The sequence below is a fragment of the Centropristis striata genome, chromosome 3 (assembly GCF_030273125.1).
Source record: "Centropristis striata isolate RG_2023a ecotype Rhode Island chromosome 3, C.striata_1.0, whole genome shotgun sequence".
Classification (NCBI taxonomy): Eukaryota; Metazoa; Chordata; class Actinopteri; order Perciformes; family Serranidae; genus Centropristis; species Centropristis striata.
This window is the reverse complement of record NC_081519.1, coordinates 5,026,117-5,149,327: the sequence shown is the minus strand read 5'-3', so window position 1 is coordinate 5,149,327 and position 123,211 is coordinate 5,026,117. Positions and strand designations below refer to the sequence as shown.

The 123,211-nt window shown below is 37.3% G+C and overlaps 5 protein-coding genes across 7 annotated transcripts in view; 4 read left to right on the top strand and 1 right to left on the bottom strand.

Annotated features, from left to right (window-relative positions):
* Positions 1-2,883: 2,883 nt before the first annotated feature.
* Positions 2,884-62,948, bottom strand: LOC131968457 (testis-expressed protein 264 homolog). The gene is made up of 4 exons (XM_059329349.1): positions 62,082-62,948; positions 53,624-53,845; positions 19,585-19,750; positions 2,884-4,838 (listed from the first exon to the last, which is right to left on the bottom strand). Exons 1-4 carry the CDS (start codon positions 62,334-62,336, stop codon positions 4,582-4,584), a joined length of 900 nt encoding a protein of 299 aa, XP_059185332.1. The 5' UTR covers positions 62,337-62,948; the 3' UTR covers positions 2,884-4,581.
* Positions 62,949-64,060: 1,112 nt separating this feature from the next.
* Positions 64,061-65,923, top strand: gpx1a (glutathione peroxidase 1a). The gene is made up of 2 exons (XM_059329350.1): positions 64,061-64,484; positions 65,233-65,923. The coding sequence occupies exons 1-2, from the start codon at positions 64,260-64,262 to the stop codon at positions 65,581-65,583; spliced, it is 576 nt and encodes a 191-aa protein (XP_059185333.1). The 5' UTR covers positions 64,061-64,259; the 3' UTR covers positions 65,584-65,923.
* A 1,398-nt stretch (positions 65,924-67,321) lies between these two features.
* Positions 67,322-69,243, top strand: brk1 (BRICK1 subunit of SCAR/WAVE actin nucleating complex). Its single transcript, XM_059329351.1, has 3 exons — positions 67,322-67,535; positions 68,070-68,152; positions 68,730-69,243. Exons 1-3 carry the CDS (start codon positions 67,418-67,420, stop codon positions 68,754-68,756), a joined length of 228 nt encoding a protein of 75 aa, XP_059185334.1. The 5' UTR covers positions 67,322-67,417; the 3' UTR covers positions 68,757-69,243.
* Positions 69,244-70,185: 942 nt separating this feature from the next.
* On the top strand, positions 70,186-83,584 carry rbm5 (RNA binding motif protein 5). 2 transcript variants are annotated; one of them, XM_059329346.1, is made up of 25 exons: positions 70,186-70,324; positions 70,541-70,584; positions 71,830-72,007; positions 72,721-72,879; positions 73,012-73,081; positions 73,507-73,580; positions 74,247-74,330; positions 74,631-74,691; positions 75,063-75,128; positions 75,217-75,377; positions 75,566-75,663; positions 76,214-76,301; positions 76,389-76,457; positions 76,827-76,893; positions 77,220-77,323; positions 77,422-77,578; positions 78,561-78,649; positions 78,738-78,914; positions 79,462-79,602; positions 79,702-79,785; positions 81,624-81,806; positions 81,898-81,972; positions 82,079-82,179; positions 82,273-82,402; positions 83,073-83,584. In XM_059329346.1, exons 2-25 carry the CDS (start codon positions 70,553-70,555, stop codon positions 83,196-83,198), a joined length of 2,574 nt encoding a protein of 857 aa, XP_059185329.1. In that variant the 5' UTR covers positions 70,186-70,324; positions 70,541-70,552; the 3' UTR covers positions 83,199-83,584. The 2 variants fall into 2 exon arrangements, with proteins under 2 accessions (XP_059185329.1, XP_059185328.1); XM_059329345.1 differs by having other exon boundaries at positions 79,699-79,785.
* A 6,245-nt stretch (positions 83,585-89,829) lies between these two features.
* The window catches only part of slc38a3b (solute carrier family 38 member 3b), a 38,872-nt gene continuing 5,490 nt past the window's right edge, over positions 89,830-123,211 (top strand). The window contains exons 1-13 of one of the 2 annotated variants that reach the window (XM_059329347.1): positions 89,838-90,465; positions 105,640-105,821; positions 106,095-106,115; positions 106,299-106,380; positions 106,479-106,594; positions 110,521-110,594; positions 111,181-111,273; positions 112,767-112,848; positions 117,845-117,927; positions 119,748-119,806; positions 121,605-121,778; positions 121,929-122,008; positions 122,095-122,195. In XM_059329347.1, the coding sequence (XP_059185330.1) occupies positions 105,715-105,821; positions 106,095-106,115; positions 106,299-106,380; positions 106,479-106,594; positions 110,521-110,594; positions 111,181-111,273; positions 112,767-112,848; positions 117,845-117,927; positions 119,748-119,806; positions 121,605-121,778; positions 121,929-122,008; positions 122,095-122,195 (1,072 nt within the window). In that variant the 5' untranslated portion in view covers positions 89,838-90,465; positions 105,640-105,714. Of the gene's footprint in view, positions 90,466-105,639; positions 105,822-106,094; positions 106,116-106,298; positions 106,381-106,478; positions 106,595-110,520; positions 110,595-111,180; positions 111,274-112,766; positions 112,849-117,844; positions 117,928-119,747; positions 119,807-121,604; positions 121,779-121,928; positions 122,009-122,094; positions 122,196-123,211 lie in introns of both variants that reach the window. The other variant, XM_059329348.1, reaches the window with a different exon arrangement.

The following is a 123,211-nucleotide window of genomic DNA, read 5'->3' as shown; positions in this document are numbered from 1 at the left end:
ATTTATCATTTTACAGTCTTTTACTGTCATGGTTTAGCAGTTTTTCACCGTAAAATCTACAGACATTTTTTACAGTGTAGGCAGTGAAGCCAATGCCGAAGTGTCTTATAATCCAAATGTATCAAAATCAATGAGGAAATGACTCACTTGATGTATTACCTCAGTAAACATTTTCTTTTATTATTTTTTTTGAGTTTATGGTCTTACTCACTAGTTTCAAATCTTCTTTAACACAACATGATGTTCATATTGTAAATTATGTCCCATTTAGAGCAACATAGACAGGGTATGCTTTAGGGTGGAGCTTCCTTGTGATTAACAGATTAGATTAGATTACACTCTTTTGATCCCACAATGGGAAAATTTAGTCATCACAGCGGCAAAAATAGAAGCAAAAAGGTGTGAATATAAATTACAGAAAAAAATAAAAGAATATGGCTACCATGGCACACTGTGTTTTTGTCTTAGAGCTTTTACCTTTTCAAAATGATTTTTTTTAGTTGATCAAAATTAATTGTAACATTTTGGTTGCTTAAAAAAGTCTTGTTCAGTGTTCAGTTGGACTAAAAGATACTCTAAGGAGTCAGCTGGTCATTATGAGTAATGATTGTCTCTTGCTAACCAAGCTAGGTAGCTAAGTCCTCTTTCCTTCAATGCTTCACCCTCTTGTCCAAATATAATCACTTCTGGCTCCAAAAAAACAAAATGACAATTGCTACACAATGCTATGCCGGAGGCTTCAGAACTGTACTCCACAAACCAATTGGTGCCATCACGGTGAGTGCAATTCAAACAAAAAATAATATTTCTGCTGAGGTCTCATCCAAGGAGTAGCTTTACTGGGTTTTCTGGATAACTTTGTTGTGTCTAAGATTTGTTCCAGGTTTCACTCTGTCACCCAGATAACAAAGTAAACAGGCCTCTGATTGGATAGGAGCCTCAGTCAGGGAGGAACCCGAACAGAATGAATTGATAATAATATATTTATAATTGCTGTGAGCCCCCTGTCTTTTTTTTTCAACATAGGCTGTATTATAAATGTGCAGTTTAAAACTGAAAAAAGCAATACTTTATAATGACTTTAGCTCGAGCTGGCTTGACTGGTATTGGTTTTCCTATTGGTTAAGTTTTTAGTCATATCAAACACACAACAGTAAAGCTATTGTCTACAAGTAACACTTGAAATTTTAAATGCATAGACTTTATCTCAGAATGTATAATGGCTATTTACTTGAAATTGGTAAATATAAAACTGTTGGCGATGCAAATCTTTACGAAGGTACTTTACTTCATGTTTTATGGTCATGTGACAAGGTCCAACAATTCTGGACCAGTATTTCTGATAATCTATGTGAGATTACAGAGATGCAAATTCCATTTAGTCCAAGATTATTTGTTTTGAGTGATCATTCAGGTTTGACAGGACAGGATAAACATATTATAAGCTTTGTCCAAACTAGTATTATGATAGGCAGACAAATACTTGTCAGGGGATGGAAGACGGAGGGTGTGCCCTCTCTGAGAGAATGGGCTGTTGAGATGTCAAGAGTTGCAGCATTCGAAAAAATGTCATATAAACAACTGGGTAGACTGGATCTATATGAAGCAACATGGGGTTAATATGTACGCTTTCTAAAAGGGCCCTGAAGGGGGTTATATAGTGGGGAGACGTTAGTTGTTGTTTTGTTTTTTCTAATTAAGTAATTGAGATGATTGTGAGAGATGATTGTAACCAGAAAAGGATTAGCACTGATGGTGATGGTGTTTGGTTGTTGTTGTTGTTGGGGGTAGGGGGGGTGTATTTTTTATTTTTTTATTTTATTGTTATACAAAGAAAATGGAAAATAAAAATTGTTAATCACAAAAAAAAGAAATTGGTGAATATAGCTTTTCCCTCACTTGAACACACAGAGGCACCTCCCTTTTAGCCACCTGCGACTTCCAAGTGAGCAGAGCTCGCCACGATGAGCTTCATGTGATCTCTTGTTTGTTGGAAGATAAAACGATATGGATATGACTGGACACACATTATAGTCAGTGTGGGTCATCAGGTGGTCTTTCAGGCTGCAGCTGCCATATTTATTTTAGAGGTAAAGTAAAAACAAATGGAGAAAAAACAAACAGAAATTAGCCTATGCAAAGAGAAAGCAGATGGGAGAAAAGGTTGAGAAAGTTAACCCTTTATCAGGCAAAGAACTATATTTGGTAACTATATTACTATATTTGGTAAAGATTTACGAGAAAAAAGTGGGAAAAAAAGCAACTTTTTCCACCACTTTAACCCTTAATAGGACACTCATTGAAATACTTGCAAATTCCAAATTTCAACCCTAGAGAATATTGGAAAAAAACATACGAAAATAATATTTTGAGAAAAAAGTTTACAAGATTAAAGTGGCAAATCTACAAGAAAAAAAGTAGCAGATTTATGAGATTTAAGGTGCTGAATCTGCAAGAAAAAAAGTTGCTTTTTTCCCCACCTTTTTCTCGTAAATCTGCAACTTTTTTAGCACAGATTTGCCACTTTAAATCTCTTAAATCTGCGATTTTTTTTCTTGTAGATTTGCCACTTTAATCTAGTAAATTTGCAACTTTTTTCTGCCTGATAAAGGGTTAAATAACACAATAAGACGGCTGAACAGAAAATCAAGGAGCCGGGAATGAACGTGTGAGGATAATTTGAGAATTCTAGAGGCCAGTTGTAAGAAAAAGGTAGAGTCACAGAGCTTTGCTTTCAATAATAGTGAAATGAATATAAACGGTCAGTCCACTTGCCTTGTCAACTTCCTCCTTGACTGATCGTGGCAGCCGGCTGCACACTCAACATAATCATGTCGGCTATCTCAGGTGCTAAGGAGGGCTACATGAAGTAGGTAATTATGCTTTCATTCACGCCTTCCTCTTTGGAAAGTACATTTTTATATAAAAAACAAAATAAATCATCAACAGAGCTATGCCAGCACACAATCTTGCAAGAATATACAGAACACTTATTACAAGGTGTACAAATATCCAGTCAAACATAATGAAAAAAACAATACAGATAATTTGTGAGGTCTATTTGCTTATAATTTCAATGCCTTATGTCCCTTATTAACAAATGAAATGAAGGCCCTTTGTAGGAATAAAAAGTAAAATAATGTATTTGAAATTAACATAATTCACTGTATTATTGTGAAATAACAAGTCATCCAACAAACTTAAAACCTGGTTACAATGGTTATCTTCAGTGCAGCAAATTAAAGACATTTCAAGTAAAAAACCTTGTAAAAACAGTGTAAGAAATATTCAGTCACCACTATCATTTAGACAAAACATCATCACTTCTGTAAAAATGTTTCAAGAAACCCAGGCTACCTGAATAACTTCTGTATATTTCAAGTGCTTTTTTCTCTCTCAGCAAAATCAAGCAGATCCACTTTACAGCTGTGATGAAATGAGTTAACAATAAGCCTGATTATATTCTAGATTTTCCTTATTATCAGCAAATCGAACGAAAAGACCACACTTAGCACGGCCCCAGGGGCCTGGGGCCTGGCTTCCACATGGCATTTTATTTCCTTAATAAAATGTAATGTCCCCTCCTCATAAGATAACATGATTGGTTCCAATGGATTCCTTACTCTTCTAGCCAGGCATTGCCATATACAGACCACATTTGTTGTCTAAAATTAAATACACATCAGTTAGACCAGGGGTCTGCAACCTGAGGCTCCGGAGCCACATGTGGCTCTTCGGGCCATTTGCAGTGGCTCCCTGACGCTGTGACAACAAAATTATACAAAATTTAATGTTCATTTATCATTGGTGTAGACCCTATTCTTCAGTTGTAAAAATGTTTCGCTTATATACAACATTACATTTAAAAAATTCAACTACATGTTGACTAGACAAAAGTCTACAGCCTGGCGCCTTAAATTTTGCCAACTTCTTCTAGTTTTGAGTTGCTGCATTCTGACGAAATCATATTAAGAAATGCTCATTATGACCTATTAGTTATGGGGGTAGGTTAGTTTAGACTAAGTAGGCTGGTTTATCTTCATTGTAAGGCTGAAAATAAGGTTTGTGGCTCCATTCTGACATTTTTTCTCTTTTTTTGGACAATAATGGCTCTTTTGCTAGTAAAGGTTGCAGACCCCTGAGTTACACGAACTGTTCAACTTGGTGATACAGACACGCCATTTCATGACAATGTGCACTGTGATTTATTTAGATTTTGATCCTGCATACACTGGGAAATACTCACTAATGAACTAAATGTGGATTAATCAGGGACTTTTAATCCTGTTTGAGTAACATTCGCTAAAAACTACAGTGCTGGTTAATTACTTAACCTTTAAAAAAAATAGCCCTTTGATTTTAAACAGTCTTCTACAGGACTTTCAGGGTACGGAGGTCTGAAAGTAATGTGTTTTTGTCTTTCCTCGGATTTGTTCACAATAACAAAATTATAGAATATAATCTGCCTTTTCTTTAATTTTTTTTTTTTGGACATGAACCCAAAGTGAGACATACTTTTATATTTGTGCTTTCCAACCTCTTCAATTTCACTCTCTCATCCTCAGCTAATGTGTCTCACTTCTACTCCTCTCCTCCAACAGCACCCCACCACTCCTGAGTGGGAGCCTCCAGGCTCTTCTGGTCCGCCAGTTGTCCACCAGTCGGCTCCCAGTCCAGCTCTTTAAAAGAGGTTTCCCTGGAGCTTCTCCCTCTGTAGTTTCCATCTCCTTGATCCTGGACAGGCGCAGAGCAGACCGAGGACGCCGCCAGGGACGTCTCTCTGCTGTCCGACAGGAGAACCCCACTCCCTGAGCTGTACTCACTGTTCGACTCTGCACCTATAGAGCAGTGATGAAACAAAAGAGGGAGGATGGACAGATGGTGAAAAGACTTTTATAAACAAACACCACATGAGAAAAAAAGCTTGGCTGCCCAGAAATCCAGTGCTGCGTTTCTACAAAAAATCTGCATGATAATATTTGAGCTGTGACTTCAGGAAAAATTATTATCTCTTCCACAAATTGTGCTTAGTTTTACTCCGAGCTCATCAATTATTTGGAAATTATACACATAGAGGAAAATGTATTCATAAATGTATGAGTGTGTCTTCAATTAAATCGTTGTCAGTATATCAAATCTTTCCAAATATGATTCTGAAATATTGTTGAAATAGTTCAAGGCCATAAAAAAAAATAAAGTCTAATACGCTAACATGCTCAGAATGTTAACATGTTTATGTTTACAACGTTTAATGTTCATGTTTGCTGAGCATTTGGGGGCTTACAAATTACAAATTGCTGATTAGCTCTTAACATAAAGTACAGCTGAGGCTGCATGGGAATGCCATTAATTCAGAATTAAAGTTTTGAACAAGTTGAAATTTTAAACTGATGATGGCATTAGATGAGGAGTCAGACGGTGACTAAAGTGATTAGAATTCATCCTGAGGGACGCGTGGATGTCTGTACAAAATCTAATTTAATTTCATCCATCCAGTAATGGTTAAGGTTTACCAAAGCACCAACTGTAAACCTCTGTAAACCTTAAGGTGGTGCTAAAGGAAAAATCAGGGGATCCTTAAAGACATTAGGATTCATCCTCTGGAAACCATGAATATATGTTCCAGATATCATCCCGTCAACAGTCACTGACACATTGGGCAAAAAAACAGAAATGTCAACCTCATGGTGGCCTGACAGAAAAAGCCAAAGGATCACCATAGAATTCTTCTGTACGCACATTCATAGTCCCCAAAATTTCATGGTAACCCTTCCAAAAGAGTAACACCGACTGACTCATACCCCTTTTCGACCAAGGCAGTTCCAGTGCCGGTTTGGGGAGAGTGCCAAATCTTTTTTTTCAGTACAGGAAAGTAAACCAAAAGACAAATACAAAACACTGAACAATTGCCCATATTCAAGGTCCGGGGGTGATCAGTAAATCCAGAAGACAGTAGTATAATACCCAATACACGCATACAGTCTCACTCATTAGCCAAATACGATTGACATTTCTGCCATCGTTTTTCCCCTAAATCTTTTTGAAGTCTGACTGAGTAAGTCATTTGCTCTAGTACATGTAATTGATTTACAATATTAGCGAAAGAATCTATAGTGGGGGCATAAGAGTGCCAAATCTTGAACCAGTTTCTCGCGTTTTGACAGCCAAAGAAATGGTTCCAGACCGGCACCAACTCTTTCTCGAATCATGAACCACCAACACCAGGGGATGGGACAGGATTACTGTGACCAACAAGGCCAACAAAAATGTGTACTTTTATTTTGTTTATTTGTTAAACAGCAATGTGACTGATACGGGCTGGTGTAAGCAGGCGAGCGAAGCGGGGAAGCGTTAGCTTAGAACAAAGTCTAACATTAACATCTTACATTCAGTGTTAATAAGAGCATAATCACTATCCATAGCATTCAAGACTAGCAACACAAATGTGTTCTACCACTCGTGTTTGGATGCCAATGTAGGCACGCAAAGGCAGTTGCAACATTTTTGAAAGGGATGATATAGTCCGCCATTTTTGTTATTATACTGGCGGACAGCGGAGATGTAAAGAGTGACGTGATAACGTTGCTCTTGAGCCTGTGGAAGAGTAAACCGGTTCTGAGAAGGACCAGCACCAGCCCAGCACTAGAACGAGGTTCACGTTGTTCGAAAAGGGGTACAAGAGCCCAAGAGGTAGGTGGTTCGATCCCAGACAGCCTACATGTCAAAGTATCCTTGAGCAAGTTACTGAACCCCAAATGGCCCCCCGATTCCCAATGGCACCAGTGTGCCACCAGTTTGAATGTGTGTGTGTTGAATCAGCGCTGTCTGTAGTGTAAACAGATAAAAGTCACGTTCAAGATCACGTTTATTTGTAGAGCACCTTATACACAACCAAGGAGGACCAAAGTGCTTTACATAAATGAATAACAACAAAAAATCCAAAAGATACATAAATGAATAACAAAAAAATCAAAGATAAAATTAAAAAAGACAATTACATCAAGTAATATATGATATGAGATATACCATACAGCACACAAAAACAACTTCTTTGTTCTCACACAGGTTCAAAAGTCTAGGAGAAAAAGTTTGAGTTTTAAGAGAAGATTTAAAAATGACCGGGTATGCAGCGGTAAAGTGTTCCACAGCTCAGGGGCAGCCACTGCAAAGATCGATCGCCTTTAGTTTTTAGCATTTAGGCACATCCAGGTATGACTCATTTGCAGACCTCAGAGCTCTAGTTGGTCTGAGAACATGTATGAGTTCAGCTAAATATACTGGGGCCAAACCGTTTAAAATTTGAAAAACAAACATCAGGCTCTTAAAATCAATTCTGAAATGGACAGGAAGCCAGTGCAGAGAGGCCAGAACTGGGGAGATGTGTTCCCGTTTCTTTGTGCCTGTTAAAAGACGAGCAGCAGCATTTTGCACAAGTTGTAGGCATCGCAATGATCACTGGTCTAAACCTATGTACAATGAGCTACAAACATCTAGTTTTGAAGAAATTAAAGCATGAATAACCTTCTCCAGGTCACTAGGAGAGAGGTATGGTTTTACCCTGACCAGAAGTCACAGCCGGAAAAAGGCACTTTTTATCACTATAACTTGTGCTTTTTATTATTTTAACTCTCTTTTTTTTATCCTGCTGTATCTTATTTTATCCTATTTATATTTTTATTTCAATTTCCCTGTTTTAATTGACTGTTTTTACTGTTTTCAATTAAGTCTTGCTGTTTTTAATGTGTATGTAAAGCACTTTGAATTACCTTGTGTTGAATTGTGCTATACAAATGAACTTGCCTTGCCTTGCCTTGCCTATCACATAGACAATTGCAACATAAATACATCCAACAACATTTTGAACAATAAAATAGTAGTAAACCAATTTTTCTTGTGTAAAGATAGAATGGAGTAATTGAGTCCTGGCCAGAGAATGAAGACAGACTGCCTGTGTGTGTGTGTTATCATCCGTCAGTCTTTGTTGTAGTACCCTGTCTGGACGCTTATGTTGATTAGAGCATGCGAGTACCCAGTGCATTAAAAAGTGACACCAAGGAGAGCCCGTATGTGATGAGTTGGGAATGAAAACGAGAGCTTTACTCAGGCTTTGATAGAAGATGTGCTCTGGATGTTGTGTTCACTGTCAGCTTTGATGTATAACTTATACCCTGTGTTTACTTGACTAGATTTTTTGATGGTAAATCAAACCAAAGAACTACCAAAGTGGAGGACACAGGACACACCACAGAGGTCATGTTTCTTTAAATGTATCGAAAGCCTTTAGTTTAATTTTCCTTGCAATAATAAAGCAAATCACTGCTTACATGTCCCTTACACATCCACCTCATTTGTATATATTATATATTAACAATTACATACAGTACAGGACACATACCTTCTCATTCCATGCGTTTTTCTTTATTTTCATGACTATTTACATTGTAGATTCTCACTGAAGGCATCAAAACTATGAATGAACACATATGGAATTATGTACTTAACAAAAAAGTGTGAAATAACTGAAAAAATGTCTTGTATTTTAGATTCCTCAAAGTAACCACCCTTTGCTTACTAGAATATAAGACATGTTTTCAGTTATTTCACACTTTTTTTGTTAAGTACATAATTCCACATGTGTTCATTAATAGTTTTGATGAGTCTACAATGTAAATAGTCATGAAAATAAAGGAAACGCATTGAATGAGAAGGTGTGTCCAAACTTTTGGCCTGTACTGTATATTTAACAAAGAATCTACAAATTGTGTAGCAATGACAAATACTGTCACATCTTGCACATTCAGTTTGGTTTAGGACGATTAGATACCAAAGAACCAGAAAATCTATAAAAAGATAAACTCCAGAAGATGTGAAAGCTGGGAAACACTTCAAAATAAAACCTTTCTTCAAAACAAAGTGAATGTAGTATTTCTTGGCCGTCGCATATTGCTCTGGCTGTTAATGAAGTATGGGATGAGCAGCAACACCTTGTGCTGCGACAAGTGGCGACCCAAAATAGACACTGAAATGTTGTTAATTAGAAACTCCTGGAAGCTAAAGGTCTTCTGCTCTTTAATTGGAGGGGTTCATACAAACAGCCGGAGCACTTGACTCCTCAGTGTTTTTTTATTTTGTTCCTTTGAGGTTAATAGGATCAATTTCATACCTGTGTGTGCCATTCTGCCGACCTTTTTGTCTTTGTGTGGCTGTGAGTGTTTCCACATAACACTCCTCGAATCAATAATTCCTTACACTAAGCCAGCCTGTCGTTAACTGCAGACCGGACCATGATACATTCAAGAACTAACCTTTCATAAGAAACAGTTGACAGAAGCCAGAATGAGGCACAATACAGTATGAAATGGAACAAATTGTGTGAGATGAAATTTGTTTCATTAACAGAATGTCAGGGTGATAAACTAAGTCATTCTACATTTTAATTAAGAAAGTATGCATAAAGGGGACAAAGCTTTAAGCAGAGCATGTATCATAAATTATCAAGTTAGAATGAAGTGGGCATGTCTTTCAAGTGGAGACTTGTGGGTATCCATACAACCAATTTTCTTCCAGATATCTTGAGGTCAGAGGTCAAGAAACCCCCCATGTAATTTTTACCCCCCGCCAAAATTCAGCCTAAAATTGGATAATTATTTATACCCCTTCTGACAAGATTTAATGAAATGGTTGGGTCCAATGAATTTCTGAGCTCATGTAGTTTCACATGATACCAATTAGTGGTGTCAACAATAATCGATTTGGCTATGCATCGCAATGCGGGGCATGCACGATTCAGCATCGATGCAGCAAAGTGCCATAATCGATTATGTTTATTTGCTGTCCTCCAGTGGAAAGTTGTGGGGGACAGGGTGGGAATTTCATGACGGCCACACACTCTGGCCTTGATGCCCTGTGAAAAAATGTTCAATTTACGGCCAAGGTGGCCTTTGCGCCCCTGTCAAAGTTCCAGTAAACACAATGCTAACCCAACCCACTCCCTGTCCTTCGAGACCTGTGCGCATCAACACATGGCTCATTTGAATATTCTAATGAGCCATGTGTTGATGCGCAGCACAGGTAAGCTAGCGGGACAAGCTGTTTTGATATGTTGTGACTAAAGTATGTGGTAGTATTTGACAGAACTTAACGTTTACGTTTTTATAGAAAGTACTATTGATAGGTAATTACCATTGTATTTGCTTATTTAAAGTCGACTCGTTAACGTTACTTTTGCCTCATGAAAACTAGCGATAGCTAGCTAGGTGGGATATCGCTAACGTCTTCCCTACCTCAGGAACAAGGGCTCGACATTATGCTGATGTAAATTTCACCTCAGCAGGTTCCTTTTTTATGGCAGGAGGAGGCATTTCTCTTTCCTTACTTTTAGATGAACTCAGGCAGGAGATTCATTTTGCCATCTTTTCAAAATATAGCCAATAAAATCTATTGTTATTAGGCCTATCTGACTGCTTGTATTGCCTCATGACTGCCGAAAAATGTCCCTTGTTGTGTGCAGTATAATTGTGATGCATCGCAATGCATCGTAGAATCGAATCGAATCGAATCGTTACCTGGTGAATCGTAATCGAATCAAATTGTGAGGGAAGTGCCAATGCACACCCCTAATACCAATATATTTTCTAGTTTTTAAACAGAGTCCGCTACAGCTGAGATTGACCCCAGCCCCACGGGGTCTCGTAGGGTTAACAAAATGACAGGTTGCCAGAATAATTCTTCCAACCACTTGAGATTAAATCTGAGGAACAATATGTACCAAGTAAAAAGCTTTCAGCAGAGACTGTAGCATATAGTAACAGGTTATGCCATTGGACACTGGATGTAATGTAAAGTCACACATAGAATACAAAACGTAAGACTGAAGGTGAAGAAAAAGACAACATCCACAGTGAAAGTAGCTGTTGAATTTGGTCAGTAACTCAGTGACGAGCTCTTGAGACACCGAACAGCAAAACAAAACTTTTTTTTCTTTCCTCATTAAACTTCAAAGGTAGAAAACAAAACTTTACGCTTCAGAGACATGTTGAATGTCACGCTTCTGAGCTCAAGTTAAGAGACTTCCAACAAGCAAAAAGACAATAAGAGGAAAGGATGTTACATAGCAACATGCAAATACAGTACATTAATTAATTTAATCAGGAGGAAGCTTATGAAGAATTATGTTTATGTGTTCTTAGCCTGCTGCTGTTTGTTCCGTAAGCAAAAAAGACCAAAGGGCTCATGCTGCTGTGTCACACATGGCGAAAATATATTAGAAAAGAGAGATGTGGCGGTGGAAATCACTTCATGTTGACAGAGAATATGAGACTGGGGCCACAATAGAGCACACGCAGGAGCTTAAACAAGCGAGAATTTGAAACTAATTGCATGTAAACTGCACAGTTTAATGAGTAGTAAATTATTTATGCCAGACAATAACATTGCATACAGTGGACAATGACTATTTTCATGTTGTGGAGGAGAAGTTGCAGCCTATAAAACACAAGGCACACAAATCAGCACTAAACACATGTACACTGCAAAATTAACTCCTATTTATCTTTATGAAAAATGCATTGAAAATTCAAATAAAAAACATTCACATTTGAATAGCCATGAGCTCTCGCTGATTAATTTAAGCCCACCTCATGTGCATGTGATTGATGGAGACAAGAAAAAAATGAAATAAATCGTTGAAAATATGCAAACTGAGCTGCGGTGGAGCAATGAGTCTGGTCTCGTGTTGGTTTTCCTCTGCTGGCTGAACGCCTAAAGCAAGTCGCAGAATTTAATCAGTCAATGGGGAAGAAAAATCCCATTTGGATTGGAAGATAGACATTAGGAATGATATCTCCATTTTTTAAAGGCGAAAACTGTTGCTGCATTTGAGTGGAGGGGTTTAGTGGTGCCTTCAGGCGGCAGTCTCTATGTGTGTCTGAGTGGCAGCTGATCCTTTATTGGAATGAGATGGAGTAAGATGCTGCAGAATTTGAACAGGTTCAGATTCAATGTTCAAACTTTCTATACAGGAAAAAAAGTCTAATATTAAAGGGGAAGTACGTCCATTTTGAAAAATCATACAAAAAGAATCATACATATTATATATGGTCTATGATGGTGCAAATATATTAGTAAACATGAACAATTGTTTCAAAAAGCCAAAAAAAGAGGCATTACATGCCCAGTATCTGTACTACTATTGATGTGAATAAACACTAGTATGTATCTTTTTACGTGTACTGAGCTGACATTAGCAAGTCACTTCATGACAGCTTCCTTGTCGGTTGAAGACATGTTACCATGGTAACCCGTGCTCACCCCAGCTCTATTGGCATGTGCAATACCTGACAGCAAGGAAAATGACCTCGAGTTTTTAAGTTGATCTCTAATAACATCAATTATTCCAGCTTATGTGTAATTTAATGGTCATTTATTACATTTAAGTTGAAGCGTAATTGACGATACTCTGTCACTGTCTGTTATAAATGCGAATAAATAAATAAATAAATAAAATAAAAAAATACAATAAAATAAAATAAAATATAATAAAATAAAAATAAAAATAAAAAATAATAAAAAAATAAAAAATAAAAAATAAATAAATTTGAATCCGGCCTGAGGTCCCTTTGCTGCATGTCTTCCCCTCTGTCTCCCCCTTTCTATCTGTCTCTATCCAATAAAGCAGTAAAATGCAAAAAAAATCATCTTAAAAATAAATAAATAAATGCTGTTGCATTGCATTGTGGGATGTCAATGGTGGTGTAGTGCCCTGTGTTTGCATACTGTAAAACTTTAAAAGAAATAGTATGCAATTCACATACCAAAGGTTTTAAAAGGGCTGTACAAGGCATTCAGAACAATAATATTGTTGTAAACAAATATTTACTATGTAAAGGTATAGTGGCGTCACGTTCCCTCATGTGTTTTTTAATCCTCTGTTCTTTGTTGACAACAAACAGTCCATGTGTGTGTTTCCCAATTCCCGCTGCTCCACTCTGCATTCATACAGCTGTTATCAGCAACATGCCGCGTTGTAGCAAAATAATAACAACCACCCGCTGGTTGGCAGTTAGCCCTGTCCCGGCTGTCTGCGTTGGCGTTCGCACTGTTACACCTCTGACCGCCATGTTGAGAGCTGCATAAAGGCAATCAATATGCTCTGAATTCTGTGTACAGTTAGTTTAAGTTTACTTAATATAAACTGCTAACAACATACAAAGCCTTTACAAAAAAGTTGAAATTGTGGCTTATCAACACCTACAGCTGCCAACACTAAAAGATAAGCCTGTTGTGTTGTTTTGATGTTATGATAAAATGTTATGTTGTGATGTTGTATGTGATGTTGTATTTTTTCTTAATCGTATCGTAAGTGTTTGTATATGTATTTTGTATATTGTACGTATTTTTTATTTTTTTTATTTGTTTGTTTTTTGTTTCGTAGTTCTCTGCTTTTTTACATCATGGCCAGGGGACTACAGATGAAAACTAGCTTTCTGGCTAACTCTGGCTTTTTTAACCATGTATAATCATGTGTTCTTTTAAATTGCACTGTCCCCTTTTAAATAAACTAATAATACCTTAATATCATGTTAGTTGTGAATTTTCGACACAGCCAATGAATTGGGAAATATTTATATAGTAGTTGATTTTGAATGAATTATCTGAGTTTATGGGTACTTTTTCTGTTTCAGAACTGAGAACAATAGCCCTACAATAGACACAAAACCAGTCTCCCATTCACTTTCTATGGATCAGCTCCAGGCTTTATACATCTGACATCACAAGTTACTTCTTTGGTTTCTGGTTTTAAGAGAGACGAGCTCATGTTTAAAAGTATTGATTGAGCCTTTCCTCGACCTTAGAAAAAAAAACCTAAACCAATTATTCACTTAGGTGGTGTTCCCCTTTAAGGCTTGAATCTACTGTTAACTAACGGCTTTTAAGGAATAGTTTGACATTTTGGGAAATACACCCGAGAATGACACTCTGATGCTTGTCCCTTGAATAAGGAGCTTAAAGCATAATGAATGGAAACAGGGAGATATTCTGTCCAAAGTTTAAAAATCTGCCTACCAGCAGTTGCAAAGTGCACTAATTTATGTGTTATTATTAACTGGTGAGTCTCTGCTTGTTGCCTGGCAACCTCCCGATGAAGTTTGCACAGGGCAAAGAAATATTTACCTCAAACTTTTCATTTCTATGTGTTTTTGTTTGTGTACTGTTTAAATACACAGAATGTAACATTTTGAATATGTGAGCTGTTGAGGTTAACATAGTTTTCTCACATAAAAAGTAAAGACGCAACTTTAAAACTCTGAAAACTGGCCTCAAGCCTTTGCCCACCACTGAAAAATGAGATAAGTTGAGTAGTCAAAGAGCAGTGCGAGCCGGCCACGGAGCTCTGTGGTTCACAATCTGTAGACTGGTGATATCGTCGTCTATCTTCCCCCTTTGAGCAAACCAGAGGTGAGGAATCTGTTGTGAACAGACACTGGAGACACTTCTCAGAATGGTAAGTGTTGTTAGCAACTTTTTTGTTGTCTGTTAGCTTGTTACTGCCAATGCTACATCTACGACAAGTCTGCTCTGCACTGAAGGTTCCAGGTTTCTTTCACCAGTTTTAATTGGCTTTTTGAAGTAGTGACACATCAAATGCAGCTTGCCTGGCACATGTTTGAATCGCCCCTTTTGCTAGGGAAATGTGAAAAAACCTTTCTAGTGACAATTTTCGCACAAAGTCAGATGAGACATTTGTTGGGCGTCTCAGATGGAATAAAAATACTTTTTTTTTTAATGAAGGGGACTTTAATGGACAGATATAGGAGATTGGTCATGATATTTGCATCTAATCAAAAAAAGCAAACAAGCCTATCTGCTAAAAAGTCAAGGAACATTAAAAAATGTGGTGTAATTTTAATGGTCAACGTTCAGAGACCTGAATATAATTTAATTTGATTATCAAGATTTGTGACATGACTTGATATTTCAGTCAAGATCTTGTTTGACTTATCAATCAATCAATCAATCAATCAATATCCTTTATTTAACCAGGTAAAATTCATTGAGATTAAAATCTCTTTTTCAAGAATGACCTAGCCAAGAAGGCAGCACCATGATAAAATAAGAACAATCAACCACAATTCTCATACACCACATTCAACATCAGTTAAAGTACATACAAGATCAGGGACAAGACTATATGAAGATTGAAATGAGTACAGTTAAAAATGAAATAAATAAACTGGTGACAGATGAATGAATAAACCCGGCCGTTATCAGAAAATAGTTTTACAAACAATTGAATTGACCAAGAGAACTATCTTCTCTGTCCTTCAGGATTCAAATTTGACGTTGATTTTAAATATACATCTGGTGACAACTAACGAAGACTCACAGTAAACATTTTAATGGACCTGCAGCCACTCAGTGACTCCACAGAGTGAACTATGTTAGAGAGTGACCTCCTGACTGCTGTCTGACAGAGTGAGGAGCCATGTGTGAGGAGGCTGGGGGTTGATCCGGTCACTGAGACGGGCTGGGTATGGGGGTTGGTGGGGGCCTGAGAAGCGGATGGCTGGTTTCAATGGACCAAAGATGCCTCCAGTGTCCCGAATGCACCACTGACCTGTTTGAGTTGATCCCAGTGTGACGGGAACATGGCTGCCTGTCACATTATCATTCACAGTCATGGACCCAAATGTTATTCCCACTCTGCACTGCACCCATGACACATGGAAAAACAGTGGAACTGATAGTTTCACTCCCTTTTGTTGCAAAGAGTGTATATCCACATGGATTTTTTGTTTCCTGTGGTACTATATATATATAAACTTTATTACAGGCTCTAGACCCAATAGCAAGACATACAACATACAAAAAACAACAGATACATAAACACATTCAAACATACTCTTATTCATGAGAGTTTTAAAAGGCACCCATACCAATGTTTCCACAGATATGATTGATACCTGACCGAGCTGCACTTGGGACTTGTATATGTGAGGAGTCAAAACAAATATTTAATTTTTATATTTAAAGTAACTAATTCTTATAATGAAGTGAGGGGCGTTTTCAATATATTTTCAGTGCAAAATCAGTCATTTACTTGACAAAGAACTCAACTACTCAACCGCTTTTGGAGGGGCAACAGTTAAGAAGAAATACAGTTAGGGGAATATTCTGTTAAAGTTTGCTTTGAACCCATTTTTGTACATAATATAATCTCAGAACAATCTTTCTTACTCGCATGGTCGTCACTTTTGGAAAGCATCAATAAATGTCTGGCTCCAGCTTTCACTTCATCTCAGAGGAAATCAGTGTCAAACTTCTGACAGCTTCAGAATGAAACAAAAGCAATTTGTATGAAATTTGGAAAGTGGAGTTCCTAAAATCTAAGTTGAATGTGGACAGGAATGCCCTCTGAATAAATCAAACATCGTGCACTGTGCTTCTCAGTGCATACACCACTGCAGTGGAGACTCATATCTGACTACATCTGGCATCTCAGACTGTTTTTAATGCATTGACGAACTAAATGATTCATGAATCATTTAGTGACAGGAAATGACAGGAAAAAGTTCCCAGAGCCCATTATGACATCTCTGGTTTGCTTGTTTTGTCGGGCCAAACTCCAAAGATATCCAATTTCAATATTATAAAACAGAGAAAAGAAGAAAATGTTTCCTTCGAGAGGCTGGAACCAGAAAATATTTGACATTTTTGATTGATGAATGACCTTGACAAATGATTGATTGATAAAATTGTTGTTTATTATCTTTCTGTTTTTCATGTCATCTAATAATTGCTTTAAGTCAAATACCTATTTATTTGTTGACAACCAATGCTGTTTAACATTAAATTCATACTGTCAAGCGTCATCCCCTGTGAATTGTTTTATGTTATTTTTACGTGTATTTGCATTCTTTAGGTTTCAGCTTGGCTATATTTGGATTAATTATACGGTCTGCTTGTATTGAACAGAACTGAATTGAAGAATACGGCCTCTGCCACAATGCTGTAGCAATTAGTTGCCATGAGGCTGTTATCATCAAATAGGCTTATTTTCACACTTCATGTCATCTCATGATTAGGCTCGCTTCATCTCACTTCAGCCAGGATAGACTCTTGAAACACTCCTTCACAAGCTTTTACGTCTCCTGAGGATAAATTAGTGTCAAGTGGAATTGTTCTTAAGTGCTTGTGCATCTTTAACATTGAAAGCAGGGTTTCCATATGGCGCCCGTATTGCTGTGAACAACCCCTCTGTGAGTGGCAGCACACTTCCAGCAGAAGCTGTTGTGTCTGGGCTTTTCATTAACACCTAGAGAGGTGTCAATCACAGTTTGCTTTTGCAGGACTGCTCATAAACAAAACAGCAGTAGAAACAAGGTCCAATACCCCGGGGTCCCACCCAAGCAGCAACTCCCACAGCTGAATGTTGAGGCCAAAACATAGATGCCCTTAACAAGCAGCTTCCTAATGGCCATCACAAAGCAGCTGACTGTATTGAACTGAGGGAGAAAACTTTCTTCCAGAAATAAACTGTCAATAACTTTTTTTTATACAATTAATGGTATACAATGCAACAATGTCTCTAAGTGTAAGGTAAAAGGAGTCACGATTTGGGACAAAGAATCATGACCTGACTACAGGTCCCCTCTACTGAGAATTTTAGCATTTTTATATAATTTTCTCTTATATGTTTATCTTCATTCATTTATTTGTTTTTGTTTTTTCTATTTGTTTTGTTTTTGTATTTTTTGACTATAACTTTGTTGTTTTCATTTATTTTGTACTTGCCTAGTCTATGGATGTATTGGATAAACTGATGTGTGCTCTGACAGCTGATATAATTATGCATCCAAGGAAAATCCAATAAAAATAATTTTGAAAGGAGAATTTTAGCATTTTTCAGGTCATTGTTTTGGTTTCATAGCCTGCAACTTTAATGTTTTGGTTCACTTTTATTGCTTTATCAACCTAGTTTCTGATACCAGCAGCAAAAACGTTCTAAAACCACTTTGGACAACCAACTCAGCCATGCAGACAGACAGAATGAATTACCAGCTGGTGAACATAGTGGACAACATTTAGCTGCTACAGAGCCAGATATTTCACTCAGGAGTTGGGAGAGACTAAAAACACAACCAAAAAGAGTGAATATTGGACTCTGATTTATCAGGTGGCCAAAAACATGACCTCAGAGGCAATCAGTATATCAACAAGTATATGTTAATGTTTTGTTTCCAGGTTGTATCTTCAAACATGAAACACTTCAAAATCAAATATAAAAAGCATGTCTTCACACTATATAGGGATGAAAACGGGTGTGTAAAATGACAGTAGGTGTTTATTGTTGACGTTTTATTTTTTAAATGTGTTACTATTTTTTCTTTTTTGTGTGTTATTGTTGTTTGTTTGTTCATTGTTGTCTCATTATGACTACATGGGTGTATGTGTACTTATGTGTTTGTAAGTTAATAACAAGTTATGTGTGTTAATAATGGTAATAATGAGTTTATAAACTACATTACTATGTGTTATACATACATATATATAAATATTATTGTTATATAACTGAATATAGTAAATTAACATAGGGAGAAGGGATTTAATAAGCTTTGGCTTCTTCCCACTCCTTTTGAACACAAATAAGTGTTGAGTCTTGTTGTTGTTTCATTTGTGTTGTTGTCTTGTATTTATTGTTGTTCGTTTGTTTTTAAATGTTCATCTTTTATTTTGTGTTCAAATAAATTCTCAATCAATCAATCAATCAATATATCAGTGCCCCCGAAGTTCCTCACCCCCCACATGTCATCACAGACTTGGTATGATCTTGAGTTACTACATTTGTTGAAGAAATGAAAACAGGATTGTACCGTTTTACAACTGATTATATCAGGATGTCCTAAATGTGAGACTACACCAAATAACCGTAACCATGTTGTACTGCAGTTATACCTTTTAAAGATGTTTAAACCACATGAGCAAAATGATTAAGTAAAATTTAGGGGGGACCAAATTATAGAATACCTTTTCCCCATCTGGCAAAGGACTCCATCTCTGTAAAATGCTTCAAAAGATGTCTAAAAGCTCATTTAACTGCTGTTTTAAAATTCTAATTCACACACAAATACACTTTTTTAACATGTTCATTTTTGTTTTGAATTGTTTTTGTTATTGTCATTATAACTTGTTGATGTTATACATTTGTTTTTTCTATTATCAGTTTATTACTTTCTAATAACTATGAAATTTTAGGTAGAGGCTTTAAATAAGCCCATGTGGGTTTTCTGCCTCTCCCTGCACTTTACATTATATGTTATCTTTGTCATTTTATGTAATTCTAACTGTGCAAATAAAATAAAACCTAAAAACCTGCTTGTGAAGGTCAAACAGTCAAAAAATGCATTTGAAAAACTCAACAGCAACGTCTCTTGTTTTGAACAGTTTAATGTAGAAGCAATACTAGAAAGAAAATAGTTCTTATTTTGATTTTGGGGTGCACTGTCCCTTTAACAGTGTGTTTGAATCTGAGTTTAGCTGGGAGTACAAAATGTGCCCATGCAGTACAATGTGAAATACACGCACCTGAGACCTCTGAGTCACTGTGTGTTTCCTCGAGTTCTGACAGGCTTTTTTCTGCCTGTCGGACTTCAGGCACGTAGAAGTCTCCCTGCCGGGCTAAGGGCGCCATGAACTCAATCTGACCCTCTCTGTAGATCTCCAGGAACGGGTGTGCACACAGCCTCCTTTCCTGCAATAGATCATTTAAAATGGTGAGAAATGTGTCTTTCCTTTTAAGTAATTCAGTAGAAATAAGTAGCTATTAAACGGCACAATATTTCAGTCAAATGAAATCAATCAATCAATCAATATCCTTTATTTAACCAGGTAAAATTCATTGAGATTAAAACCTCTTTTTCATGAATGACCTGGCCATGAAGGCAGCACCATGATAAAATAAGAACAATCAACCACAATTCTCATACACCACATTCAACATCAATTAAAGTACATACAAGATCGGGGACAAGACTATATGAAGATTGAAATGAGTACAGTTAAAAATGAAATAAATAAACTGGTGACAGATGAATGAATAAATGAAATGAAATTAAAACATAAAAGAGCTCATACAACTCTGACGGTGCTAAGTCATCACTGCCCGTCAGAGTGCCATAAACACTTATTAACACAGGAGAATGTGTTATATGTATTCACACACATATACATGTACATGTAATGGACAGAAGAAAACACATATTAGGATGCAAGTGCAGACATGCCAATATTTCCAATAAGCCAGTGTCAATAATGAGGGAAAAAACAACTTGGTTTTCTTACTGATCCACCCTCTGAATTAACATGTACTATTTTCTCCCATCCTCACACCCCACATGCAACACATCTCACATCCCAACAATCTGTCTTCATGAATGTTCAGCCGCTGCTTCTGTTTAAAAATGCTGTTCTCCTGTTACTTGTCTCACTCCCCAAGAAGTGGATAGTCTCACATGACAGAGACCACTTCACTTCTCCGGGCTCATTAACCTTTCATTCACCATGTTTTGTTATTCTGTTCATGCACATCCAATGGCTGTTACCTTCACCCTTTTGGCATATGCTAAATGTCGAGCAATACTAGAAAACACTTTGCAGCTACAGTGCAGCATCTCAACGGGATCAATTATTTAAAGGTAATTTGTTTTAATTGGCTGAAACTGATTTCAGTTTTCATAACTACCGGTCCGTTTTTAATTAAGTGTGACAGGTTTGGTGCACTTTAATGCAACTTTACAAATACATAAACTAGATGTTGATTATTATCTGATGTGATATTCTACACCGAGAACTCCGCAAGCAGTATTATTTTGTTATGGTGAAAAGGGCAAAGGATTCAGAGTGAGTCATGATACAGACTGCATCATTTAGTGTGGTTTAAAATAATACTTTAATTAAAAGAGGGTGCAGCATGTGTACATTAAATAAAGAATAGCAGCATGGTATTATGGTAATGAAGACCTCTGTATTCACACCTTCTCTGCATCTGCAAACCCTGGGTTTCATTACTGGCTTGATCTATCTTAGCCTAAGACTATAAATCATTTCTGAGACTATGGCAAATTCATGACACCTCTCCAAGAGTTGAAACTCCTTAGATTATGATCGCTTCTTGTCAGATCCTGGGAGTAAAGAGTCCCAGTACCCCTTTGCTGACGTTCCAGTTTCAAGCAAAGTGGAAGTGGTGACAGGTAGGTTACTGTTTAGTGGAGCGCCGCACACGAAGGATCTGATAATCAGGCTGAGCAGACTGAACAGACACATAGATTCCTTATAGGAGACAGATGACTTCTTTTCAAACTCCAAACTTATCATCTTGCTCACCATCTGTCTCTCAGCCCAATTATGACAGCAGCAACGCTCGTCTTGCTGCTGTCTACAGCAACAACATTGTCAGTTTCAGTGATTTCAGCAACATCAATTATTGGTGCATTTTTCCTACAGGAACATCTGTGTATCCTCATTGGTTTGGCTCATCAGCTACTGCTACATATTGCATATTGATGTGCACGCATGCATGCAGACACAAGTTTAATTTTGCAGTTCAGACTCTATCAATAAATGATCAAATGTGAAAAATGAAGTATAGCACAGACACACTGTCAGTACAACAGCCACATAGAGGGGTTCAGTGTTAATATTTCACGAGCAAATCCTGATTCGTCAGAATGTTTTTGGCTTTAATTTACCGAGTACAGTTGATGCACAAGACATTTGATTTGGTTGGTGCTGAAAGTTACACAACAAAGGATTGGAGGGAAACTAAGAGTGCTGCACGATAAGATGTAGCAAATAAGAGCAGACCCAACAGAGTAATGGCTAAAAGATCCAAGGAGAAAAACATGGTACACTACGGGTGGGCATTAAAAGCATTGCAATTACACTTGAAGTATAATAATAGAAACACCTCAGTAAAAGTACCTATCAGAGAGAAGAGCTCTTTTATACAGATCTTGTAGAGCTTACAGATTGCTCCACAACATCCCTTTCAAGAATTAGCAATGTTTTGGTCTGAAGATTCAGTAGGCGACATGAAATGTCCAAATTTATGATAGCATTCATATTTACTATTTTGGATTTGCCTTGCAGTGTTTATGCAAGTCCTGGCCTTGTGTCTAATGTCACTGGGATATTTACATTCTGGGAATTAGAAACATTGTGACAAAATTGTGTTTACTGTGGAAAGTAGGGAACATCGTGTCCAGCAAAATGGCCCTGTAGACCTCTGCAATTATGTGAAGGTGCAGAGCAATAATGGGACCAAGTGAGTCCTTCAAGATTGCAAAAACACTTTGGGTTAGAAAACAGATTTCAGCTTCACCAAGATGTAAACAAAACTTAATGTATGACAAAATAACTCATCAGGGCCTACTGATCGGTCATCTATGTGTTGTGACTTAAGCCAATATGCCTCATCATTGCTCTGTCATGCTCTTTTTTGGTCAAAATTAAGAATTATACTCTTCTCTTTGTCAATGCAGTTTAGTTTCCATTTCAAATCAGATAAAAGGAATCTTAAAACCCATTTTTATTCACTGGCTTTTAACTCAACATGAGTTCTGTTTTTATTTGTTTTTATTTGTTCTTTATGTTTTTTTAAAATTAAGACTAATTTTAAAATTGAGATTCATTTTAAAACCCACTTTTATTTATTGGTTTTTACCCAGCATGAGACTCGCTTTGTTTTAGTTGTTTTTGCTTGTTCTTTGTTTTTATTGTTTTTATTGTTGGTCTGTCCTGCCATGTACAGCACTTTGTATCAGCTAACGCTGTCTTAAAGGGCTCTATAAATAAAGTTGATTTGATTTGATTTGATCAGAAGAAATGTTGGCATTTTTTTGTTTCTGCAAACCACATTTAATTTTTTGGAACACAAATATGTTGAATGTGAACGCTTGGTTGAGGTAAGGAAAAAAGAACAGAGTTAGGCTTAGGAAACACTAATTCCAGACACAACTTCCAACAAGGGGACATACACACTGGTCTCTGGGTTTAAAGTCCAGGGCAGGTGCTACCACCCAGCTAACGTTGGCCTATCTGGCTTCTAACATCACATCAAAAACAAACAAAATAGAACAAATAACATACTCCTTAAGACTTCAAAAACATATATTCACTAAAAGGTGGAGCTGCTATGGGTATACTGATATAATTTTATTTCTTTTATTCCATTTTAATTTATATTTTTCTTTATTTATTAGTCATTATAGTCTCTGTATTTTTTTTGATGTACCATGTGTATGAAACAGCAGATATGTTGAATATGATTCTGTACGCGATTGCGAATGAAACTTAAATAAAAACTAAGTCCAAAAAAAAAAAAAAAAATAGTTTCAGAGCAACGTTTCTGCAGAAATGTAAAATGTCAACAAATCAAAAAAAATCTGGAAACTACTTGAAACTACTTTCCCTGCCACAGACATTTATGTGACTAACCCCCCTGTCTGCATATTAAAGTATCCTTGAACTGAACCTCAAGTTGTCCTCCAGACGATATAGAGTGGCTGCCCACTGATGGGTTAAATAGATGTCATGCTCAGCACGATTGTATGTAATGAAAAAATAAGTTTGCTTCTTTTATATATATTCTTATAAAAAGACAACTATCAGTCTTCTGCTCATAGCTCAATGAGTCATCTATATCTGCCTTAGTAAGAAATTATTTCAAGGTTTCATGTGTTCTTCCCATATTTTGTTTTGAACATCAGCTAAAAATGAATCCCACCTCAAATGACACAAAGCAGAAGCTGCATTAGCACATAAAAATTTCAAGTGTTCTTTTCATTAATGAAAAAGTAAAACCGCTCTCTGGCAGGGGGTAGAGGGGTGAGTACTTCTGACTTTTTCAGACCAACAGTGATGGCCAGACAAGTGAGTGAAGAATAAAGGAAGGCTAAATGCTAATTCATTCTGAATGGATTAATATTCAGCGAGTGGGTTCACTCTCCCAGTGTGTGCTCTCAGCATAACTCACAGTTTTATTGCTTCGTGAGTTGGAAGTTCTCCAGGAAAGATAAGAGACTTTCATTTAGACTATGAATATAGACATAACCAAGAATTAGTTAGGGCTTTTTTTGCATTCAACAAACACAACTTGGCTTCTGCAGCTGTGAAATGCTTAAAATCATTGTTATATATGTTATTAACATTAAGTACAGGAGGTGATGAAATAATATGGTTACAGTTTTACTGTCATAATACTGTCCATTGATAAATTTAAAGGCATCAAAAAGAATGTGGTGATGGAGCCATATGGTTGTTTTTCTTGAGTGGCAACTGTGTTCCATCATGACTTATTGCATATCATGTTGTTTATGTTATATTTTAATGTGAAGAAAGCCAACAAAAAAACCTGGGCCATCCAAGCCAGAAGCATCACATCTGGGGCCTGCATCAACACCCAAGCACCTGATGTGCACCTGTACATAATGTGCATTTTGTGTGATATACTAAAACATATAATTAACACTGTTAACAATGGACTAAATTAGTCAATTTTTCATTTTGAATAACAATTGTCCCATGCAGTGGCGGTTCTAGACCAATTTTACTGTGGGGGCCAAGGAGGGGCCAGTGTTTAATCAGAGGGGCACATTAGCACATGAACAAATGGCAAAGATGATATTTAAGCATTCAAAATCTTTGAATGTCTTGAAAAAGACACAAAATGACCAAAAAACACACAAAATGAGAAGACAGAATAACCAAAAAAAAACCCACAGAAGACATAAAAATGACAAAAGAAAGACACAAAATGACCAAAAAAGACACAAAATGACCAAAAAAGACACAAAATAACAAAAACAGACACAAAAAAGACACATAAATTACACCAATGACAAAAAAGATACAAAATGACAAAAAAAGACACAAAATAACTAAAAAAGACACAACAACAGACAAAAAAATTACCAAAAAAGACACAAAAAGACACAAATGACCAAAAAAAAACACAAAATGATTTACAAAGACACGTAAAGACATGAAAAGGATTAAAAAATGGACAAAATAGCTCTTTAAGACTCCATAGAGTTTAACTATTATACAATGTTCACATTCTGGGTTCCTTCTGTGTACAATGAGCTACTGTTTGAACAAAAAAAGGTTAGAATTGCTCCATTGTTCATTGTTATAAATTGATCATTTTATTATTAATTTGACACAGGGGCCACAGCAGGGGCCAAAGGCTTCTTCACAGGGGCAGGGGCCCCTGGATGCCCCTGTGTAGAACCGCCACTGGTCCCATGCTAACCAAACTAGCTGGTTAGCAATATTGTTAGCTGATGACAGTGTCATTCCAATCCGTTCTGTGTGTAACATAGTTAATCAGGTCATTAGTAATGTGATTCCACTTGCCATCTCGGATGCAGCACCCCTGGGGTTTAGTGTGGTGCACCCCGGGGGCAGCTGCATTCGGACCTTGTGGGGTAATGGTAAGGTTACGGGCTATGAGCTCCGTCTTTTTTTTTATATTAATTAATTTAATTTCACTTTATTTTAGTAGAAAGTTGACAGTGTCTTTTAATTTTATATTTTTCAGAGGGATGCACCTGTTACTGTCTATTACCAGGTATGATTTCTGTATTTTGTGTTTATTGTAATGCAATTGCGGCATTCGGACCTTGTGGTTTAATGAGGGATGCACCTGTTACTGTCTATTACCAGAATAAATGGTTGGATGCCGATCAAATGTCCTCGTTTCAACTGTGAGTGCAACCTGGTCTCACAGAAATCCGTGAAATAGCCACGGATTTCGCTTAACTCAAAATCCGTGGAATAGCCACGGAATCACTCAAATTTCTGTGAAACTAACACGGATTTCGCTACAATGCAAGTTAATGACAGTCATATCCCGTGGCTATTCCAACATACAAAGTGATTATGTACATTCACTGAGTGAATATTTAGAAAATAAAACATATATTTCTCGCTAGAAATGTGATCAAAATCCATTTTTATGCAGAAACTAAGTCAAAATATTGATTTTTCACTAAAAATGAGAGAACTGTCCGCCATGTTTTTTGTTCTGACCGATGGGACCTTGAAAGTCACGTGACTTGGAACAAACCAATAGCCATGGGATATGGCTGTCATTAACTTGCATTGTAGCGAAATCCGTGTCAGTTTCACGGAAATTTGAGCGATTCTGTGGCTATTCCACGGATTTTGAGTTAAGCGAAATCTGTGGCTATTTCACAGATTTCTGTGAGACCAGGTTCGTGAATGACACAACGCAGAGAGAGTGCTAAGCCGCTACATGTGCATGCAAACAAATATGGCAACAGCCTTAAACCAAAATGACGATGGCCAAAACCCCAAACTTAAGGCTTTAAAACCTGAGTCCACAAATCATTGGATGACGTCACAGTGATGTCTGCTATATATTTACAGTCTCTTGACGTTATTAATGTTTAGATCTGAAACCGTACATCGATTGCTCACATGGATGCATTCCTGAATGGGCCTACCAGACACGAGCCCAAGGAGAGAAGATTGACAGGAATTTAACTGGCAACAATGGTTTCAAATATGCTATAACTTTCTCCTAATCGCGGCTCACTCACAAAGGATTTGCTGCTTTTGTTTATCTTGTGTGATAGCAAACTGAATATATTTCAGCTATGGTCTAAGAAGTGATTTGGAGACATCATAAGATTGTGTTTTCTTTAAACTGCGATTTTTCACTTTTTTCTGACATTATTGTGACCAAACATTTAATTGTTTTAATTCAGAAAATAATAGGTAGATAAACTGATTAATAAAATAATATCAGTTACAGCCCTACAGTGTTTTTTTTTTTTTAATGTATTATGAGACCTGAAAATATTTGTTATTACTGCACCCCAGTGGTGAAATGTAACTAAGTACATTTACTCAAGTACTGTACTTAAGTAAAATTTTGTGGTACTTGTACTTTACTTGAGTATTTCCACATATGTAACTTTATACTTCTACTCCACTACATTTTAGAGGCAAATATTGTACTTTTTACTCCACTACATTTAGCTGACAGCTTTAGTTACTTTTCAGGTCAAGATTTAACATAAAAACATGATCAATTTAAAGTGAATTTGCATGTTTATAAATTAAACCACATAAAAGTATATTAAATAGTTAAAATTTGCCCTACCTGGACAACAGTAAAATGCTACTTACTTAAATGCATCAGTGCAAATAATTTAGTAATATGTTTAGAACATATAAAAGAATCTGAGTGCTTCATTCTGAATAACGAGTACTTTTACTTTTGATACTTTAAGTACATTTTGATGCTGATACTTTTGTACTTTTACTTCAGTCAGTTTTGAATGCAGGACTTTTACTTGTAGTGGAGTAATTTCACAGTGTGGTAGTAGTACTTTAACTTAAGTAAAGGACCTGAATACTTCTTCCACCACTGCTGCACCCACACATGGAGCCTACACCTATAACTTACAGTCTCTGCTGTGAGTAAAACAACAACCTAACGCAGAGAGCTGAGCTGTACAGTGAGGTCAGTTTCTCTGCGTCTTATAAACAGAGAGCCAGGGACAGAGGGCAGGCAAATAATTAGAACCTGTAGTGGAATCACTGAGACAAACTGTGCACGGTAGGCTTTGTAATTGGGTAGGGGATTGAGGATAGTGTAGTTATTGATTTTTGTTTGATTTTCTCCATACTCTTCTCCTGCAGTGTCAGGGCAACGGGGACCCCGGAGAACACATAAAGCAGTCCAGGGTCATAGTAAGGTCGTTTTTTTCTTCACATGCTCAATGGCAAAGAAATGGCAATATTTTTTAGCCAGAAAAATATAATTTCATCTCTCAGACATGAAAACATTATTACATTGCATTATTAAGGGAATAGACTTGGGAAATTACAAGGGCCAACAGAACATGACCTCACCTTACTTTGATTGAATCTTTTCAATATTTTAGAAAAAAAATCACCGCATTGCAGTTGCATGCCTGGTTGGAGTTTGAATCCATGTTCGCCCAGATTTATATAAGTAGTAAAGAAGGAATTTAACAAAAGGTATAAAGTGCATTTTATGGTGAGATGAGTCATGACTATATTGACATGTATGAATAATTTCCAGTGAGAAATATACTGTTTTCAATTTAAGCCTATTTTTATACACAAGTACAGAAGACTGATAGAAAACTTTGTCACATGCTGCAACAACCTGAAGCTCAATATGAGGATAACCTGTGAGCTTGTGGGGAAGCTACACATTTTAAATTGTGGATGCTTCAGACACATCTTCAAGCCAGCAGTAAACAAGATCACAAGAGAAAGTGGGCAGCTAAGGTTAGTGTTACCAATCCAGTATTTCGATCAAATATGAAATATGGTCATAATCTCCCCTTCTGGTTCTGAGTTATGGCTTTGAATAAAGGCCAGAAAAGAAAGTATTTTTGCAGAACATAAAGACGTCACTGTGAATTTGACCCATGGCCTTTTTGATGTAAAAATGTCAGCACCTCATCATCTGATACTATTAAACATTTGTATGAATATTAGTCATAATTAGCATGAACTCTTGAGTTATGTATGAAAATGCTGGTACTGTCTCCTTGTAGGACATTAATTCAGTTTCTTTTTAAACATGATATTTTATTGTGGCTTTTATGAAACTCATTTTATGTATTGTAATGTTTTTTTGTTGTTGATTGTTCATGCTGTGTTTTCCTTAATCTGGACCCTGAGTCTGAATAATAATCAAATTGAAATTGAATTGAAGGAATTATAGCCAAAAACATGTTTTTGAGGCCACAGTGACTTTGACCTTGGAAGAGGGGTTTCACTTAGTGTTGCACACTTATGTGTATACACTGTTAAACACAAATAAAACAGTAATATCACACTAGATACCAAATATACTATCTTTTTAAAATTTAAGGTATTTGAAAGTCTGAATGACAGTTATCCGGGCATAAAACCAATGATCTGTTGTTCTTTATTAATCAAGAATCAATAGTCTATTTTTGTGTGTAATAGCCTTTATTCGTGAATTTTTTTTTTTTTTTTTTCAAAATTTGAATCAAAACGTGAACTTAACCCATAAGAACCCAGAGCCAGTTATCCTTAAAAAGGAAAATTATGGGGGATATACCATAGACCAAGTGGACCTGAGATATCTTGTTTGTGAGAATCAGAGGTGGGTAGTAACGCGCTACATTTACTCCGTTACAAATACTTGAGTAACTTTTTGGATAAATTGTAATTTTATGAGTAGTTTTTTTGGACCATACTTTTACTTTTACTTGAGTATATATTTGAAGAAGGAACAGTACTTTTACGCCGTTCTATTTGGCTACGTGATGGTAGTTACTTTTTTTTTTTTATTACATGCGAGATCTATTTCTACGTCTTCAGCTTTCAACCAATAAAAAACATTAGAAAATGATCTTGCCAATCAAATGCAGCTACTTGGGTCAGATGACAAGTGTTGTCATGTCGGTCGTAGCCATAGCAACAGTGAACGCGCACTTTTTAACGGCCCGTCACCTGCCTTGACTCACATATGAACTAAAGTGACATCCCATTCTTAATCCATAGGGTTTAATATGATGTCGGTCCACCCTTTGCAACTTATGGCAATATATTGTATCTTTAGTTTGAAGATTGCTGTTTTATATGTTGTTTGCTACTATTTTATACCGTTTGTGTTGCTTTCAAAAATAAATCCGGAGAAAACGCAGTACTTGTACTCTTGAGTACTTGAGTAGTCTTTTCACTGCATACTTTTTTACTCTTTTGAGTAATTCTTTTTATGAGTACTTTTACTTTTACTTGAGTAATTATAATCTTAAGTAACAGTACTTTTACTTGAGTACATTTTTTGGCTACTCTGCCCACCTCTGGTGAGAATGAGACGTACAGACGCGTGGAGGCATTAAAACTGCAGCAGAACTAACCGATTGGCTTCATATTGTTGTACGCTTGTTTACAAGTCTTGACACACTCTCTCAGACATCTCTTGTCACTGAAGTCCACTGTTGTCAACAATTACTGGAAATGCAGAGTATGTCATGAATCACAAACGGGAAACAAGATGTTTCTGAACATCACCATCAATGCGTTTCAAAATTAAGACCAAAAATAGAGGAGAGCAACAGTAACCCATCCTCATTTGTTCTCAGAAATATCTTCAGCAGTAGATTCTTCCCTTCAAAAGCTTTTCAGGCACACATCAGCCAGAGCCAAAGCTGTTTCATGGGGTAGCATGGAAGCTCAGTTAATGGTTTATAGAAAGCTTAATTACTGAGCTAATTCACATGTCACAGTTAAATAAACCTTGTTGTTATCGTGCTTTGTTATACTAAAACACTGAAGGAAAATCTGCATCAACAAAGGATTTAATATGAATGAAATTTTCCGAGTGTGTGGGGGATTAGCAAAGACATCACGCACACATGGGCACACATGTGTTTACACACACAGCCCTTTAATCACCTCTCAAGCACTTTCTCAGGCTAGCTGTGTATTTGTAGTCACTGTGCAGAAGGTCCCGAGGGAACTGGTGAAGGATAGTCTACATGAAGAAGAGGATGTGCTAGTGTTCTCTCTTTCCAGGTTCCTAGCCCGGGGACAACATCTGCAGGGGACCCCTGTGCAAATACATCACATGTGGCCTTGGATAAATAAATGAAACTGTACAGGGTATTTTTAGAGCTCTAAAACAAGATTTCTGTTCCCCCCACCGCACAACACAGCTATACACTCTCGTTTGATATGTTGCTTTTTCCTGGAAAGTCATGGAGGCTCTTTACTGTGTAATTCTACAAACTACAGATTTGGGCAGTGCACTGTTCACATTAAGGGACAGATATTAACACACTCACTGTGATACAGATTTTTTTTTTTTTTTTAACCCTCTATGGTACGGTGATGACCTCAGGCAACATACCCATTTTTGGCCTGTGAAATTTCTACAATGCATCATTTTAAGTAAAAAGAGGGAAGAGTATAGGGAACCAATAGCAATGCTTTAATTTGTCACATGACCCCTAGGAGGCCATATTGAAACCCTATTTTGCAGACTTTTCCAAAGGAAACAGCTTTGCTATTTTGCGGCATAAAAAATCACTCAAAATGTCATTTCCTGGCGCTTTTCCATCTGGAAAAAAAATCCCTACTTATAGGTGAGTAAACCTTCATTTTTTATAGTTTCATACACTTAGACTGTTCAAGACATTCATTTCAATAGGTCATTGGTTCAATGGTACAATGTTGCCTACAGGCAAAATTCAGACAAGAAACTGGTTAAAAAAGTTCCTTTTATAATGTTTTTAGATTTAAAATGTTATGTATTTTACCCAGTTGAAGCTACTGAATCTTTTACACATGTTAATTAAATAAATTATATTAAAATTAATTTAAAAAACTTTATTTTTAACTTGTGCACCGTTATGGTACAATGTTGCCTATGAGCAACAAACCCCAAAAACTTCCAAACATTTTTTTTTTTCCTAACTGGCATCATAATGCGTACCATAGAGGGTTAACTAAAAAAACAAACAACTAAGGCAGTACTGTGGTATGATTAAATATTTAACATGACTGAGAGTTAAGTTTATGTCTTCTTTGACAGCCCAATGTGCCAAAAATAATAATCGTAATTGTCCTTTAGTGCCATTTGTGTTTGCTCAATTTGACTTGATTAGAATTACAATCAGGCTAAATTGTGGGAAGGCAGTAATCTGAAAGATTGACAAGAAATCCATTAATTGGGGTCTGCTTACTGTGATATAGTTTGTAATCAGAGTCAAATAAAAGTTAAGCTGTAAACAGTCGCAATAACAGTTATGATTATATTTGTTGTGCCATGCATTTAAATAGATCAAAGGGAAATGCAGATTCCTGAAAAGTAATATCTTAAGATAATACCAGATAGGAGACACAATAACTCAGCTTAAACATAGGCGCACAGGGTCAGTGCTGTGATTTCTTACAATTATGATTAATATAAGCTATAATCCATTTTAATACAGCTTGTGTTCTCAAGTTAAAGAGTACAGTCATTAAAGATTGTTTACATCAGTGACAAAAACAACAAGTCAAAAAAAAAATATTTTATTGCTATTTTTTGGGCTTATTTATTTACTTTTCCAGCTTTTTCTTCTTCAGAATTAAATGTTTAAATATTTAATTCAAAGTCCTGTTGTCAAGGATCTTTTTAAGAGCAAATGTTCTATCTTACTCTTACTATTTTACTGCAATTTTCCTAATGAGCAGAAATTCAAGGATGGACAAAAGAAGAGTACATTTCTCTCCAGTGTGGAGCTGGAAGTGTTGATGGGGAAGACAGCACCAGAGAGCTCTCTGCCTCAAAGAAGAGATATTTTACCAGCGTATAAAGAGGCACTCTGGGATGGAATGACAATATAGTGAATACATTTGGGCACCAGAGGAGTGATTTGAACAAGGAAGAAAGTGCTGGCACTGTAGAGGCACAATAACCAAAGTCAAGCCTGGCATAAACAAAGCCTACTGTATGCACGAGCTACCAGTGGTGGTTCTGTAGAGGAGCCATTAACTCGCACTCACAAAGAAATAAGACATGCTTTTCCCAGGTGGCTTTTGATGACAAACATCCGGTTTGAATTTTCATGAATTCCTAAGACCAAATACTCTTCTCTTCCCCCAGAGTGATTCCTTCCTCATCAAAGGAATAATCAATAGAATGTCAGAAGAAAGCTGTGTAATATTATATATATATATAATATTATTATATTATATATTATATACTGTATTGTTATTATTATTATATACCGTCTAGTCACTATAGCATTGCCATCATATCATCATTATAATTACCTTTTTTAACTTCTTAAGTGTCCTTGTTCTGTTCTATTCTGTGTTTTTTTCTATTGTTGTTTTTATTTATGCTACCTCAGTATTTTATTTTATTCTATTGTATTTTATTTTTATTGTACTTGAATACCGGACTGCTGTGACAACCAAATTTCACTTCGGGGATGAATAAAGTAATCAATCAATCAATCTATCTATCTATCTATCTATCTATCTATCTATCTATCTATCTATCTATCTATCTATCTATCTATCTATCTATCTATCTATCTATCTATCTATCTATCTATCTATCTATCTATCTATCTATCTATCTATCTATCTATCTATCTATCTATCTATCTATCTATCTATCTATCTATCTATCTATCTATCTATCTATCTATCTATCTATCTATCTATCTATCTATCTATCTATCTATCTATCTATCTATCTACCTACCTACCTATCTATCTATCTATCTATCTATCTACCTATCTATCTATCTATCTATCTATCTATCTATCTATCTATCTAATAAATAAGCTGTTCTTTTCCTCTAACTTACAGGTAATTTTATTATCAATTTATCTGTTAAATATTTTATAATTTAGCAATTATATAGTTTTATCTAACCGACATAAATGACAGTATACGGCTTTGGAATCTGTGATTTTAGATTTTAAGGTCACAATTTTTTTGTCAGCATTGAGGTTATGACATTGTTAGACTAGTGCGTCTTTATTCATACAGATCATCAGATCATTGGATTTATGAACTGACTACTGTCATTCACATTTTCTTCTTTAAAACAATAGACTACATGGTAGAGGTGCACGATACGGTTTTATCCCGATACTTTAGTCACAAAACGATATTACTGCGATTTTAAGCATTTTGCAATATGGTGAGTATTGTGATACAATATATTGCGATTTAACTGTTTAACTGCATTTTGTGTCCACAAAATTAAATTCAATCAAGAATTGTTTTGTCAAATTAGAGACTGACCAACAAAGTATTCAGTCGAATCGAACTAAACTGATAAACACGTATGAACAACAACAATTGCAGCACTTTCTCAAACTTTCCTCAACTTAAAGCTTCACTGCTGTGATTTTTTTTAAATGAAATGTAAAAAAGCCGCGGCGTTATTTCAACAACTTCCCGACATCCCGATATCCTGATACACGTGCCTACAGATTTAGATCTTCTAGTTTCATATGATACCAGTGATCTCCAGTATATTCCTAGAAGTGAGCCTGTTCCGGGCTCTCAAAAAAACAACAACAGTAAAATACTGACAGGAACCGGAACGCTAAATATTTATACTTGACGGCCATGAAGCAATATAATATTGCCACACAAAATATTGCGATACTATAATGTATCAATTTTTTCGCCACCTCTACTACATTGTATCAAGTGTGATGACTGCCATTTATATTTTTCGGAAATGTACCACACTAAAGCCATATGGTCAAATTTCTGAGAGATTTTCAATGTAGAATTGAAATCGTGACAGCAGCAATTATGAGAAAACAATTATCTACACAACCCTTTCTCCCAAAACCCCAAATAACATCTTCAGCTTTCTTGTTTTGTCCAACCAACAGTCTTAAAACCAAAGATAAGCAACAACTTACAAATGTATGAAACAGAGGAAGGATCCAGATAAGACAAGTTCTGTTAGCCAAACAGAAAACGTGCCTTCAGTATGTTGCCACAGAAGCTTGCCCTCTGAAGGAAAACGGTGATAACACCTTAACTTCCAGTCTTATCGGGACAGACATGGTGTGCAGCAGCAAGTAGTGTAGTGTAAATGCTGCTCATGCAGAGTCACAGAGAAACATAAGTGTAAGAAGTACTAACAGTAGGTATTTAGTACTAGAAGTAACAATTTTAATAATGTACTCAAAACCCATCATTTAATTGTGTATGCTGTAGAGTTCATGCATGTGGAGAATTAAAATATATACACTACCGGTCAAAAGTTTTAGAACACCCCAATTTTTCCAGTTTTTTATTGAAATTCAAGCAGTTCAAGTCAAATGAACAGCTTGAAAGGGTACAAAGGTAAGTGGTGAACTGCCAGAGGTAAATAAAAAAAGGTAAGCTTAACCAAAACTGAAAAATAATGTACATTTCAGAATTATACAAGTAGGCCTTTTTCAGGGAACAAGAAATGGGTTAACAACTTAACTCTATGGAGTCTTGGGCTATTTTGTCCATTTTTGAATTCTTTTCATGTCTTTGTAAGTCATTTTGTGTCTTTTTTTTGTCATTTTGTGTCTTTTTTTGGTCATTTTGTGTCTTTTTGTGTCTTTTTTTTGGTCCTTTTGTGCCTTTTTTAGTCATTTTGTGTCTTTTTTTAGTCCTTTAGTCCAACATAAAATGTGATTTTTAATCTTTTTTTCATGCTCAATAAAGAATTGTAAATGTTGCAAATGTGCATTAATTTCAGAGTACACTGAGACATTAAACTGCATCATTTTCAATTAAATTCTGGAAAAGTTGGTGTGTTCTAAAACTTTTGACCAGTAGTGTATGTATATGTTAAGAGATTACTACAGAATAAATCAACACTATTAACATTTCCCAGCATTTGACTGTCTGTCTAAAAGAAGCAAATTTTGAGTGACACCCAGGGGGCATTGCACCTCCTGTATCACAGGAGAGAGTCAGCCGTGATGAGATAAAGACAGTGAAGAAATGATGGAGAAAAGGGAAAGATCTGCTGGAGATACATGGGGGAAAACGAAGCGGAAAACAGCCGACAAATGACCGTTCTGAGTACCGAGACGGACACAAACGACAACCTCTCCCTCAACAATGGCCACTTGTCTCCTGAGCAGAAAGGCGAAAGGAAGTGAACACCATGCTGTCAGCAGTGAGGAGGACAGCTGATGGAACAAAGTGGCAGATAAGTGCTCCAAGCCTGTGTAGTGGTTTGCCAACAGGGCTGTTTCTAGGTATATTATGTATATAATTAACCATGAGCAAGACATATAGCATCTCTAAACCCACCACTCAAGGCATTTTTTATTCATTTATAACAACAAATACATAAAACACCAGTGACACATAACACGCCCACAACAAATACCAAAAAAGACACTAAATCACAGGTCGAGACAGAAGCTCGTGTTTTATTTGCTCGAGCAGATGTGTCTGATCGCTCTTTAGTTGAGACAGATTTCTGTCTGAAGAAGACCTGGATAGGCCAGTCACCATTTATCTCATTTAGGGCGGTTTTAATATGATTTCTGGCATCCAGCGTAACACACAAAACTCAGGAAACTCAGATCAGCAACCTCAGTGCTACATCACATTTTGTTGCTCTGACTGGTTATAGGTGTATCCGGAGGCATTTTGGCCCGAGCGCCTTGATAACGCTCCTTTTTGAAAATTAACTGAGAGGTTCCAGACTAATACATTTGTGAATTAATCTGGCAATGCCAGGCTATACAATGCATATTATATTACATATTATACAACATTTTTGTCTGGAAAGTGGTAGAAATTTTTGAGAGTTTTCTTGCCTTTATAAGACTCATCCATTCTGAATTGCCGCTGGAGGTTGAGTGAGTTAGTTTTGTTTACAGTAGGAGGCATAAAAACTTGGTTGAACAGCACTATGTGTACTCTCAAATGTTGTCATAACTAAATTCAAGGCCCTTTGTTTCAATCCAGTAAGGATAAGGTTTGTGGTTGATGTGTGGTTTCACAGAAGTAAAACATTTATAAAATACAACTAAGTTCAAAAGGCTTGAGGCAGTTCATGGTACATGCACTGCAGAGGACACACAACGTTTGCAGCATTTACAATGTGTGTGTGTGTGTGTGTGTGTGTATACGGTCCATGTCTGTAGCTGCAGTGATGATTCTGTGGAACAAGTGCTCACAGAACAAGAGTATATAGAAATATCTGTCCAATTGTCATTTCAGGGTCATTCTGGTTATTCTGGCTCAGAAATGTTTGAGTTCATATTGAAATCCACATAGCTCGGTGAAAATGAAGAAGACATATGCAGCAAATTCCTCTTGTATAACACGCAGAGGAAGAAATGAAGGAAAAGAAAAATAACATCCATCAAAGCTTGAGAATTGAGACCCAAGCTTTTCAGAATTGAGATATAAGACATATTTTGGTGCTAAATGCTGCAGGGACACTTCCAACTGCAGTAAGTTAAAATGACTTCAAAGGTAATATTCACCTGATGGTTGATAATGACAGCAGGCTTTCAGTGGCTGCAGGGAACAGAGACTGTCTCTCTTACAGATAACATGACCATAAGACCATGCCGTCTATCTTATCCCAGAGGACACTGCAGTTTTCTGAACACATAGAAAAACAGAAACTGGAAAATTGAGCTGAACCGTCGCCAGAACTAGAACTCCCACTGGTATTGAAGCAGTATTCCATGACTGAAATTGTACTTGTATAACATTTGGCTGAAATGGACAGTTAATTAAAAAAAATGCTGATTTATGGAGATATTATCTTTTTAATTCCACGCATTCTTTTTCTTGGCTAAACCTTGCACCTACATTACCCACAATGGAAGCTGACTGACTACAGCTTGGCGAAAGATGTGTTATGTTCCAACTGGAACCCAGTTGCCAGAATAAATGTTGGCATTGTGGAGTTCATTTCTGCAAATACGATACGATACGAAAACTTTATTATCCACTGAGTGGAAATTCCTCTTTGGTTTCACCATCGCACATACATTGAATCTGGGGTGGCTGTGGCTCAGTTGGTAGAGTCGGTTGGCCCGGTTGGCCCCCAACCGAAGGGTTGGTGGTTCGATCCCTGACCGTCGCAGCCTACATGTCAAAGTATCCTTGAGCAAGATACTGATCCCCAAATTGCTCATGATGCTGTGTTCATCGGTGTGTGAATGTATTCCCAATGGTGGCAGGTGGGACCGCTGTAGGGTAGCCTCTGCCACCAGTATGAATGTGTGTGTGAATGGGTGAATGAGTGCAGTCTGTAGTGTAAAGTGCTTTCAGTGGTCGCAAAGCGACTAGAGAAGCGCTATATAAGTGCAGGTCCATTTACCATCCAATCTGAACGTTTTTGAACCACTGCAATCTGTTCTCATTCCCTACTTGTGACCCACTGGGCCACAGTGTTACTCACATAGCTAATGTAAATTCAAATAAAAGGTACTTGGTTATGTTTAGGCAACAAAACTACCTGGTTAAGGTTAGGAATAACATCAGGGTTTGGTTGAAAAATACTGAATGCAGATCCATTGGTGATGAAGACCACTAGTTAGTTAATTTGAAGGTCAACATAAAAATAAATTAACTTTTGGTTTCACATGGGATATGGACACCTGTCTCCTAGGTGAAATTCCAATGTTTGTTTAATAGAGGTGGGGGAAAGAATCAATACAACATAGTATCGCAATATTTTGCGTGGCTATATTATAACAATTCATAGTCGCCAAGTATCGATATATAGTGTTTTGATGGCTGTCAGTCATCATTTTGGGGTTCTTTTCTGCAGGCCGTAGCGGGCTTACTTTTAGGAATATACTGGAGATACTGGTATTAAATGAAACTCGTGTCGGGAAGTTGTCAAAATAACGCTGCAAAGTTAGGCTTTTTTTATGTTTCATTCAAAAAACTGAAGTGAAATGCAGTGAAGCTTAGAGTTGAGGAAAGTTTGAGAAAATGCTGCAGTTGTTGTCGTCCATACATGTTTAATATCAGTTCAGTTTGACTGAATACTTTGTTGGTCAGTCTGTGGGTTTGACTCTCATTGTGGAGAAATAAAAAGACTGAAGTGAGATGAATAGACTGAGAATTTTTTCTTATTTGACAAAACAATTCTTGATTGAATTTAATTGTGTGGACACAAAATGCAGTTAACAGGTAAATCGCAATATATTGTATCACAATACTCACCATATCACAAAATCCCTAAAATCGCAAAAATATTGTATCATACCTCAAGTATTGGGATAAAATTGTATGGTTGGGCCTGTGGGGATCCCCACCTCTATTGTTTAACTCTTCCAACTACCTCAAGCACCTCACTCCCAGGACGGTGACCTTATTATATATTACGTATCACTTTGACATAGACGCTAAAGCATGACAAAAAACATTTCATATCAACATATCTGTATTTTTGCAGAAATATACAATGCCAGTATTTTTTCCTGCCGACTGCTACAACCAAAGATGAGAAGTCTGGTCAGCTCACTTCCTTTGAACTCTACACAAGCAGACCTTTTTTTCTATTTTCATCCTCTGAGCCCCAACCGACTCTGATCCACTTGAGGCAATTTATCAGATTTTGCGCCGCTCCTCTTTTGTCACATAAAGAGCAGCACTCCACAAGACATATTCATAGACTTCAATGTGTAAAATCAAAGGATTTCTGATTTCAGAATTTATAAATCAGAAAAAGTTCATCAGAGGCCTTTGGATCTTAATTGCCATTTGCTGACATTATGTCATCTCTTTTATTTGCTTCTGCTGTTAAGCTACTTTAATGTGTCAAATGTGTCAAGGGGAACTGTAAAGCCAGCAATAGCACTTGGGGGCAACCTAGAACGGGTAATTAAGAACGACATTTGACTGTTTCCTGTGAGCTAATGACAGTAATCTGTAAGATTATGGAGGAGACCACTCCATCAGTGGCATCCAACCTCCCCTCCCTAGCAATGTGCCTTTCCTTCATTTATTCTCCTCTTCTCAAACCATATCCAATAAAACCCTCATATTAACGCTGTGTTGATGTTTCTTTTCTGTCTGCTTTGCCCTGACACATGGGTATTTTGATTGTCAACACAATATAACAATAGTATTTCCTCAACAGTACTACGGCCTTTTCAGACATTTTCTAAGAGTCCTATTGCTTCACATCGAGGAGGGGATGATAGAAAATTGTATCTCTACAGCCCCTCTATAGTCTACATTTCATTTCAAAGCCCTGAAGGGAAAAAGCTGTTCAAAGGGGCTGACAGCATAATGAGTGACAGTAGTCACTGCCAGGACGAACAATCAAGGTGTCACTCAAGCAACAACACTCTTTACACAGACTTATTCAGCCCTGACAAATGAACAAGGACTGTGTGAAAGTCACTGAGCTGAATAAAGCAGTTAAGCTTCTTTCTTTTTTATCTTTCCCCATTTTCTTTAGTTAGCTCAGTGAGGTCCCAAACCACTGCACCTTGGTTAGGTGCCCCCACCCTGTTGTCCAACTCATACTTGAATGGTTCAAAATTGCCTCTTGGATTGCTTTTCAGAAAATCCCTCAAGAGGACACTGGAGCAAATTCATTTAATTTGCATGTCTATCTCAACAAGACCCACATCCAAATTGTTGGAATATTTCCGCAGACATAAGAGAATGAGTGTGTTCATTTGTTCTGTATAGCAGAGCCACATCTCAAATATACAAACTGACCAGGTGTTGGAAAGAGTTTTATGAAAGCAATATGTAGTCCTAATAGAGAAAAAAACTACAATTTGTGAAAGACCTTTGCTTTAGTAAATCACCCAATCACAAATATGTCAGCAGCAGATTTAATGCCACAGAGCGATTTAAAAGTATGTCTTGTTTGCTTCTGAATGCATGGAATGCATTTCTATGTATATCTCATGCAGTCTGCCATATATTCAAACAAATCTAAACGTTTGCTGGTGTGATTCCTGAGGGATTGGGATTATTGTAGTCCTACTAAAGAGAGTGCCCAGCAGTTAAAAAGACAGTGCCATATGTGCTCTAAGTATTGTGTTAAAGGGGATATATATATAATGCTCATTCTTAGGTCCATACTTGTGTTTTAGGTTTTCACTAGAACGTGTTGACATGTTTTAATGCTCAAAAGAAAAACATTTTTCATTCTGCCATAGCTATTTTCACCCTCTATCTAAAATGTGCTGTTTTAGCAGATGTCTCTTTAAGCCCCCAAAGAGTCCAACCTGCTCTGATTGGTCAGCAGAACACTTTGCAAGAAAGTCTTTGTGAGAGAAATATTTCAGTCAGGAAACCTTTCTAGCACATGGTTAATGTTGAGTAATGGTCTATTTTAACCAAAGCCATGATTTTTTTTTAAGCCTAATTAATTAGTTTTGGTGCCTCAACTTACAAACTGTAACTGAAAACTGAAATAAACAAAACAAAACAAAACAGAAAATTAGCTAACCAAGTCTTACAAAATAGTTTCTCATTGGACCCGAACCCCAGCCCCCTGGGTAAAAGTCCTGTACTGAACCAATACATCCACCACAACCTTCTCCTAATTTGGACTTTGTCACTCTTTATACAACAATTACAAAAGGTTTTTTTCCCGGAAAGCAAAGTCTCACAGCAAAGTCTGGGTGGAGATACCCAGTTGCAACATGGTCTCACAGAAATCCGTGAAATAACCACGGATTTCGCTTAATTCAAAATCCGTGGAATAGCCACGGAATCGCTCAAATTTCCGTGAAACTTACACGGATTTCGCTACAATGCAAGTTAATGACAGTCATATCCCGTGGCTATTCCAACATACAAAGTGATTATGAACATTCACTGAGTGAATATTTAGAAAATAAAACATATATTTCTCGCTAGAAATGTGATCAAAATCATCTCTCAATCAAAATGAGAGAACTGTCCGCCATGTTTTTTGTTCTGACCGCCGGGACCTTGAAAGTCACGTGACTTGGAACAAACCAATAGGAAAAAATATCAATGGGATGGCCACGGGATATGACTGTCTTTAACTTGCATTGTAGCGAAATCCGTGTCAGTTTCACAGAAATTTGAGCGATTCCGTGGCTATTCCACGGATTTTGAGTTAAGTGAATCCGTGGCTATTTCACGGATTTCTGTGAGACCAGGTTCCCCAGTTGGCAGATGACAGGAGGGCAAGCCAAATTTGAATGGCTTGTTATTTTCTGATGTAGTCTGAGTTGTCTTGTTTCAGTTTATGAGTTGAAAGGCACTTAAGATACCCAAATGTATCTGCACAAGCTCTGAAAAATCAAGTTTACAGCCATTGTAGTTGTTATAGATAGCTACTTTATGTTATTTACCGCCATTTTTAAACAATTTTCATAACATATTTTCACTGTATCAGCTGGACAAACCAGGGAGCAAATCTAACAGCTCACAATCACAGTCTGATGACATCAAAGTGACAGCATACATCTTTTAAGCATTTGCTCGATCTTCACATCCTAAGTGATTGATAAGATGGCCGCTGGCACAAAACAATTTGTCCCATATCTAAAAATAACTACCCTTCTTAAATTGTAATCACACCCTGCCTGATCTTGATTCAGAGCGACTGCAACAGAGGATAAAGTTTGAACCAGATCAATCATATGTAGATGTGACATTTAACACCAACAGTAGATTCCCAGCTGCTGGAGGATGAAAGCCATGTTTGAACATTTGACGGGCAAACTCCACAGAGTGTCCCGTGGGATGACTTCGCTAGCAGGAACGTGATGCAACATACTTGATGAAAGAGGCCCAATGATTTGGTACATTAATATAATTAATCCTTTAAAAATAAAACAACATACCAGAGGTATTGATTTCATTACATTTTTGATTGTTCTCATCATCAGAAGAAGTTACTCCTGCTAGTAGAATGTCAGAGGTCTTAAACATTCACCCTCATATCTATTGCATGAAGAGTAATTCATTATCATTTTTAAACTCGCTAAGTTCACATTATTTTACCTACAAACAATGCCTGCTGTGTGTGATTAGGAAATAAAGGACAAGGAAGGATAACTGGGATACTTAACAGGTGATACACACAAACAATCAAATAAATTATAGATACACTGAGGGGGTTAAAAAACTGTTTAATGGGTTAGAGATGGAGCCCCCAGTACAAGTTATAGAAACAGAAATGACACCTATCTAGTTCTGACCTTGGAAGATGAATCTAAATTATTTTTATAATATTTTGGATAGGGGTGTGCATTGGCACTGCCCTCACAATTCGATTCGATTACGACTCACCAGGTAACGATTCGATTCAATTCGATTCTACGATGCATTGCGATGCATCACAATTATACTGCACACAACAAGGGACGTTTTTCGTCAGTCATGAGGCAATACAAGCAGTCAGATAGGCCTAATAACAATAGATTTTATTGGCTATATTTTGAAAAGATGGCAAAATGAATCTCCTGCCTGAGTTCATCTAAAAGTAAGGAAAGAGAAATGCCTCCTCCTGCCATAAAAAAGGAACCTGCTGAGGTGAAATTTACATCAGCTAAATGTCGAGCCCTTGTTCCTGAGGTAGGGGAGACGTTAGCGCTATCCCACCTAGCTAGCTATCGCTAGTTTTCATGACGCAAAAATGTAAAGTTAACGAGTCGACTTTAAATAGGCAAATACAATGGTAATTACCTATCAATAGTACTTTCTATAAAAACGTAAATGTTAAGTCCTGTCAAATACTACCACATACTTCAGTCACAACATATCAAAACAGCTTGTCCCGCTAGCTTACCTGTGCTGTGCATCAACACATGGCTCATTTGAATATTCAAAATTCAATTCGTGAAATTCCCACCCTGTCCCCCACAACTTTCCACTGGAGGACAGGAAATAAACATAATCGATTATGGCACTTTGCCACATCGATGCTGAATCGTGCATGCCCCGCATTGCGATGCATCGCCGAATCGATTATTGTTGACACCACTAATTTTGGATATGTCAAACGCAGGTGACTATGAACCAGAACCATAAATTGGGTAAAATAGAAATGCAATTCAATATCCTATATCCACATTTCTATAGGAAACTAATTGTTTTTTGTACTATGTGACATAACTGGACAAAATGTTTATCATGATAATGTGAATCACATTATTATAATAACTTCCCCACCAGGTTATGTTTTCAGTCTGATTTGTTTTTTGGTTTATTTATCTGTCTGGCAGCAGGATAACACAACTACTACTGGCACACATTTCATGAAACTGATGGAAGGGTGAAGCATTGGCCGAGGAAGAACCCGTTACCCTTAGGAGCAGATCTGAACCATGGGGCAGAGAATCAGTTTACATTTTTGAGAGATGGGCCGTGACCTTGGCAGATGTCTGCGCTCTAATTGCCCTTCTAGTTTTTATACTGTATTTCAATGTTAAGATATGAATTCTACATTTGAAGTATGATGAATTGCAACTTTTATTTGCATATTAATTTATGCTTGTGCAATTTATTGGAACAGTTGGGTTTCGCTGGGTTCAAATGAGGAAATAAATTGGTCAGTTAAAGAAAGACACCACAGCAGGTGGCTACAAAAGGTTTTTAACTGAATTTAAATGAGACATTTAAAAGGCTGGACATTTTCAAGGGGCTTTGTGTGGCGGGAGCTCATGAAAGAATTTAATTTTGTGGATGGAAATTTAAGACTTGATACACGTTGACAGTTTGCTTATTAATCACCCTCACCACATGGCTTGATTGAGATACAACTGAACTAAACAAAAAGTAATATTAACAACTTCTATCTTGGTATTCATATCAATATCATAACTTGAGACTAAATATCGTCTTTTGGATATCTGAATTTACCAGAATGTTTTAGCAGTTCCAGCACATTACTTGCTTTTATCCATTTAGTCATTATATTCACATTACTGATTATAATCGATCAAAATCTCATTGTGTAAAATTCTGTAACATCAATAGTCAACCCTACATTATGATCTCAATACTAATATTGAGGTATTTGGTCAAAAATACATCATAATATGATTTGATTTTCTCCATATACAACTCAGAAACTTCTTCATGGAAATCATTGTGAAAGGCTTTGCTTTTTAACTTCAATTTCTCCCCAATATGCGTGAACTAACAAATGGGAATACATTGTTTAAATGAATATATCCTCTTTCTTCTTAGAATATTTATTTAAAAAATGTTACTTTGTCCAGCATATGACCTTTTCTGACCTTTCTGAATGCACGTCACCTTTTACTAGAAGTCTGCATGTTTAACAGGCCCTGCGGACTAGCATCTGTGCCCTGCTTTGCATCACTCTCGCCCATGTGGACAGTACTAATAAGAATTTTGAGAGGCAGCACCTTATGTCCCAAAAATGAGGCTTCATTCTCTATCATGCAGGGGAAGACTTATTATCATTGTCACACCATGTGTGTCAGTTGCTAAAAAAGGCCATTTCTAAGGAACAAAGGAAAACTTGCTTTATATTCAGCCCAGAACCTCTGTGCTGGCAAGAAACTTCTGTGCCCTGGAGCGAACAAATGTTCCATCGTCTGCCTTTCACAAACCTTTAGATCTCTGTGAATGTCAGCAATATTATTCTCCCACCCCGGTCCCCAATCCAGTCTGAAGGCCTGGCCACCGTGCTCGAATCAAATCTCAAGATGCCAAGGCATCTGTGATGTAGCCCACCAGTAAAGAGCCAAGGCAAAGAAGAAAACACTGAGGCCAATCGATGGTCTGACTAGGCAAATATCAGGCCCAACTGTGGGGCAGCAACTCAAAGTGTCAGACAGACAGAAATCTTTCTGCCATGACAAGCCAGGCATGCTAAATGCTGATGAGCTTCTTTGAAAAGGTCTCACCACTTGGGATATTCAAAGCGTAAGCCATCAGCAGCATGCTTTATTCACTAAAAGAAACCCATTTAGAACAGTTTGTGCTCTTGTGCTGCTTTTGTTAAATGTGAGCCATGTTTTTAGTTGAAATGCTGTTGATTCATTTTGTACATTAAAGCTATTTATAGTGAAGTCAAATGGTGTTGTGTCTCACAATGCGTTTGTACTGTTTACAAGACGTTTGCTTCACAAATAATAGTAAATAAAAGTTTTCGGGCGGTCATCGGTTTCAACAGATTTCGGCCCCCAATGAAATCCTTTGCTCCAACTGATGCAAACCCCCAAACCATAGGTCACAGCTGCCAAAATGGGGGATAATCTTGTCTATTTGGGTTTTCAACCCCTAATATTGTGAGACACACAGTGACAAAAGCAAAATGACTTGAGATCAGAGCCAGGACACGATAAAGATACTAAGGCCCCGTTTACACGAGGACGCTCGCGGGTAAAAACGACAAAATATTTTATCGGAAGTGCCTTTCGTTTAGACGGTGATGGCGTTTTGGGGGCTTAAAGACGCAAAAATCTGAAACCACCTTCCAAAGTGGAAAAGTTGAATACGCTCCACCGTAGCGTGTCGTCTACACGCCAAGACGCAAAACTCTGATCTGATCTGCTCACGTCACGTATGTGTTTACGTCACATACATGCTCCAGTACAGGAAAATAAACAAACGTGGGATTATTTCCATGCGTCGGACCTTCAAGCTGCTCTGGCAGCTCTAATAAACTTACAGGAGTCTTTCCACCAAATGTACAGGCTATGTAGAGATAGTATTAGTGAACAGAGAAGGATCTGGAATTACCTCCATCACATTCTGGATGCAGCAATTCGTCGGAGGCGAGCCAGACGGCTGTGAACGAGACCTGGGAGATCTAGTGATGGTGGAGAACTTTGTGGAAGGAGTAGCTGATGAAAATGTGTGGCGTGAAAACTTCTGCATGCCCAAAGATGCTCTTATCGCTTTCAGTGATGCCGCCTGGCTGCATACAATCGAATTTCACACAATTTTGCGTCATCGTATGCAGCAGATTTCCTCCCGAAAATGCTCGTCTAAACGAGGAATAAAAAGTGAAGACGCAACGCCACTTTTGCGTCTTCTGTTCAGACCGTCCTCGTGTGAACGTAGCCTTAGATAGCAAACATTAACTACACAATACAGAAACTAAATCCGCAAATTTGATGAGCTGTTGTGGCGAGCCGCATTCTGAGACCAACATCTAACATATCACCATATCAGCTACATTACCATCTTCACTGCATGTTCTGCTCAAACTGGTGAAGATTGGCTTTAAACTGATTCAAGTTTAGCAATGAGTCCTATACAAATATGTTATAAAGGCTCCAAAGATTCACAGTGTGAAGTAATTTTGACACGTTTTTTGACAAATTTTCAGCTTTAATTTTCAGTCACGTACGGCCTTTCAAGTTTATATATAATTTAGCATTTTCATTATGATTTTGGGATAAGGTGCTTTTGTGTTTTCAGTGTGTGCTGTTTGAAAAAGATATAAGGGAGCTTGACAGGTAATAAATTGGGCTCTTTTAAATTGTCTAATACTTCTAAAATGGACACTTGGTTTTGTTAGTTTGATGGCTCAGAAATTATTTGCCTGACAATATATTTTGGTTGTCACTTTTTGAATGTTGATATGTGAATCTGTTCAGTAATGAGGCATTACTGGTTCTCAGAGAAAAATAGGTTCTCTGTGTAAAGGTGCATGATGGATGAATACTGTGGTTCTAGGGAATCGATCTCCAGGTAGTAAAACAGTATTTAACATTACAAGAAGGGGCACCGATTGCAATTTTCTGGCCGATCACCGATTTTTAAAAAGCCTGACCTGCCGATTCCGATTTTGGCCGATACCGATTTTTTAATAACTCATAGAATACACCTGCAATGTTTGAATCTTATTATATTGAAAAAGAATAACACAGCAGTATTTTTCTTTAACAAATAAAGGAAAAGAGAACTGCAACCATATATAAAGTGGATTTTGTTCTGTACAACATACAGACAACTAGGGAGGGCATCGATTTTCGAATATTCGAATAGTCATTAAATCATAAAAAATCGAATAGTTCATCATATCTGGAAGAAAAAAAAGTTGTAAAAGTTGTTGGTGCCTTCCACACGGGGGCAGCGTAGCATTTGATGATACAGTGTGGCACCTAGATGCCAAACTGTAGAAGAAGAAACAAACTGAGAGGGTTTTCCACGTGCTTATTGTAAACAAACAGAGATCGCTAAGTGAACACCTGCGCAGCAGCACATACACACTGTACTGCTACAGAGCTAACTGTAGCTAACTGCCGCTAACTGCGGCTCTTCTTAACGACCCGGCCTCCGGCTCGTTAGCGTCTTGTTAAGAAGAGTAAGAAGGAGTTGCTGGATTTGTCTCCAGTCGCTTTCTTGAAAAATAGGGGCTCTGAAAAGTTGCTGAATTTAGCAACAAAGTTGGGAGCACTGCTTCGCCGGTGGGGGGTTATTATCTAGGTAGATAAGATCGCTAGATAAGATCGGTTTGACATAAAGGAATCGGCCGATCACCGATCCCGCAAAATTAAGGAAATCACCCCCGATTACAAGATGTAAGAACTAAATTTCACTGTGAATTGATCCATCCAAGTTGACGTAAGTGTTGCACACAGTGGTCAACATCATCCCTGTTGAACTGAAATGAACTCCTCAGCACTTTTAATGACAAAATACTTTGCAAATGTAGTTTTGAGTAAGTCAGAAAAGACAGCTCACAGCTGCAAACTCCATCTGCACAGACAAATGTCCAACCTGTGAGTTACACCCAAAGATTGAAAATGAAATGAAAACGGATTTCCTGGGCCTCTAAACATAACCACAGGATTTGGAAGCAAATCTCTCTGGATTTCATGGCAGTCGATAAAATGTGTTGTCTAATGGCAGAAATCCAGGATCCAAAACTCCTAAATCTGTTTTTCTCTCTTATTCCAAGACATTTATATGGAAATAAATTCACATTTTTAAAAGGTATCCAGACAGGCGACTTGTATATAATCTGTGTTTGCATTGTGCCCTCTAAGCCTGCCTTCCTTCACAACAGTTCAATGTGAGAGTGGCCTATCAATAATAGCTGGAGGGGAAACAATGGATGACAGAGAGCCATACACATGAGACATTATGGGCAGAACTTATAATGGTTACTGCAATTAACACATCACTTTATGGAGTTTAATCAATACATCTGGATAAAATAGGAAAGTCTAACAAAACAGCCTGCAGCAAATTCTTCCTTCATTAAGGCCAGAAAGCTGTTTTAGAGAGCTGGGGCCTCAATGTCAGAAAAATAACAGAGTTGCCTGTCCTGTCTTTACTCAGGTTTCAAAGATAGGAGTTGTCCTATATTTCTATTACAAAAGCAATTTCCAAAGTCATGGCTGTGGCCTATCAAGATGATGATGATGACGTAGCATCCTGCTGGCTCCCAGTTCATTCTATGCCTGTACCGGTTGCGGAGAAACAACACTGCGACAGCCCTAAACCAAGATGGCGATGGCCAAAATGAAGAATTCAGGGCTATATAAATTGGAGTCTATGGTCCTGTCCTATCCCTGACCCTGTATCACCTGAATCCGGAAATTTAAAGTGTTATCATACAGTTTTTAATATCCTTTCTTGCACACTTTATTTAAACTTTTAAGGCAGACAAAAGTGAATAAATAAGTAAAAATGCAATTAAAAATGGCCGAAGCCGAAAAACAGTTGCAAACTGTTGCTGGAAGGTCTGCAATCAAGCCACGAAACTGACACAATGTTATGTGTGTACCAATCCTCAATTGAAGATTATTCCAGGTCAGGGAGTCATTCAAACAAAAGGATGACTTCCCAAGTTCAGTCTTCATTATATTTCAGTGTGCATGTTGTTTCCCATCTCCATTGCCAAAGTATAATTTATTTCAGGGCATTATTATTTTTTGCTCACCATGTGTAACCAATAAACTGGCAACTTAGGCTACGTTTACACGAGGACGGTCTGAACAGAAGACGCAAAAGTGGCGTCGCGTCTTCACTTTTTATTCCTCGTTTAGACGAGCATTTTCGGGAGGAAATCCGCTGCATACGGTGACGCAAAAGTGTGTGAAATTCGATTGTATGCAGCCAGGCGGCATCACTTAAAGCGATAAGAGCATCTTTGGGCATGCAGAAGTTTTCACCCCACACATTTTCATCAGCTACTCCTTCCACAAAGTTCTCCACCATCACTAGATCTCCCAGGTCTCGTTCACAGCCGTCTGGCTCGCCTCCGACGAATTGCTGCATCCAAAATGTGATAGAGGTAATTCCAGATCCTTCTCTGTTCACTAATACTATCTGTACATATCCTGTACATTTGGTGGAAAGACTCCTGTAAGTTTATTAGAGCTGCCAGAGCAGCTTGAAGGTCCGACGCATGGAAATAATCCCACATTTGTTTATTTTCCTGTACTGGAGCATGTATGTGACGTAAACACATACGTGACGTGAGCAGATCTGAGCAGAGTTTTGCGTCTTGTCAGTGTAGACGGACACGCTACGGCGGAGCGTATTTAACTTTTCCACTTTGGAAGGTGGTTTCAGATTTTTGCGTTTTTAAGCCCCAAAAACACCGTCACCGTCTAAACGAAAGGCACTTCAGATAAAATATTTTGTCGTTTTTACCCGCAAGCGTCCTTGTGTAAACGGGGCCTGAGTATATTTGGAGAAATCCCATATACTTCAATATTGCAATCTATGAGAAAATTGGCGAGGACTTTTGTATGCAAGTGGTTGTGGAGAATGTCACGTTGTCCTTTGTTGCAAGCCGTTTCCCATTTCGAGTCGCAATCACAGGTGACTGCAGGCAGTAAGTGTTGAGACAACACAGTAAATGTGTAGCAACTGTAGAACCAACAAACAGCCAGTTGAAGAGGATATAATATTGCTGGTAGAGGAGACTCATGTCCACTTTGATGGCTGCTCAAACTGACCTCTCAGACAGGCTAAGTGCCACTGGAGCAGGGCCAGATTTAAACAGCGTCCAGGCAGATGGTGGAGGCAGCCAGACAGGACACACAAACACATTCTTCCAGCAGAAGCAGAGTGATTGAGACAACCTGTGGTGTCGCCACCTGTTTCAGGACACTGCATAATTAAAGCACATCCACAAAACTCTCAGCTCGTCACAATGACTCACTTTCCCAGCATCCCTCAAGCAGCACTTGGTGAGATCATTCATCATTAAGTGCTAAAAGGAGCTCAAATGGTTCTCTTTCTTTTTCCCCTTTGTCTTCAAGTTCACTCTATGTCCCCAACTCCTTTCCTACCATAAATCTCTTCCTGCTGTAGAACCTAACAAACACCTCTTAACCCCACAGGGAATGTAAAGAAAGGATTGGACATGCTCAGCTTTTCACACATTTTAACTTTGTGCTGCCTGAAAACGCACAGGATGACTCAGATGTGCATGTGATGATCATGGGGTTAGATATTGATTACTTATTTGTTACTGCTTGACGTAAGCCCACCTTAGAGTTAGCAATGATTCATTCTATCATGCACACACGCATTTCACACCGCACATTTCCTTTCCTGTTTTCCTACCACTGAAATAAACACAGGGCCCTTATTCCATTTTTTAAAATGTGAAATATTTGAAACTGGCTCAAAATAGAAGGGCTAAAAGCCCACTTTCTATATGTGTTAGCTTTGTTCTATAAGTGTTTCAATGCAGCTTTTTGTGCTGACTCAATGTGCAGCGAGCTTTGTGTGAATACTGAGACCCATGGGAAAGTATGTGATGGGCCTAAGGCTGAGGATGTGTGAACATACAGACACATGGAATGTTTCACTGTGACGCACGGTTATTATTTCTGCCTTCTGTTTTAAACAGGAAAATATTAACAACATTTAAGAAATAAAAAATAACAACAGTAAAAAATAAGAATAGGGAACTCAATTTGGCAGTCTACCACCAGCCAAAACACTGTAACTTTCAGTTTATGGTTACTTCTATGGTATATATATATATATATATATATATATATATACTACCGGTCAAAAGTTTTAGAACACCCCAATTTTTCCATTTTTTTATTGAAATTCAAGCAGTTCAAGTCAAATGAACAGCTTGAAAGGGTACAAAGGTAAGTGGTGAACTGCCAGAGGTAAATAAAAAAAGGTAAGGTTAACCAAAACTGAAAAATAATGTACATTTCAGAATTATATAAGTAGGCCTTTTTCAGGGAACAAGAAATGGGTTAACAACTTAACTCTATGGAGTCTTGGGCTATTTTGTCCATTTTTGAATTCTTTTCATGTCTTTGTAAGTCATTTTGTGTCTTTTTTTGGTCATTTTTAGTCTTTTGGTGTCTTTTTTTGTCATTTTGTGTCTTTTTTTAGTCCTTTAGACCAACATAATATGTGATTTTGAATCTTTTTTTTTAACTTTCAAAACACTATCATGCTCAATAAAGAATTTTAAATGTTGCAAATGTGCATTAATTTCAGAGTACACTGAGACATTAAACTGCATACTATTCAATTAAATTCTGGAAAAGTTGATGTGTTTTAAAACTTTTGACCAGTAGTGTGTGTGTATATATATATATATATATATATATATATATATATATATATGCATGCCACATATACAGTCTCTAAAAGTGCATGATTTAACTTTTTCCCCATCCTGTGTTGAAAAATTAAACAAAATGACATAAATCCCAATACTGGATGACAATACATAAAAATTGCAATAAATATAATAGTCAAAGAGAAAAGAACATTTTTGCAGACTTACTATAAGGCACCTTGTTTGAGGTGTCAAAAAATCCATTTAACAAACTCAACAGGAATTTTTCCAGAAATAATGACCAGTTTACTCAAAATAATTGCCAGGCCTTGTTCTGAGCAGCTTCGTTTAGGAACTTATACTGTAGACAAATTGGTTCCTACATAAAACTGCTCATAACAAGGTCTGTAGATTATCATGAGTAGCATGATTTCTGAAAAGAGACATTTAGTTTAAAAACACATTTTTTTTTAGCTCTGAGCACCGCAAGTCGAGTCTAGTTCCATTACACGGCAGACATCTCTACAGCCAATATCTCCAACACTCAGTAACTCACACCAAAACAATCTAGACTGATAAATAGCACTATGAGGAAAATTTGTATTTTTGATCAGGATGAACTGTCACTCCAAGGCATTTTTACTGGGCTATACACACATATAGATAGAAAACATCTGTCTATGGGTTAATAGTTATGCATGCTATTTATCATTAGTCTCATTATACCATATGTTCCTGAATGTAGCATTTGCCCTAGCATGTGTACAAAAAAATGGTTGTTAACCCATAAGAACCCATGGTGACACCCGTGTAACAAACACTTTAAATCTTCAAGAATCTGCCTAGAAAGTCCTTAATTGACGTATACTCAACACCCTGGTGTGGTGGTCATGTGACAAGAAATGACTCCTCCAAAATGTGGCTGTGACTGCAAAAATAATTTTAAAAAGCTTATTTTTTGTTACTAGGCTAGGTTTAAACCTATGTAACAATTCTAATCCGTTAATAGTTTGTCCTGTATTGCATTTAACTTGTTCTGACCATATTTCTTGAAGAAATTAAAGTCACAAATTTGATATATATTATGGAGATGCAAAAGAAAAAGGCAAATTTGTGTCTCTGTAAGCACAAAATGTGTCTATTTTTTTTAACATTTATTTTAAAATAAGAAGTATTATAAACATAAATACCATAAACGCCCATTGTAACATCTATGTCACATCACAGATCTTTGACATTTAGGGGTAGTATTTTTTTTTTATTAAAACATCAGAAATGTGTTCTATGTGGTCCACTTAAAGAACACATCCTTTAAGGATAACTGGCTCTGGGTTCTTATGGGTTATTTTATTCTATTTTATTTTATTGTTTTACTGTTTTTAGTATTTTATTGTTTTTCATTGTTTTTATTTATACCTATTTGTGTATGATGTATTCTATTTTAATAACTGTACAGCACTTTGGTCAACTGAGGTTGTTTTTTAAATGTGCTCTATAAATAAACTTTGACTTGACTTTGACTTAAATTTTGATTTTACTTTCAAAATTAAATGATGAACTTCAGGTGACAGTGATTGGTAGAAAACAAAAAACAAAAGGCATAATACCTTGATGTAGACCCCTAGTCGTGGGTAAACTCTTGTTATTCCCAGGAGGACAGAGAGATGCGTCCTGCGGGGGAACGAGGTAGTGACCACGTGTGTGACTTCAGGAAAGGAGTAGACATTAAAGCCCGATGTCTCAAAGCTCTTTACGAGCTCCTCGTCTACCTCATTCTCTCCCTCGCTCAGAATGCTGCCAACAGCATAGCGGCATTGTGGCCCCGGCACCTAGAAACACAGATCAAACCAACAAATAAATAAAGATCGATAAGAGAGAATGTATATAAACAAGACAGACTGATATACATGCTCACACTCTGTAGTCTTACCAGCATTTGACCTTTCGCTTTTTCTTCATTACAGTGATTCTAAATGCCACAATTAAACAGAGCCGCCAATATGACAACAGCAGAACTGACAGACGGATCAATGCCTGTAAGCAAAATGCTATCTGGTGATTTCAGAACATTTCTGGCAGTTTGCTGGTGTTTTTATGCAGGAATTAATTGCACAAAACACTACGTAATCTTTCCCCTGTGCCAGTCAATCTCCCTGAAAAATGTCACCTTTGATTGACATTTCCACAGTACTTGTCTCTGAAGACTGATGAGTCACAAACACTTGGGTGTAATGTAAGGTAATTATTTGAGCAGTTGATAGCATTCTTAGAAAAACAATGGGATGTTAGCGACGAAAAAAAGATATCTTCTCTAATGTCAGCCAGGTGCCAAACTTAAGCAGAAAATGTCCTCATTAATCGGAGCTCCTATTGGAGAATTTGGCAGCACAGCAATTATTGCTTCTTCCCCCATTCTCAGCACCCTGGTGCCCATTAAAAAAAAAGAAGAAAAGGGAGCCACTCTTTACAAATGAATACTCCAGGGACATCCAAGACTTTCTCCCCACTGTGCTGAGCTGAGCACCACCAAAGTCTCGTGTAATAAATAGGCTGGAATGGCCCAATTTGTCTATAAACCTATCAATGCTATGCTTCTAGCACAGCTAGTGTGTCTGACAATGCCCATTTTCTCCTCTATTCCTCCACACGCAAGGCCAGTCATGTGGAAGTGTGGAGTTTACCGTGCACTGCAGACTAAGCAAATTTGTCACCACACATGTTTTACACACACAGACTGCAATGCAAAAATATTTTTGTTTGTTTGGTATCAGCAGATGAACAACAGATGATGCTATTTTAAGTATTACTATTATTATATTAGAGAGCAAACAATATGGCATATTTTTGTAGGCCAACGAGGAAGTTAGCATCACCATGGGGTCTATTGAGAAGAGCCTGCTCTCACAGAAATCCGTGAAATAGCCACGGATTTGCTTAACTCAAAATCCGTGGAATAGCCACGGAATCACTCAAATTTCCGTGACACTGACACAGATTTCGCTACAATGCAAGTTAATGACAGTCATATCCCCTGGCTATTGGTTTGCTCCAAGTCACGTGACTTTCAAGGTCCCGGCGGTCAGAACAAAAAACATGGCGGACAGTTCTCTCATTTTTAGTGAAAAAAAATCAATATTTTGACTTAGTTTCTGCATAAAAATGGATTTTGACCACATTTCTAGCGAGAAATGTATGTTTTATTTTCTAAATCTTCACTCAGTGAATGTACATAATCACTTTGTATGTTGGAATAGCCACGGGATATGACTGTCATTAACTTGCATTGTAGCGAAATCCGTGCCAGTTTCACGGAAATTTGAGTGATTCCGTGGCTATTCCACGGATTTTGAGTTAAGCGAATCCGTGGCTATTTCACAGATTCCTGTGAGACCAGGTTGATTGAGAATTAGCCTATGGGAATTTTGCATTGGATTGTGGATCATTGCAGAAAATAAGCTCTGTGGCAAACACACATTTCTGATGCTGACGTGTTTTGTTCAGCAGGATAATCTTCGCAAATGAACACTACTTTTATGATGTTTGAAGCATTAATGTAGCCGACAGAAGGAAAAAGCTAACGTTGTGCTATAGCAAATTACACCACAGTCACATGACTACCGTTAGCTTCAGGTGGTCTCCGACAAGCTAACCCTCAGTTTTAACAAGCTAGCAAAACCATTACCTAATAAATTGTTTATTAACATAATTTACAGCCTACAAGAATTTGCAAGCACACTGAAAGACATGACGAGAGGCTCTAAGATGGAGTAGTGAGAGAGTTCCATCTATGTCCGGCGTGATGAAGTTTTCCCCGACAACCACTGTAGTCTCATTTAGCCACTTGTAAGCAGCCGCCTTTTTAAGGACAAGCGAGAGTATTTGCTAACGTATTTTATGTCTCACAACAAAACACGAATATCTATTAAGCTTAACCACAGACTTTATTTCAGACGTATAACCAAAAACCCATTCAAAATCCTCATTGAGTTTGAGAGGTTAGACCCCAGAGCGCTAAAATGTTAACTTACTTCCAGGATTAAGAACTCAACCCATAGTGTAGTGCAATAGTTCTTAACCTTTTTGAGTCGCGACCCCCAATTTAACATGCATGTTGTCCGCGACCCTCGCTCACTGAACAGAATCTCACAAGCACAGTTCAGATCACCCAAAAAAGAAACAAAATGACCAAGTAAGACACAAATTGACCACAAAATTATCAAAAAAGACACAAAACGATCAAAAAAGACACAAAATGACTAAAAAAAGACACAAAATGACTAAAAAAAAGACACAAAATGACCAAAAAAGACACAAATTGACCACAAAATGACCAAAAAAATGACATTAAGACTAAAACACATTAACACATGAACACTTTAACACAGTGGAGACAGAGCTGACTTCCAAAATGATTTGGCGAACCCCAGAAATCATCTCGCGACCCCAATTGGGGTCCCGACCCCAAGGTTGAGAATAGCTGGTGTAGTGAGCTTGAGTGTTATAGTAGACTGAATATGTGAATATTTAGATCTGATTCTGATGCTTGGACAAAAGAAGATATTATTTGACATGAACAGGCACTTTTGGTATATGTGATGGGCATGTGTCACTACGCTCTAACATTCTACACACCAAACTGTCTATTGGTGCACAATCTACATAGAAAAGTTAAACTTTTATTCCAGCTCAAAACTCCATTTTCATATTAGCAGTTTCTCTCCAAAATCGGTATCTGTCTCAAAAATGCAATATTGGTGGGGCTCTACTATCTACTGTCAGTTTCTAGCTTCATTCCCAAGTTGTGGGGAAATAAACACTGCATTAGTTCTGACTTGAGACCAGTTTCCAAGCTATTATTATGTGTTTCTTTCCAGTGGTGCAAGTTATAGATTTTTCCTCCCATGCGTTGGCATTGTTGTTACACATGAAGCAAAGATGGTGGGTAAACCACACTTTGTTTGCCAAGTACTATAATGCTTTGGATGAAATAAAGGACTCAGATTTAATAAAGACTCACCCAAAAAGAGATGATCTCCAGCAAATGTCCAGAATTCTTCAAAAAAACATATACTCACCACTCCAAACCAATCAATAGTGTCACTACAGTCAAAAGAAGATTCAGGTTCTCAGTGGAGCTGTCCAAACTAAAAATATGAAATGTCAAAAGACATTGATTTTAAATATTTAGTGAATGTCCTTGCTGAACTTCTTTTAAGAATCAAAAGTACATTTGGAAAACTTTATACATGAAGATATTTTTGACACTTTGGATGTTTTGGGGGCTCTCAGTGGGGAGTCTGAGCCAAGTGGATTTATTAATCATCACACGGCTTCATGTAGAGAGTCCAGAACAAAGAACCAGTGCCGAAAGCACAAGCCTCTGTCCACAATCTTTGTTTTGCTTCTCTGCACTCATCAAGACACAAGTGTGCTGTCTTTTGATGTTTCTTCAACATGCTGACAGCTCATCTGAAGCAAAAAGTTTCCGAAATCTAACCGAAGGAACGACGGCTCCGTGTTTGTGCTGCACATGGGCCGGATTGACTTTGGTAAGGCAACAAAGTAACAAAGGCAAAGTATCTCTACCAGCATACAAAGTACTTTCCATCCACACTCAGAGTCACAGAGGCTTGCATTCTAAATGTTTTACTATGACTTTCTGAAAGGGCAAGTATCAGAGAGATTTTCTACTATTTCATCACTCGCCACAAAGAGTAACATTCGGACTCATACACATTTTCCTGCCCGGCCCCTGCCTCAGCTGCCATGCCCACAGCTTGCATCATCCAAACACGGGTCCCTGAAGATGAGCAGACACATGTGTCATTGCACCACTATGTCATAAAGCTTTTTTATCCAGACAATGTATGTCTCAAGATCTGAAGACCCTGACCCCGGTCGCTTACTTGGAATATCAAGTTTGACAGAAATCTACATGGTCCAGCTCCGTTACCTCCATCTGACGTTCGTCAAAGTTGGACCGAGACAGGGAGAGGAGGAGCTGCAGGCTGGAGGTGAAGTGGGAGCAGTGGGTCAGAAACCCTCTTGGCTTTGAAACTGTGAAGAGGCTGGTGGAGGAGAGGGGTTCCGCGAGCGGGGGCCCTGAATATGTGTTGGCCGTTTGAACGAACAGAAAGAGCTGCTCCAGCCCTGTATCCATGGCAACCAACAGAGGACCAACTCAAGTCCTCGTTGAGATCTTTTGTTTCTCCAGAGGAACTGATTAAAGGAGGTAAAAGTGAGAAAAGCGAGAACAGAGGACGAGACTAGCCATGCTGACACTCATCCTCTGTCAGCTGCACTTTTGAAAATCTTTCTCACTGCAAATATCAATGGACAGTGTCTCACTATGGAGACAGCAAATACCAGTCCTCCTATCCGAGAGCACTCTCTGGGGCTCCTGACGCCGGGACTGAATAGCATCCTGAGGCTCGGACACTAATGAGCTGAGATCATTACGCCAATTATTTTAACTTAGATCAGAACTTGGCTGTGACTGTGCAGAGGAACTAGGACCCACTGCTCGCCTAATTGCCGGCTTGGGAAAAAGAGGATGAGCATAACAAGAGTGTTTTGAAGCCGAGCTGATCAGCAGAGTCCATCCCCTCAACTCTGGTTACATTCCATCAGGTTGTCGTGCATCAGGCAGGTTTAAGTAGCAACGCTTCAGTGGCCACTGTTAGAGGGCAGCTAGGTAAATGGTAGATATTTGCATATTTCAGAGAGACTAAATGCAAATATTAAGAGTTTAGTGGTTCTGATCATATATCACAGTATAGTTGAGCCAACAAGTCAACATTGACAGGTTGAATGTAGAGATAGACTGATATATATCGGCCGATATTTGCGTTTTTTACTTGTATCGGCATTGGTCGATACGTGCGTGTGTTCGCTGATCAATTAGCCCATTTCACTGAGCTAACAGCAGGCAAGGCTCGGTGCAACATCTGCCATTCTCTGGTGAGCTGCTGCCGATACCGGAAAAAAGAAAAACACATCAAATATGTGGATCATCTGAGGCGCCACCACCTCGAGGCCTAGAACAACATACACATTGTTTGCTATCCAACTGTTAATATGTTTTGTTTGTTTTGTTAATAAATGTTTTTTGTTTAAATTGACACTTGTGTAACATTTGTTATCATTGTGTCCCCCAAGTTAAATACATTTTTCGTATTTGTTGCACACACACACACACACATATATATACTTCTTGCTTTTATAGATAGATGTGCATTGGTGCATTTATTCACATGCACACAAACATCTGTTTTAGAGACAACTGCGAAGCAAAAAAGTTTGACTGTCGGGTGAAAAGTTCAACTAACTCAATATTACAAATGAATGTGCAAATTATTCAAACAACAAAGAACCAGATGAACCTAAATGAACAACAAAGAGGAGATTTGTGAAGTCTTGGGAGGCAAAGTATCCTGGTTTGAGCTGGACAGATAATTATACAACAGTAATGTAATAAAGTTCAACATACACCTTGATAAATGATGCATCAGGTTCTCTAGTTCAAGGTAGAACACTGCAATACAGCTTTTATTCATGTCTCATTTTCATTATAAAGATGATGTATAACTGCACAGCATCTCAAAATATAAGGGGACTAAAAATGGCAAAGTTGCAGCAACCTGAAGCTGATGCCTGGTTGCCACACTGGCAAACACAGTTAAAAGTTAACATTGAGCCCTGCTAATAAATGACTTAATTAAAAAAAATCATTATGTTGTTTCAGCTCTAGCATACATGTAACATCCTTTTTTTGTTATACCTTATGATACTACAATATTCAAGATATCTTGAAATCCCCTAGCTCAGGGGTGTCAAACTCTGGCCCGCGGGCCAAATTTGGCCCGCAGTGTAATTTTATTTGGCCCGCGAGGCAATACCAAATTATTATCTTATTATTGTACTATAAAAGCTGACCCGCCGGTATTATACGGCGAATTTACCGCTAATACTACAAATCCCACAATGCCCTGCTGTTGTTTTGGCGCGTCAATCAGGACAGGACCCAGAAACGTGCTCCTCTGTGACAGTCGTCATAGCAACCTCAAGCTAGAGCTGTCTCCGAGCTACCCCTTCCCAAAAATGGCGAAAAGAAAGGCAGAATTTATTAACCTGTTGAAAAAGTTTTTTGATATTTAAATCAGAAGGATGCAAATAGAAAAGAGGCATACGATTTTTATTTAATAAATTAATGACATTGATGTGTTTTTTATTTGAAATTTGATTTTGCATGTCTGCACTATTTAGTTATATATTGTATGTTTATAAGCGTTGCTGGTTCCATATTTAATGTGAAAGCAAAACATGTTTGGTATATATTAAAAGGTTTATTTGTTCAATGTTGGCCCGCGATTTTATTCAAGTTTTAAATTTTGGCCCATTGTGTATTTGAGTTTGACACCCCAGCCCTAGCTCTTCAACACATTTTCTCATGGAGGTCATATAGAGGTCAGCAGTTTGCTTTCAGTATGAAAGTCAGCTACATATAGTGTTCTACATTCAATATTAGCTTATGCTATAGGCTAGCAGATGTCTAAAGATCCCTTGCTTTCCACTCATGTAACCTCCAGACCCTTCTCAGTGCAACAAACTGCACTGCTTAACCAGTTCAAGGTGCTCCTCCTTGTCTCATTCCCTCTCCATCTGTTTGGGCAGAGTCTACTGAAAAAACATCTCACGCTGGACTCGCTTTAAAATGTGGGAACGAGCACTGCATGATTTTGGAGACCCCAGAGAGTGAGCAGGATTATGTATCAGGCAAACAGATCCAGCAGATAATATTTCCTGCTGCTAACAGACACTGAGATTCTGGATGGATGGAGTTCACAGGAAAGGAATGGAAAACATCTCACAGAGAGAGCCAACTGGTGTTTTTAGCAGCTTTCGTGTGACATTATATGAGGAATTTCAATGATATGCACATATCTTTTGTAAGATGTAACATTTTGACCCTTGATTTTTTTGGGACCTCGAAAAGAAAAATGGCCAATATATGATAAATATTGGGAAACCACCAGGCTAAGACAACAAGCTATCTGACCGTCAGGGTGAATTCAACATGCGTTAAAAGTTGTTTGATTATCTGATTGATGGGAGATGTTTAATGATGAAAAATACACTATAACTCCCTGCACCGCCGCAGATATATATTCCACAATGGCTAAGTTTGGTCACCTTCTAACATCACAACCCCATAACACTGACAAAAACATACATTGAGTATCATATGAGCAGTTAAGCAGAAATCGTTCTGAGACTCTCTTGTTAAGACTACTGTTAATAAATTAGAGGGATTACTGACAGCAACTACACTCAATACATACTTATCAACCTGTGAAATCAGCTACATTCAGACTCTTTAAATTATATATACTTTATATGTACTGACCTGTGAAAAAAAAGATCAATAGAATTATGGTTTATTGTTTTGATTTAATGAACTAAAATATAAGACTTTATGTCATAATGCATTATTAAAAATTGAATCAAATGAATTAAATTAACCCTATACGTAAAGATCTGGTTTGAGACTATATCTCAGGGCCTGAAATGAAAATCTCCAGAATGCACACGGATCCTATTTTATTTGTGACATCTAGAAATCCGCAAAACACACCACACCCTGTCCAGATGTGTTATAATAATACTCAGGGGAAAACACATAAAACATGAGTGCCAAGTCTATTTCTCTGCTGAGAAAAGTAGAACGGAGACATGCTGTCAAGACTATAAGGAATGTCTCTAAAGGGAATATTAATTGCGAAAAGAAACGTTTTAAATATTTTAAATGGATAAATAAAATTATTAAAAAGCATCAACTGTTATCTACGGAGTGAGAGGTGAGGACAGTTTCCACCACTGTAGTCATTTTAGGAGAATGGCGTTGTCGCCATCTAGCGGTCAACTGCATCACCTACATATTTAATGGAATTTAAGTCAGCCTGTGGTCCACATGGTTTCAGTTTTAAGCTAAAAAATATCAAATCAAGTGCAGGAAAACTGGTCAAATTAACTTAGGTTCAACTGTATTGTGTAATGGAGCCTTACCTTTCTGGGGTCATCATAATATACTCCAAGACATGAAAGCTTTGGTCCAATACTATGAGACTCTTTGAAAAGTTCTCCACAGTTTTTGTACGGTCCTTGTTTGAATTTGTAGGCGAATGTAATCTTCTTCACGGGAGGAGAGCCAGTGAGCACGGTAATGTCTGAGAGGAGTCCCGAGTACAAAATGTAGCCAGCGACCGTTAAAAGACTTATAAACAGGCTAATGAGCACACACAGACTGACCCAGTCTGGCATGATAGCTTGTTAAACGGCGGAATAAGTCCCGTTATTTAACTTCTTCTCAAACCTTCACACCGTATTTACAATTTCCTGCAACAATCTGATATTGTAAAAACAATGTTCGGACCTTTTATCAGTTGGTAACTGTCCTTGAATGAACTAAAAACTATAAAGATTACACATTGACAGGACTTCCTGGAAAGTACCATCTATGCCGAACAAGGGGGGGCGCAGATAACTTGTAACCTGTAAAAAATCTTTAAAAGGAAACTTTTACAGATCGAAAATATTTCACAATGCACGTGTATTTGTAGTTTATGTATTATTAAACTTTATTACTCGCATAGTTTATTTGGAAAATGTTTGGTAGGTGCCATTTTTGTAAACGGTAACCTACATAATTGGGATGCCCCATTTTTAATGTTTATAACTGACTTTAATGGAATTTAAGTCAGTTAACTTTAGATGTAACACTAAGAGGCTAATGACCACACAGAGACTGACCCAGTCTGGCATGATAGCTTGTTAAACGGCGGAATAAGTCCCGTTATTTAACTTCTTCTCAACCCTTCACACCGTATTTACAATTTCCTGCAATAATCTGATATTGTAAAAACAATGTTCGGACCTTTTATCAGTTGGTAACTGTCCTTGAATGAACTAAAAACTATAAAGATTACACATTGACAGGACTTCCTGGAAAGTACCATCTATGCCGAACAAAGGGGGACGCAGATAACGTGTAACCTGTAAAAATCTTTAAAAGGAAACATTTACATATCGAAAACATTTCACAATGCACGTGTATTTGTAGTCTGTGTATTATTAAACTGTTATTACTCGCATAGTTTATTTGGAAAATGTTTGGTAGGTGCCATTTTTGTAAACGGTAACCTACATAATTGGAATGCCCCATTTTTAATGTTTATAACTGAATTTAATGGAATTTAAATCAGTTAACTTTAGATGTAACACTAAGAGGCTAATGAGCACACACAGACTGACCCAGTCTGGCATGATAGCTTGTTAAACGGCGAAATAAGTCCCGTTATTTAACTTCTTCTCAACCCTTCACACCGTATTTACAATTTCCTGCAACAATGTGATATTGTAAAAACAATGTTCGGACGTTTTATCAGTTGGTAACTGTCCTTGAATGAACTAAAAACTATAAAGATTACACATTGACAGGACTTCCTGGAAAGTACCATCTATGCCGAACAAAGGGGGACGCAGATAACTTGTAACCTGTAAAAACCTTTAAAAGGAAACTTTTACCTATCGAAAACATTTCACAATGCACGTGTATTTGTAGTCTATGTATTATTAAACTGTTATTATTCGCATAGTTTATTTAAAAAATGTTTGGTAGGTGCCATTTTTGTAAACGGTAACCTACATAATTGGGATGCCCCATTTTTAATATTTAACTAAATTTAATGGAATTTAAGTCAGTTAACTTTAGATGCAACACTTTAGAGACTTTAAATGGGTATAGTGATCAGAAACAAATGTAGGGTCAGTCGACCATTAAGAAACACTGGTTTAACTGATTTTCCATATTTGGCTAATAATTCATATTAAATCGTGCTGTGTATCAAGGCTACTTCCTTGATAGTTAAATGTCTTGTGAGTCAGAGTTCAAGGATTGCAATAATAAGATAAACAAATACATGCGTAAATATAATTAAATACATGAATAAATAAAATGGAAGATTAAATTATCATACAGAATTCTTGCCTAAGCCTTTAGAGTTATAGCCTACACGGACTGTATAAAAATAAGACAATATGTCCCGCCCCATGAACTACATGGGGCTGGACTTGCAGGGAACTTGTTTATATGTGACCGCCTAAACTGGATAAAGACAAGCTGAGCGCTTTGTTTTGCTTCTTAAATCTATTCCTTTGTTTGTATCAAAGCCGGTATTCTTGAGAATGGCTGGGAATGTCAAAAGGTTTTACGACCTGACAGCTAAGTTGCTGTCTGGAGAAAGCCTCCGTTTCTCTGCTCTGAAGGGCAAAGTTGTTCTCATTGAAAATGTGGCGTCTCTCTGAGGAACAACAACCAGGGATTACACTCAGATGAACGAGCTCCACAGTCGTTACGCTGCCAAGGGACTCGTTATTCTGGGTGTGCCCTGTAATCAGTTTGGACATCAGGTAGGCCATGTGTCAATTCAAGTGGCTGGCATATATTTTCTGTTTACCCATTGGATCTACATATTTAGAGTATAATCTGATGTGTCAAGGTTTTTAAAGCAACTCAGATATAGGCCTATTTGTGCATCTTGATCATCAGTCTATCGAAAAAAACAACATGTACTGCTCATTAATGAGATCAATTCTAATAATTATAACATTTTTAATTGTAGAGGATGCTTGCCTTGAATCAGGCCTACATGTGTCAATCATGCTTAACATCATTGACTTTAGTAAAAAAAAAAGCAATATCACAACATTAGAGTGCTCCATTACAAGCAATGGTACTGCATTTTAAATGCTACACATCATCTTATCAGCAAAATTTACTTAAAGTATATTTTAAAAAAAACAAATGTACTCATAAACAGCACACGTTACTACTGTTAATGCATTCAAAACAATTGCACTGTAGTCTTTGGTAGAATTAATTACAACAACTTTATATATTGTTGAGCAATAGTACTCTACAGTGCATCATATTTTATAACATGATCATAGATTTTGTATGTAAAAATCGGAATCAACAAAATTAAACAGTAACTGCAGCTGTCAGATAAATATAGGAGGTATAAAGTAATAAAATCCCTTCATAAATGCAGCAAAATAAGGCTATAAAGGAGCTATAAAATAGATACTCAAGCAGGCTTTTAATCAACCTCATTGCACACTGACCATTTATAATGGATTTCTATCTTTTTTATTACAGGAGAACTGCAAAAATGAGGAAATCCTAAAGGCTTTGAAGTATATCCGTCCAGGGAATGGCTTTGAACCCAAGTTTCAGCTCCTCGAGAAGGTGAACGTGAATGGGGAGGAAGCTCACCCCTTGTTTGTTTATCTGAAGGAAAAGCTTCCATTCCCCAGCGATGATGCCATGGCTCTCATGACCGATCCAAAGTCCATCATTTGGAGTCCGGTCAGGAGGAATGATGTCTCCTGGAACTTTGAGAAGTTCCTGGTCAGTGCTGACGGGGAGCCTTACAAGCGTTACAGCAGAAGTTTCCTTACCATCGACATTGAAGCAGATATTAAAGAGCTGCTTAAAAAGGCCAAGTAAGGCATGCCACAGCACACTCTGGGTGGCTGTAAGGGATATCAGTTATAAGCAGCCTTGCCAAAAAGCTTATTGAGTATCACATTATGGGTTTTTCATTATCTTTTCCACCTTGACTGTTTAACCTTAGTGCAACACTCCTAAGTTTGTGATATCTCCAGCACAGTACACTATGGTCGTTCAGTCTGTTTACTCAATGAAGACACTCTTTGAAACCTTTTTGTGAAGGGAGTTTCTGATGAACATGTAAAATACTTACTCTGCCACTGTGTACAACTGTAATCACAAATATTTTCACTGTATGGGTGGAAATAGGATAAATAAAAATCCAATGTCATATAAAGTGCTACTGTCATTTATGTAACCTACGTAACCTTATGTACTGTGGAAAACACATTTTAGTATTAGCCTATGTGTCAAGGCAGTAGGCTACTTGAGTGTTTGTTTGTATAAACAAAATACAGAAAAAGTTTTGACAATTACAGTAGTGGTTTAGCCAGATTTTGATTAGCAATTTCGATGTGTTAAATGTGGTGTGTTGAATTCTCACATCCCGTAGGTGCAAAATAACAATTTGTGTCTGCTTGTCTGCCCAATATGCCTTGAAATAATAATGTTATGTCATATTAAGTGATACTATAATTTATCTATATTGCATTCAAACACATATACTTCCAGTATTGATAAGTATGTGGAAAATGTATTAACCTTGAGGTATTACAGAAGCATATATAATGCAGTAAGCAACTTTGGTGTTTGTTTATGAAAAAATGTAGAAAAAAATATCAAGGAATAGTTTTGACAGTTACATGTAATGATTTAGCCGTACTGCTATTAGCAATTCAGATGTGGTAAGTTGAATTCGTGGGTCCCATAGGCGCAAAATAACAATTTGTGTCTGTTTTACATTTGTCAAAGATGCCTTACAATGAGCCACTTATTGATAATTATTAAAATTCTAACAACAAAACATCTTCATATCGAAGAGTTGTTGTTTTTTTGAGTTTTATATAAATTAAATAAAGTGTAGTTTAATGGTAGTAGTAAGGTTTCATGTCGGTGCAAAATAATAGTTATAAATAATAACTTTGTTGTGCCTGCTGTACATCAACCCAAATCGCTTTCAACAACCCACACGAATAGTAATCTAGAGCTGGTTAATTAACGTTATCAATGTGGCCTCATAGTTAATAACAGTGATATGCAAAATTATATTTTATGTAACTCTGTGGTCAGTGGCGGTTCTACACAGGGGCCTCCAGGGGCCACTGCCCCTGTGAAGTAGCCCTTGGCCCCTGCTGTGGCCCCTGTGTCAAATTAATAATAAAATTATCAATTTATAACGATGAACAACGGAAAAATTCTTACCTATTTTCTGTTCAAACAATATCTCATTGTACACAAAATGAACCCAGAATGTGTACATTGTATCATAGTTTAATTGTGCAATAAAAGCTTTCAAAATAAAAGAAAGTAATGGACAAAAATGAGAAATGTCATTGTCGTACAAAAATAATTGTTATTGTTGGTAAGTCTCATTGTTTCAATCAATGTATTTGTATCTTTCCAAATATATTTAAATGGGATTTTTAAATAAGCTAAAATAAAGGTTTTGAATGCTTAAATATAATCTTTGCCATTTTTCAATGTGCCCCTCTGATTAAACACTGGCCCCTCCTTGCCCCCACAGTAAAACTGGTCTAGAACCACCACTGTCTGTGGTTTGTATTAGTTAGTTGCCACATATTAAAAACAGCAACACTGTGCTGTGCTTCCTGGTCGCGCGCGGGGCTGCTATCCTTGATTGAACGCTACGCTTTACTGCAACTCGTCCAACATGGCTGGCCAGGAAGACCCAGTGCAGAGGGAGATCCACCAAGATTGGGCGAATCGAGAGTACATAGAAGTTATTACGAGCAGCATCAAAAAAATCGCCGACTTTCTAAACTCGTTTGGTAAGCTTTAAACGACCAATTTATACGGATACGACCACTATTCCTTCTGTAGACGGCTAGCCTACAGCAACTTAGCTAGCTAGTTAGCTTAGCTTTAAAGCTAACATTAATGTTGATGCTTTCAATGGCCACTCCCAGTTAGCTGTTAGCTCCATCGTTGGCTGTGTTTGTTATTGCTTCCTCGTAGAAGTACCCGGTCATTTTGACGTTTAGTCGCCTCATATTTTGTTCCGCTTGCTAACTAGTTAATTATAATGGCATAAGAAGTGTCAAAGCATTTTATTAAAAGCTAATTTAATGCTGAGACAGCTGATGGATGTAAGGCCAAACGCTAGTCTGCTAAACGTCATACCAGCAGCATCACAACTAATAGAAATTAAATATTTCAGTTCACTTTCGAATAGCAAGTTATAGTGCCCTTGTTCATTATTGTCGAGTGGATGTGGTTGCAATCGACATAGTCGAAAATCTGCGTTTCATTAAATAATATGTCTTTGTGTTTGTTACATGCTAAATACAATGTATCACCCTCAGATATGTCGTGTCGGTCCCGCTTAGCCACCCTCAATGAGAAGCTGACAGCCCTGGAGAGGAGGATTGAATATATCGAGGCGAGGGTAAGTATACTGCATTGTTAATTAACCCTCCTGTTGTCCTCGGGTCAAGGAAGGAAGAAGAGGGAAGGACGCAAAGGGAAGTAAAAAAGGATGGAGGAAAGAAGGAAGGAAAGAAAGAAGGATGGAGGAAGGAAAGAAGAGAGGAGGAAAAGGAGAAAGAATGGAAAGGAGAGAGAGAGGAAGGAGGATGGAGGAAAGAAAGGGGAGGAGGAGAAGAAAGGAAGGAAAAAATAAAGAAGGGAGGGAAAGGGGGGGCGAGGGGGGGAGGAAAGGAGAGGAAATCAGGAGTAAGGAAAGAAGAGAGAAAGTAAAGGAGATAGCTGAAGGAGGAAAGAAAAGAAGGGAAGAAGGAGGAAAGGAAGGAAAGAAAGAAAGGACAGAGGAGGAAGGAAAGAAGGAAGGAAGGAGGAAAGAAGAGAGGAAGGCAGGAGGAGGGAGGAAAGAAGGAATAGTCAAATCAGATTGGGTCAATTTGACCCGGAAGGACGACAGGAGGGTTAAGCAACCCAATGTCTGTTTTTCTATTTGAATATTTCGAAATGATCTAACTAATGTAAAATGATGTGCCTCATTGCAGGTGACGAAAGGAGAGACCTTGACCTAGAAGTCAACATGGGAATCCATAGAGTCCCAGAGATACCTGCCCAACCCCCTCCCTGAATTTTTTGGATTAAGTGTGATGGATACCACCCTCCTGTTTTGGGACCATGTGGACCATTTTTATATTATATGACTGAGTTTTGTGTTGTTTTATCTCATGACACATTTGTATAGAATATATGGGTCTGTCTTGGGTTTCAGTGACTCAAGCATCATCAACGTTTTAAAACTATTAATAAGCTCCCTAAGTACTGGTTTTAAAAAATATATATATTGTGGAACTTAATTATCAATCTGGTATCAGCACAACTTTATGACCACCTGTGTATGTAGTGTCATTACCACATCAGAGATTTATGAAAGGGGAGCATCCTTTTGTGCCAAGACGTCGAACAAATAATTGTGTTGTCATGTTTGAGGACCTGCGTGTACAGTTAACTGTTTGGTGAGGTTTCCGGATTTAAATACTGTAATAAATGATAAACAATGAATGGCTTTGTTTTATGTTGTTGTTTATGTTGTTATATTATGTTGTTCTTGTATGCTGACACATTTAAGGAGTTTAATTCTCAGTAGCTTTTAATATAAACAGAATAGACAAGTTAACAGGAAGAAATAAATACTGACAAACATCTTTCCAAAGATAAGCTAAGACAAACATGTAGAAGTATGTATTACATCCATTCTATTGGACAAGCAAGAGGCACACAGATGAGGGTCAAAATGTTACATATGAATATACAGGATTGTGGTGCACCATACAAAACAGCACTGACATGCTGGAATAAAATCTAAACATTAGACATTATTTAGGTTATGCATGACTAATCAGCATTGGAATTAAGAATAGTCTTGTGAACAGGTTGAAGATTAGAAATGGGAAATAAAATTACCCTAAGCTATACATTCAAAAGAAAGTGGGACTTTGCCATAATAATTGCCATAATGCAGAACAGAGGTTCTGTAGGTTATGTAATTTGCACAATAATGTAACCTACTTAAAGTCTAATGTTAAACTAGTGTTTGTTATTTTGTTTTTTGTTTTTTTGACAAAACAACATATACTGAAAATATGCCAAACTGAGTTAAAAGGCATATCTAGTAAAATGGCCGATAATTGGTGTTTTGCCCTGAGTTTTGCCTCTCAGACAGGGCTTGCTTTAAACGCTAGACAACATTATTAAGGTGGCATGTCTCCCTCTTTAGTGTTGGCAGACAGACAGCCGTAACAACCTGTGATCGCATACCCATTGTTAAATCTCCTGTACCGTCAACGATAAACATAACCAATTGTATGAACAGGCTGCTGCTGGAATCCAACCAGGATCCAACAAAGACAAAGCGCAGGGCCAAGTGCTGCCTGCGAGACAAACCCTGGGCAGAATACTAAAATTTCCCATAGTGCACCGGGCGGGTTATACAGCAATGCATCCTGGGACAAAGAAGGTGTCGTTGTAGTGTTGTGAGAAGTCCTTGGACGTGAGATGAATTTTCGTTCCCACATTTTTTCAGATCGGCCTACCTTTTTGAAAAAGTTCTAGTGGGTTATAGCATCATTTACAAACTACACTGGTGAGTTACATTCACACTGGAAACCGAAACCAGTTTAAAAAAATGTCCACGTATTAAAATCTGTTCCTAACGTTAGACCGGGATCCATGTTATGGTGTAGCGTTACAAGCAGTTAAGTTTCACTACTCAACCGTAGTGAAACCCGTTTGTGCTAAACTAAAAACGCAACAGGTTGATTGCCTAAATCAAAAATGTTTGCATTTTTTTGCTTTCCAGAGTCGTGTATGAATGCAGTTTGGAGAAATGGGAGCTGATAAAAGGTGGGTTGTGACGTTAAGCGCTATCGCTGTTCGACATGGAGGTGTGGTGAATAACCAAAATGGCAGTGTTGTTTTTTGTCTAAGTTGAGGTACCTCTAACGAAAGAGACCGTTAACGTTAATAAAACGTTAAATTGCGCCCAGAGCACGTGACTGTAACTTAAACATCAACGCCAGCTTTTAATAAACTACTTAACGCTAATGGTCAGATGGTTTGTGCAGCGTTGTCTCCGTAGACAGGGTCATTCAAGTCCACACATACTTGACTCTGTAATCTACCTCATAATGTCATTTTAACCATTGTGTCTCATCTGGTCGAATCTGAACAACAGTTTCTTCAGTTTATGAAAATGTGGTAAAATATTTTCGTCATGCTCTGTAAAATGAGCACCATGGGTTACACCAGGGATGGGCAACTTAAATGCTGGAGGGGGCCACAATTTTTCCTGGACATACCACAGGGCTACATATAGGACCGTGCACTTCACCAGATATAATGAAACTGCAATTTTAAATATGTTTACAGAGCAGTAACTAAACATATTTCATGCTCAAATGCATGTATAGCAGTATAAATAGGAATACAAAAGGTTTGAAGGAAATAAAAAATAATCACTGTGGTTTTTTTTATTTTTTCAGTGCAAGAACAGCAGACCAACATTAATTGTAACAGTAATTTGTGCATTTTCACACTGCTCTATTAAGATTTCATGCTCAAATGAATGTAGTTTTACTGAGGGCCACTTCAAGTGAGGGTGCGGGCTGCATGCCGCCCCCGGGCCTCCAGTTGCCCATCCCTGGGTTACACTAAAAACTGATTTTCCTACTATTTAATCCACAAATTTCAATGACTAATTGAATTTTTGAAGTAAAATTCTAATCAGTATTGGACTGTCGTGGCATGGTTAAAATATTAATGTTTAAAATTAATGTAATATGTTATAAAAAGACCACACCTTTTATATTGTAGGTAGTTTAGCAGAGGTAGATACTGTGCTTTAAAAATAGCCATGTCCTGAAATAAGACATGGACCTCTGAACTTTGACACAAACAACTTTGATTTGTGTTGGGAGTTCTTTTGGAGTACCAGGATACCAAAAACATTGTGTATTCATTAAACTTAGATGTAAATTTTAAATTCAACAACATATGTAATGTAAATTTTGAAGATTATTATAGGAAATTGGGTTCAGTTGACGACTAATTGTACTAATGTGTTGCTTTCCCTTTTAATGTGCTGAATAGGATTAGTCGGACAGAACGTAGCGGTAGATATGGCTCTGACCAGTCCCGTGATGAATCAGAATGGCGTGACAGACGGGAGAGAGACCCAGAGCGTGATCACAACATGCGTCGCTGGGGAGAAGAGAGACGCAGTGATCGCTTTGAAGGAGATCGTCGAGCATCAAGGGACAGTCCAGAGGTAGTTATTCTAACATCAGTTATTTTTAATGGTAGCGTAATGTATGGGTAAAAGTACATTGTTGTTTGACTTCCACTAGGGGTGTGCCATATCGTATGGTTCACAATATTATCGGTATATTTTTTTTATGGTTAAAAAAAATGCATATCATGATATTGGCAACATTCCTACTTCTTGATGTAGTGGCGTAAGGTTGACACTTACACAACTGTATATAAATATATATATATATATATATATATAATATACCGAGCTGCCCTCCAAACACACTGCTGCATTATGCCGTTCGTTAGCCACGAGCTAACATTAGCTAACAATTAGAAGAATCCACCACAGAACTTACAAGAAGACTGTCAAAATAAGATGCCTTAAATAAAACATATTTATTATCCTTTATAAAATGTCATTAAAATATGCCCCCGAAACCCCGAAATGGTTATTTTTTATTATTTGCTCATACTCAAGAGTCAAGAGTAATTTTTTTTTGTATTTGGCAGCTGTTGAGATTTTCACTTCACAATACATTTTAGATTTTTATGTATGTATATGGACTAAAAAATCATATTTTCTATATCTTTTGGAGTATTTCGTAATATCGTCAAGAATATCGTTATCGCAAAAATAGCCTGAAATATCGTGATTTTCTTTTAGGGCCATATCGCCCACCCCTAACTTCCACCCTTAACTGATGCACTGATTTGTTTGTTTTAAAGCAAAGAGAAAGGAAAAGGCGAAACAGTGATAGATCAGAAGATGGTTATCACTCTGATGGCGACTACCCAGAGCAAGATTACAGAAGGGATTCTGGGGAGGAGAAGAAGAGCAAGACTATCATGCTCTGGGGTCTGCAGCCTCATGTCACTGAAGACGATGTAAGTTTTCTTTGGAATGTATGCAACCTCTTTGTTTTGTTTGGTTTAATGTGTATAGCTCTCTTTAAGCAAGATAAACATGCTTTAAGAGGGTTTTGAATCATATTAACATACCATCTGCATATTGTTTAGATATGTTTTGCCATTGACCAACTGGAGGGGCCACAGCCAGTGGATGTCAGGATGATGAAGAAGAAAACAGGTGAGAACCAGACATGTTCCAGACCTCCGCTTCCCCCAGTCTTTGACCATAGGGCAAATCTGCTTCCATTCAGACCCATTTTCCCATAGCAGCTAGGAGAGAATACTATCAAGGTACTTTAGAAAAGACATAAATTGTTGATTTAAGACGTATCATTTTAGTTCACTGTGGACCTTTTTAAGGTAAGTAAGAGCAGCAATTACAGTTTTCGTAGAAACTCAATTGGCAGACACACCTTGTTGTTGAGTGTGTTTCAATCAGTGGTATTCAGCTGGATTTCTTGCTATGGTAAATCTCCTAAGGAGTGGCCCACTGTGTACCAAACAGGGCCTGGGTCGTGAAGCAGTTTGTGGAAGAGTTTGAATAATATGCCCATGGACTCTTAACTAACACGCCTCCCGTCTATATTTGAATGCTGTCTCTAGGTATAAGCCGTGGTTTCGCCTTCGTGGACTTTTATCACTTGCAAGATGCTACACGATGGATGGAGACCAATCAGGTTGCTTCACAATCGCCAAGTCTAGTTTTAATCTTGGGGATCTGGAAAAATAACCCAAAAGGCAACCAAAGTGCATTGACTAACTAGTGTGGAAACTACAGATCTTTTGAGAAAAAAAAAACATGGATTTTATGCCACAGAGCAAAAAATATATATATATTGTGTATTATTAGAGAGAACTTCATACAAGATTCACAGCTTAATGCTTTACTATACATTTGGTTAGTTAATTGTAATGGCAGTGGGTTGCAGATTTGACTCATATTTTGAGGTTATCTCATTAAGAAATCTGCATTTAAGATAAATAAACACTGTCTTTATCCTGCTTATGAAGTCATTATCAATGATATTCCAGAATTGAATGTTAGCTCAGCCTGTTCTTTTTATGCCTACCCCCTTTTTTTGTTTGTTTTTATTTTTTCTTTAAAGCAGTGAAAATGTCTGTTAGGGTCACATTGTACATTCTGCTCCAGCTCAGCCTGGGCACGCGGGTCCCAAACACCTAAAACCCTCTATACACCATGCTCACATATACATCATGTGCTTGTCTTGGGCTATCTGTTGGGGGCCCCTCTCCCCCTTCTCTCCCTTCCAAAACTGCTTGATCTATTGATGAGACTGATGCTTTCCAGGAACGCTTGAGTGACTTTTGTCGTCCTCTTTCAGAAACGCCTGACGATCCAAGGCAAAAGCGTGGACATGCACTACAGTCACCCCAGAAACAAGTATGAAGACTGGCTCTGCAACACTGTAAGTTAATAATCTCTCTTGGTTTCATGGCTACATTATCCAAACAATGCTACAACAAAACACTTCAACACACACACACACGGGTATATAAGTATAAATGTTAGGCCCATAAGTTAAAATTGTTGCAGTCCTGTCAGCTTATTCTGTGGTAGAACTACATTTGAATAAGCGGTAACAGTTAGGTTGTATCTTGGGTAAGTATGGTATGCTGCACCAATATAGATTGCCTGTTTTCTGAGGCAGCTCTGTTCAGGGCTTTCGTAGGTGTATAATAAAAATGATGTGAACGGTTACTTGCAGTGTGGCCTGTACAATTTCCGGAGGAGGCTGAAGTGCTTCAGGTGTGGAGCAGCCAAAGCCGGTAAGTAGTTAAATCATCAAGAGGCCACTGACTGCAGACATCCGGGCAGCCTGAGGAAACAGTGCTGGGATGTTTTTTTTGGTGTTGTAGAGGCCTAGTAAACTAAATGATATGGATTCATAAGTGTTGACATCGTCAGTAAACAGCATGCATTTTTTTCCCCTTGCTATCCAACAATAATACCAAATTTGGGTGAATACATACTGGAGTTTATGATTAGGCTGATATATTTGATGTTGTAGATATGCACTCATTTTAGCTCAGTGACACAATTAGACACTTATCACTTTATACCCCATTCCCATTACTATGTTAAACAGTTGTGGATGTTATTTTAATGTACCTCTCATTCTCTGTCATTCTCTCAACAGAAAGTGAAACCGGCAATAATACTGGAGCCTCTGAAACTCAACCCACTGGAGATTTCTATGGCGACAGTAAGGGCTTCTCTTTTATAGTTACAATGTCCTAAGATTGGAGCAAAAAATAGTTGTTCTGAAATATAGACTTTTTTTTTCTGCACAGCAATCATCTTGAGAAATATTGCTCCTCTGACCACCGTCGAAGCCATCTTGACATCCCTGGCACCATATGCTAATCTTTCTTCAAACAACATCCGCCTTATAAAGGACAAGCAGACAGGCCAGAACAGAGGTTTTGCCTTCGTACAGCTGTCCTCTCCTCTGGTAAGGCATTCTTAAAATATGTACAAATGAATATCGTCACAGTTAATTAGTGTCAAAATGTACTGCTGTTACAACGAACCACATATCCGTAGCTTCCATCTGGCTTTCTTTATCTTAAGTTTTCTCTTTGAATTTGACACCTTATTGATTCCAGCATTTCACTTAAATGTATTACCTCTTTTTCACAGGAGGCCTCTCAGCTGCTAACCATCTTACAAGGACTGCAGCCGCCTCTTAAACTCGATGGAAAAACAATTGGGGTGGATTATGCTAAGAGTGCTAGAAAGTGAGTATAATTGTATATAATATACCATGGATTTGTGACGAACAAAAATATTTTCTTACATCTGTATTCTTTACTTTAATATTTCCTTGGCAGATTGCCTGTCTGTGCACAATAAAGACAGTGTAGAAGCTAAGCCAATGCTTTAAGCCACTGAGGCATTTCAACAGGAAAACTAATTGACACGCTTTGACTTTGCCATAAATGAGGAATAAGAGTCCAGTTGCTTTTCAGTTTAGATGCAAAACAAGTCCATTTATTTAACATCTCCTGCTTTAATCACAATATCTCTTATACATACATCTGCGCGAAGCATAACGAGCGCAGCGAAACGTATAGCGTAGCGGTCAAAAACTGTTTTTCCCCTTCCGGTTGGAAAACACCTGACGAGCCCCCAAAAGGTTCCCACCTATATAGGCTGACCCGCCAATCACAATTGGACCATGACATACAGAACAATTAACATTACATCTGCTCTTACAGACAGATTCAGCCACATTCAGATTAACATTCACAATAAACTTGTTTGCATTTTGCCCTTTGCCTGTTTTAGAGACCTTTTACTACCTGACGGGAATCGTGTCAGTGCCTTCTCTGTTGCCAGCACAGCCATTGCTGCAGCCCAGTGGTCCTCAAGTCAGGTTGGTCCATTTTCTGTCAACTTCCTGTTACTTGTTATCTTCTAGCATCAATGTCACAGGCTCATAACCCATACTTTACCCTTTCAGCCACAGCAGAGCTCCGATGGAATGTCAGAGTACAGCTACCTACAAGAGGGCTATGCTCCACTGTCACAGGTTAGTAGAACTACTGAAGCAAACATTGCAACAGGTCACCTGTAACTTGGAGACCAGATACATGCTGATATCTTCAAATGTATTTGCTTTAAAGATGTATCCACTCATACATGGCTCTGTAGTGACCCCTAGAGGCAGCTACAGGAGACTACAACATAGACAACATAACACATTTCCACTGATAATTAATTGTCGTGATTTAATTTACTGGTGTAGAGCTTACTCACCATTATTTACAGTCAGCTTATATGTATATCACAACAATGCTTTGACTATTGAGCACTAGCACTTTGAGGTAATATCTGACACTAAAGCTCAAAATGTAATTCTGTATTTCAATGAACGGTTTTGTTCTGTTTTTTTTAATAGGATTATCAGACGTACTACCAGCAAGGAGCAGGAGCCAGCACCTCCCAGGGGAATGGGATTCTAGGAGGTATGAGATGCTTTCGCGTTTTTACATATGCTGCAGTTACTAACCCTTTATTGTTTAATATCTCTATAGTAAAATCTATATAACAGTTGATATTTACTATGTGCCTGTGATGACTTGCAACTGAGATTCCAGGATATTCAAACATTTGTTTATGCTGAGGTTGTAGGAACAACAAACAAAGCAAGTGGATAAAATTAGCTTTTAGCTGAAACAAACACAGAAAAGATCACTGCCAAATTCTGAACAACATAATAATTTGACTTCGTTTACACAACGATGCTGAGCATTATAACAATTCTCACGGAGCTTTGCTTTTTCAATTTCAGCTGCCCCGGCTGGTGTAAAGCTTGTACCAACTGCAGCTGGAGTAGTAATTGCGCAGGGTGCTCAAGTCTACCAGCCTCATATAATTGGGCAGCCAGCTGTTCAGGTAACATACACGTTTTGTTAATTCTGTAATTACACTGTAGAACTATTATTAAAATGCATGGTGTAAAAATCTCTATATAACAATTCAATGAATTGCAGGCTTTGTCATTTGCTCAACAATTGGAGGCAAAAGCCCACACAGGACTTCTTCCAAGCATTGATGCTGCGACTGTGCCTGTTGGCCTCATAGCTGCTGCCACGGTTACCGCTGCCAGTACATTCGCAGCCTCAGGACAAACAGCTGACACCGGCACTGGTATGAGCACACATTATCCCTTGACACCTGTCTTGTTCAAGTGTGATGCACATAAAAAGAAAATCCTCTTGCGGTCACTTGTCATGTTTAATTTATATCGGTGTTTTCCCTGAGTGTACTTTGAAACAGACTTGAAGTTTTGGTTCTGCCTTTAGTTTAAGAGTGACATGCTGTTTCTGAATTTCAAAAGGGAAGTCTGGTGAGAATTGGGGTTGGGTTACTGATTTATCAATAATAACATTTCAAATAAAATGTTTATTTTCAATGCATGAAAACTTCTACAAGATTCTCTAGTTTTCTACAGCAGTAGTTTTCAACCCTTTTGAGTCGTGACCCCCAATTTAACATGCATGTTGTCCGCGACCCCTACTCACTGAACAGAATCTCACACACACAGTTCAGATCACCCAAAAAAAGGAAACAAAATGACCAAAAAAAGGAAACAAAATGACCAAAAAAGACACAAATTGACCACAAAATGATCAAAAAAGACAGTAAATGAGCAAAAAAGACACAAAATGACCAGAAGAGACACAAAATGACCAAAAAAAGACACAAAATTACAAAAAAGACACAAATTGACCAAAAAAGACAAAAAATTACCAAAAAAAGGAAACAAAATTACCCAAAAAAAAGACACAAATTGATCAAAAAAGACACAAAATGACCAGAAGAGACACAAAATTACAAAAAAGACACAAATTGACCAAAAAAGACATAAAATGACCAAAAAAAAGGAAACAAAATTACCAAAAAAAAAAGACACAAATTGACCACAAAAGACACAAAATGACTAAAAAAAGACATAAAGTGACCAAAAAGACTAAAACACATGAACACTTTAACACAGTGGAGACAGAGCTGACTTCCAAAATGATTTGGCGACCCCCAGAAATCATCTCGCGACCCCAATTGGGGTCCCGACCCCAAGGTTGAGAATAGCTGTTCTACAGTAGTTAAAGTTGTGTTTTATGACCAACAGCTCCAGATACGTCCACCTATCAATACGATGAGTCCTCCGGCTACTATTACGATCCCCAGACCGGCCTCTACTATGATCCAAACTCTCAGGTATGTGGGTGTCATTTCTCTCACGTTGTTGAGAGACACAAGAGATTATATGTTTTGATTATGAACATGGTGGTTTATCTCTTTTCAGTATTACTACAACTCCCAGACCCAGCAGTATCTCTACTGGGACAGTGAGAAGCAGACATACGTTCCCGCCGCAACTGACGCAAGTTTTGGACAAAATGATGCATCGGCACCAGGCAGCAAAGAATCTAAAGAGGGCAAGGAGAAAAAGGAAAAGCCCAAAAGCAAAACGGCTCAGCAGGTATTGTAATAAGAACTCCACATCAGCTCATATTGTCTGTTTATGTATCTGCTTCATTTTTTATGTAGCCTTTTCTGATTTCCCCTGCCCCCTTTTTAAAAACTTGGTAACACTTTACAATAGCCATCTAAGTGATGTTTATAGATGGTTTATAAACCAATTATTATTAACCATTTACAAAATTCTATACATATTTAATCTTTAAATGGTTTCAAGCAATTTCTTAAAGGTATAAGAATAATTTTGAAATCATTTACATACTTTAATATGGTGTTAAAAATGTTATAATGAGTGTAAAGCTATTAATAAACTAATAATTATGTTTGTTTATGGTAAAGTAATCTATTTGGCATTTATAAATTATAGTTCAACATTATTACATTTTCTATTCACCATTCTAAATGGCCTATATATGGTTTATAAATGATTAAACATTAATAATCTGTTTACCATTTATAAATGGTCTATTTACCATCTATAAATGATGGTTATTGTAAAGTGTTACCAAAAACTTTTAATCTAATGTTCAAATCTTTGATTCTTTCAGATTGCTAAAGACATGGAACGCTGGGCTAAAAGTCTCAACAAACAAAAAGAGAACTTCAAGAGTAGCTTTCAGCCGATTAGTCAAGAAGAGAGGAAGGAGGCAGCAGCTGCTGACGCTGGCTTCATACTGTTTGAGAAGAAGGTAACCAGGATTCAATATCTGACTGAATTACTTTCTGGCGCACTTAAGACTTTAATATCCTAAATGGATTTATTTATGCTTACTTATTTTTCTCAGCAGGCGGGATGTCTAGACAGACTCATGCCAGAGTTGCCAAGAGGCCCTGAGGAGGAGCCACCAACCAGCTCAGTCAACACTTCTAAGGTGAGCTTTTTCTGCAGGGTTGGAGCATGCTGTCAAATTTACTATACCGTATTTTCCAACCTATAATGCTGGGCTTACACCAAACGATTTTCACAGTCCCAGACTAAAAACTGAAAGTCTTTAGTAAATCTAGGAGTCTTACTGGAGTCACAGCGCGCTCCCGTCATCCCGATCGTTAAGTGTAAGGTAGTAATCGGCGCTGTTTCTTATCAGTCTTTTCCTAATCTTGGGTTTGCGATCATATCAAACGTGTTTGATATGATCGCAAGTCGCAGTGACGTAACACAATCAACAACCAATAGATGAGCGGGTCCAGACCGGCAGAAAAACCACTTCGACAGGAAAAAGTAACATCACAATAATGTCAGAAAACTCAATCCTAAATACAAATATAGAGATGTAATATATTTATGGCCACAAGCGGGATTTTGGGGGCGCTGTTTCTTAGTAAAGAGAACAGTAAGCAGACCCAGTTAAAATGTATAAATAAATGTATACATAAATAAGTAATAAATAATTGATGATGAATGTGTGATTAACTAAATGAAAGTTGATAGAGCTGATAAGTATAATTATTCAATTAAACAAATAATTAAATAGGACATAAATGTATATCATGAATTCTTTTCTACAGTTTCCTTTCCTTTATTCTTCCTTATATCTATTTTTACTGTAAAATAGTCACTTTTCATGTCAGAAAAACAGAAACCCCTTTTCAGCTTTGTGAGGGGCATTTTGTGGCGTCTTCTCCTCTTCTTTTTGTTGTTTTTTTTTCCAACACAAACCACTGCACACACAGAAATTGCATGGTAGGTAAAAAATGCTAAAGGAAATCTAGTTGTAGTCTTGTAAATAGTGATCCTGCAAGATTCACAGTCTTTGTAGAATCTCAGTCTGAGACTAGGCTGGGACTAAAAACTCTTAACACTTGTCTTTAGATGTGAGCAGGTGTGAGCTGATAGTCTTGCAGGAGTCTTTCCAAATCTTTTCAAAGTCTTCTGGTGTATAGGTAGCATAAGGCGCACCGGAGTATAAGCCGCAGCAGCTAAATTGAATGATGTGTACATATATAAGCCGCACTGGACTATAAGCTGCAGGTGTTTTAATGTTTAATTACCATATGTAAGGGTTCGTGCACAGAGGATTGTCGGGAAAGAGATGGCTGCTTGAGGAAGCTTTAACTCTAAAGCTTAACTTAAAAGCTGCATCATATGCATTTCTACGTTTGTTTTCCATAATGAGGGTTTGTGCATGAAAACTTCCTTTGCACAAACCATCTCGCTCTCGTAATGTCGGTCTTGCTCTCGTTCTGTCTCTCGTACCACTCTCGGTTTCACTTTTACTTTTGCGCGCTACCTGTTTCACTCTTTTCCGGAACCCTGCCAGATTGGCTCGTGGTCCTTCGTCTACCGCTGATTACACACAAAACGCTACGGCACGGCAACTCCGACAAACTAAGTAGCTTTCGACGCAAATACACACAGACAAGTGAAAAATAGCTTAAAAGTATATGAAGGACCCCGAGCCGATCTGGTACTTACACCTGCCTCCAGCTTTCCCTACTGGAGCCCGCCGCTCCTCGTGGATCGGTCATAGAGGCCATAGAGTTAAAGTTGGTGGACTGTAACCTGTAAAATCCATAGATTTAGGAGGTAACCTAGTGGCCGTTAGCTGTAAAAATCCATAGATTAGCCGCACCGTTATATAAGCCGCAGAATCGAAAAATGGGGAAAAAGGCGCGGCTTATAGTCCGAAAATTACGGTACTTGTACTCCACTACCAATGTGTGATTTATGTTAACATTTACATCTACCTCTGTCTATCCGTGCTATGGTTAGTGTGGCCTTGTGGCAGCCTACAGTGGAGACAGTGACCCGGAGGAAGGGGCAGCAGAGTCTGATGGTGGAGGAGGCACAGACAAGCTGACAGACTGGGAAAAGATGGCCTGCTTGCTGTGTAGGAGACAATTTCCCAACAAAGAGGGTCTGATTCGACACCAGCAACTCTCAGATCTCCACAAGGTAGCATCCCACACATTGCTTAAAGGCCTAAATAGGGAAAGTTCAAAGTGTCCGTAAAGAAAAGCATAATACCATTCATTATCTTCCCTAGAAAAACCTGGAGGTTCTCCAAAGATCCAAAATGACCGAAGCAGAGCTGGAAGAGTGGGAGAGAAAAGAAAGCGAGGTTAGTCTCGATACAGAATCCACCCAGCTGCTTGTCGTATTGTTTCACAGATTTAATGTGATTGCATATAAACATTTTAAATCGGTTTTATTCTTCTGGTGAATAGTTGAAATATAGAGACCGTGCAGCTGAGAGGAGAGAAAAATATGGCATCCCTGAACCCCCAGCCCCCAAAAAGAAGAAGTTTGCTCAACCCACGCCTGTCGTGTAAGCAAATTTGTTGAGAATTGAGAATTATTTGCTGGCTCTTGGTCATTTTGTGTGATTTTTAGTAATGTTTAAATCCCTTTTCCTGTGCAGAAACTATGAACAGCCCACTAAAGACGGCCTCAACAGTGACAACATTGGGAATAAAATGCTGCAGGCCATGGGTTGGAAGGAGGGTAAAGGTCTCGGCCGCAACCAACAGGGCATCACTACACCAATTGAGGTATGTACAAAAAATACCAGGTGGTGTCCGGGTGTATCCAGAACCCATCGGCATCAATAACTGTATATCTACACTACTGGTCAAAAGTTTTAGAACACACCAACTTTTCCAGAATTTAATTGAAAATTATGCAGTTTAATGTCTCAGTCTACTCTGAAATTAATGCACATTTGCAACATTTTAAATTCTTTATTGAGCATGATAGTGTTTTGAAAGTTAAAAAAAGATTCAAATCACATTTTTTGTTGGACTAAAGGACTAAAAAAAGACACAAAATGACCAAAAAAAGACACAAAATGACAAAAAAAGACACCAAAAGACACAAAATGACCAAAAAAAGACACAAAATTACTTACAAAGACATGAAAATAATTCAAAAATGGACAAAATAGCCCAAGACTCCATAGAGTTAAGTTGTTAACCCATTTCTTGTTCCCTGAAAAAGGCCTACCGTACTTGTATAATTCTGAAATGTACATTATTTTTCAGGTTTGGTTAAGCTTACCTTTTTTTATTTACCTCTGGCAGTTCACCACTTACCTTTGTACCCTTTCAAGCTGTTCATTTGGCTTGAATTTCAATAAAAAACTGGAAAAATTGGGGTGTTCTAAAACTTTTGACCGGTAGTGTATCTCTAAAAGACTCCTAAGTTTGTGGTTTTCCTCCTCAGGCTCAGTTGAGAACAAAGGGAGCTGGACTTGGCACTAAAGGCACCAACTACACTCTCTCTGCTTCAGACACGTACAAAGATGCAGTGCGTAAAGCCATGTTTGCACGCTTCACTGAATTGGAATGAGCCGTTAGTCTTGGGCTCACATGATTTATCATCATAGCCTTCAATTGATTTGTTTCTTTTTGATGTGGAACTCTACCATATCTGCATCAACAAAGAAAAGTGAATGAGTATGGCAGGAAAAGAGGTTCTCCTCAATGATTTCACTCTGTTTGATGCCTTTTATCAGAATGGTAATAGCAATAGAAAAAAATCTGTAATGGTGGGATATTAAGATGGTGAAGAATATAATTTATAAGTTGTACATAGGCAAAGTAAATTCACTTCCCTCGGTTACATGTTTCTTTTATGTTAATGCCATTTTTTTTTGTCTCAGCATGTTAAAGATTGTACAGTTTATACAAAAATCTTGTCTGTTTGTACAGAAAATAAATGACATACATGATTAATGGTTTTTTTCATATTTTATCATCCAGTGTAAGAATTTAAGGTATTAATGAGGCTTCATTTAAATATACCAAAGGATTTTATATTCTCTGTAGTTGTAGTGAAATTAGTAATCAATTAAAAAACAAATGTAGGGAAATAAAATCTCTTTACATAGAATGTTAATTACAGATGTCTCGTGTATTCTGCATAGACTAGACCCATTTTAATACTAAATACATTTTTAAACCACACTTGACTCACTTTAAGTGATATTACACTGCTGTATAACATTTCACCAAGTAAAAAAACACTTTCCGATCACAACCACTGATTTTTCAATAAGAATTGTGTGGCATGTCCTTAGTTCAAAAACATATCCCAGATAATGAAAGTTGAAATCAGACCAAATGCCTGTACAGTAAGTTGGTGGTTTTTGATATTAGACACTAATTAGAATTGTACAGATGAATAACACTGTAGCAGCTGGGACTGTTTAATAGTGCCACGTTTGTTGTGCTGTCAAACTGACCTGCATCATCTCCTATATATTTAGTTGCCTATTGAGGCTTTACTACACTGTAAAACCCAATGTTGGTTGTTTATTATTATAACTAATTTTTCCTTTTCAATACAACAAAGATTTGTGCAAAAAGTCATTTTAACTTAAAATATTGAGTCAAATAGCAAGATTCATTTGAGTTAACTCCGTTGTCTTTGTCGTCTTGGTGAAAAAAGTCTATATCTGTAATTTGAGGGGAGAAAATGGTGGTTAAGGTATGATTCAGATGTGAGTTAAATTGAGGACATCTGAAATGAAAACGTCCTTATATCAACATCAGAATGGAGAATTTTACAAACAATAACAACAATACAAAAAAAACTACTGAAATACAAAACACTGACCAGCAATAATAAAAAAAATAAAAATAAAAACATTCAAAATAAAATTAACTACTTTTAGATCTACAGCTCAGACTGGATCACTATACTCATTAAGCACAGTAATCATAACGGGGACATATCTACAATGTGTTTTACACTTTTAGTTTGACATAAAATTATTTTGCAGCATGGACACTCAAATATTTAAGTTGAAACAACAAGTTGGGTTTTACAGTCTATGTGCAGACAGGTTGTTTCAATATTGTTGTAGTTTTCATGATTTTTAACAAGTTATCTGTCCAACTATGAAGTGTTAGTGTGAAGGTGTTGCAGTGAGACTGTCCGTCCGCTAGAGGACATCGTTTAAAGCTTGTTCTGACTGACATCCACTGTCCTGAGGTGTCCTTCAGCAAGACGTCAAACATTTTCTATCTCATGAAATTCTGACCTTGCACTCTAATCTCCCTGTGAAGGAAACACAAAAACATTTATTTTCGCATTTTTGCTGAAGGGTAAGCATTGAGCACCGTGATACTCTCAGAACATGCAAAGCTAAGAATCACATGGAGGCTCTCGTGTCTACAAGGTACTTTTTCCTGCGAAAATATAAGCACTCCACTGGAGTCTTTTGTTGCTTATTTATACTGATGATCAGCTCAAGAGAAGTACCTTATGTAATAATAATGATAATAGGGGTCCGTGCGTGCAGATGAATTGGTTTTCAGTTTCCCAGCCAGAGAACCACTTGATATTCAGAAATGATTCTCTAATCCATCTTCTCTGCTGTTTTCAACTCTTATATTTGCCTGTAAATTATCTTTCATATTCAGTTTCTCACATTTCATTTTTCTCATCCCCATGGCAACTCCATAGTCGGTTGAAAAGAAATGTGTATGTGTGTTGCTCCCATGTACCTTTTTTTTATTGTTGCCCTTTGAGGTTAAGGTTTTTGTTGCTGCATGTCTGTTAGCAGAGAGACAATGATTACTTACTAGTTATTTACTGGATATTGTATATACTTACAATTATTAATAAGCTGCATTCACAGGGCCTTTACATCATACCGCAAATTAAAAAGATTGGGTAACACTTTACAATAACCATCTAAGTGATGTTTATAGATGGTTTATAAACCAATTATTATTAACAATTTTCAAAATTCTACACATATTTAATCTTTAAATGGTTTCAAGCAATTTCTTAAAAGGTATAAGAATAATTTTGAAATCATTTACATACTTAATATGGTGTTAAAAATGTTATGAGTGTAAAGCTATTAATAAACTAATAATTATGTTTGTTTATGGTAAAGTAATCTATTTGGCATTTATAAATTATATTTCAACATTATTACATTTTCTATTCACCATTCTAAATGGCCTATATATGGTTTATAAATGATGATTAAACATGAATAAACTATCAGTTTACCATTTATAAATGGTCTGTTTACCATCTATAAATGATGGTTATTGTAAAGTGTTACCAAAGATTGTTCTACGCAAAGAGATGATCAGTTTGCTGCTTTCCATGCTGGCAGTCCTTATCCAAACAAAGTGTGTTACACAATGGAACATAATACAGTATATCCCTTGGGTTACTTCATGGACCTCATGGTGCCTCATCCTTTGATACTTTCACCTCGTGGGGAGAAATGTCCTGAACCTCTTATCCACCTCTGTTACATAAGTATACTGTAGCAATACAGCCTAACTCCTGTGGTCTGAGGTGGAAACTCTTATATTCCCATCCTGCTTTCTCAGAAATGTGAAAAAAAAAATCACACATCCATCTGCAGCACAAGAAAGATGAGCCATATCCCTCTCTCTATGAATGGGCTCACTTCTTAAAAATAAAATAAACTGTAAAATTCAGAAGAAAAAAAAAAAGAACTCTGCACGTTCTGCTCATTGCTAAAACAGATGTTTGCAGGGCTGTGAAGAGGGCTGTAGTGTGTGAGCAAGCAGGAGTTCAGTGCAACATGATCTGATATTATTTGGGATCCCATCAGACAGGAAAGTCTTAGTGAAACAGAGTTAAGTTTGATTTCTCCTCGTGTTCTTTGAACGCTGTGTATCAGTTCTCTGTAGACTGGCTACATGCTGTCAAACACCAGTGGTGGCAAGTAACTAAGTACATTTACTCAAGTACTGTACTTAAGTACAATTTTGAGGTACTTATACTTTACTTGAGTATTTCCATTTTATGTAACTTTATACATCTACTTCACTACATTTTGAGGCAAATATTGTACTTTTTACTCCACTACATTTAGCTGACAGATTAAGTTACTAGTTACTTTTTGGGTTAAGATTTAACATGAGAACATGATCAATTTAAAGTGATTAGACATTTGTTTTTTAAAACTGTATATCTTTACAGAATTAAAACGCTGTTTACATAAATGCATCAATTCAAATAATGCAATAATATATTTAGAATATATAAAACAATCTGAGATGGCCCATTCTGCATGACAAGTACTTTTACTTTTGATACTTTAAGTACATTTTGATCCTGATACTTTAGTACTTTTACTTCAGTAAGTTTTGAATGCAGGACTTTTACTTGTAGTGGAGTAATATCACAGTGTGGTATTAGTACTTTTACTTACGTAAGGGATCTGAATACTTCTTCCACCACTGTCAAACACCACACCTTAAAACCTAAAACCCAGCTGCAATAGGGAACAGTATATAAAAATGTACAGATTGTAAAATTCTAGACAGGTTTGTTTAAAATAACAGTAGACGACGGCAATACCAATAGTTTTTGTTGGTCTTTAATACTTTTGTGCAGGGAAACAGACATTTTAATGATAAAAACTATAATAAATGTGTTAATAACTGTTTTAAAGGACTGTTTTTGTCCCAGACTGACCACAAGTAACCATAATAACATCTGGCTGCTGCAAAATTGATGGAACACGTCAGATAAACGTCAGACACACCGTCAGTGAATGTCGTCTTATATGCCAAAAGACAGTCAACAAGGGGAATATCAGCCAAAACTGATGCCGAGCTCATATATCAGTGCTTCCCTGTGAAGTATATTAGAAGTATAAACAACCGTTGTTGAAAAAGTCAGATGGTTTAACACTGAAATACCATAAGCTGTTTTGGAGTCTCTTCTAACAATCTGAATGGAAAAAAGTTGACCTGTCAGAGATATTTTTGTACAACACACAAAAAAATGTTTTTAACATATTTTCATTGTTTTGTAAAATATCAAATAATCAGTGGCCCTTGGCCCCTGCTGTGGCCCCTGTGTCAAATAAATAATGAAATGATCAATTTATAACGATGAATGACGGAACAATTCTTACCTATTTTTTCTTCAAACAATATCGCATTGTACACAAAAGAAACCCAAAATGTGTACATTGTGTAGTTAAATAAAAGCAATAAAAGCTTGTAAAAAGATCATTCTGACTGTACTGCACTTTCAAAATAAATAAAAAAAACAATTGTGCACAAAGATGAGAAATATCATTGTCGTACAGAAATAACTGTTCTTGTTGGTGAGTCTCATTGTTTTAATCAATGTATTTGTATCTTCCAAATATACCTAAATGAGATTTTTAAATAAGGTAAAATAAAAGTTTTGAATGCTTAAATATCATCTTTGCAGTTTTTAAATATGCCTCTCTGATTAAACACTGGCCCCCATGGTAAAATTGGTCTAGAACCGCCACTGCAAATAATAGAAAGTATTAATTTAGGTTTTGCTGTTTCAATCAAACCCTGAGTTGAGTTCCGAGTTTTGTGCTCTTAATGCATGTACTTTGTGTTGAGTTTTATGTATTTTGGAGGACCATCTAGGGACAAGCATTGCAAATTAGCTTTGGCTATGAAGGCTGAGTTGAGTGGCCCTGTTCTCTGCTGAAGACTTGTTCCTACACAAATGGATAAATAGAAATTCAACAGCAGAATCTCATTTTTTGTCAACCACATTTGAAACTTTTTTTTTTTTTTTTTACTAAAGTGGGAATTCGAGAGACAATGATGCGAGGTGTCAAGTGTCTCCTGTTCTGTTAGTGAACAGATGAGTGATTGTCAGGTATGACTGTAGGTGTATGGAATGTATGATTTAAATATTTATAAAACCTGCCGGTCTGGGCGAAACCTTATGAAGGTCTGCTCTGCTAGATTGTGTTAAAATCAGATGCTGGACGAGTTTGATAGTTATTTTCATCTAAAATCCACCTGTTCAAGTTAACCAGCCACCATCCACTGTCTGTTCATAGAAATAAAATGATATAACAAATAACTGGTATCAAATCAAATCAAATCAAATAGTCTTTATTGTCATTATATAGTTCACTATACAACGGAATTGAAAGTGCCACTGCATAAGGTGCATAGTTATGACAATCCTAACACAAAACAACATGAGTAAAAACATTTTAAAAAAAAACACCGAGCTAAACAAGGACAAAAACAAGAACAAGGACATGTGATGTAACAAATAAGTATAAAAATAAATAAATGGCTACAAAAACAAGAACAAGGACATGTGATGTAATAAATAAGTATAAAAATAAATAAATGGCTACTTAAAATGCTATAATTTATACATGAGGTAAATTGAGTATGAGTTGGACACACAGCAACAAGCCTTCATGTTCCACTGTCTGCAAATATTATCACACAGTAACTGCCTAATCTGCATAGATGATCCTATTGATGGAGGTGTAAACAAGGATTAAAATAATATAAACTGTTGCACATTAATATCCCCGAACTTCATTGAGCCCACATGGCATCTAGAGGTCGCTAGAACGGTCACTTACCCACCCTGGTGAAGTTTCTGCTTGGTGGCTTCTGGATGAACTTGTGCTGGAAACTTTAAACTAAAAGTGTAAAACACATTGTAGATATGTCACTTATTAGTTATGATTACTGTGCTTAATGAGTATAGTGATCCAGTCTGAGCTGTAGATCTAAAAGTAGTTCATTTTATTTTGAATGTTTTTATTTTATTTTTTTTTATTATTGCTGGTCAGAGTTTTGTATTTCAGTAGTTGTTTTTTTTAAATTGTTTTTTTTTAACTAAAATTCTCCATTCTGATGTTGATATAAGGACGGTTTCACTTCAGATATCCCCAATCTGAATCATACCTTAACCACCATTTCTCCCCTCAAATTACAGATATAGACTTTTTTTTTCACCTTGCTGTGCAGCTATGCAATTACAACCAATTAGTAAATTAATTTACAACAGGACATTTGTCTGCCAGAAGCAGAGGATGACCTCCTCACCTCTGTATTAAGTGCACAGCTTTTGTTCTCCCATGAGTGAGCAGGGGGAAGCTCTTCACATACCAGACTCTTTAACAGGTGCCAAATCTCAGGCTGCACCATGCTGGGAGCTGCTGGATCAGATAGCACACTGCAGGCAGACAGAGGAAAATACATCGGTCTATTACTGTAGGGAATCGGTGCGCAGAGAAAGAATGCGCGTTTGTTGTGTGTTTCATAACTCTAAATATCTGTTTCAATGTTTAAAAGACAAACGCATGAGCCTCACTCTCTTCATTACCATTACTCTTGTATTTCAGCACCATATCCTCGCTGTATTGTGCGTAACGCATTTCCACACTACACAGTGCCATTTATGCGCAATTTCTCCATGCCACAGCCTCGCCACTTTACATTTACCTTGTATGCAATCTCGCTCACCTACAACGAAACCAAGTGGTGAAACGCACAGGGAGCAGCGCAGCTATAGGAGGGGGTTGCAAAGGAGGCGGACCTAACGCGACCCCCACAGCTGAGCTTCACAAGGTTTTTACAATGCCGACCATTTCTTAAAGCGCATTTTGTAGCCGCTGGCGTAAAAGAGCGACGCTCCGATTGTGCGTAAAAAAAAACCCCCCAAAAGAACGTAATATACTACCACTTTCACTGAGAAAAAAAAAAAGAAGAGAAACCACGCGAGGAGGGAAGCGATTCTGATCACATTTATTCCCACTCATCACAGGAATTAACTTGAAGGCTTCGTGAGAAGAACCTTTTTGGTAAGACACATTTGATTTTCTTCACAGAAAATAATATTTTGCTTGCAGAGCTGCTGTGTTTGACATATTATTTGCATTCAACAGATTTTATTAGTGGAATTAGAATAGTAATGCTTGTGAAGTAGTATTTTAAAGCCTTTATTATAGTATGATTTCCCACCCACCCCAGTAACAGAGGGTTATATCCCAATAATGATCGGATACAATGAATATCTGTAGCCTATATGATCACATGGCACACAATGTTGGGGCATATGGCGTTGTTTCCTGTTGGGAGTGATCAATAAAGAAATAATAGTATGTTTGGTGCTCCTGCAGTGAGCGCCAAGTCAAGATGTCACGACCATGTGCCTCCAGGAGCCAGTGACAGATTGGCCATCTATTGTCTGTGCCACCCGTGTTGCATTTTAAATTATCTTTCTTACACATTCAGTTAGTTCGTTTTACAGCAGGTGAAACAAACAGCTGGGTGAATGCTTTGAGCTTACGTGGCCAGAGTGTGACTCAGAGGCGGATTTGACTTTTGTTTGGTGAAAGTGTTGCGCAAATGTTTCCTAGTTTCAGTTGACATAAGTGGGGTTTGACTGGCGGATCGAACTTATTGATATTGCATCAGGTAGATTTCTCTGTAGCTTGTGCCATTTAAAGAAAAATAAACTGTTTTCTTGCAGTTTTTCTCAGTCCACCCTGTGTTGGAGGTGTCCAGGCCACATGGCACCGAGGAAACGCAAAGACAATTTCCTTTTCCTCCTACCTCCTTAACCATATCCGACCCTCAGCTAATAGCCCAGTTTGTTGTAGATAATAGCACAGCACACAGTCAGCGTCAGGTCATGAGCGATTTACTGTAGATAGCAGCAGCTTCAACGAGCAGTAGCAGCGTTTTAAAGCACTTCGCCTTTGTTATTGTCTGCTAAATATACCCATGTGGAGGAAGAGCGCCCTGTGTGGGAGGTTAATGCTGCACATTATCACTCTTTGTTGACTGAGCCTGTTCAGTGTGATTTTGTGTTATTATTGTGTGCCTGACAGTAGAAATCTGAAATGTTAAGTCCTTTTTACATTCTTCTTCATGAGTGAAACCTGGCAGGCAGCTCTTTGGTGATCTTAATCTCCTTTGGTTTTCTTGAAGCAGTACTTAGATCATTTCTGTGTGTCAGTGATGTGAATGTCCTGCTGTTTCTCTTGTTAAATACCATTGACATATGATATTTTTCATTTCATTTGTCATTCATTTGTCATTTTTCAAGCAACATCTCCAACCATCCAGCTTTTTCAACTGTCAGGATTTTCTGATTTATTTTTGTTTTCTGATGTCAATATTTAGGCATTGGACTCTTGGACAGACAAAACATATATATATTTCAGAATGTAATTTATTGTATTGGTTTTTTTTTAATTTTATTTTATTTTTTACAGTTTTAAATACATTTTACTGACCTAGAGATTAACCCATCATTCAGATATTCAATCACCAATCAACCAAAATATTAACTGATGATTTATTGTTCAATGATTGTTAGTTGCAGCCCCATTTTTCATCAGCATGGCTCACATTTGTGCATTATTTTATTGAATTGCTGTTACTCTACTGTGGAATATTCTGCTTTTAAGCCACAGGTATGATGATTATCTTAATTATAGTATAGTATAGTAAGGTTTAGACATTTACAATTTAGTGTAACTGTTGAGTAGAATGATCCAGATTGCTTATTTTGTTCTGCATCAGCAAATGCTGAAGGTTGGAAAAGCTTATGAATTTGTTGCAGGTTTGCTAGAATCAATCCTTGGCCCACTTGGAAATCAATGTGTATCAATGTGTAAACTCCTGTGCAACAACTGTTCAGATGGAAAACAAGTTATACTTTTAAAATTTAACTTTAACTACAATGGTGAGGCACTGAGAGATAGATAAGGAAAAAAAACGATTTTGAAAAATATCAACCATATTAACCCATTGAAGCCTGGAAAGCGGATACATCGTTTTGTAGTATTTGTATAAGCTCTTAAATACTTTTTGAATTTCATTTTTATCTGCTACAGAGGCTGAAAAATCTATTATTTAGTAGAAGCGTTGGCACTTCTGTTGAATTTCCAGAAAAACTTCAGCTTTTAGGGGCTGATTTTAAAATCGCCCAGAGGTTTTACAGGCGTTTTTAGGCGTCAATGGGTTAACAGATTCAGGAAGACAGATAGACAGCCCAGGGAGCTTGTGTATTCAATGTGATGTGGGTGAGGGGGAATGTTTTTGACCATGGACCCTATCTCACCAACACCCTATATGGGTTTCCATGCTGGGTTCACCACAGTGGAGAACGGGCAGATAAGCTGGCCTGCGGTCGGTGACCCCTGCTTGTGCTGTGATCAAAGAGGCTGAGAGTTTGAGGAGGAGCTGGACAGGTGCACAGGCTGATGTGTTCTCTATGTGGGAAGCAGCCAGCTGCGCTCCTTCGTCACACTGTGAATATCTGCATTTCACTCAGCCCAAGTGTTAAGTGTCAGACACTCCAGAGGTTATTATTATCTTTGTCATGGGGCTTATAATCTGCAGGGCTGAACTTGACCGTATCATGTGCTGTTGTCTATTTACGTCTTTGGAAAGTCCTTTGTTGATATTGTGTATTCAAATGCATGCACTGCATATATTTATGTAGTTAATTTTTTTTATTAAACATATATTTATTGGTTTTTGTGTTAATATAACAACATCCAACAACCAAAACTTCACAAACATATGGTAACAAGGAAATAATAATCAAAATACCAAAAATACTGAAAAGGACCAAAACAAATGAATAATCAAATAAATGTAGATAACAAAAAATAAATAACAAAAACATATAAATAAAATGAAATAAATAAATAATTAAACCGTGACGAGTATTCTTACATTCTTACAGGTTACATTCCCAACAACAACTTAGATATTTTTCATTATCTTATTTTCCCACCACCTCCTCCATATCTCCATTCCTCAACAGTTCCAGAAATATTTTCCAAATATTATAAAATTCAGAAGCCCTTCTTCTATGTAGTTAATTTAATGTTCCCTACAACCACCTTGCTTATAAAATTTGTCTTGTCCCAACAGCTTATGTCATCTTTTTTTTTTTTTTATTTGATTTTTTATTAACGAATAAACAAAGAAAAGAACATTGGATTACTTATTAGGAGCCACAATATGAAAACAAAACCCTAAAACACAATTCTAGACAACAAAGACTCAGAAAGATATTTACAAATTAGACATAATGTACACACAAATAACATACAAAGAATAATATAAAGGATAACCACAACAACAAAAATGAAAACAACGATACACCAGTACAAAGCCACACGGCGAAAACAGACAGACAAACAAACGACCACAAAAAAAAACAGCTTATGTCACGTTCATAATCTTATGAGAAAGTTGGAACTGAAATTTCTTCTTCAAAGTTTATTGTAGTGCTTTGTGGTGTTCAGAGTTTTGCTTAATGGGTTGAAAATAAAAGGCACCAATGCTCCCATGAGTTTGTTCCCTCTGGGGGATTCTGGGGGTTCTCCCTCTGGGGGAACAAACTCAAACTCAATCACTGCCAAAATATATGCTCTCATATCTGCTCTGGAGTTTATATATGCAGCCTGAATAAATCCACAGAGAGCCATATGTTATTGGACTTTTAGGATTCACAGAAATGAATCACCATAGACTTGGCAAGATATGAACTCAAGCATATACTAAATGTCAGCAGTTAATCAATATGTATATAAACTTACTTATAAAGAACTCATAAACCGGATATTTAGGATCCCTCTATGGTACACATTATGATGCCAGTTAGGAAGAAAATGTTTGGAGTGTTTTTTTGTCTTAAAATAGACTAAATAAACATAATCTAAAGACATTTTATATATATTTTTTTAAGTTTCTGGGGTTTGTTGCCTGTTGCCTGTTGCCATGTGTCAATTATAAAACTAAATTGCATGAAACTCGAAAATGAAGGTTTACTCACCTATTAGTAGGATTTTTTTTTCCAGATGGAAAAGGGCAACAAAATGATGTTTTCAGTGCTTTTTTGTTGCACAAAAAGGCGAAACTGTTTCCTTTGGAAAAGTCTGCAAAGAAGGGTTTCAATATGGCCTGCTGGAGGTCTTGTGTCAAATTAAAGCATTGCTAGTGGTTCCCTATACTATACTAAAAGTATTGCATCACTGAAAAACATACACTGACAGGCCAAAAATGGATATGTTGCCTGAGGGCAACACCGTACTATAGAGGGTTAAAGTTTTCACCTGGTAAACATCCTGGAACAATAAAATATATAAGATAGCAACATGCAGATTTAAACTCATCTTTGATAATTGAACCTGCGGGGCGATCTGTGGCACATTTGTAGAGTGCATACCACATACCACTAGGGATGAGTCCTTGTTGTGGTGGATGTGGGTTCGAATCTGGCCCATGGTCCATTAGCTGCATCTCTTCCCCTTCCATTCTCTTCATCACTGTTGAATAAAGCATGAGAGTGCTCCAAAAATCATCTAAAAAACAACAACATCCGAAGCTGCAATAACACCAAAACAGCATCAAGATATAAATCCAACTCTGACATATTATCACCTCCCACATTCATATGGCAAACTTACACTTTTACAGTTACAGAGCAACATGAGAGACCAGCTTGTAATGGTATTAAACCTGCTGGGCTTCTCTTCTGTTGTGGTGACTAAATTTGGCCACAGACATAAAAACACCTGGAAGATTTTTCAAGACCACTAATGTGATAGTTCCCACTACAGTGGAAGAAATTTCTTCTTCCAACATGTTGTTCATACATTCTGTTTTATCTTACCTATATACCATGAGATGCTCTCATGAACAACGGACGGACTGAAACAACAAAATCCAGTCAAATTTCAGTTTCAACTTTCTCACAAGGTGATGAAGATAACGTAAACTTTTCAAAAAGACACATTTTAAAAGCAAACAGCCTGTAGAGAACATTTAATTTATTTAATAAATATATGCAACGCAGTCATTTGTATACAAACCATCAACAAAGGGCTTCGTAAACCAAACAGACACACAGACACACACACACACACACACGCACACACACATAAATTCTCCTTGTAGCTCAGTTTTGGTCTCTACCAACTTCTGAGGGAAATTTCTGGTGCATTAGCTACTAAATGCTCCACTACGTCAACCAATTAGTTGCTAACTTTGTTTGCCCGGTGTTTAGTTCTGAGCAGGTAGCATACAGGTTATTTATAAAAGCTTTTTCTTTCTTTTTTTCTGAAAAATTGCCTTCGTAATCTGAACACAGCAGAAAAGTAATACCTGCCTATACAGTGGATGCAAACTGGTCCTAAAGTCACACTTTACCACCATCAACATCTCTAATGGGATGTTTCTGTTGTAAATATGTAGAGACTCAATAAAAAGTAATTGAAACACTGCTGACAAAAACATGTCAGTCTTGGAGAATTCATTGTGATTTCATTTAACATATATATTGTTGTGCAGTTATTATCAACATAATCTATCAAATTGAGGATCATGTTGTTAACATCTGCAGTGTAAATTTATAAATACAGCATTTCAGATTGTGTTGACACATAAGAACCGACCTGTTGTGTGTAAGAGCGGCCTGAGTATAATTACCCTGAGCCTCCTGCTGCTAGCTGCTGGTTACCAAGATATTTCTTAGAAAAGGGCCCTGCAGCTTGTCAACGTGTACTCGTAATTAATGAAAGTTAACTGATTCCTTATGTAACTGAGAAGGGTTGTATTTTAAGTTTACTGATTCAGGCACAGCTTCTTTTTCAGAGTTCTATATGCACTTTCATTGAACTTATTTTCAAATAAAAGGAACAAGATGCTATTTGTAGTTGCCATTCTTACACTGAAACACATTTTAACACACACAGAAACCCATGCTGTTTGGTATTAAACACATTTTTATACATTTTCTTGTTCTCGTTCACAAGCTATAACATTATACCCGTTATCTTCATTGTAGGAATTGCACGAAAAAGCAACCATAGACATAGGTCCTTTCTTTTTTTGTATGTTTTGGACATAAAACATTACATTTTTACATTACATGTCATTTAGCAGACGCTTTTGTCCAAAGCGACTTACAATAAGTGCATTCAAACTGATGGTACTAGACATAGACCATAGGAAACAAGTAAGTACATAACTTTAAGAGCTAACTGTCATCGCTAAAGGAGTGCTATATGTTAAAGAAGAAAAGAAGAGAAAAGAATAAGAGCTTTTTTATGATAAAACCTAGAACACATTTTAAAATAATGTTGTCAAGTTGAATTATCAGCTTGCAGCTGCAGTGTCCCAAAATGAACATTACAAGGTTTACTAAGGCAGGATTTACTGCACGGTCACTGCATTAGATTGCACTATATTTTACAGGTGTACATGTGTTTTATGTGCACCTTCTGTATTCCAACCATGATTCAGGATATGTCAATCATCACCATAATAAAATGCATCTGTAATGTTCGTAGTTGCCCAAGCTGAAACTAATGGCAAAACAGATTTTTTTTTGTAGCAACGTTTAACTTAAAGTCACGCAGAAAAGAGTTTTGGACCTCCCACGGCTGAAGCCACCTCTGCTGCTCAACTAAACGGGCTAATTTAGATTCTGAGTCATTACACTCTTAAATGTGTTTTCACACATTAGTCATTAGATTGTTCAGAGGAGTAATACTCATGTCATGTACTTGTTTCTATTGTTTTATGAAGGAGGATTGCCGGCCTGTTTGATGTCGCTCTGCATGTCATCCTTTAAATGACAGCTGAGTTTAATATTCTCAGCTAAACCTTTCCATTACATAGACTGTGTTGGGTGCTTGTAAAACAGCGTATTAAATAATATTGAGGCTCCCTGTTTGCGCTGGAGTAGTGCAGCTTTATGAGCCCTTCAACGATTCAGTTATGAAGACTTAAGCGGGCTGAGATTGTATTTTATGAAATAGTCTGTTTACTTTCATTATAATGGATATCTCTGTTTGTGCTGTGACCTCTTCCCTGTCCCATTTATTTCTGGCTGCATTGACCAAATGCTTTTAAATGTCACTTACAGTAATGCAGAAGATGTTTTACTGCATTCTAAGCTGGCTCAGCCATACAGAGATGTGTCAAGGCTTCTGTATACTGCTTTATAATAGTGCTGTTGAATGAGGTACCAAACACATTCAGTGATTTCACCGTGCAGCCTTTTAATGCTGGGATGTTAAAAGAAACTGTATACTGTGTGTATTTTTGCACAATGGCAAACAGCAGTCCAAGCCCCTATAAAAATGCAGTTTACTGTATAGCACTCCTGCTTTTTGTTCCTGTTGTTATCAACTATCTTGTGGCATACCAACCTGTATGTTTCAACAGACAGGTATGTAAAATATGATGGCGGTTACTTTAGAGATCATATATGATAAATGCTTGAGTTCAAAAGTATTAGGGAACTTTTCTCACCTGAAAATGATCTGTACTGGCTGAGAGCTGTGCAAAAGGAATTATAGTAATAGACAAAATACTTTTCCAGTTGAATTTTTTCCTCTAATAAGTCAACTTTTGGTCATTTTTTTCATTCTCTTTAATTGTCTGATAAATGGCAGAGGGGTTTCAAACATAGTGCTCAGTCAGTTTGAATTATTTTGAACAAGTTACCACTTAAAGTTTACGTGATTTATATGGTTTTAAACATTTCCCAGAGTTGACAGTTCTGTTTGAAGAACTATTTCAATTTGTATTATATTTATTATATCATATTATTATATGTCAATTTCATAGAAGAAGAATTTTCAAAGCAATTCGGTAACACTTTACAATAACCATCATTTATTAATGATCAACAGATAGTTTATTAATGTTTAATCATCATTTATAAACCGTATATAGGCCTTTTAGAATGGTAAATACATAATTTATTAATGTTTAACTAACTAAATCATTTATAAATGGCCAATAGATGATATATAGTTACTTTACCATTAACAAACAATTAAATTATAATTAATAGATTATTAATAGTTTTAGTTTCACTCATTATTACATTTTTAACACCATATTAAGTATGTTAATGATTTTTGAAATGATTCATATACCTTTAAGAAATTGGTTGAAACCATTTAAAGATAAAATATGTATAGGACTTTGTAAATTTGTTAATAATTGGTTTATAAACCATCTATAAACATTACTTAGATGGTTATTGTAAAGTGTTACCAGCAATTCCTACTCAGACAGATTCTGAACAAAGAAAATGTATTCTGTGAACAAAAATTTTGGTAACACTTTACAATAACCATCATTTATAAATGGTAAACTGATATATAGGCCATTTAGAATGGTAAATAGAAAATGTATTAATGTTGAACTATAATTTATACATGCCAAATAGAAGGTATATTAATGTAAGTTGATAGTTTCTTTACCATAAACAAACAATTACATTATAATTCTTAGTTTATTAATAGTTTTGCACTCATTATAACATTTTTAACACCATATTAAGTATGTCAATTATTTCAAAATGATTCTTACACCTTTAAGAAATTGCTTGAAAAAATTTAAAGATTAAATATGTATAAAATTTTGTAAATGATTAATAATTGGTGGTCTATAAACCATCTATAAACATAACTTAGATGGTTATTGTAAAGTGTTACCAAAATTTTGTTATTTTCAGCGATAAAAAGTTGTTTGTTGCAGTTCACTAGAAACTGACAATAACAAAAACAATCCCCCGCTCTGCCACGGAGTAGAATATGTGATTCAGGTGCTGGCTGCCATGGCAGGACATGAGCATGTGTTCCTCTGTCCCCAGCAGGCACGTGGCTGGGATGAGCTGGTGCTGCCAGGCGCTGTTGGCTGAACCTCGTGCTTGTTCCTGATACACCACCACATGGGCATCTCCTCATCTACATGTGCTCGCTGACTGCCCCCCCTCACTTGTCCCGTGCGCGTCCTGTTTTATGTCCAACTGACACGAGAAATGATAGGAAATAATTGTGAGAATAGCCACTTTAGCATTTAACAGCTAATGCTTTCCCACCTGTTCAAACATTTTAAATGTCACCTAAGTCCAGGAACTCAGAATGGGACTTTTTGCTCTCAGGCCCCTTCAGGGTACGATATGTTGCATAACACAACTCAACATGGGCTGCAGTAGAGTGTAAGGTGACCCTCTGGGTGCTCTGCAGAATATGGTCAGGGATCAGTATCACTAAATAGTCTGCAGTTTTCTTAGCCCAGAGGAATTTATTTCAAGTGTTTTATTGATATAGAAACAGCATGTTACTCACTAAAAAAGTGTAGTTATAACAAAGTCGATCCAGATGTTCTTGAATAGAACATGTGAACTTCAGCATCCACACTGCAAAAAAAGAAAAGTTGGGTGAACTCAAAATTTCAAGGCAACACTAAACTTCGATAAAATTTTAAGTTGGACAATTAAACTAAATATTTTAAGTTTTGTTTTTGAGTTTGCTCAACTCTGAATTTCTCTGGCACGATTGTAACGCCGCTATGAAATGTCAGCTAATGTTGTGACCACAATTTTGAGTTAGCATTGATACGCTAATGGCTACTCTTACTAGCATCAGTTAGCCGCTATAGCATCAGTTAGCCGCTAGCATCAGTTAGCCGCTAGCTTTCGCTAATGACCGAATTTCACAACAAAGAAATAAGAGTTAGCAGAACTATTGTCCCTTGTTGTGAACCCCAACTTAAAGATATAAGTAACAACAACTCACCAACTTGTTTTTGAGCAGACAACTGGCTTCCTTTGTTGTGCTAACTTACATTATTGCCCTAAATGTCAGTAATTTATATTTCCAAGTTTTACCAACTTAAATCACTGTTTTAGGCCAAAAAATACAAGTTGGCTTTTTTGCAGTGCAGGAAAGTAGAGCAGAGAGGCAGATCTGAAGAATATCAAGTGACTTCTATCCATTATATTTGCAGATCTCACAACTCCCACAAACATTAAATCAATGTCCCTTCCTTTGAACCACCAAGTATCAGCACTGCTATTGTTCAAGTGGTGCAAAAAAAAAAAAATCATGTGCCTAATCCATTGAGTCAGATGCTGAGCATCAAACCAGCTCCCACTCTTCATCTGAAACATCAGAATTTATACCGATGCATCAAGCTTGTCTTTTGTTTTGTGACTGTTCTCCATAATTAAATGATGCACTTAAAACACACCTTGCTTGTAAAAGAAGAACACTGAAGCCAAAATGCACCTAAGAGGCTTCATTTTCTAGTTTTTCTAGCTCTGAACAGCGTTGAAGATCTGCAAACAGTGTTCCTTGTTTCAGTACCTGGTGAGCAGCACAACAATCACTTCAATAAAGCACATCTGTCGAGTCTCTAACAAGCTGTCTTGGATCGTCTTGAGGGACATGTTTATGGGCACACATATGGCTACACGGTCCCGTCTGCCATTTGCAGGATAATATTACAAGGCAGAAATAGTACCAGCGTCGTGTCTGTTTAAAGAAGTCGTTTGACGAACAGCTACCTGATGTCAGACCCGGTCCTTACGTCAGACGTTTCTGCAGAGTGTCAGTGCGGTTGTGTTAATGCTGCTGATCCACATTCAGAGTGTTTTTGAGTTCAATTTTTGTGAGACTCACTGAGATTTTGGCCTTGATTTTCCTGGTTGGTTGTTGCATCTTGAACAGACTGATGTGGTCTTGCAGGTCTTTATCACACATCTTAAAAGCTCAGAGAATGCCTGGAAATGCTTTATTTTATGGCTGTGTGATTCCCCTCATAGTTTCCCATGGAAAATACGCCCTGGCTTATGCTAGCAATTAATTGGAATGAATTAATTGGAAGTCAAACAGTTAATAATTGTCCATAGTTTCCGTATAATGTGAACCAAATTACACATTTCTTTCCAAAAGGCTTCTTATATTTTGATTTTAGAACTCTGTTAGTGCTGCACTGTGTTATCCTCGTTTGCCTTGGATAGTCAGAAGACCTTCTCTAACTTCACAATATTTTTATGGCAATGTAAGAAAAATATTTGACCTGTTCAGACTGACGGCCCGAAACAAATCAGTACAATAGAAATATCCAATTTGAGTTTGGTTGGTTTTTTAAACTTTTTGAAGGCAGCTGTTTTCAGGGTCTCAGATATTATATTTTATTATTATTATTATGCTCAACACACACAAATCACAGCTTGGCTTTTATCCCCTCTTTCTGTCTTTAATGACCCTTGGTATTTTATTTTTATTTATTTTCACGTCACTCAAGGTCGCCTTACAGACGCAGCACAGAACTGGAGGGAAAAACAAGAACACAATCAATAAAAAAAAGAAGTAGTGAGAATGGCATGGTCAGACAGAAAAGGCTCTTTTAAACAAGCAAGTTTTAAACTGATTTGAAGGTGGAGAGAGAGGAAATGTCACAGATTTTGTTAAGGACCCTTGCCTTGACAAAATTGAAAGTATTAAAAGTATTAAAATAACCTCATTGACACCATGCATGTAACAAAATTCATATAATGCTGATTTGACACAATATACAATAATAAGGGTGTATTGTCAGGTGACAAATGTACAGCACAAAACATTGATCATATGGGTGGAAATACAGCAACATCACGAGACTCCTTAATGATCCTCCTGCTGTATTTACTGTAAATGTTCAGGCTCATCTACTGTGTTGTCTGAACAAAAACAGCCATTTCATTCTCTTGGAGTCCACCACAGGCACCTTTTTCATCATTTATAAGGGGAACAAGGGCAAGAATTTCTTTCATGTGCTGTCAGAATCAGCGTGTTTATCACTGAGGATGCCATGACATCCTAAATGACATGCGCGTCACTTTCTTTCCTGTCAGTGTCTCTGGAAATGGTCATTATGAAATTCTGGTGTTGTAACAGAAAGTGTATTGACATTCAGGTCTTTTAAGTTTGTGGCTGTGTTAAGGGACAGGTTAACATTGGGCAAATAAAATGACTCACTAGTTGAGGCAAGGGAAGCTCTCACTGAGGTTACACTGTAAAAAATAATCTGTTTAATTTACGGAAAAATACCGGCAGCTGTGGTTGCCAGAACCTCACCGTAAAAATGACAGTGAGTGGGTTTTCTATTCTAAATTTAAATGTAAATATCAGCAAAAAATGTCATTTAGACTGAATAATCCTGTTATTTTTTAGGGTTATTGTGTCATTCATTCACACATCATGGTATTTCTCCATAAATTTTGCATGAAAATGTTATATTTTTACAGCAAAACTGTGTGTTTCTTCCAGTTTATGACAGTAAAAGTAAAAGTTTTGTGCTGTTCTTTGATTTACGGTAATTAAAAGTGTCTAATACGGTGATATACAATTTTTCATTTTACGCCCTATTTCTGATGTATTTGACAGTGTTTTACTGTTATTTCTACAAACATTTTTTACAGTGTAGTTTAGGATCATTTTGAGGGAAAAATGATGAATTCTCTGATTGGCCTTTGCACCTGATTATTGTGTTAAGTGTTGTGCAGAGTGACTATTTCTCTTTTTTCCCTCTCAGCTTTCTAGTAATAGCTGCAGTGGCTTGGTATCAATGGCTCTCTTTAACTTTCGATGAATAGCAGTAATAGTGATCTTCTGGCTGAGTGGACGCTGTGAACACAACTGAGCTGCTGTACGTTTGTCCCAGAGGAAGTGGCCAACAACACACTATTGTCTCTCTGACTTCACACTGTGAAGTCCTGAAGAGGATTCATTTATTTATTACTGGGGTCACAGGAGGGGAAAACTAGTTATTAATATTTCTTAATTAATAATAATAATGTGACTGAATGTGAACATGCACATTTTATTATTATCATAATCTTTATTTTACTAGGAAAAACTCATCAATATTACATTTACATTTAGTCATTTACACTGCAAAAAAAGGAAAGTTGGGTGAACTCAAAATTTCAAGGCAGCAAAATTTTAAGTTGGACAATTAAACAAAATATTTTAAGTTTTGTTTTTGAGTCTGCTCAACTCTGAATTCAGATTTTTGTCAACTCAACCGTAAGTTGTACTGACTTACAATTTTACATTGTAATAACTTTTAATCCTTACTTCTGCTAACTTCTGCAATGTGCTGAATTGGCACGATTGTAACGCCGATATGAAATGTCAGCTAATGTTGCGACCACAATTTTGAGTTAGCATTGATACGCTAATGGCTACTCTTGTAGCTGTAACAAGCAGCGCCGCTAGCATCAGTTAGCCGCTAGCATCAGTTAGCCGCTAGCTTTCGCTAATGACCGAATTTCACCACTTTCCCGCATTTCACAACAAAGAAATAAGAGTTATCAGAACTATTGTCCCTTGTTTTGAACCCCAACTTAAAGATATAAGTAACAACAACTCACCAACTTGTTTTTGAGCATACAACTTCCTTTGTTGTGCTAACTTACATTATTGCCCTAAATGTCAATAATTTATATTTCCAAGTTTGACCAACTTAAATCACTGTTTGAGGCCAAAAAATACAAGTTGGCTTTTTTGCAGTGTAGCAGACGATTTCATCCAAAGGGACTTACAGAAAGAAAGGGGAATAATCAAGGTAAAGTGTGCTAAGAGGCGTTAGTGCAGCAATCAGTGCTAGTGACACTTCTTTAAGCAGTAGAACTGTCGTGGTGCTAGGAGAGAAGGTGCTCTCTGAAGAGCTGGGTGTTCAGGAGGTTTTTAAAGGAGGAACGCCCTGCTCTGGTAGGAACTGGTGTGATCCACCAATGGGGAACAACAAACGCAAAGAATTTGGATTCCCTTAAATAAACGGGTGACAGAGCAAGGCGTCATTCATTGGCTTGACCAAGATAGGCAGCAGCAAATACAAAACAGTTACAAAATTGCACAGTTAAAACACAAAGGACAAACAAAAACGCAAAAATGATGACATTTACAAACAGATTATGAAAAACACATACATGTTATAGAGTGGTCCTCAAGCACTCTCAGTTTAGATTTAAAAGCGCTCAATGATATTAACTGTTAGTTTCCAGTCATTCTGTAATCTGTTCCATAGAAAAGGTGCAGAGAGGACAAAAGCCCTTTTACCCAATTAATATTAATTGAGATTAATTACTTTATTAATCCCAAAATGGGGAAATTCAACTGCTGCATTTAAGCCATCCTTTTATACACACAAGTGAACACACCATGCATGGAGCAGTGGGCAGCCACGCACTGCCCAATTCAGTATGGGCATATGGAAGAGAAAGCAACAGAATATATTGAGAACGGAAAGAATAAGGACCAGTACTTCTCTGAGCAATTAGGGCACAAATATAGGTTGGCAGTTGATCCCATGGATAACTTATCTCTATAGTTTGCCAGTTATTATGAATCCGCTGACAAATATACCTCCTCTCATCACACCATAGCTACGGAAACCCCCCACTATTAAGGAGAAATACTGTTTAAATCTATGATTATAGTACTACAGTAATTACTGTTGTGCAACACACTTTCTCATTAATTTGAGGCTCGTTGTTTTGAGAGATTTAGCATTTTGTTTGATCACATTGTGCATACTTCACAAAGACCACCGTGTCATTGTGTGGTATGTGAACAGAGAATCTGCCGGCTTTTGACATAAACTACACAAAGCAAACAAAAGTCCAAAAAACTCAAACAGACCTTGACCTTTGACCTTGTTTGCTTTGCTCAGTACTAAATTTCAGGAAAGAACAAATTTCTTTTTGCCATAGTTTCTAGTCTTTTATCTCAGCCTGTGACCATTTACATCTACGTAGCTTACCGTTGTGTGTATTGCAAAATTTTCGGTGTACTGAGCGAGTGACAGAATGAGGTCAGGTCTTGGGTGTTTGAAGTCACTGTGTCAACAGGAGAACTGAGTCATTGTTACACAGATGTTGGTCATACTAATGGTGAATATAGGGATTCATGCCACCAATTATTAATTGCAGAATTTACAAAAAAAGTCAGGGCAAAAGACTAAAATACAACTCATAGAAACTGAAGATTCATTTAAAATAATCACAGTTAGGCAAGGTAATTTCAGTCATCATAACTCTTAATTGAAATTGTAATGATTATTAATAAGTGTGCATATTTTGTGTGGTTAGTTCATGGAATAATGCATCTAAACAAACTCACACACCTTCATTCATGTCCTGTATTCCTCTGTTCCAGATATTCAAGATACTGAGCGACTTTAAAGGATAATCTACATCAAGACACAAGCCAAAAAAACCAAAACAAAGTTGGATGATGGAACCTACTCAGTCAGAGATGAACATCTTATCCAATGGGAAAAGTCACGACGTCGGAGGTGATGTGGGAGTGCCGGTGAAGACGTGGCCAGAAGAGGATCAGTGAGTATTAATATTTATGTTAAAAACAGATGAATGGCATTTTAACACTGCATGTGTCAAGCACTTTATTTTTCTGCATTAGTTCTACCTGTATGGAAATCGCATCCTGGATTATTCCAAGTAGATCTACTGTCTTTTAAACTAAAAAAGAGAGTTTTGGAATGTCAGATTTATGCACTGAGTGACTGTATGACTTACTTCATACATAATCTTTTTTTTAAATGCATGTTTACCTTGTTTTTTGCTCGCCTCTTCGGGTGGATCATTATACAGAAATGGCACTCCAGCAGTCAGGTATGTCAGTTTGTGGAGATTTGTTTAAAGGTTGTTTTTTTTAACTGCATATTTGTTTTAATAAAAAACAAAAAGCATGTGATTTGATGTGACTTTTGACAGAAGATTTGTGCACAGATTTCAGAGGTAGATGGAGACCATCAATTAAAAGTCATAACCCCCCCCCAAATCTCCCCCCCATAGATTTGATGATCCTGATGGAGGACTGGAGAACGAGGGATTTCTGCCCAGTGCAGATGGAAAAAAACCTATACGCTTCACAGATGTAAGTCAAGGAAAAGTCCAGCAGAAATCACAATATGTAATCTATGTAATCTAATCAATATGGAAATGTAATCTTTACTTGTCCTTCTCTCGCCTCAGTTTGAAGGAAAAACCTCTTTTGGCATGTCTGTCTTCAACCTGGGTAATGCTATTATGGGCAGTGGAATCCTGGGGTTGGCGTATGCGATGGCTAACACCGGCATACTCCTCTTCTGGTGAGTAAATATCAACTAAATATTAGATTAGATTAGATTAGATTCAACTTTATTGTCATTGAACAGAGTACAAGTACAAGGACAACAAAATGTAGTTTAGCATCTAACCAGAAGTGCAGAGTAGTAAAGTGCAAGGTATTTACATATGACCACAGTGTATAAATATAGTGCAGGTATGAATTGAATATGCTATAGCAGCTATTCTCAACCTTGGGGTCGGGACCCCAATTGGGGTCGCGAGATGATTTCTGGGGGTCAGCAAATAATTTTGGAAGTCAGCTCTGTCTCCACTGTGTTAAAGTGTTCATGTGTTGATGTATTTTAGTCTTTTTGGTCACTTAATTTATTTTTATAGTCATTTTGTGTGTTATTTGGTCATTTTGTGTCTTTTTTTAATCATTTTGTGGTCAATGTGTGTCTTCTTTGGTCATTTTGTGTCTTTTTTTGATAATTTTGTGGTCAATTTGTGTCTTTTTTGGTCATTTTGTGTCTTTTTTTTTTATCATTTTGTGGTCAATATGTGTCTTTTTTGGTCATTTTGTTTCCTTTTTTGGTCATTTTGTGTCTTTTTTTTAATCATTTTGTGGTCAATCTGTGTCTTTTTTGGTAATTTTGTTTCTTTTTTGGGTCACTTTGTGTCTTTTTTGGTCATTTTGTTTCCTTTTTTTGGTCATTTTGTTTCTTTTCTGGGTGATCTGAACTTTGCGTGTGAGATTCTGTTCAGTGAGCGGGGGTCGCAGACAACATGCATGTTAAATTGGAGGTCGCGACTCAAAAAGGTTGAGAACTACTGTGCTATAGGATATATACAGTGAATGAATATGTTATAGAAATATATACAGAAAAAAATTTACAAATATGAGCTAGGATCTACCCATGTATCAAACACAGGCATAGCTACTTACTTTATTGCTTCTGGATTGTTGTATCTGAACATATCGGTTTGTTTCATCATGTTAGAACGTGAGTTTGAAGATGAAAACACACAGATGGCGACCTTTCAGTGAGAGATTACAGTCGAGGCGTGTGAACCTTTGGGCCAGGGTGGTGCCCTTAACTTACAACAGTGATTTAGTAGCTGTCATGACTTCTTTTAACATATCATGTACCATGATATGCCCACTTCTACCTATACCCTTCTGCTCCCATTCCCGCCCCCCGACCTGGCCACATGCAGACCCCAGAAAGGCCATAGCTCGGAATAACCAAACCTCCAGATCCCACGTGAGGCATCTGGATTGCTCATTTACTTCCTTCGGCTAACTGCATCATAATCTGTGTGTGTGTGTGTGTGTGTGTTGCCGCAGAGATCAAGTAGCAGGACTGGATCAGTGTTAGAATCAGCTGTGGAAATAGGAAGTCAGTTCAACCAACCTGAATTTTAGCAGTCTTTAATATCTCATTAACAACTCATGTCAAACATGAAATACAGTAAACAGCACTTTCATGTCAACAACGAAAAAGTAAATGTTAAACTATTCATGTGTAAGGACAACACACACTGTAAAAAATAATCTCTTTAATTTACGGTGAAATACCGGCAGCTGTGGTTGCCAGAATTTTGCCGTAAAAAATACAGTGAGTGGGTTTTCTGCTGTAAATTTAAATGTAAAAATCAGCAAAACCTGTAATTTAGAATGAATAATCCTGTTATTTTTAGGGTCATTGTGTCATTGTGACATCATGGTATTTCTCCATTAATTTTACATGGTAATTATTGGTAATATTTTTACAGCAAAACTGTGTGTTTTCTACAGTTTATGACAGTAAAAGTTAAAGTTTTGTGCTATTCTGATTTACAGTAATTAAAAGTGTCTACTACAGTGATACACAATTTACATCCTATTTGTGATGTAATTTGACAGTGTTTTACTGTCATTTCTATTACAGTGCACAGTAATACATCACGCCTGCAAGATGCAAAAAGAAAAGCTGTAGGTTTGAATGAGTCATCAGATGTGTAGGTGAAATGATATAATCATTCAGTATGATTGACAGGATGACATCTGGATGTCGTTAAATACTGTTATTATTGATTGTTAATGAGCTAGAGAACATGACAATCAGCATAAATACAAGCATTACTGTCAGGTGTTTATTTGCATCTCACTTCTTATCCTCTATATTTTATTTTTACTGTGTGCTTCCCTTGGATTTAGTTTGTTAATTGCATTGAACAGCACAGCGCTTTAAAATCGGTTTAATCTCCGATTTCTGTGGGATAACAAGAACAGACAAACAAGAACGGACAAACAGCTTTATTCCTAGAAAGCAAGCAAAAGATGAGCCAATTGTTTAAATTGGCGAAACACTCTTGTTGGCTTCATATCCCTATGAGCACTTCAGTAAAAGTGGGAAAAAAAACGGTGTTTATGGAAAACCAAGCATTGATACAAGCTTCCTTGAGCAGAATTTTTACCCTACAGTCCCTTGTGTGTTGATTTTGCAGTCATGTCTTGGTTCGTGTTCATGTTTGCTTTAGATGGCACCTCCTTTAGGCTACCAACTTGACTTCCCTTGTTGTGGCTCTGGTGGAGATTATAGCCTGCAACGTGAAAAGAAGCCTTGATCCACCAACAGCGATACAAATAGACATTCTCATTCCTGGTCAGCATATTTCCAGAGAGACACGGAAATAGAGCCGTCACAAAGGCGTCAGGATCCAGAGAAGGATGTTTCTTAATTCACATAAGGCATCTGCGGGGTTTCAAAGAACCATACGCTCCACAGATTTATAGGGCACATAATGGGAACATGAGGGTCCTATGTGTCCAGGGTCCTTTGTTCCCCTTGGGAATTTAGTACCCTGGGAACAAACCCCATATCACACTACATGTGATTTTTCTTAAAGCAGACCTAAAACTCTTGTTTTAAATGCTTGTATTTGAGTTGAGTGGGTTTGGACAGTTTGTGTGGTCATTAGAAATGCTGCCGATGACTGTTCAGCGGAATCTGATGGTTCAGCCTCCATCCTTCTGCCTACAGACAAGGGCTGGTGGTAGATTCTCTGAAATGCACAGAAATGCTGGGAAAAGGTCTGAGAAAGGTGATGCATTTGGGATCAGCCTCTGACCCGTTCTCTGACCTGAGAACTCTGTGCTGACTGGACTCTGTAGGAGGACCACTGCGACTCTTTGTGGAAAATATCACTCTCATGCATGTGGACTGTTTATTTCAATCAATGGAGAGCATTTATAGTCTGTTATTTAAAAAAAACAACTTAATATTTCAAGAATGCCTTGTTTTTTTTACTTTTAACTTAACATTTTGAAGCAATGAAAGGCTTGAAAATGTCACGACAGGACAGAACAGAACAGTGACGTAGTGGAAAACCAGCCAACGCTGCAGTTCAATTTACCAGGCTTAATAAAAAAGGTTTCCCCCTCATTAAAACACAATGTCACATCAAACAATAAATTGTATACATTGTGTACAAGTTATACCACATTAGCCGTAACATGCACGACTGAATGCAGTTTGTATATTCCAGAGATAGATATAGATAGATAGATATACTTTATTTATCCCAAGCTGGGAAATTACAGTGTAGCAGCAGCACTACACACAGAGACAATAACAACACAATTAAATAATTAAATAAAAAGAACAACCTAGGCATACTTCAAGCAATAAAATATAAAAATACAATAAAATACAATAAAATGTAATGTAAAAATAAAAATAAAGTGTCTAAAGAAGGAGTATGTATTAAGGAGTAGAATTCCAGTGCAGAATAAATATGAATATGCAGTATAAAAATGTTGGTGCTATGAAACAAATAAGGTGCAATGAACAGTGTGCATAAAATGAACAGTGTGCATAAAACGAACAGTGTGCATAAAATGTACACTGTAGAGTTAGATGTCTCTATACAAACAGTAGATGTATGATATAATACTCTGACTTCTCTTCTGTGTGTGTCTTAGGTTCCTTCTGACTGCAGTAGCACTATTGTCATCTTACTCCATTCATCTGCTGCTCAAATCCTCTGGCATTGTGGGTAAGCCTTGTGCCATGTCTTGTCTTCTTCTGTAAAGAAATAGAGCAGCTATGTATCATAGTGTACAGTTATGTTAGCAAAGATATATGAATACTTGAAAATACAACAGTTCTGCTACAACCTGTGGCCGACAGTTTAACTGGTTAAGGACCATTTCCTCAAATTTGGAAACCGTACTTCTGGCAAATGAATCTTCAAAAGGGAACAGATTTAAAGTTACAGCGTAATCATAGTCTAACTGCTTTTAACACTCACACTGTAACAGTAAGTTTACCAGTTACAGTTAAATTGTTGTTTACACGTAAGAATAATTAGTATTTGAAGGATTTGGTTTACAGTCTGCTTCTCGAATGGCCTCAGCTAATTATAAGGAGGAAAAACAAAGAATATTCTATAATCGGGTGTGCGGTAAAACAGTAGACAAACATTAAAACTGTGAAAATTACAAACGGTCTTCACCCACAAATCACAGACAGACAATCTTTTTTATTGTTTTATTTTTTCTGAAGGTGTTTTATTGTGTTGCGCAGAGGGACGTCTCAGCAAAGAGAACTGAGTTAATATTATTGATGTCATCTGTTGACAGGAATTCGAGCTTATGAGCAGCTGGGTTACAGGGCCTTCGGCACTCCTGGAAAAATGGCTGCTGGCATCGCAATCACCCTACAGAATATTGGAGGTGAGGAGCCAATAATGTGTCTGCAAATGTGTCCAGTGTTTGCAAACTCCCTGTCACAAAATATATGAACTATATACAACCACACACACAACCACATCCACTTATGTGCCTTTAAGATGGAACACGAGGATATATTGAGAGCAGAGATCAGGAGCGGTGTTGGGAACAGCAGGGCTGCTGGCAGAGTTCCTCCCACTCACTGAACAGCATGTAGAGTTGGTTGGCTGTTTCTAACCAAAGCTTTGTGGATACACAATACACTGTCATTAATTTAATTCACGAGCACAACAGATTAAATCTCTATTTCTCAAACATTGGAGGCAAGGATTACCTTCAAGCTTTTTCAGATACAGTAGGTGCAACAACTTGGATTGAGGTTGATTATCACTGACTGCTGTTATGACTGGCTCACTGATGCCAGTAACTCACTTTCCAGAACCATGGCCAGGATTTTTAGAAATATTTGGGTCTATAATTGGAACTGAAAGCTCATTTCATTGTAATTGTGCTTGAAAAATCATTGAAATTAATAATTGATTAGCAAAACAGCTGGTTAATCCCCTGTCGTTCGTTTTTTCAAACATCTTAATGCTGTTTTAACCCATAAGAACCCAGTAATCCTTAAAGGAACCTTATGGGGGATATACCACAGAACAAGTGGACACATAGAACACATTTATGATGTTTTAAAAAAAAAAAACCCTAAATGTCAAAGATCTGTGATGTGACATATACGCTACTGTAGCTGCAGAACACTGAAAAACACACTTATGTACTTGAGAAAACATACATGGTGCTAAAAAACAAAACATGCTGAAGGGAAATAAAACTATACGTCAGAGTGATATGTTTGTAACTTGTTTTATATTCATTTGTACAGGAAATTTTGTCAAAACAGGTTAAATGCAATACAGGAAACTCTTTTAACAGATTAGAATTGTTAAATGGCTTTTAACTTAGCCAAGTAACAAAAAATAAGCTTTTTGAAATTAGCTACTTTTTCACATTTCTGTTTCCAGTCACAGACACGTATTTTAGAGAAGTCACTTCCTGTAACAGTCACATGACCACCACACCAGGTGTTGAGTATATGTCACTCAGGTTGAGCACAAAGCTGAATATGGGAGAATCTAGAACATTTAAAATGTTTGTTACACCCTTGTCACTGTGGGTTCTTATGGGTTAAAGCAATACAATTCTGGCCTTTTTGTCAGCCTAAACATTGTCAGATTTAAAAAATACTGAGTTGATCTTCCTATAAAATGCCACCATGTGTCTATTCTCTTAACTTGTAGAAAGTAACCTCCACCAGATTGTTAAAACACGAGTACATGACCTCAGCGTCCTCAGTTGTAGCTACTGCTCTGTTGCTTACACAAACACAATGTGACATGGCTTCGCTGATGTGTGTTTGCTCAATATGCCAGCGTATAATCACCAAAGCATGCTCGCCCCCACACATTTTCACCTGTCCTCCGTCTCGTCTGTTCCAGCTATGTCCAGCTACCTTTACATCGTCAAATCTGAGTTACCGCTGGTGATCCAGGCTTTCCTCAAGGCAGACCCCAACTCTGAGTAAGTAATTGTCACTTAAAGTGCCTTTCAACATCAACATCCCTGTACTGCGCGTGAAAGGCACGTGCCATCCGCCTGCTGTCAAGCTCAAACACTGTGTGCAGGGTCAAGGGGCCTGGCAGACTATGTGGCCAGCGAATATTTTCCGTTTGCACCATTCATTGATTCAGTCAGTCAGTGTGGGGTGTGATGGGAATAGCAGCCTGTAATTGGTCGAGCTGCTGGGGGGGCCCGCGGTTGGGTGCTATCTGTCGTAATGTCTACATACAACACAAACCCTCAGTGCTGTCAGCTTGTCGAGGCTCTGTTCACGTCAGAGTCCTGCCACAGACTCAGTCTGCATAAGGCCAGGCAGGACTGGAGAGCACTGAAGAGGACTGAAGAGGACTCCAGCTGCCTGTTCCAATCTAAAAACAAACCAGGTGCTTAAAATGGACTGCAGCGACTGCAGATGTCCCTCTTAAAATATCTTCTGAAAGATTAAAAAAAAAAACAAAACAAAAAAACACTTAAGAAATATCAGCAACCCATCTCAACCCTCATCCTTTACATATTGGAACTAAACATCCAGACAATCTTCCATTTCAATGCAACAATCAGCACAATTTGTGCAGCAACCACACTTAATGTCCTTGTTAGAGCCATTTTGTACATTGTAGAGAAGCTGATAAATAATTCAGATTTGTATTTCATAACTTCATAGTTCTTTATTGAGGTTGTAGGAATGCCTATTGGTTCGTAGGAATTGCACTCTTCTTATTGGCTGAGATGTGTGTAACGTCATAATTGCTTACTTTGCTTTAATTAGGATTATGGAGACGAGGAGAGCACACTAGTTTTTGACCGTGCTCATAATTATTATTATTTTGGATTGCTGCAGTTTATTGTTTGTAATGCTCAAACGAAAGGTTTTCAATAAACCATAAGAAAGAAACTGTGGGATTTTTTCGGCTTAAGACACGCGTCAACTACATCCTCACGCTCTATAATTGAAGTGTGCGTTTTAAGTAAAACTAGACGGAGCCACACTAACAGTCCTCTTAATGAAGCCTCTGGCCTGCCGTGTCTCTTTAGCGTCTGTAGAGTCTATCGTGCTTTTCCATTTTTATGCCATGCCCTTTAGAAACCTCTCACATCTAAGCCTTCTGAAGGGCACGTCATTACCCTTTATCATTGATTAATTTTGGAGGGGGATAAACTTATACTGTTTGTGTGTATTTATGTCAGGGTCAGAGGCTTAGCTACAAAACTGGAAACTGGCGAATGAAGTACTATGAATCTCACTCTTTCTGTGTCTCGCCCACACACACACACACACACACACAAATGACAGCAGCAGGTGGCGTAACATGGGTGCCAAATTCCGGGGCCGAGCATAAGGACAGGTCAGCTCAGGGCCGGCACTCAGCAACCGAGACATACACTGTTCATTTCTACTCAGTGGCTCCCGCTGTTTGGATGGGTGGCGTCAGGAGAACAGGGTGGTATGAGGAGCGGGGGGCGAGGCTCGGTGTTTGCATGGTCACACGAGGAGAAGGTCAGATATTTGGAAGCAGCAAGAATTCACCCTGAGCTTCTTGCTGTCTCGTTGGGAGAGACTCCATAGAGACTTGTGCCTGGTTGACACTTGATTTGTGACGCTAATACCAATACCAACATTTTAGAATTTAAAAAAAAGAAGAAAAAAAATGTATAGGCTTTTTGGTAACACTTTACAATAACCAACTAAATGCTGTTTATAGATGGTTTATAGACCAATTATTCACCATTTACAAAATGCTATACATATTTAATCTTTAAATGTTTTCAACCAATTCCTTAAAGGTATATGAATCATTTCAAAATCATTAACATACTTAATTTGGTGTTAAAATGTTAAAATGAATGCAACTAAAATGATTAATAAACTATTAATTACAATTTATTGGTTTGTTAATGGTAGAAACGTACATTAATATACCATCTATTTGTCTTGATGTAGTTAGTTAAACATTAATAAATTATGTATTTACCATTCTAAATGGCCTATATACGGTTTATAAATGATGATTAAACATTAATAAACTATCTGTTCACCATTTATAAATGATGGTTATTGTAAAGTGTTACCGGCTTTTTTTTTTTTTCCCTTTTTCATAAACACATAGTACAATGGAATCCCTTACATTTAGATACATCAGAATTGTGACCAAAATATGTGGTAAATATTGGAAATTTTTACTGTTTACTTTGTGGAAATAAATGTAAAATAGAACAGGACAAAACTAAACCTGTCAGTGATCTCTGGTAGTGCAACGTTTTGTTACTTATCAGTACATCTTGAGGTTTCAAAACTTTCCATAAACCAATGGGTGATGTCAAAGTGTCTACATCTACTTCTTTCAAACAGTCTGTGGTCAACACATAATATACAGTACAGGCCAAAGGTTTGGACACACACCTTCTCATTCAATGCATTTTCTTTATTTTCATGACTATTTACATTGTAGATTCTCACTGAATGCATCAAAACTATGAATAAACACATATGGAATTATGTACTTAGCAAAAAAGTGTGAAATAACTGAAAACATGTCTTGTATTTTAGATTCCTCAAAGTAACCACCCTTTGCTTACTAGAATATAAGACTGGTTTTCAGTTATTTCCCACTTTTTTGTTAAGTACATAATTCCATATGTGTTCATTAATAGTTCTGATGAATCTACAATGTCAATAGTCATGAAAATAAAGGAAACGCATTGAATGAGAAGGTGTGTCCAAACTTTTGGCCTGTACTGTATGTGCTAATATTTTACTTAATAAGAGATAAGATAAGATAAGATAAGATAAAACTTTATTTATTCCGCAGTTGGGAAACAGTCGTCACAGCAGCTCAAGATACAGATAGGAAAGTTTACCAAGATGTAAAGACAGAATAAAAAAATAAAAAAATACATGATCACTTATTGCAAATAGTCTCATTTATGCATTAACACACCTTTCCAAGCAAAATGCTCAAATGTATGACTCCCACTTTGCTCAGGAAGGCTTTTAAAGTCACCTGCATTTGCCCTCAGTGACTTAGAACTTGACTTGGATTTGTTCCGACTACTGACGTTTCCTAAGTAGCTCTGCAGTCACAGCAGCTCCATTTCATCTCACATGTGGAAGCTCATCGTCTAAAATGACCTACTGGTCAAAAGTCCAAAGAGTACATGACCTATGATACGTTTGACTTCCCCTGCTTTCAAGGGACTCCTACAGACAGACAGAAGGACACACACACACGTTGACATATTTCACTTTTGGGGTTACTTAATACACTTTTATTCATTTCCAGGAGACTTAACATAACCCTAGGGAACCGAGAGTGAGAGAAAGAGGGAGAGCTCTTCTCATAGATTACTGTATGCTCAGGCTATTGCAGACAGCTGATCTGACTGTCGTGTCTCGTTCACAAGGTTAAGAATAACAGGATTATCAGCTTTAAAATAGCTGAAGCATACAAAGACTCTTCTATACACAGGATTTAGGAGACAGCCGTCTTTAATGGCTTGACAATCATTTATGTAAGCTTCCTGTTGCTGGTGCTCATTTCTGGTCTATAGCTACTAATGTTGGAGATTTTCCATCTCTGATTGTCATGATTATACATGTTTTCTTAGCTGAGACACACAAGGATAGTTGAGTTTTATTAAATAAACTAATAGTTACTTACCTCAAGGACTGAAACACATCCATTCACTAAGAAAACCCCACATACCATCTGTTTACTTTAAATCAGGGATGGACTGGAGGCCCGGGGGCCACATACAACTAAGTACAACTACCTGCATTTGAGCATGAAATCTTAAAAGTGCAGTGTAAAAATGCACAAAATTACTTCTTGCAATTAATGTTGGTCTGCTGTTCTTGCACTAAAAAAAAGAAATCACAGTAAGTGGTTATTTTTTATTTGCTTCAAACCTTTCGTATTCCTATTTATACTGTTATACATGCATTTGAGCATGAAATATGTTAAGTTACTGCACTGTAAACATATTTAAAATTGCAGTTTCATCATATCTGGTTAAGTGCACGGTCCTATATGTGGCCCTGTGGTAGTGTCCATGAAAAATTGTGGCCCCCTGCAGCATTTAAGTTGCCCATCCCTGCTTTAAATAATCATGTTGGGACTACAAGCTGGTGGAATATCTAATGTTCTTTCTATTTTACAAGACATGTGCATGTGTGTTTAAAACACATGGACATGTCGTGCATGCTTTTTTAGGTAATGTGAGGGTGTTAGCTTAGTGACAGGCATTCACAGGATGTTAGTTTAATGGGAGGAAGTTTGTTGCTCACATATAGCAGATGATGATGCAGCAGCATGGCTGTCCTATCAGATTGAAGCTGAAGAAGGCTAAGATTGGATATGTCATTCCATCCCTACATGTTTTTTGGGACTTGATCCAAAGATGTTAAATCAGCAATGCCTTCAAGGTGGAAACTATTCTTGGGTATCATGGTATGGGGTGAGTAATAGAGATGTGTGTGAGGGGAAGATAAGAAATAAATAAAGGATGGACAGAGATGCCAGTGTTTTGAAGGAGCTCGCGCGGTATTTGGTACAATTTACTGACGCCTTCAGTGGTGTGCTGTTTAGGCTCCACTGTATATTTCTTTTCTGGGACTGTTCACAGTCGCATAAATCATCACAGTTACATAACAGCCAGTCCAGTACTTCTGTCAAGAGCAACATAAGCAGACACGTTTTTTCCACAACCAAGAAGCCAATGATGTTCCCAGCAGGTTGCTGTTGCAAAATGCAGCACATCAACCATTTAGACCTGTTGATTTCTAACAACTGAGTGTTGATCTCAGACTATGACACACAGTTTCACTAAATGTGTAAATTGTGTAACACTTTTCCCAATGTATTTTTGTCTCTGTCTCTCTCTGTGTGTGTACTGTGTCTCCGTGCCAATGTTTGAAATGTTGAGCTCACCAAAGTCAACTTTACTTTTCTCCAAACAGTCTGTGGTACTTGAATGGAAACTACCTGGTCATAATGGTCTCTGCCAGTATCATCCTGCCCCTGGCTTTAATGAAACAGCTCGGTGAGTAGAATTAGTTCAGATGGATCTGGTCTGGTCTGAGACATTTGTGTCAACTATAAAGACATATATTAGTCTATTGCAACTGGTGTGAATGAGTCACATCATCAGACTTAAACTCAACCTCTGTTGCAAAGCCTATAACAACGTTTAGATCCTTAATCTGTAGTTGGCTTTACTTTTTTAAGCATTACATTATATTATCGAGCTCCAGCCATCGATGTCATGCAATTACATTAAACAGTCGAAATCAAAACACCGCCATTTTGGCAGGAAAATGGGAGCGTTGCTTGACAACTGACTGCTGGCAGTTATTCTCTTTCCTTACTGCATTTATACAGATTGAACATAATAACTCACATTTTTTAAGAACACTCTTCTTGAATAACTCATGGATAAGAAAAAATGTATGACTCTTGCAGAATTACTGCTGTTCAAAATAAAGGTATAGGCTAAGTTCGTGTATGAGGTGGTGTCTTTGGAAATGTAATCAAACAATGACAATGTTGACAGACTAAAATAAGCTAAATTGGCTAAGTTTTATGCTGTCTGACCACACATTGCTTATGTTAACGTTCACTGAAATGATATTTACCCTTCAGTGAAGACAAACGGACTCAAAAGCTGAATATTCGTCACAAATCCATATTTAGTCCGTGAACACCCCTGCAGGCTTTTGTAGGCTTTAAGGCTCTACAGAGCAGGACGAGCGAAAGGTGATCAGGTAACTGTAGATGTCTGGATACAGTAGATCTGGAGCCGTTTCAGCTGTTTCAGTAATGTGAAAATTACCCTGGGGGCATATAAGGGTCAGTAATGTTTAATGTATCAAATTTTGCAATATCGTCTTCAATGTCATTGGTATTAAAAAGAGCAGTGAACTCTGGCAGCTTGAAATTGATGCTTGGGGCATTCATTTTCACTCGACTTTCCCTGCCAACATGGCGATGTAAACAAAAAGAGTCAGGTGATCCCCGAAGCTCTAAACTGTATGTTTACTTTTTTCCCCCTGCAAAACACTTTCTTTCTTGTCAAATAAGTTTATGATTTTTTTTTTTTTTAACTTTTAGCAACTTAGACATTTTGGAGGAGCTGTTACCTTGGAGAAAAATACCTGTTAAATTGGAGAAAGACTTGAAAACTTGCAATACCATTAACTTATTCAAAATATTACTTAAAAATAGGTTAGAGTAATGAGTAATAAGCTTCTTTCTTTTCTCTCTTTTGTGACTGCTTATTTCTTTTGTTGATAAATAACAGATTGTACATTTATAAATTTTAAATTTACTTGAGTTGTAACAGGGTAGGCGTAATAAGCTATGCTTCAGCCTACGCCTTTTCGGTCCAAATGTCTATTATCAATTTCCTCTCTCTTTTTACACGTTGTTTACTTTGATCAATGTTTTGTTTTTGTTTTTTCTGGTTTGTTTTGATGACATGTATTGACCGAAATAAACAGATACGAAATGAAATACGAAACGAAACCTTAAAGTCAAGCAATTAGTGCATCTCTTTACCACGTTACAGGCAGTGGAAACAGTAGGTGACCAATTAGACGTAATTTTCCCTGAGTTGATGCCCCCCTCTCTTCCAGTCTGAGCTATTCATTAATAAATGAAATAAACATGATCTTTCTGGTCTCATAGTGGTGTGAGGTCATTCTGAAGAGGGCAAGCCTCATTAGAACAGTAGGAAGCCTTCTGACTGTGAGCTTTGTGAAGCTCTTGTGTAATTAATACAGTTTACAGTCGTCCCAAACAACAGGTGAAGGCCACAAGGTTCAGGAGCCGTAACCTTGACTGTCACTTTCTCTTTATTTTCAGGTTACCTCGGCTATACCAGTGGATTTTCTCTCAGCTGCATGGTGTTCTTCCTCTCTGCGGTAAGTTGCTCCAGCTCAAATACTCTCACATCATCACAGCAACTCTTCACAACGAGGCTCATTTGTTCTGGCATGTCGTCTTGGCACACATGTTACTCACTTTCCCACCCTCGGCTCTTTCCCACCCTTGTCTCTATTTTCAGTGGCATGTGGCTATGTTTGATAAGGCGGATATAAGAGCTGCTTAATATACATCAAAGGTTGAGAGTGAAACCTGAGTACTTAGAGTCGGAGGCACTAATCTCATGTGAAATCACTTTGTTTCTTTGCTTAAGGTCTTCTTTTTTTTTTTTTTTACTGGTATTTAAAGTCATAGAAAATTAAATGACATACAGTTACAGAAACAGTTGGTAGACAGTGTACCGTTGGGTTTCATAAGCACTTTCATGTTCATATAAATAAATTCAATATGATACAAATCGTGAGACATAAAAAATGAAATTAAATACATGGTTGCCCATAAAGTTGGAATAAAATATTTTTTTTTACCTCTTTCCATGAAAAGATTGTGACAATGTGATTTATTCTTGACAGATGAAGTGTATATCGTCTCAAAACTTTATTTATAAATCTCTTCTAAACATATTACAATGGAATTGAAACCACAATTAACAGATGATTGTGTCTGAAAACAAAATTATTCCAACTTTATGGGCAACCTTATGAATAAAATTAAAACATACAATATCCGAAGAAAATAAGTCTGATAAAAAAATAGATATTAAATAAGTATAAGTATAATAAGTATGATAATAAAGAAAAAAACAATAAAATTTAAAATTTAAAAATATATAAAAAAATGAAATATATAATGTAGCAGTTCAAAACTACAGTGAGTATCAGCGGCATCCAATTTTTTCTATATAGATTAAAAATGGTTGCCATATAGCAACTCTCCAATGTCAAATGATGTATATGGTTTTTAATAAAAGTTTGGAGGAAATACTTCATTTGAAATTACTTTTTTTGTGAGACATTTTTCATTGGTATTTGAACAAAATCGTATAGGGATAGGGTTACAAACTGATACAAATTATTAGGTTACAAATTGTCTGCAAAGATCAAAAATAAGTTGGATGTACACTACCGGTCAAAAGTTTTAGAACACCCCAATTTTTCCAGTTTTTTTATTGAAATTCAAGCAGTTCAAGTCAAATGAACAGCTTGAAAGGGCACAAAGGTAAGTGGTGAACTGCCAGAGGTAAATAAAAAAAGGTAAGGTTAACCAAAACTGAAAAATAATGTACATTTCAGAATTATACAAGTAGGCCTTTTTCAGTGAGAAAAGAAATGGGTTAACAACTAAACTCTATGGAGTCTTGGGCTATTTGGTCCATTTTTTGAATTCTTTTCATGTCTTTGTAAGTCATTTTGTGTCTTTTTTTGGTCATTTTGTGTCTTTTTTTAGTCCTATAGTCCAACATAAAATGTGATTTTGAATCTTTTTTTTTTACTTTCAAAACACTATCATGCTCAATAAAGAATTTTAAATGTTGCAAATGTGCATTCATTTCAGAGTACACTGAGACATTAAACTGCATCATTTTCAATTAAATTCTGGAAAAGTTGGTGTGTTCTAAAACTTTTGACCAGTAGTGTATATAATCACAAAGGTTCATGAAAGACAAAACCAAAAGATATAAACAAAATAGAGCAAACAAGAACGAAAATACTCTTTTTTTGGGTGCGACAGTGGTTGTTAGGAGCCCTTGTTGACTGACTCGGACACAACCGAGACACTTCATGCTTTTTCTTTGACTCAAACTGTTCTTTTGTCCTTTTTTTCCTCTCTCTGCAGGTCACCTATAAGAAGTTTCAGATTCCCTGCCCGTTTGAGGACTATGCAGCCAACAGTACTGCGGTCCATCCCAGCCTGAACGTCTCGAGCCACGGCCACGAGTACAGCAACGGGTTGGTTCATGAGGACGATGACGCCCACTGCTCCCCACGTCTGTTCACCATCAACTCACAGGTAGGCGGCTGAGGTGGAAAAACAGCCGGCTAGCTTATCTGGGTTGGAAAATTTAGGCCACAAATGTTGATGTTGACGTCTGTTCTCACACTTATTTTGGAAGGCTCACAGCTAATCATAGCCAGTCACGTGTTAATGTGTTCTTCACAGACAGCGTACACTATTCCCATCTTGGCTTTCGCCTTTGTGTGCCACCCTGAGGTCCTCCCCATCTACACCGAGCTCCGCAAGTGAGTTACCACTCTGTAACCTGCAAATATTTTGCACCTCATTGCCGAATGTGGCATTCAGACAACTTTCAACCCTCTGATTTCAGTCCAACAAAGAAGAAGATGCAGAAGGTGTCCAACATCTCCATCTTAGTCATGTACACCATGTACTTCCTGGCAGCTCTCTTTGGCTACCTGACCTTTTATGGTGAGAACTGTTGTCTTTGTCTGTTTTTGTGTCCAATTTGTGTTCATATTTTCAGTGGGAAAACAATAAAAATGCATTGATGGATATTTCTTATCATACTATGGCCTGGGTGAATACTCAGCTCTGATTGGCTGCACAGTGGCTGCAGGGTCATTCCTGACAATGGACACCTACTAAAGTTGTTCCCATTAAACTGTCACTGTTCACCGTTCTAAATAAATGTGTTGACTCGTAGCAACCAAAGCAACAGGGAAGCAGTCATAGCTGACATTTACAATTTAATGCAATTATTTTCACACACAGAAACAAAAGGAACGCTTCCGCAGGTCATTCTTTCCAGCTGCCATAAGACTGTACAACACCAACACAACCTGAACATTTTTGCATATAATCTGCGCATTTCTCCACTTAAATTTGCACTAAGTTGTGTATAGTATATTATTATTATTGTATATTTGTATATTGTTAAATGTCTTTTGTTAGATTGTTTATTTTTTATCTTTATCTTAAAAATTGTGTGAAACTTTGCGGCTGTAACAAAGAAATTTCCCCACTGTGGGATTAATAAAGTCAAATCTGAATCTGAATCTGAATCTGAACTTCCCACCGGTGACTGTATTTGAGGAAACATTGTTATTTCATCTGAATTGAGGAATGGACAGGGTTGAACATTGTGATGAGAGAATACAGTTTTCTATTAAATACAAAAATTAAAAATATTTTTTTTTCAATGAAAAATGAAGTTTAAAAAAATGATATATTCTATGGTAAACTATAATATATCCTCACATTTTCAGAGGAAAATGTCATCTTTTTCTTTAAAAATATTCGGTAACACTTTACAAAAACCATCTAAGTGATGTTTATAGATGTTTATAAACCAATTATTAACCATTTACATACATATTTAATCGTTAAATGTTTTAAACCAATTTCTTCAAGGTATATGAATGATTTCAAAATCATTAACGTACTTAATATGGTGTTAAAAATGTTAAAATGAGTGCAAAACTATT

Bases quoted from the DNA above. Each gene is read 5' to 3' on its own strand.
- LOC131968457 (XM_059329349.1), bottom strand. From the start codon at position 62,336: ATGCCAGACTGGGTCAGTCTGTGTGTGCTCATTAGCCTGTTTATAAGT. The intron at 19,751-53,623 runs GTATTATGCCTT...GATCTATTGCAG, and splicing joins GACTAGGGGTCTACATCAAG to GAAAGGAGGCTGTGTGCACA. The intron at 4,839-19,584 runs GTGCGTGTATTT...ACTGCTCTATAG, and splicing joins CAGTGACTCAGAGGTCTCAG to GTGCAGAGTCGAACAGTGAG.
- brk1 (XM_059329351.1), top strand. From the start codon at position 67,418: ATGGCTGGCCAGGAAGACCCAGTGCAGAGGGAGATCCACCAAGATTGG. The intron at 67,536-68,069 runs GTAAGCTTTAAA...TATCACCCTCAG, and splicing joins CGACTTTCTAAACTCGTTTG to ATATGTCGTGTCGGTCCCGC. The intron at 68,153-68,729 runs GTAAGTATACTG...GCCTCATTGCAG, and splicing joins TTGAATATATCGAGGCGAGG to GTGACGAAAGGAGAGACCTT.
- rbm5 (XM_059329345.1), top strand. From the start codon at position 70,553: ATGCAGTTTGGAGAAATGGGAGCTGATAAAAG. The intron at 72,008-72,720 runs GTAGTTATTCTA...TTTGTTTTAAAG, and splicing joins CATCAAGGGACAGTCCAGAG to CAAAGAGAAAGGAAAAGGCG. The intron at 78,915-79,461 runs GTATTGTAATAA...TGATTCTTTCAG, and splicing joins AAAGCAAAACGGCTCAGCAG to ATTGCTAAAGACATGGAACG.